We start from the raw sequence: 121,896 nt of genomic DNA, 5'->3' as shown, positions 1-121,896 counted from the left end.
ATTTATGATAGGTCCTCAGTGTTCAGTCATAGATCTGAAGCACTCCATGACAATTATTGATTCCTTAAATTGCAAAACTTCTAATAAGGAATCTCAAAATTACTTTTTCAAATGTTTTGAAACCATGTTTTTTTCCCCCTGAGAGAGAAGACATTTTGCCTCTCATCCAAGAAGCTTCATCAGTTCTCCCTCAAGGAAAAAATATAGTCTAGCGGCCATTTGAAAAAGCACTTTGAGGCAACCATGTCCTGGATGACTGAGAATCTCTATAGACCAGTGATGGTGAACCTTTTCAGCACCAAGTGCCAAAAGGAGAGCGTGAGCGTGTCTGGGCCACAACCTGGAAGAGGAGTTGCCCAGGACGTATGCACGTGCCCAAAAATGAACTTCCAGTTTCAGCTATTGAACATCTGAAGAGTAGACAGCTACTCTTCTGGGTTTCTGGTGCACATGCGCCCGCGATGATCAGCTGGCCGGCGTGCATGCTCACGCAGGAAAACGGAAGACCAGCTCTTCTAGCTTCTGGCACTGCTGCATGCCAAAAGGCCAGCTGATTGTCACGCGCACATATGTGCCAGAAACCCAGAAGAGCAACGGGTGACACCACGCATGCCAGGCAACATGGCTCCGTGTGCCACTTTGGGTACGTATGCCATAGGTTTGCCATCACAGCTATAGACATTCTGATAAGGCGCTTCATAGCATACATCCAATGCTGTTTCTTTCTCTATCGCTGAAATTTTGATACCTCATCAAATTCTCATTCTATCTATGAAATGGCGTATAATTGAATTGTTACTGAAAAAAAATCAAGAAATAAATTCTTCTGAAATGTAAAAGAGATAAAGATAGCTGCAGTCGAACTCCTATGCATTATGACTTCTACCACCAGTACTTCTCTGACCAAGTTTTGTAAATACATTCTATGCCACTTGGTTTACATTACCCAAGTGAGCATTCAATTAGTTGGTTTTACCTTTAAAGTCTATAAGTCCTGAGAAATGGCAGCTTCCAGATTGCCTCCTATCAAGTCTCAGGTCCCATTTATTAACATCATCATCAGTGGCTTTTCTTTTTCCAGGTTTCGAAGCTCAATGAGTGGCAGTTGGTGAGCAGATACGGTCAGATACAGTGTGAATTTCTTGAATTATTTTCCGCTGTTTTTGAGCTTCTCCCCAAACCTATTTTTCTTTTGTCATTTTAAAACCCTGGTAAAGATTTTCCTCCTTCCTGAAGTTTGAATTTGGTTTTCATCTGTTCCGAGTTGTAGCTTTTGTAACTGGAATTTAATTTTAATTATTTTATTCGAACAATGTATAATTCATGCTTAAGACAGGGATATACAAGGTATAAATCATGATAGATATTGGTTGCTTGCTTTGGTGGAATCGTCTCGTAAAAAGATACCCATTCAAAGCAACACTCTGCCTGTCTCTCATTCTCTTTTCATATGATTGCCTCTGAAATAGCTATTTAAGGGTAATTTTATTTAATTGCAACTTTTTATGGCTCTTCTATATTTAACTGCAGTTGTTGAAATAATAACTTTGGCAATTTATTTTAAGACAGTAACCTCAACTTGCTTTTTATGATAACATCAGCACCCATGATTGTCAATTTAGAGCAAACAAAGGCTTCACGACATAGCTAACATTTATCTATCCATGCCTTTACTAAAGTTGTATTTTTCTCCTTTTAGTCAATTGTGGGTTGCAGGCCTTGGGGGAGAAAATATCCCTGCTCTCCCCCCACCCCCCACACCACTTACCAGAACTCATTGCAAAAAAAGAGAAGGTAAGCTTCTCTCGTGTATTTCCTTTGAAGCCAGTCAATCTAAGTAGTTTTCCATAATGCTGATGTCTATCAAACAGGAGATTACAGTCAAAACTTGTCAGGCAAGATCAGGATGCTAATGATAAAATTTTAAAGTTCTAGCCATATCTTCTGAGGTTGTGAGCAAAGAAGTTTGACTTGGTACCAGAAGAAAGCCTATTTCTTCCCTTTGGCAGAAATTCAACTACTGGAAAAATGACAAGCAGGTGTTTTGACAAACATCCATCATTCAAAGATTTTACTCTTTGAAATATAAGGGGGAATTGGAAACATTACAGATTATAGATCTCCATGAATTTTGTCCCTTGGTAACTTCTATAAAAGATATAATATGCAGGTTCTATGCTTAAGGACCTGTCCGGTTTCCCTGCTGTGCCAGGAAATGTCCAGGAAGATGAAAGACATACTATACAGGAAATATACCTTTTCACCCAGTGAAAATATACTTAAAGACATGAACAGAGTATGGACAGAACATGACAAGTCATTGATGCAATGTGTATATATCTGCTGCATATCTGGCACCTGAATATTTATTGCTCTTGATTTCAAAAGGAGAGAGAAAAATAATAGCTGTCCTAATACTGTCAATACCTTACCCATGCTATCAACAATTTATAGGGTATTATGTCCCCCAGAATAACAAAATGTGGGTGATGTGTATGTTACTAGGGCTCTCTCCACCTTTAATTGTTAAATTAAACAATTCTTTGGCCCAATACAGTTTACTATTCTTTTAAAGTGTTTATGGAGATTCTCAGCCAAAGAATGATGAATTTAAGTAGGGAGGCTCTAGATTTAATCCCATTAGCATTGGGTTACAAAAGTCCATACCTTTACTGCTTATACATTAATGTCCAAAGACATGCTTGAGCTTTTAGCAAAGAAAAGCAAATATCTTTTAATAAGTATAACATAGAAGGGGGACTCCAATGACTGGAGCATAGCAACTGAAGGATATGATTTATGATTTATGATTTATCCAAAAGAAACAGAAGCAAAAGAAAGCAAGAAACAGTTGCACTGTATGTTAAAAACATACATTCCCTATTTAGAAATCCAAATGAATGTGCATGGAACACAGTAGAGAGCATCTGGATTAAAATAAATAGAGAAACAGACCAGTGATGACCATGACAACTGTTGCCTGCTCAGTCAAAAGAGAAGATATGGATGATCCTTTCCAAAAGTAAACTGAGTATCTTTCAATGACAGAAGAAACTGAAGTGATGGGAGGCATTGATTGTCAACATCTATTGGGAAGCAAACTCTAGGAACCATACCCGCTCAGAAAATTCATGACTTGCCTTGCTGACATCTTTTTCCTTCAGAATATGGCTGAAAGTAACAGAATGTAGAGTAGGGTAGGGTAGAATAGGAATAGGAGTAGGAGTAGGAGTAGGAGTAGGAGTAGGAGTAGGAGTAGGAGTAGGAATAGGAATAGGAATAGGAATAGGAATAGGAATAGGAATAGGAATAGGAATAGGAATATAGGAATAGGAACTTTGTTGCTGTTAGTTGCGAAGTCATGTCCGACCCCATGGACAACGTTCCTTCAGGCCTTCCTGTCCTCTATCATCCTCTGGAGTCCATTTAAGCTCACGCCTACTGCTTCAGTGACGCCATCCAGCCACCTCGTTCTCTGTCGTCCCCTTCTACTTTTGCCCTCAATCTTTCCCAACAATCTTTCTCCAGTGAGTCCTTCCTTCTCATTAGGTGGCCAAAATATTTGATATTAAGTGATAAATATTCATCTTCAGGATCTGGCCTTCTAAAGAGCAGTCAGGGTTGATCTCTGACTTGTTTGTTCGCCTTGCAGTCCAAGGGACTCGCAGGATTCTTCTCCAGCACCATAGTTCAAAGGCCTCAATTCTTTGGCGCTCAGCCTTTTTTATGGTCCAACTTTCACAGCCATACATTGCAACTGAGAAAACCATAGCCTTGACTAGATAACCACATAGTCATCAGAAATCAGACTTGATTCCAAAGAGATTTGACTTTGTGTCTTGCCCAGTCTACCTTACCTTCATCAGATCACATAAAAATGACCATCACTGAAGTGCCTGCCTTCTCTTATCCATGCTCCACCATTACCTTCAGAGGTAACAAAAAGCATACTTCTTAGTCATTGCTTGATTTGGATTTAGCTATAGTGACATGATGCATTTGTGATGAAGATTTGCGTGATCTGTGCTTTTAATATTCTGGGCACAATTTTGCTAGCTAGGGATGCTTATTGGCATGTATTTGTTCCTTGAATATCACCAACCTTTCCCTCTAGTTTTAAAAGTTTACTGACTTAAAAAAAAATCAACTTCACCATTTAAATGCCCAGTCAGCCCAGAAACTATAGAACTAAATAGACCACTAAATAAATGGATTACAAATTTCTGCAATTTTCATGAGAGGAATTTTAAAATACTGCATTTACTCCATCATTTTATATTTGTCCCAATTTTGTAAAAAAACATATGAAGAGAAATTTCATGAGTAATGGTGGTGGAAGTGCCCCACCATGTGGCTAGTAGGAATACATAATCTAGTACTAGATTAATTCCCTAGCTATTTATTCCCAGCTGGACGAATTATAAAACTTCAATCTATGAGTTGCTCTGCCATTTTGCATTATTGTGTTCTTCTGCACCAAAAGGCTATATCAAGGGGGAAAGTAGAAGAAAGAAAATTATATCTATCTGTGTGATATGTTGAAGCTTACTATTTATTATATTTTGGGCAAGTAAATACATATATAGTCAGCTTCATATACATTTTTTGGCATTTGGCCTCTGTAAACCACCACACTGAATCTGAAATAAAATACTCAAGAAGTGAACAAAGTAAAGACTTTCAGCTTAATTCAAGGGGTTTGACAATAGTGTGGCATTAACCATTGAGGAATTACAGCCCACCCTATTTTTGGAGGCTGTAATTCTTCAATGGTAGATGCCACACTTTTGTTAAACCCCTTGAATTAAAGCTGGAAGACTTAGTTTTGATTACATCTTGAATGTTTCATTTTAAATTCAACATGGTGGGATAGAGAGGCCAAATGCCAAAAAATTTATCATTATCCCAATATATATAAATCTGGCTAGTGGTGTAAACACTGTTTTAAAAATCATATTGATTTTATTGTAACATATTGTAACATAACCGTAAAGGGGGTCATAGCTGTGCAGTGGTTTTTGTTTTGTTGTCAGTTATTTTACAAAACAGAATATTTCTATAATGGAAAAGCTTACTCACCACAATTTAAAGAGGCAAATGGCGTGACTGATATCTTAGAGTTCATATTTGTTTGTTTGAATGTAGTTATATGCAGTGCAGATGGTAAGGGTAGAATTGCAGAAAACCCTTTTAAATGTAAATCACTTGCATTTTTAATTACCCAAAGAAAATGTATTACTGCTTTCCTGAAGATATTTTTAATTGTGTGCACTGTACAATAGCATGTTGATAGATTTTATGTATAAATTTTGGAGTTACAATTCAAGAGAAAAACAGTGAGGAATACAAAATAAATAATACTAAATTTAACCCTTTTTTGTTCTTTGGCAAAATTGCTACAAGTTTAACTGAATAAACTTATTTTATAGCACAGAAGGTCAGGTTTAATCTTCCATTCCTAAACATTTATCCTTTCTCCCATTAAGCTACAAGCATTTATTTGAAAGAAAAAAATCAATACATTGCAAACAATATACAATTCTGAAAATATTTAGATTTCATTATTTCCTATTATTCAATTCAGCATTTGGTTATCATCATGGATTTATTTTTTGCGTCGCATGAGAAAAGTACATCTTCCTTTCCCTGTCCTTATCACTTTCTATAGAGGGACACTCGAGAGCATCATATCATACTGCATTACTGTCTGGTTTGGTAGCATTAATGCTTTGGACAGGAAGGTGGTGCAGAGAGTGATGAGAATTCCAGAAAGATTATTGGTAGTTCACTTCCTTCTATCCAAATATAGCATATAAAGCGATGCTTGGGCAGGGTCCACAGTATTGTCTGGAATGCTACCCGTCCTTTTCATGACCTGTTTTCCTTGTTATCTTCTGGGAGGGGGGTTTGTGGTATCTGAAACAGAACATCTAGATCAGGGTGTCAAATTCTATTTCATTAAGGGCTGCATCAGGGTTGTGTTTAACCTCGGAGGGGCTGGGGAGGCGTGGCCAGGGTGGGTGTGGCCAGCTCAACATCACTCATGTCAGGGGCACCTGTGGTGGCCCAAGTGCTCTGCCAGCAAAAATGGAGCTCCCTTTTCACTGGCAGTGAGTTGCAGGAGGCAGCCCTCCTGAGCTCCATTTTCGCTGGCAGAGGCACCGCAATCTGGTCCTTTGCTGTTTTCAGGGTGGCCCCAGGGGCCAAATCTAAGCACTCTGTGGGCTGGATTCAGCCCACAGGCCTTGAGTTTGACACCATGACCTAGATGCAGTCACATATAGTAACTATATAGTATCAGTCTTGTGAACACTCAAATGTATATGTATGTATGTATATAGCAGAGGTGGGTTTCAGCAGATTCTGACCAGTTCTGGAGAACTGGTAGCGGAAATTTTGAGTAGTTCGGAGAACCGGTAGGAAAAATTCTGACTGGACCTGCCCCCATCTATTCTCTGCCTCCCAAGTCCCAGCTGATCGGGAGGAAATGGGGATTTTACAGTATCCTTACCCTGGAGTGGGGAGGGAATGGACATTTTATAGTATCCTTGCCCTGCCACACCCACCAAGCCACGCCCACCAAGCCATGCCATGCCCACCAAGCCACACCCACAGAACCAGTAGTAAAAAAATTTGAAACCCACCACCGGTATATAGCATGTGTATATGTATGTTATGCATGTGTATGGGTAGATATTCATTTGTCTTAAATGGTATAGAGTTTTCTGCCTAAGCAGTGGGCTGGACTGGAAGACCTCCAAGTCCCTTCCAACTCTATTATATAGCATTTGTAAATGATGGTTTATGACATAGTGCACTGGGCAAATGCCCTCACTTGTCATTCAGTCAATAAGTAAGCCATGGCTCTGTAGGGCCTTATCCCCTTCCATTGATATTTAACATCATTGTTCTTCCTCTAGTCCAAAATGGTTTAGCTTTTGAGGAGGGAACCCGAAACTCCCATCAAGTAGGCCTAAGGAGGCAAGCAAAAGATAAGATGATGGCTCCATATTTTCCAGTAGGAAAGCCTGATGTACAAATGAAGAAAGAATGTGAACCTTGGAGTAGAAAGTAGTAGTTACTCCCCTGTGGATTGCCACTCCCTGTAAAATTGCAGTTCCTCCGTAAAACTGCAGTTCCTCCTCCAACAGATACAATGGATTCATGAAAAATAATTAAATAATAGTGCTAATTTCTCATCCTTCGTCCAGTTAAGAGCAGATACAAATCTTGATGCAGTTGTTAAAGAAGAAAAATCAGTTCTGCTTCTAGCTTCTTACACAGCTCATTAAAATATCTGAAATTTATTTTAAAATGAAGCGAACCCTAAATCCTTATTATAGTTATCTTATCTCTGAAAAATTTGCAACATTTGTTTTCAAGAATACTGATAAAAGAGGACAGCTCCACCACAGGTGGATCAGAAGATATATTTCTTTATCACGTTATTAACAAAGGGAGCCAAGATGAGAGCACATCTTAAGTCTCCAGGGTTTTGAATGCCAGCAGACTTAATCCTAATTTATAGACATTCTGAACTAAATTGATCCACATGAACTTTTTCAAATATCCCAACCAGGATTCAATAATATGTTCTTGTAGATTCTACCTAAGTCTTGATTTTACAGAGTTTGGAGGGGGGAATACATTTGATTAGAAGAGTTTAAGGAGGCCACTGGGTACTCATCTTTTACTTCAGGGCTTCCCATCAGTGTATGGCCGACTATCAGAGAGGATAGGGGAAGAATACTAGGCTACTCAGGTCTTTGGTTAGATCAGTAGGGATGTTCTGAGATGTTTCCATTCATTTTATTTTGTGGATAATATGTAGTTCAACAGCTCTCCAAAAATTGCTACGTAACTGTAATATTTTCTCCTTTTACCCCATTGAATGCATGAAAAAATAATAATGTTAATTGTTTTTAATTACTTACATTCTCTCATATTTCATTACCATTAAATTGAACTCAGGGTTTTGTTTGGCTTTTTTATGACCACACATACTACTTTGTGCTGGTCAAGCATCTCTTGACAGGATGTGTAAAGGCCTGGGGTGACCTGAGACAATTTCTGCTTTTGAATATTACCAGTTAACATTTGATATATTGTCCTAACTAAATAAACTGTATGAAACTCAAAAAGTACTTTGCTCTCTCTATCCTTCATCATATGACTGAAATGAGCAGTTGACTAATTGCATTATGTCCATACACACAACATGAGGAGATGTAGAATACAATCTTCTCTACCAGCTGACTCAAAGGATCTCTAAGGAGGGCAGCATATAACATCAATAAGCATATAATATCAATATGCAAAGGCCAGCATTCTCAACTAGGAAGGTTTTTGGTGCTTCCACATTCATATCTACTGGATAGATGTCGGTCTTGCCAGCATTCTGCATGTCAAATTTCCTTGATTTGGTGCCTTCTGGAAGTGTTAGCCTTCCACTCTCAAGCCGACTGAAATTCTAGGAGTTCCAGTCTCAACACAGTGGAGGATGGCCAGTCAAGAAAGCTAGCCTGGGGAGACAATTGACCCTATGAAGTTTCTCTTCCTCTTATGTTAAGTGTGTCAGTAATTAAAATTGCCTCCCCCGCCATGCCTTCCCTTTCAGTCAGCCTCTACAGATAACTGCATTTACATGTGCCCTTGTTAATCTCCTCTCTGCACCTGGTGTTCTGGGGAAACTCTCCTTGTGTTCCTTATCTGCACAGGTTCAGGGAGCAGTGACTTTAAAACATTCTCCTCTGCAAAATGCACTGCGAGGCCATAGATCATTTGCTATGAGTGAAATCAGGAAGTTGTCATTGTTTCCAGCACAAGCTGTGGGGCATGGAAGTCCTGACACATAAGGCCACAGGGTGTTTGGGGGGGGGGTTGTTTTTATTTTTATTTTTTTGTTATTATTATTCAAAATAAAATAGAGACCAGATTGAGTTTAGAAGAGCCTATCTAAGAGTTTTAACCTTATCTTTCTCAGATCAATAGTTTCCCATTGGCATTGGTTTGAGTGGCTTTCCCACCACCATGGATGCTTGCTTATTTTCTCCTAATATTAAAGGTGTTTATAAGCAGCTGACATTTAAGCAAGACTTTTGCCCTTCCCTAGGGACTCGGTTCCAAGCAGAGAATATTTCTGCTTTTGGGAAGAGAAATGTCAGAAAGCTCCCTAGATTTTAAAAGACATGGGCTTGTGATGGGTTTTGCTTTATTTTTTTGGCCCTTGGACTAATGTTTCTAAAGGGCGCATTGATTTCTTTTGTTAGATTGTTATAGCATATGCTATATCAGGCCTAAACTCTTATCAGCAGACATCAAACTGAAGAAAATAAAATAATTGGACAGTACTCCTTAACATTATCCTTCCCTAAGTAAATTGTTCAGAGAGTCTTGAGGTAGAAATGAATTTATCTAGAAGTAAATGCCAGTTTCCAGTTTTTTAAAAAAAAGTTATATATTATGGTCACGTGACCATGGGATGCTGCAAAGTGCCATAAATCCAGGATGGTTGCCAAGCACCCAAAATGAAATCATGTGACCTCAAAGGGGCCCTGCCATTGGAACCTCAAACCTGGGTCACTAAATGACTGGTTGTAAGTTGAGGATTGCCTCGATTTGTTATTTGCTACTCCAAAAAGATTCTGAGCAGCTTATAATATATCCATATATTAAATTTAAAAGTACAACAAAAACAACATGGTTGCCCAGACTACAACAGCAATCCCCAATATTTAGAGAAATGACATGGGTTCCACCAATGCCTTAACCCCAGGTCCAGGAACAATGTCAAGTCTTAAGATACTTCTGGAATCCTTGGAGAGTGGAAGCCATGTGTAGGGCAGGGACTATGACAAAGGAGTCATGATTCCTTAGTCCCACAAGATAGCAACATTTGAGAAACCTGGAGTACAGGCCTGAACACATCTGATGGTCAGAAAGAACTGGAGATAGGCAGTTCCTCAAATAACCAGCCCCAAAGGAAGAGCTTTGTAAGTAATAGCCAATATCTTGACTTGCTATTGCATTTTGAACTAGGTCTAACTTCTGGATGATCTTCAACTACAGTACATTGCAATAATCCAATCATGATATGATTAGGATGTGAGTGGCCATCTGAAGGGTCTCCTTATCAAATAGTAGTCATTTTTAAAAATTGTTCTGACTAATGGAACAGACTCATAAAAAGTACCTGATTCTCTAAATATGTAAATGATCAATAATACATTAAAGAAAACCTTCAGATTTTTTTTTTTAAAGTTTGAATAAAACATTTATGGCCTCCTAATTTTCAGTCTAATGAGCCACAGTGGCGCAGTGGTTAGAACACAGTACTGCAGACTACTTCTGCTGGCTGTTGGCTGCCTGCAATTTGGCAGTTCAAATCTCACCAGGCTCAAGGTTGACTCAACCTTCCATCCTTCCAAGGTGGGTAAAATGAGGACCCAAATTGTTGGGGGCAATATGCTGACCCTGTAAACCGCTTAGAGAGGGCTATAAAGTAGTATATAAGTCTAAGTGCTATTGCTATTGCTATTGCTAATGCCTTAACCACTAGACCAAATTGCCTGAGTTGAGGCAATGAGCTGTATGACACATGTTGCAGGTACCAGATTATAGGAATGAATGAATAATTTAAAGAGTATCTGAAGGGGTTTTTAAGGGGGGTTTTAATGGTTTTTAACATTCAATATTGATTTTATCTGTTTTTATTGCTGTGAGCCGCCCTGAGTCCTTTCCGGAGAGAGGGCGGCATATAAGATAGATAGATAGATAGATAGATAGATAGATAGATAGATAGATAGATAGATAGATAGATAGATAGATAAATAAATAAATAAATAAATAAATAAATAAATAAATAAATCTATTTTTTTGAGGGGAGGCTAATGGACTGATCATCAAGGAAGATGCTATCTTGGCTGTTTGCCTACGCTTGATCCTCTCAAACAGTTAACCATATTCAATAAGTCCAACAGACCTTGTAGGCCTCCTATGTGAGTTCCTCTAAGGGAGAATAATGTAGAAGAAAACAGGCAGAGAGATATGCATGCTAAATAGGTGTTTCTCTCCAGGGGTATCCTATCTTATTTTATTGCTAGAATAGACCTTGCATGTTGAAGACCACGAATTAAGTTCTCACAGTTCTGATGAGACAAGGTTAAAGGAACCAATGAAACTTGCTTTCTTTTCTTTTTTTCTTTTTTTGGAGGAAGAATAACCCTGAGAAAAGACATATAATATCTCTTGAGTTTTCAGTTGTAGAAGCCAAACAATTAGTCAAACTTCTGCCTGGCAGACACTCCTTGAATTAAATCCTGAGCAAAGCTTACTTTGGACAATTTCATTCATGCCTGCCCCCCCCCATCAACTGTGAAAAGCCCCTAAAGGTTTTATGTGCGAAGACCTAGAATCACTATACCTCTCCTTAGACTCAGCCGATGTTTCTGTTTCGTTTCTTCAAATGAGAAGGACACTTTTGAGAAGCAAGGATCACCTTTCCCCTGGTTGGATGCAAGACAATTGTGTGAAACAACACTTTTTCTCCATTGAACTTATTCTCCCTGCGCCTGCACACACACACACACACATTCTCTCCCTCAAAAAAAAAATCCCCTTTCTTTCTTTATATGATTTGGCTGTTTCTGGATCAGTTGATGGTTTCTCCCTTTCTGTCAGTTTATTACCAGACCTCAACTGAGTTAAAAAGTGAACTTCTGCAAGTTTCGTTTACTTCCACGAGTCAAGATAATAGTCTAGCAACATTCAATCTGTTTCCATATCACTAACAGAGCAAAATTTGGATAGGCACAACAGAGACCCAAGCTCCTGAAATGAACACATGTAACTTTCAAACACTTTCCGCCTCTCCCCAGGGCAGGAAGAGGGTGAGTCATAGAATTGCTCCTTCCCTCTCTTCTTTAGAGGGCTGAGGGTGCTGGGGTAGAGTAAGCAGAACTACCCGGGTTCTTGACAGGTAAATTTGCTCTTCCCTTATCACTTATTGAGGCAGTGTTGAAAATGTGCACAAGGGGCAATTGTAGATTGAACAAGGGGCAATCCCCTTTGCCTTAAAATTGCCAGGTTTCTTAATATATTCTTGGTGCAGTGAGAGGGAGGGGGGAAAGAATGTTACTAATAAACAGCGTTCTTGTGAATTTTGCTCTCTAATCTTACAAAGGAGGAAAGGAAGCATGCTTCTCTTGGATGCTTGGCAACTATCTCGGGGTGCAACTACCTGCAAAGGTCTTTGATTTTTAAAAAATCCCATTGACTTGGTTTCCTCTGATTGAGTGAATCTCCCCCCCACTTCCAACCACCTTTGGTACATGCCCACCCACCCACACCACTGCCACCACTTCCTATCATTTAGTGCAAGATCTCACACAGGATTTTCAAGCTGATCCATGCAAGAACATTTACCAATGCCGAGACTTCCTAATGCTGGTTAGGGATGGTGGAAATCATAGTGTGTTGCAGATTGAGTCCCAGGTTGATGGGTCAAACAGAACAGCCAAAGAAAGGAGGAGGATAGCTACTTTTTTTTTTTTAAGATTTATTCTGGTGGGATGCTGAAAATTACCAAATTAGCATTCAAGAAGATTAAGTAGTTCTTAACCATGTAGTCAGAAAGCTTTTCTTTTAGCCTTCTAGCTCTGCAATAAAACACAATTGCAAGCAGTCGTGACAAAGAAAGGGCAAACTTGAGATCCTTCACCCTCCTTTCTATAGGAACCTGAGAAGAAACGGCTCCTTCAAGACTTTGAATTGTCACCATGAGCAACCTTGGAAAGCCAATGGCTCCAGCTTCCACCATCCTGACCGAGCAGCCCAAAAGAAAAAGGGGGAGACCAAGGAAGCAGCCACAGGTAAGCGTTCAAGCTTTAGTAAGCTTAGAAAATTCTGTTAAATACTTTGCCTTTGGGTTAAGTTAAGATTTATTAACAGTATACCCTCTGACTATAATGAAAATGATATTAGGTGACAAAGGTTGTAATTCTCAAACAGTCTCAGCAATTCCAGCCAGCTTTGCTTTGTTCAAGGCTAGAGATCTTTTTCTATTTATCAGTGTATGTGTGTCATAATAATGTATAGGGCAATTTATGTGATCAAGCTGAACCGACTGATCAGTGATGGAATCTAGAAAAGAGCATCTCTAACACGTAATCATCCAGCCACTACATGAATTCATCCAACCAAGGGAAGCTTATTACCTTTGCTGGTAAATGGTTCCAATATCAAACTGTGCTTCCTGTTAAGAAGTTTATTCTAACATCTAGTCAGAACCTGCCTTCCTTTCTCTAATTTAAGGCCATTGTTCTGCCCTGTTAGCAATAAAGAATGAGTTTGGGCTAAACTGTAGTTACTTTGGAGGATGTGAAGTGGTGTGCTCCATTCTTGAATTACAATGTGCATTCCTACTGCTCGGAGTCGCTGAGAGTCGCCTGGTATATAAATTATTATTATTATGGTTGGTCACAGTCAACCAGATATTTAGACTGGATTTGGCATTTTTATCTACCTACCCAGTCTTCCTGGGGACCTGGGATAGATAGATGTTGTTGTCTGATGGTGTTAAGGGTAAGGGATGGTGTTAAGTAAGATGATGTTAAGGGTATCTATCGTCTGCAGGATGTAAGCTGTTCCAAGTACAGCTGCCTTTTGCAATTGACTGATTTGATTTTGTCAATGCTGATGGTGTTGAAGTGATGCTCCAGATGTTTTAGGATTGCACTCGACACTTATCATTATTGGTACTATTTTTGCTTTCTTTTGCCACAGTTGTTCTATTTGAAGATCTTGTATTTTGTGATTTCCTCCAATTATTTCCCTTCTATTCTTTGTAATTTGTAATTATACAAATAATTCCCTCAACATTGTCAAACTAGTTACTAAGTCTGCATTACTATTAATCTTCTCATTGTTCCTATCACCCATCTCCTCCCAATTAGGACTGTATGACTGTAACCTTGTTGCTGGTATCCTTAAGATTTATATTGACTGTTTCCCTATGACTATCATTAAGTGTTGTACCTTATGACTCTTGACGAATGTATCTTTTCTTTTATGTACACTGAGAGCATATACACCAAGACAAATTCCTTGTGTGACTCCAATCACACTTGGCCAATAAAGAATTCTATTCTATTCTATTCTATTCTATTCTATTCTATTCTATTCTATTCTATTCTATTCTATTCTATTCTACTGCCTCCAGGTGCAACATACTGCAACATGCACTAGCCAAAATGATTTGTCTTTCAACAATTGTTTGGGATGTTATGTGGCAGATGCTTATCTTTCTGAATTCTAAAATCCCCAGAGCACTTTAGCATCTTCATTTGTTATTACTTTGTCTACTTTGTGGTCCCATCATCGTTTGTGGGCAAATGGCATTTCTTGCAGATATTCCAATGTTTGTAGTCAGTCTGTGCAATCTTCTGGCAGCAGCAACCAGGTGGTCCACTGTTTCTTTAGCTTCTTTGTAGAGGCAGCACTTGCTATCTGTTGCTGTCCTCTTCAATTCTGGCTGTGTATGCATTTGTTCTTAAGGCCTGATCTTGCACAGCCAGAATTAATCCTTCTTCTCTTTCTTCAATTTTCCTGCTCTTAGCCATTATTACTATTATTACTATTAGTAATAGTAGTGGTGGTGGTAATAATAATTAGGAAAAGAATGAGATTCCATTCACATGCAATGTATAAGGAGGAAGGTGAGCACAGTGGCACTTCTATGGTATATTAATTTATTGGTTCGATTGGTTCGATTAGTCTATTAATTCTGTAAAACCATGTACAAATATTAAGATTATCATGCACAACATTCTTCAGAATGGTTTAAATATTTATTCAAACATAAATATTTTCTGTACTGATATTCTCTTTTGATAAGTTTTGTTTCCATTGTTGTCTATGTTGTTTTGATCAAATATACTTTTGGTGATACCTACTATATCTACATTCACAGGACTTTCATGTCTGTGGTTAATTTAAGTACAGATTACTGAATTAATCAACCCTTCTGAGTTTGCCTCAGAATATTGAACAATAAACTAAATGCAGGACCAGGGTTGGTCCAATATGTTAGGTTAAAATGAGGTAATTGGAAGGTATGTTGGAAGGTACTTTTTAAACAGACTTTTTATACCAATAAAATACTGCAGTACTATTTTTTTTCTACTAAAGATTATTGTTATGTTTTTGCAAACCTTAAATCTCCCTGTACCTCGATGTTATGTGTTCAGGGTGTCATTTTGGTTGAATTAAGGATTCACAACATGCTTTCTTTACAAGGACTATTTATTCCAGAAGGTCTAATTTAGGTATATTTCCAGAAAGACATAAAGATTCCAGTAAACCAGATGACTAACCAACAAACAAATGTCCATTTACCGATAAACCAATAAACTCATTCATTTTCCTGGACAATCTAGCTGCTCTATAGCATTAGATGATGCTCCTTACATCTGTCAAAAAAGTCCCAGCAGTTCTTGGCCTGCTACACAGTTGGTGTAGGCTGTCTTTTGGTTTTCTAGTATGCTAAGCATAGCCAAAGCATGTATATTCTGAGGAAAAAAAGAATGATTGCTCTGCAGTAAAACTGCAGATGATTATTTTTCTGGGTTGTTCTCCAAACAACCTCGGACACCCACAGACAAGCAACACAGTTGATGTCTGGATAGAATATCTCAGCTGTATCCAATGGATGTCAATGACAAGTGTTCCTTTTGGCTAATATTGACATGTATCCATTGGAAAAGTAATTAAGAAGAGCCAACAAAAAGCCTCAATAATTTTTGTACTGCTTTCGATTCCACATTTATCGATTATTTTCTTCTCTTCTGCTAATATTGGTGTCATAGAAGATTCCTGTTTAATCAAATAATCTTCTCATCACATACTGTTTTGATTCCAATTGATTTGCAATTTGGCCTTACCTGAAAGCTGATATGCATGGTAGATGTCATTTTTTTCATCATGAGAATTATTAAGACCACTGCTCAACAATAAGCTACTGCTGTCTAATAGTTTATTGCAGAGTTTTTAAACTTGATGCCTTCAGGAAACCTGTTCAGTGTCTGCCACCAGAAAATTCTGGGTGTATGTTCTGGAAGTTATGTTCATTTCATCTGGTGTAACATTAGGTTTCATTGTGCATTCTCTGCAGTTACATAGAGAGAAAAATAAGACATAGAGATAGCTGTCCTTTTCGTTCATTAATAACTCTCCCCACCTTTCCATCCAAAAAGGATCCAACTGGACCTCTGCCCCCAAAGAAACCGCGTGGGCGGCCAAAGGGAAGCAAGAAGAGGAGTGCTGATTGTGGACAGGTGGTAAGAACAATCAGATTGGCCTACTCTACTCCAATCTTCTGTACTTTCTGATAGAGAAAAGGGACTGATAGGTCTTTGGACCCGGAAACAAAAGAACTGAAATCGAATATACAAGTACTTGTATATAAATCATATAATCTAAAGGTTTCCCTTTATTACATGCCAGATTTGCTGTTTGTTTTTTTTCTGGTGCCTTTGAATCAGTTTTTGATTCCTGGCAATTACCTGGACTAGCCTCTGTGGTTCCTTGACTAGGTTTTTCAGAAGTGGTTTGTGCTTGCCTCCTGTTTAGCACTGAGAGAGAGAAAGAGAGAGTGACTTTGCACCTATGGAAGGACTAGATCTCATGATCTTTCACTTTCTAGCCTAATGCCTTAACCACTACACCAAACTGGCTTCATATGACAGCACTACTGCTTTAAATATAACTCACTGACCATCTATCTATCATTCTCCACAGTTATACTTTGCCCATTTCTTCTAATTATTCCTTTTCTGGACAGTAGACCTTTTCGGTCTAATGTCACATATTCTCCTTTGCTATTGAGAACATCACTTTTCAGTTGAACAGTGATTGTTTTGTACTCTGATTCCAACAGTGATGATGACTGCTACTATCAATTTTGACATCTTCTACTTGTTTCTTCTACTTTATCTCCTATATCTCTTTCATCACATGGCATTGCCACTGCTACAGCTCCTTTACGTTAGGATTCTTTTCAGACATTGTGAGACTTTCAAAGAGTTACTCGACTAACGCATCCAATAATCATTATTAATATTAATAATTGATTAAAGTATGCCATCTGATTTCCAACAATTCTGGGTGGCTCACAACAATCAAGACAAATTAGACAAATGGCAAGACCAGGAGACCAGATGGAGTCTGTCTCACCAAAGGCCTGGGTGAAGAAGCCAGGTCTTCACAGATGTTTTCAACAAACAGCCAAATGGGGACCATCCAGATCCCAGTAGTACCTAGACCATCACCATCAAGCCAGATAAATTAGGAATCTCTCTGGACATTAAAATATGTTGAAGAATTCTTTCTGAAAACACTCTTGCTTTCAGAAGACAACTCATCAGATAACTTTTCCCATTACTGTTCCCAACCAATGGAATGTATATACTGTGTTATGATTGTGGTTGTTGTTATTGGCTGCTACCATCTCTATCTTTGATATTATTTTATTTTTATACTCAAAAGAGATATAAACATCCACTGGGACCCACTGACAGAGAAGGACAACTAAGTCATTGTGCTTTTCAAACCTGGACTAGCCCAGCTTTCTTTCATATTCATTCATTTCTCAGCTTCAAATTGCCAATACATTTTTGGTAGTGATCTTTCATTTTTTTTCTTTTAGCCCTAATGGGTTGATTTTGGTCACTAGATGCAAATTTTTCTTCTACTGTCTTTTCAAAATTCCTTTTCCTTTCCTGAATCATTAGAGAATACCTATCAAGAAGATAATAATTAGAGTATAATGTATTGATTGTGAAGAGTACATATTGCCTAAGGGACATGCGGTTTTTTGTTTTTGTTGTTTTGTTGTTGTTGTTCTATATTACAGGGGCACATCTCTACTGCAAAAAAGCCCAGGGGAAGGCCACGAAAGTGGGTGAGTGAACAGAATCAAAACTGTGGCATGCTTTCTTTTTCTTCTTAAGTAGCTGCTCATCTTTCAATATGTGTAATTTCTTTCCAGGATTGAGGGCTGTTCTCTGTCTCTCAGTAATAGAGTAAAGGTTGAACTTTATAAAGTCAAGAGCGTAGCCCATGGGTGTCAAACTCAATTTCATTGAGGGCCGCATCAGGGTTGTGTTTGACCTCAGAGGGCTGGGGGTGGCTGGGGTGGCATGGTTTTTGGGGGCACCTGTGGTGGCCAAGGGATAAGGCAGGACTTCCCTGAGACCCTCCCTCATTATCATTACAATCTCCTTCCTTCCTCCCTCCCTCCCTCCCTTCCTTTTCTTCTTTTTCCTTCCTCTTCATTCTCATTTCTTCTTCCTTCCCCTCTTTCCTTATTTTTCCTTCCTTGCTCTCTTCCCATCTTTTTCTTTGTCTTTCCCTTTCTCCTTATCTGTCCCTTTTTGCATGCTCAAATGCAAAAGAGGAAACATTTCTCCTTTTGTTTTGTTTTTAGTTTATTTTGATAGCCTTCTGCCAGCTAAAATTGAGCCCGGGGGGAGGTGCATGCAGGCCCCCCCGCACCCCATTTTTGGCCACAATGAATGGCCTCCTGCAGCCCTCTGCCAGCAAAAATGCAGCTCAGGGGAGGCGCGCGCAGCCCTACTGAGCTCCGTTTTTGCTGGCAGAGGCACCGAAGGCTGGTCCTTTGCTGTTTTCAGTCCAGTCCTGCGGGCAGATCCAGCCCACAGGTCTTGAGTTTGACACCCCTTGTATAGCCTCAATAAAAACAAAATAGAATTGTGGCTTCGATTAAAACTAATTAATATTAGTATTATTCTATTATTCTTCAGTTATTTGTTATTTTTTTTTTCCTCTCACAATAAAAATTACATTTTGGTAATAACTTTTGGCAGTCCCTGAGGTTTGCACCAAGGCTTGGAGGGCTAAGTTACATTCTAGGGCTTCAGAATCTAAAGAAACTTTAAACATGATTGTACTACCCTGCTTCCCCCAAAATAAGAGATCCCCTGATAACAAGCCCAATTGGGCTTTTGAGCGCGTGGCAATAAGGCCAAGCGCTTATTTCAGGGTTCAAAAAAATATAAGACAGGGTCTTGTTTTCAGGGAAACACGGTAGTCTCTCTCATATTTCTGCAGTAAAGTTTGGGGGAAAAAATCTATCTGGGGAGCAGGCAAGTTGTAAGGCAAATGAACAAACACACTATTATTTTGGCTTTTCAGAACATTTCCAATATATTTGTGTTATTAATGTATTCACTAGATTTATAGCCTGATTTTCCTCTAGGACAGGTTTTTTTTTTTTTCAAATTTAGCACCTTCCAGATATGTGGACTTCATTTCCCAGCATTCATAGCAATCATAATGCTTGCTGGAGAATTCTGGGAGGGGCAGTCCTCACATCCAGAGGGTCTCCAAAGTGGGTAAATCTGCTCTAGGCATTTAAGACAGAATAAGTACCATTTTCTCTTTCGCCCGACAACAGTAATTTTGTGGTGAAAAATTGGGCTGACAAGACTTGCTTATCATAAAGAGGATTTCCAGATTTTCAAGTCATTGCTCATAAAAAGGATGAAGAATATTTTCATTACCAACTAGAAAAATGCTCTGATTCCTTAAGACAAGCCACTTTCCTGCTGATGCACAAATTACCAGCTGTGAAAAATTATGTTTTCATCTGTCTAGAGAAAGCATAGGTAACCTGTGACTTATGGGATGATGCCTCCAGTTTTACTGCTCCATATTTTGTATCTCAGAACCTTCCAACTATATATCAGGGATTTTCAGTGATTCAATTGTTCCTTCCTTCCTTCCTCCAATTTTCCTTTCCTTTCCTTTCTTTGATTTTAATGACTTATAAATTCTAAAGAAGATTATTAAACTTCTGGAAGAGAACCCAAAGGTACTTTTTCAAAAGTCAAGTGGACTTTCTTTGTTTTTCCTTGAAGGTATTTCGCTTCTCATCCAAGAAGCTTCTTCACTTTAGACAGTCTTTTGAAAAAGCACCTTTGGGACAACCATGACCTGAATGACTGAGAATCTCCATAGATATTTTGGGGAAAAAACTAATTATTCCCAAATTAGCTCTTCCTCCAAAAAAAAAAAAAAAACAGTCCTGCTCCCCAGAGAAATTTTCTGTCACTGTCAGGCCTACTATGGAAGTGGGGCAGTGGTGGGTTTCCCCCGGTTTGCACCGGCTCTATAGAAACGGTAGTAAAACCAGTGGGAGGCTCCGCCCACTGACCCCAATGTCATCAGAATGCTTCTGCGCTCGGCCCCACTGCGAACCAGTAGTAAAGGTAAGTAGAACCCACCCCTGAAGTGGCGTAGTGATTTTCCAGCCCACAACCACAAAAACATTGGCCATTCATCTCAGCTTTTATAACTGACGGTTAAATGTAGGTCTTCAGTGTGTGACAGTAGAGTCAAAGTAACAATGGGTTTGATCATGGCAGAAGTTAGAAATATCTACCATAAACACAGAAAAAGAAAAAACATTTTCTTAAATCCTCTCCAATTTTTGTTTTAAAAAGCTCCACTTTTAACTTATAAAATCAAAGGCAGCAAAGGAATAACTCTAGAGATAAAGCAGGATATAGTCACATTGCAATTCACAGCAAGAAATAAGCTCCACTAAACACAACACAACTTATTCCCATGTAAACATGTCAAGAATTATATGTCAAGCAGGTCTTTTATCAATTAATATCAGTCTTTCATCTCTAATAACTTTTAATCTTTTCTCTTTGGGGCTTTTTGAAAGTCAGTCTATATTTGCATACAAAGACAAGCGATGGTTCCAGAGTGAAGGTTCTGTTATCTTTTTATAGTCATGCCTTTTTATATTTCTTTCAAGGGAACTGTTTATAGATTGGTTGATTGCAATAGCTTGCAGAAGGAGATCGCTTATCAAAGCAGAAACACAATGTCAAAAGACTAAATGTTTCTCTATTTAAAATATTTCTTTCTAAAGTATTTCTATCCCGGATTTTCAGAGTGGTCTCAGTAAAATGTTGTTTAAATGTTGTTTAACCTCCTCCTTTCTCAAAAAAACAAAGCTGCATAATAAAAACAGGAGGCTGCGTGCTTTTTTTTTACTAAGGATCTCAAGTAGTATGTTCAAAACTGTTTCAGTGGCCAACTTTATGACACCTGCTGCCACGGGCTGGCCTGTGGTTAAACTGCCAACAGCACAGAGGGGAGCAGAAGTCTCAGTCATGATTCACACCACAAAGCTCTGCTTAGTACATCTGGTGCAGGGCAGGAGAGCATGTGGGATCTGAAGCAGAAGGAATGGTCTGCGATAGTTAAAGAGACCAGCTTTTTTTCCAGTGACCCAGCATCAATTAAGCAGTGGCCCAAGCTGGAGTCTTTTCAGAAAGGAGGAAAGGACAAGGCATAAAGAGAACTGGATTTGCAGATGTGTCTGCTCCATGCTCAAAGCACACCCTTTAGTTCTAAAATGCCAAGTGCAAGTTGCAGCTCTTAAGCTGTCAAAGGGGCATCAATAATCAGTGTCACCTTCAAAGTCGCTATGTGCGGCTCTCCTGCCATGTCCCCAATTAGCTTTGTTGGCTCACTGCCATGGAGGACAAAAGAGACATCTGAATGCATTAGTACACAAAAGCCTTTCAAGTGTCCTCCCACACCATTGCCATTAGATAAAAGAATGTGTTGGTTTTCAAAGAGTGCATGGGGGTTCAGGGGAGAGATGCAAGAAGGTAAATTGAAGAAAGGATTCTTAGGCTTCTACCTACAGCGTATATGTAAATCTTTATGAAACTCAATAAGGTTTATTTTCATATGATTGCTCAAGAAGACATTTTGGAGCCTCTAGAACTCAGAAGGCATCGTACATCAAAGAACCTGTTCTATAACGTTATAGAAGTTATAGAACTTATCACGGATATAGCACAGTTATATCTGTGCTATAAAGTTCTACTTCACAAAAAGTTCTAGAACTCTAGATTTCCCTTTCCAGCAAAGCCTTGTCCAGCTCTTCCAGGGTAAGAATGAAGATTGCTTAACTATCATGCCAAAGTGCTTCTGTAAACTGCTGAAACCTCTATAGAAAGGGGATTTTCTCGGTGAGTGACAAAGACAGAGCAAGCATTTTTTAAAATAAATACCAATATGCAAGAGGGTTCTTTTGTGTTACATTTTTCATATAAAATGATATAGCTTCTGCGCATGTGATAGACAATCAGTTTGTTTTTGGTATGATGTTGGCTCAAACTCTCATATTCTTGCTCTAATGTGTCCAATCTGTGGCCCATGGGCCGCATGCAGCACTGGACAGCCAGTAATGCAGCCCCACAAGAGCATAAACTTTTAACATTTTAATGTGATTTATGTACATTAACCATATTATCTATTTTATATGCGGCCCAAGACAATTCCTCTTCACTCAATGTGGCCCAGGCAAACCAAAAGGTTGGGCACCCATGCTCTAATCCATGCTGGCTGAAAGTGAGAAAATTTGAAATCAAAGATATCTGGTCTTTGAAATCAAAGATGTCTGCCTTTCACCAAGAATCAGAGCTTGTTTCTAGCCCTGAAGGTGCTTTTTCAAGAGGCAACTGGACTTTCTTGTTTTGTTTTGTTGTTGTTGTTTATTTCTAGCCTTCTTGAAATTCCTTGTTATTAGCCCATGGAGGGGAGAATACACTTTTTCATTGAGCTCTAAAATCAGATCTGCACAAAGGTGAAATCCAATGAAACCTTTGCTTTTGTTTGTATGTATATAACAAGAAGGATCAGTTTCTTTCTGTTTTTAAATAGTTTTTATTAAGCAGTTTTCTTCATTTTATATCACAATTTCGATCTTTACAGTGCTCCGGTATCAGTATATCTCCTAAGTACATGCAAATTATTTTCGTTATTCTTCCTTTCCTTTTGTGTACATATCTATTCTATATAATGCATCAATATTGCAAGTACATACCTATATATGTTACTCTTTATTGTCACACCTTAACTTACTTTTACATTCTTATTCTTCGCTTCTATTCTCTAACCAGTTATACCATGTGTCCCAAATCAAATAGTATTCCGTTTCATCTCTTTCTTTTATTTCCATTGTTAGCCTGTCCATCTCCGACATTCTAACACTTTTTTATCGCCATTTCATCAGAGGGAGTACTATCGTTTTTCCAGTATTGTGTGTAGATGATTCTAGCTGCTGTTATTATGTGTAATATGATATATTGAGTTTTTTTATTATAATTTCTCCTTAATATACCTAATAAGAATAGTTCTGGTATTAGATCTATTTGTTGTTTAGTAATTTCCTCTAGCCAGTTTCTTATCTTTGATCAATATTTCCTTGCATCTGGGCATAGCCACCACATGTGGTAATATGTTCCATGCCTCCTTTTACATTTTCAGCATTCCGCTGGTCAACTTGGGTACATTTTTGCCAATCTGGCTGGGGGCAAATGCCAACGGTAAAACATTTTTTATATATTTTCTTTGTATGCTGCCGACATTGTCACTACAAGAAAGATCAGTTTCTTATTATATCATGAAAATTTTGTAAAGGTTTAGGAAATACTAAGTAATAATATGTTTAGCAAGTGAACAAAAGGGCAAAAAATGCATAAATATATTTTCAAATATATAGCATTTTCCCCAAGTGAGAATAAGGGAAAGAAACATATGAAACTTTGGCTATGTATAGAATATCACTTCTATAGGTTATCTGGTTTGAGGATCATTTAAGAAACATTTCATAAAGCCTGTTCAATAGTATCACCTTGAAGGAGGATGTTCATGTTGTTTTATACTAGCAAAAACTTATACTGTAATTCCCTTACAGCTTTTTGTCCCTGAGGAAGAATACAACAAAACTGAAGTCGAAGGGGAAAGCAATCCAGGTTTTAACACATGCCCTGCCACAGAAGGTGTGTAATTCATTCGTTTAGTCAATCTTTTGTCTGTTTAGTACAGATATTTTGTGTTGCTTCACTCACCATTCTAAGCAGTTCACAGTAGCAATATAATCCATGAAACCATGACCACACAATCATAATATTTAATTATCACAATACTGTACTTATAAAACCATTGTTACATACACACACACAAATATATTATATATTTGTGCCAATCATGCTTTCCTCGCACAAGCATGAAGCTGAAGACACCGGAATGTTATGTTGTATTCTGTCTGGGGGTTGTTTTTTTCCCAGAATCTGTGCTTTTTGCTATATCCGTTCTTTCTCAGCTCAGGTTATGTCACCGGATGTACAGAAAAATTATGAGCAGATTTTTTAAGAATGCTCATCAACCCCCAAACATTTTTATATGAAAATAATTTAATAAATACTGCTTTAACTAATAGTACTGCAAATAATAATAAGCAATTTAGGTGCAATCCCAAAACAGCTAGAGCCCTACTTGAACATGATTGGCATTAAGTCAATCAATCAGTCAATTGCAAAAGGCAGCATTAATTAAAACAGCTTGCATCCTGTGACGATACCTTTAACACCATCAAACATCTGCCTAACCCAAATCCTTGGGAAGAACTTGACAGTGGATAAAAATGCCAAATCCAGTCCAAATATTTAGCTGATTGAGTGACCAATCAAACATAATCAACCCCTTGACTTGTCCCATCAACCCTTGTGAATCGATATTATTGACCCCATTGGGTGACCCGGATATACACCATCTTAACTTCCCAAAGAAAATATCTACATGTGATAAATAAAATTAAAAATATAAATGGAGACATTGCAGGAAGAAGAAACAGCTCTTGCTTTGAATAGATTTGATTCTGAAATCCGGTTATAGAGCAGCTGATGAAAGTACTCGTTATCTTTACCCTCTTTGTTACCTTAGTCATGTTATAGATGGAATATGCTGATGACTGTCTAGCAGCCAAACATGGCCTTGTGTGTGTGTTTTTCAATAAGTCAGTGCAGATGGTACTTGATAAATTTGGAGGCGTTTAACCTCCACTTCCTCTCTGACTCCTTTTGTCATTACTTCTAAGGAGTATGGTGACATCAGCACAGCCACAGACTTCACTGTTGTGCCTCACATCCTGCCCAGATCTCTGCCAAATCAGTATCTCATGTACACCCTATATGCCACTCAAAACATTAGTAACATGTTGTGCTTTGCTCTTCTTTTCAGAAAATCATGCTCAAGTGTTCATGCGCATGTATGAGGACCCAGATTGTTGGGAGCAATATGCTGACTCTGTAAACCACTTAGAGAAGGCTGTAAAGCACTGTGAAGCCATATATAAGTCTAAGTGCTATTGCTATAGATTAGTGATGGCAAACACACACGCGCACACACACACACAGACGCACACACACGACACCAAGTGCCGAAAAGGGAGCACCAAGTGCTGAAAAGGGAGCACTTGTACGCGTGGCATTAGGTGCCAAAAAGAGAGTATGTGCGCTGGCCAGCAAGTCTTCCGGTTACTGCCGCACATGTACATGTGCTGATCAGCTGGCCAGTGCACATGCTTACGCCAGAAAATGGAAGACCAGCTCTTCCGGTTTCCGGCACTGCCGCAAGCACAAAGGCCCTGATTAGCATGTGTGCATGCGCTCCAGAAACCCGGAAGAGGAACGGGCGAAGCTGCGTGTGCCAGGCGACATGGCTCCGGGTGCCACTTCAGGCACACGTGCCATAGATTCACCATCATGGCTATAGATCAACTGCTACCTAATGCCACCCATTAAATTGAAACTGTGAAATAACTGATATTTCTTAGAAAATGTCTGTATGATGTATTACCCTTTAACCCCATTAACATTAATAAAATAAAATAAATTGAAAAATAAATAAATTGAAAAATAAATTGTAGGAAGGAAAAGAGAAAGGAAGCATTGATATACAGACATGGAATTCTACAAAATATGGAGCCAAGCCCCAAGAAGGATAAGGCTCAAATAGCTTTTTGACCAAGAATTTAAAGACAAGATTGGTGTGGTTTTTCTCCCACAAAAAGTGTTTGAGGAAAATATTTCAACTAAAGGGACTTGTTATTTTGAAAACAATCCATAATCCTGGATTTATGTTGGGAAATTTACAGTAGCTTTGGGAATATGCCACCCTTCTCATCTAGTCATCGCTGGTGAGAGGGATGCATATAAAGTTAATAAGTAAATAAATGTCTCTCCTTGTTTCAGTTATCTGAATAAGACCAGTCATGTGGATCTCTGTCTGGTACTCTGACATTTTGTCTTTCACAATGATGTTTTGGCAATCCCTGTACTTCTCTAAATGTTTATAGAATTCCCTATGTTCAGAAAGAGAGCACCAACTTCCTACCCCAATAGAGTAGTTATAATGCTATGGTCCCATGACAGCAGATTGGGGAACTCTAGAGTATATATAAGAATCTCTTTCATGTACAAGTGTTCTTTATAGACAACAGTAAAAAAAAGAAAGTGAGCTCCAATTCACTCTTCATCTCATATTCTCTTTAGGGGCATCTACAAAAGGCTGTCACATGAAGAAGGGAGCCACAGAATTCAGGAGAACATTGAGTGAACAACAGTCTCCTTGTTGATGTGTCACTAGAGCAAAATGAATTAAACTCCTGGTCTGCCATGTTCAAAGGAAAGCCAAGGAAAGCCCCCTTCCCCATTTTTCTTTTGTACCTTTACCAATGAACTGCCTCTTGCAAAGCTCAGTCATTCACATTTGTAACAGCGGTCCTAACTGCCAAAAAAAGGGTTTAGATCTAATTAGCATTTGGAGGAAAATCGACCTGTTACGTGTTTTGAAAATCTTCATCGATTTGAGTCTTCTACCATTGGGGACATTAATTATTCTAGGATGCCAAGATCCTGATTTTAAGAAATGGGAAATATCTCATTCCTAACTAAACATGCTTACCAGTGGTGGGTTTCAAATTTTTTTACTACCGGTTCTGTGGGCGTGGCTTGGTGGGCGTGGCATGGATTGGTGGGCGTGGCTTGGTGGGCGTGGCAGGGGAAGGTTACTGCAAAATCCCCATTTCCTCCCAATCAGCTGGGACTTGGGAGGCAGAGAATAGATGGGGGCGGGGCCAGTCAGAATTTTTACTACTGGTTCTCTGAACTACTCAAAATTTCTGCTACCGGTTCTCCAGAACTGGTCAGAACCTGCTGAAACCCACCTCTGATGCTTACTCAAAAAAATCCCACTTAGGGCAATACTTTTTAAAAGTAAGAGTGCTGAGTTTTGCGGCCTTGAATTACATTTATGCCAAGTTCACTTGAGAAACAGGACAGGTGCAGGGCAACACACTCAATTTGGTTACTAGATTAATGTATGCATTCAGTATATTTAACTTATGGTTGAGCAAGTCATATAAAAATACTGCATTTGAACAATATGCCGAATATATTTGATTAATAAATATATCAACCATTCCCACTCAATCTCCTCACTAAGGTTAATATTAGATAACCTTAGCATGCTGTATACACTCAATAACTAGGTCTCTAACTGCCGTAATGAAGCAATTTTATGTTGCAACCAGGGTATCATAAACTAAGTTATCTTATTTTGGCCTAGGATGTTGTACATATCCATTGTGTATACTTAGTTTCTAGTCCAGCATGTTGCATAAACTGGAAAAATGGGTTTGTTGGTTAATTTTGTTTTGTGTATATATATCCCAAGGGATCTTTCAAACAATGGTGCCTCGGTGGTGCAGCGGACTAAAGTGCTGTTAAGTGCTAGCACTTAGCTGCCAGCTGCCTGCAATTAGCGCAAGTTCGAATCTCACTAGACTCAAGGTTGACTCAGCCTTCCATCCTTTCGAGGTAGGTAAATTGAGGACCCGGATTGTGGGGGAAATAAGCCAGCTTTGTATAGAACAACACCGCTTTTGGGGGTGTGGGCGAAAGCCCTAATAAGCAGGTATATACAAAAAAATATGCAGCCTATTGCTATAATGCATTGTAAGCCGCTCTGAGTCTACGGAGAAGGGCGGCATATAAATTGGACTAATAAATAATAAATAAATCAATAATGGTGAAGTAATACTTGGGGGACAAAAGGAATTGTCTGCCAATCACATTATGTTATCACTATGTGCGGGCAATGGTGCACAACACCCTGTTCCAGTGGTGTTGCATCTGTTGTTGGGTTCTTTAAAAAAAAAAAAAAGCTTTTATGACCTTCAATTCATGCCAATGGATTGTTGCCTTGCAACAGTCTATACAGCAACAGTCTATACAACAACAGTTTTTGGCCAGGTTCTTGGCTTTCTTGACCTTCCAATTCCTGGAAATCCATTGCAACAGCCTATTGCTATGATTATGAAATGAGCCCAAAGGCATACAGTAGCTGCCAGCAGAAAAGCACTGAGGAGTTAAGACAGTGACGAACAGTTGCCACCGTGGTGGTCACAGAAGCATGGGAAAAGATTAATAACATGGGATCTTCTCTGCAAAGAGAAGAAAAGCAAAGACCTGGGCAACAGGACAGAGGAGACACTAAGTTCCTGTTCAGATAGTGAGCAATGACTGGCCAATCATTCTCTGAATCGGACAAATAGGGCAAGCCCTAGTGGGGTAAGGACCAAGTAGGTCTAGTGCTCCTTCGTAACGTCTAGACAAGCTGGGGAATTCTTTGTAGTTGGGGAATTTGGAGAGTTGAAGTCCACACATCCTAAAGTTGCCAAGTTTGAAAAAACCCTGCTTTCAACTAATAAAAACAGTATTTGTATTGTGTCCTGATGGGTAAATGGATTGTTAACAGACCAAAAAAAAAAAAAGCAAGCTCTGATTATCTTGGATACTTTTTTCAAGTGGATTCAGAAGAGAAGGAGAATGGAAAGGCTGCTTATTTAATAGAATCCTTATACTTACAAGATCTGAGGCTGTAATGGGAATGTCACTGCTATACAAACACACGTGTGTATATGTCTGAAAGAGAATGAGACAGTGACTGTGTGCCCACAAAGCATCTTTCCTGCTATGGTCTCTGGTCAAAGCGGCTGAGGATTTTCACATTATTTTAAGAGGAACTCTGGGAAGGTTCACAGTAGGTAGTAGCACGTAACTAAACTTGGATTGAGCTCAGACACCAAAACAGAGTAAATCTCATTTATACTAAGATAAGAGACCATCAGGAAACCCCAAGCTCTAGATTAGATTAGACAGGATGTTTCTTTTTTTTTAATCATCCAGGAAGACAATACAAATCATTCTGTATTGCCACCAACAAAACTGCACAGACATGTTCATGTAGTGATTAGGAGTTGAGTTCAATTTGATTTCAAGTCTCAGAACCTAAATGACCCTGTAGAGTATACCATTCACTTCTTGCAGAAACTGAAGCTGAAACCCAGGGTCAACATACTCCAGCCACTTGGGGCATCATTTACAGATGGGTTGAGGCTCTGGCAGAAACCGTTCATGTGGTTTAAAGGCTGTCAGAGATCTCTAGTTCCAGAAGCAACTTCTGAGAGCAATCAAGCTTCAAATGTGCAAGTCTGGCTTGTATACACTGTACATAACTAGATCACTGCCAAACTATGCTTGTATTCTGCCTATTCTGTCTGGACAAACTGGAAGCTCTGAGGCAGGGGTGAAATCTACTTACCTTCCTTACCGGTTCGGAAGCGCACGCGCCGCCCGCCCATGCACACCTTCTGTGCATGCGCAGAAGGTAAAAAAACATTACTTCCTGGTTAAAACCAGGAAGTAATGACACCCGGGCGGCGATCGCTACCAAATCGCCGAACCACGGGGAAAAATTGCTACCGGATCGGGCAATCCGGTCCGATTCGGGAGCATTTCACCCCTGCTCTCAGGCCTCGGACTGCATGCAGCTCAGAGGCATTACCTGTTCCAACCAGTTTCCATGTACAGGTAGTCCTCGACTTACAACAGTTCGCTTAGTGACTGTTCAAAGTTACAACGGCACTGAAAAAAGTGGCTTATGACCATTTTTCATACTTATGACCATTGCAGTCTCCCCATGGTCACATGATTTATATTCCAATGCTTGACAACTGCTTCACATTTATGACAGTTGCAGTGTCCCGGAGTCATGTGATCCCCTTTGGCAGCCTTCTGACAAGCGAAATCAGTGGGAAAGCCAGATTCACTTAACAACCGGGTTACTAATTTAAGAACTGCAGTGATCCGCTTAACAAATGTGGCGAGAAAAGTCGTAAAATGGGTCAAAAATTCACTTAACAGATTTTTCACTTAGCAACATAAATCTTGGGCTCAATTGTGGCCATAAGTTCACACCTACCTGTAATTAACCCAACCTCTTAACTAAAGTGTCTTTTTTTGTTAAACATTTACTTTCAGATGTAAAGTGGTGTCAAATTTTATTCTAGATGACAAACAACTGAGATCAGTTATTTAGGAAATGCAGCTTCAATTCATTCCGTTTACACATATTGGACTGCTTATTTACATTTGTATGCTCTGATGACATTTTACTGGTGCAACAGTGGGCCACTTGGCTGTTAGGTACAAGATGCAGCAAGTAAGGGAATGAGACTAGAGGTGCTGTCTACATTTCGAAAAAGCAGCTGCAGCAGGGCAGGAACACTTCCCACCCCCAACTTCCTCAAAGATAGGCTCAGATCATCCATTCTCCCAAAGGGCTGTAAACATTTACAAGCCTAGAAATTTGAGAGAAGGTGGGCTTATTCATCCATTCCCCCTCCTCACAGTTTACTCACAAGCATCCACACCGGCATTCCAGGTATCTGGTGAGCTACACCCTGGTGTTTTTAGGAACAGGCAGATGTCTATAGGCAGCTTCACCCCACTTAGGTCCTTAGCCTACAAAAGTATGAGTGTGTATGAGAGAAAGGGAAGAATACCACAAACAGACAAGGAAGTAGGAAGTGATTACAGGCAAGCAAGACAGCTATCAGTCAACTGCCAGGACTACAAACTACAGCAAAGAGCCCACTTCCTGGCTGGAGTTTGGCTTAGAGATTGACCTAGAGCAGGGCTGTCAAACTCCCAGCCCACGGGCCGGATGCATCATGTGCTGGCCACGCCCACATCCGGTTTAGCGAAGGGGAGGAAAGTCCCGATACGTCACGTGAAAACATGAGTTTGATACCCCGTCACCTAGAACTTGATGGAAACCAAAAGAGGAACAATGACATTGACGTAGCACCTAATCCCAATCAGTCCAATAACTTTTGGAGGGAGGCAAAGGTATATGTCACTTTAACGATTAAGGACTGAGTAATAAAGATCTATTGTTGTGATTACATCAATTTGCAAGGCTTAGGAGGATGGAGTTAGCCCAGAGCAACATCCTGTTGCTGGGGAAGGTGTGTGCCACAATAAAGAGTTTCTGTACAGTTATCTGCTACACTGTGGTGCATCAGTTCTTGAAAAAGAAAGAACCTTCACTGTAAGATTGGATCTTCAAGTCTTCCAAGGCAGCTTCTTCCCTAGCTACTTTTCTTGAATCTTTAGTAAGATTGGAGTGCCAGTGCTCCTTCAAATATTTATTTATTTTTAAAAAAATTTGATTTATATGCCGCCCTTCTCCGGTGACTCAGGGCGGCTTACAATGTGCTAAGCAATTGAACTAATATTTCCAATTTTTGTAAAAACTGTCAGCCTGGCTGAGGGTAATAGTCTTCAGGATTTGTTGCTCCCCAGAAGTCAGTGGCTTCTAAACTTGAGTTCCATCTTGAAGACAGCAGCCATAGACTATATATACAGGAAAAGTTAAGTGGTAATGATTAAATCATGAATCAATGGTTCTTATCCAATGTGTCCTATGCAAAGGAATGGTGCTGGAGAACTTTAGATCATCCAATGCCTGTATTATTATTATTATTATTATTATTATTATTATTATTATTATTGACACTGAATACCAATAGCAAAACAGCAGAAGCATCGTAAGTTCAAGATCTCGCCAGGCTTCATTCTTCTAGAGATGTGAAATTATAGACTATATAGCACTGAGATACTTATTTTCCAGATATTTGTCTTTTCTCCTTTAAAGGTATTGCTTTAGTGGCCATTTTCTGGCAGAGGATATCGAAAAAATTATGTATGTGAAGCACTGCAGTTTGGGATTAGGTATTAAGAGTTTTGGATTTGGGGGATCAATATTCAACAGTTCCTGTGAGGAAAAAAATTAGGAATAATGCAATATGCAACAATGTGGGCTCTTACAAGAGAGGCCTGTAAGTCTACTACCAAAAAATTGCACTGGATGACCGTTCACCCCAAGTTTTTGTATAATAAAAAGAAGATAAATCACCTTGGTTCAGTTTCTATTTCCCTTCTTTGCATCTCTTGGTATGTTATCCAGCCCCAAAATAGAACTTGCCTCTGTAACTAGTTTATAAATTGCACAAAACAAAAGAAAACCAAAAATATGAATTTGTTTCTTTAAACATCTGCACCTGTGAATGATTTACATGCACCATTTTATGCATCTTGCAGCTGAAGTTAAATAGATTGATGCTTTTATTTTTAAAATGGGAATGCTTTATCAGCATTCACATCCCAAGTTTTTCAGCTCAGCCAGAACTGAAGCCCTAACATCTGAAGAACTCTGGATGGTCTTCTGAAGTTGAACACTTTGAAATACAGGTGGCAGAAAGGAGGTAAGATAAGTGGCTTCATATATTCAAAAGATAACTGACTACAATAATGCAAGAGACACTGAGACCTGTTTCATCTGAGGATTGAAGACGGTTTTTGATAACTGATTCTCATATATTAAAAAAAAGATTATGCCTTGGGAAGTATTCTTTGATTTTATTGTTAATAAAACTGTATCTCCAATAGCATCTTTTGGTTCCCAGTTCGCTTTAACTTTGTACTTTCCCACAAATGGTGATAAACAAGTTAGGATGCAGACTATTTGCATATAACAGCCAAGTTTTGACTGGTTTAACTATTAAAGGCATCATGCCATAGCATATTCCATCTTTCTTTGGCTTAAACAATCAGACTCCCCAAATGTTTGATGGAAGTTCAACAACTGTATACTGGATGAGGAAGGTTTATAAAATGTAAACGAGGAACAAAATGAGGAAAAGGCTTTCTGAAACTGACAGGAAAGTTTGCAATTAGTTCTTACCATTTAAAATTGTAAAATGTAATTGTGTCACCAAGATAAGGCAGCTTGCAAGTAGAATTGCATGTTCTTTGTATATCTGTAGCAACCTTCCCCAATGCAATGCCCTCTGGAACTTTTCCACCTGGCAGGGCTAATATTTTTGTACTAAAGTGGGCTCATCAATTTGTTCTCATTTTTCTGTCCCAGGAAGCAATGGAACTAGGAAAAGATCCCAACTCATTTTTGCTTGTTGTGGCCTACTGGGATCAGAATGTCTTTAGGGTGAAAATAAAGCAGCGTATGGATTTCCAGATGCTGTTGCACAACAATCCCTATTGACCATGCTGTTTAGGATTGAGGGGATTAGAACTTCTAGAGAGGTACTTGTTGCCCCTCTGGTAGTACCACTAAGGCATAGGGCAGGGGTGTCAAACTCGCGGGCCAGATGCGTCATGCACTGGCCATGCCCACCCCCAGTTTAGGGAAGGTGGGGAAAAGTCATGATATGTCACGTGACAACAACGTGACACCGCAAGTTTGACACCCCTGGCATGGGGAAAAGGAAGGAAGTGCTTTTCTGCTTAGCTTGTGACATTCTGCTGCATGTTAAGGTTTTCAATGTTATGAAAAGACAATTATGCCCCAGACAAAACAATCGTGTCCTCTTCCTGAGTTAACGTTGGTAGGATCGAGCAAAATGAAGGGGCGGATGTCCAATAAAATTCTTGATTTCACATAAATACTTTAATAACATCTCAAATACAAGAACATATTGTCACAGTTATCCGAGTACATGTTAGAAAGGCTTCTATTGCATTAGAATACTGTGGTAGAAGAACCCTGACAAAATCTCTGCATTCCTCTCTTAGTCATCAGCGATACAACACAATCCGAGAGGCTGCACCACAGAATGAAGTCTGCTGAGCAAAGGGAACAGCCCTTTCTCTACTCATATTCATTCATACGGACTTACTGAATCATACAGAAATAATCCTTGGACCAAAAGTGCAAGTTTGTACCAAATACTCAGTAAATTCATCATTCAGCCTCTATGATTTAAAGTGTCTGAGAACTGAAGGATTTCCATTAATGGCACTTCATTGAACATCTTGCTGCATTTACAAAAAGGTATTTTCCAGTCTTGGTTTTTTTTTTTTTTTTTTTTTTTTTTTTGCATATTTTGCATTGCTAATGATAACAATTGAAAGAGAGAGACAATGCTGCCACTGAGAAACAGAAACCAGAAGGAAATAAACCTGATATTATTTAGCAGGGGCAGCATTGCAAAACACAGTGCAACTTTTGGCAACCTGGAGCACATCAAATATTTTGGGGCAGAAACTCCCACAATTTCCAGGGAGTTGTATATTCCACCATATCTGACAGCTGTAAGTTTAGAGATGGCTGGCAAGAGAGCTTCTAAAGAATTGGCATAGCTATTGCCTGTAAAGAAACTGGCCAAAAGTTTCATGTGCAATATCAGCAATCAACTAACTGGAATGCAAACTAAAAGGTCTCAAAACGGCAGGATCTAGTGTAGGTATGCGTGATGGACCAGCAACTGCACTGTGGTCAGTGGAGCAAAATTACGGCTGCCCAAAATAAGGATTGCTCTTTTGATATACTTTTTTTTACCAGAAGCTTCTCTAGAACAGTGTTGAGGAACCACAATCTCCTCAGATATTTAGACTGACATACTCATCAGCCCAAGCCAATGGCCAGGGACAAAGGGAACTAGAATCCACTAATGCCTAGAAGTTCACAATTTCCCCAGGCATTTTCTGCAGAATTGCACAAAGACTGAGTTCTGGCTTATTGATTTGCGTTGTGGAAACTGAATTCATGTCAATTGAGGATCGTAGATTCATCTGGGCTCTTTGTAGTCATTTGAATTTTTTTTTAAAGAATGAACAGTAGTGGGACAAAAGAAATTGTTACTCATATCTGTGCAATTGCTCTTAAAGAACTCATTTTGACTAAGGAAGGTTTTATCACAACCTCCTCCTTATGGGTGATCACTATCTTTCAAGGGGAGGAGACCTGGGAGAGGAGAAGGAGTTAACTTGGTTATGAGCAGGGTGGAAATGCTTCCGGTTTGGACCGGATCACCTAATCCGGTAGCGATGGCGGTGGGTGGTTTGGAGAACCGGTAGCAAAAATCCCTGCACGCCCCCCCCCCCCATGCCCAGCTGAGCAGCGCAATCATCAGAAGCTTTTTTTTTTACTTTTAAAAGCATTTTTTCTATAACCTCTTCAGCCCCGAAAAAATGGTTTTAAAAGTTAAAAAAAAAAGCCTCTGATGATCGTGTGGCTCAGCTGGGATCGTTAGAGGCTTTTAAAAGCATTTTTTCTACAACCTCCTGGGCCAAAGAGGTTGTAAAAAAGATGCTTTTAAAAGCCTCTGACGATCCCAGCTGAGTTGCCAGATCGTCAGAGGCTTTTAAAAGCATTTTTATCTACAACCTCTTTGGCTGAGGAGGTTGTAGAAAAAATGCTTTTAAAAGAAAAAAAAAGTTGGCCACGCCCACCCAGTCACATTACCCACCACCACCAAGCCACACCCACAGAACCCGTAGTAACAAATTTTACATTTCACCACTGGTTAAGAGGTATATTTTGTGGAGTTAATCACTGTATTAACATAGACATCCACATGTACGGTATAATAAACATCTACAGAATTGCTCTGTGGTTGCAGAGAAAATAAGTTCTGTCAAAATGCATGCACAGAAAAAAAAATTAGGTGACAGGACAGTGATAGCATTGATATATAGAGATACCCGCACCACATATATCATGCCATTAACACATTGATGTGACAGCCAAAATTATGCATGCATCATACAGATCTGGTCTTGTGTGATTTACAGTTTCCCACACAATTCAAGGAAGAGCTGGATTGAGAAACATTTTTAAAATGTTCCTTTTGAAAAGAGATGGCAGATAGTTTACTATCTTGAGAACACTAAAAAGAACAGCCAGCAAAACACACAAGAGACACACAGACATATTGTATCACCGCATGAAATCCCATTTGTACTTAATCTGCACTTTCTTCTGCCTTGATTAACAGCGGACAAATGTAAGCATTCTGCCAGGGGGTTGTGGTTGGGTTCCAAAATCTGTTGGAAAGGGTGTGAGTGCCCACAAACACTCTTCTGCGTACTGTTTTTCATTTACCTCTTGTAGCTGGAACCCATTATTGTGGCCTGTTATCCTTACTGATTTTTCACCAGGTGGTTTCTTTTAGCAACTGCCAAAGCAAATGGCTTTATATCACGCATATAACCCCTACCCGGGCTCTGAAAGACAAGACACTCCAAAGCATCCGTGATCCAATTCTTTGCAAGAGGGGAAGGGGGAATGAGCTCCCCAGCTTCTCCTTTTCACTGAAACTACAATAGATAAACATGCATAGATATTTAACATTAGTTTTCACAGCAGGAATGGTTAACAGGAGGGGAAGTTGACTTGCTAGATCTGAAATTTTGTATTTTTCTTTGTACACTGAACACATAATTAGGCTGTAACTGTTCACCCAGCTTTCCAATTTTTCATCAGGAATTATTTTCTCTACAGTGATTTCTTGTGTGCCCTAGCTTTCTTTTTATTGATTTGTTGTAGCCCTTTATTGTAATGGCTCTTTTGTTTGCTTTTCCGGACAAAGCAATAGAAAGATAGGATAGAAATCCAATGTAAACATAAATATAAGAGGCAGCTTCAGAAACAGGCAGAGTCGCCATCATGCCACAAAGCAAAATATAACACAGAGGCTGGCTGCTCTTGCAGATTCCTGAGGATCTATGCCATCACTGGGGTTTAGATAAATGTAAATAAAACTTGTTCCCAACTGTTTTCGCTAATCCATAAAAAAATACAAAGCTTTTTTTTTTAACAAGGGCCTTTGCTTAGCACAGGCCTCTTGGCATCTGTGCAATTATCATTTGCTAGCCTTTCTTCCTTGCACCCAATTCCCAACTCTCCCTTCCTCCCATTTCCAAACTGGAACAAAACAAAATCCAAATTCTGTGCCCGAATCTCTTGTAAATGGTACGCTGCCCAGAGTCTCTTGTTGAGCTGGGCAGCTACTGAACTCAAATAAATAAATTAAATAAATAAATATTCATTTTTAGTGACGGAAAGAAAATAAATTAGCTTAATAAATAAGTAACTCAGCACTCTACCCAGCTGCAAATGGGATAAGCAAAATGGTCTTAACCATAGGGATAGTATCCCAGTTTATCTAATAAACAAATAAGCTAGGTAGGCAGATGCATTTTTCCTTTAAATTGTAAAATAAGTGTGTTATCTCCATTTAGAACTGCTCTTCTTGTCAAGATTAAAAAGTGTTGAGACTTTCCCATAGATTTCAAATGAGTTATTAGCCCATTCAATATGGAGATGTGGGGATTTCTGATTATTCAATATATGCAAGAACGTGCATATATAACACTATTTTTCCAAATACAACTTCATTTCTTTTTTTTCATTTCATTTCAGCCAATGCTGACTGGAGTGAATCATCTCAGGATTGACAAGTTAGTTTCATTGTTCTTATTTCTAAAATTCTTCCCCTATAATAAGAATTAGTGTTAGAAGAGGTGATCCTTATACCCTGTGAAGCTTACCTGCCTCCGTAAGACACAGAGGTTACTATTAGCAGTGCCTTTATTCCAGGTTATCCCTCCTCAAAGAACCAGCTAGTAGAACACCTTACATTGTAGAAATCTAATGGAAAGACAACAGCTAACTCTTATGATTATACTGAAGGGCAGCTTTTACTGCACCAGAGAACATGAGATGGGATGATACGATATATGTTGACAACTTCATACATTCCAGGTTCCTAGGAGTTAAACCAACAGGATCATATTTTGGGTCTACTGCATAGTATGGCCTAGCTGAATCTGCAGTCTCAAACTCTAGATACCTTTGTCAATATCTCAGGGAAGGAAGGCCTTAGGAATTGATGCTATTATTTCCAAAGCCTGTTACTATATTCATTCCAATCATTGTATCTATAAATAACCTCTTATCTTCTATCATACATTACTTGGTACCTGCAACATTGCCAATCAAACTCTGCAGCATGGGGCAGTTTCTTGGCAACAGGAGCACTGCCAGTCTTGGTTCTTGGCCTCTTTCCCCCAGCGAGAATTGATAATCACTACCCACAGTAGCTTGCTAACTGGCTAGTGTCATCTTCCTGTATTCTTCATGCACTGATGGCATTCGCAACATCTGTGAACACAAGACGACTGGGTCTCTGGAGAACGCCTTGGTTTGCCTACAACAAGAGCAACAAAAAAAGAAAAAACGGGGAGAGAGAGAAAAACAGATTTGCAAAAAATGCATTAATATTTCATTTTCATACGATTCTCCCAAGATTGCAAAGTATTGCACATTAATAAACATACCACTACTGGATTGAAAGAAATAAAACATGGGAATAAAAGTCCTGTTGACGAAAGTATATGCTATATTTTTTATAAAGATGCATTTCAGCATTATGTAAGTACAGATATTTTTCAAATTATGAGCACTTGTTCAATTACAGCGACTGTTCAATTACAGCAATGCTAAATGAGAAGGACTTACACAGGTCTGCTCTGTAGTACCTGCCCACAGCATTCACCCATCCACCCACCTGCATTCCGTAGCACCTTCCCACGGCAACCACCCACCCAGCTACCCACACTCTAACTTCTCCCTGCAACATCCACCTGTCCTACTACTCATCCCCCCATTTGTTAATTCTCACCTGCTGGCCTGCTCGTCTGGGGTTGCTGCTTCTTCCCACATTGTGGTCATGTGAGGTCCTTGCTTAATGATCCTCATAGTCCTAGGATTATGATGGCAACTGGGATTGCCAGGCTTGTCATCGCCAAACAATGTGGTCATGTGATGTCACACTTTACAACCACATCACTTAGATAGTATCCCAATTGCCATTGTAACCCGAGGACCCCCTGTAGTAATAAAAAAACAACTTGCAACTCATCTTTCATACCTTTAGCAAGAAGGAATCATACTAACAAATGTTAAGGAGCTATTGATAACTGTTAAATTTCATATATTTATACGAATCAGTAACTGAGGGTTTTCTGTAAATAAAGCTCTAAATGTTTTGGAGCTTTAGAACAAAGGATAAGGAAGGGAAATAAAGAGAGAAAGCAAGAATGTTACATAGAGATTTCCAGAAGAAGACCTATTTACATTATAGTATGACTCTCCATAGAGGTCCCAGAATCTGGTAACACTGACATCTGTATTATTTATTATATATTTATATATTATAATAAACTATTGTCTATTTCCTAATGAGGTGCAGCTCTGATTTCTTATCTCTATTCTTCTTTTAGAAGTGGCCTAGAGGTGGAGCTCTTGCCTCACAATCAGGAGGTTGTGAGTTCCATCCTAGGTAGAGGCAGATGTAGGATCTCCTGCTTGGGCAGGGAGTTGGACTAGATGACCTGCAAGGTTCCTTCCAACTTTGTTAATCTGTTACCAATAGGAACAGGACTCAATCCCTTTATATCACAACAGCATTTCACAAGAAATAACAGGGAGCAGTTGTTTTTGACTCCAAGGCTATTCAAGGCAAAGTTTTGTTCCAAAGTGTAGTCCTTCAATATTTGCTCTTTGGAACCACTGAGGAATCTATGGCAGTCCAGATGTTGCAAACCTTCAACTCTTAGCATCTCATAGCTTGATCACACCAGAGAGGTCTCCTGGAAGTTGGAGTTCAGCAACATCTGGATGTTCATCAAACATGTTCTAATGGAAATTAATTGAGCTTCTGTCTTTCTGTTACTGCCTTCCCATTTCTGCCAGAAATCTTCCCAGGATATCCACTCTTGAAAGTATAATTGTTGTGTGTAATGAGTAGGACATTTCCAATTTCTTCTGCTCTCAGAAAAATATATCTACTGAATGAAAGAAGTTCCTTGAAACATAAACATTTCAAGGTTTGTAGGTGTGAGATCAATTATTCAGATTATATTACTATATTTCATATTTTAATTGAGAAAAAAAACCTAATTCTAAAACTGGCAATATGAGAATAGCTATAGCTTCAAGTCCAGGAGAGAGAATCTCACATCATCTAGCCTACAAGTATCCTCTCAAACTAGTCTTCCAGGTGTATAGGTTTTCAATTCTCATAATTTCAGCCTACTGGGAATGGCTCAATGCTCATACCGGCAGAGATTTATGAAAGCTGAAATTCAACATATCTGATAATACAATATTGCAACATTTTTTTCAGGCCGAGGGCCACACTTGTTCTGTAAATAGTTCTTCAGGGGCTGATTTGAAAAGTGAATGGAAGGAAGGGTCAGGAAAAAAAAACCTAGAATTTAATTTGATTTGTATTTAAACAATTACAATCAAATATCTGGCTACTCTCCAGTCACGTGTTTACTAATTGTCTCTTTCTATCATATTACAAATTACAATTTCATCATAAATAATATCTTATTAAGACTGTACCTGGAATGCAGCATCCAGTTTTGGTCATCACATTAAAAAAAGATGGAAAAAGAGCAACTAAGATGATTAAAATCCTGGAGACTAAAACATATGAAGAACAGATGCAGCATGCAGAATATCTAGTCTAGAGAAAGAAAGGACTAGGGGGTTACTTGATAGCAGTATTCCAGTATTTCAGGGGCTGCCACGAACAGGGGTCAACTTATTTTTCAAAGCACCAGAAGGCACAAGAAACAATGGATGGAAACTAATCAAGGAGAGAAGCAACCTGGAATTAAGGAGAAACTTCCTAACAGTGAAAACAATTAACTAGTGGAACAGCTTGTCTTTAGAAGTTGTGGGTGCTTCATCACCAGAGGTTTTTAAGAAGAAACTGGGCGGTCACTTGTCTCAAATTGTATAGGGTCTCCTGCTTGAGCAGGGGGTAGACTAGAAGACCTCCAAGGTCCCTTCGAGCTCTATTCCAATTGATTTTGGCAGTATTTGGGGTCACACATAAATCTCCGGATTTGAGAGTAGGAGAAATTGCCTTAGAGGTTTCATTGATGGGGAGAAAAATGTATTACCTTGTTTTGGGCAGCCTGAACAGAAGCAGCGTCTCTGCCATGCTCCAGCAGTTCTTGCTCTAGCTCATCTTGTTCTTCTGCAGGATCAAAATTGTACATGGGCATGAGCTGGTGTCGTAACTTTTCCAGTCTACTCAGGAAATAGAGAGAGAGAGAGACAGAGAGTTCCACTACATGAAGCATCAAACCAAGAGAAAATTTAAACTTTCCAGGTTTCACTCAGTTTTTATTTTATTTTTTTATTAATTTGATTTATATGCCGCCCTTCTCCGGAGACTCAGGGCGGCTTACAATGCGTTAAGCAATAGCCTTCATACTTTTGTATATTTATACGAAGTCAGCTTATTGCCCCCACAAACTGGGTCCTCAATTTACCTACCTTAGAAAGGATGGAAGGCTGAGTCAACCTTGAGCCTGGTGAGATTCGAACTTATAGTAATTGCAGACAGCTGGTGTTAATCACAATGCTATCAGTCTGCTGAGCCACCAGGCCCATGTAACTATTTAGGAACCAAATCTCCTGAGCAAAGATCCTATATCATATGCATATATCAATGCATTGTTACTTTTAAAGTTTGGAAGAGAAAAACAGTTTCCGCTGTTTCAAATGTGAAGATTTTGGAGGGAGCTTTCTGCAAAACAAACACTAGCAAGAGACAAAGAAACTGCTTAACTCATATGTACAGAACACTTACCGTTTCCTCTTCCGAATATACAAAACCTAGGGGGGAAAAAATTAGAAAAACATTAGTGTCGTAAGCAATTTTTCAGGGGGACCTTCGCACTGAATAATTGTAATGTGTACTTGAAAAGGGAAAAGTTGGGCAGTTGTTAAGGGGTTAGACCAGCTTTGGATCTCACATGCCCTTCAGGGGTGAAATTCAGCCGGTTCTATCCGGCTCAGGCGAACCGGTTGCAGTGGCTGCGGGAGGCTCTGCCCACCCATGCGGACATCATGACGTCTCTTTTTTGCGATGATTTTAAGCCTCTGTGCACATGCAGAAGGCTTTGCAGGCACATTTGCGAACCGGTAGGGAAGGTAAGTGAATTTTACCCCTGACGCCCTTAGCCATGGCAGCTCACGCGGTGACTTTGAGTCTATCATTGTCTCTCAGCACAATGCACCTCAGAAGGTTGTTGTGGGAGGAAAGTAAGAGGAAGAAGGACTATGTATGTTGCTTTTTGCTCTTGAACAGAAAGAAAGAATATAAAAGTAACAAATACATGTGCACAAATTTATGAAACAAGCAATAAGAGCTGGGAAAACACATGAATTGATTTATTAGGTTTATATTAGCCTTCCTGTACTACAGCAACTTTGTAAAGTAGGATGGGCTGAGAAAGAATGATTGGCCGAAGTCGCCCAGTGGGTTTCTGGGACTAGAACTTGGGTCTTACCCATATTTAATACATCTGGCTCGCTTTAATGCAATTAGTTTGGGGTGTAATCACGTATGGTGGACTTGCATACTGGGAAGAACATTGCTGTCACCCAGTTCTTATTCTTAATGAGAGTGAAGGAATTATTTGGAATCTTAGCATAAGTATATTCTACCCAACAGCTAAAATCATTTAACATAATTTTACTGCCTTTCCGATTAGGCTTTCTCACAACAGTTACAAGATAAAATTATAACCATCTAAAACAACTGATGAAAACAGCTGTACTGAATCACTGGCACCTACAAATTAAGACTGTAAAATAAATCAAACCAGAGGGACACAATCCAGCATAACCTTTCTTAAAATGGAGCCACTGCAAGAAAGTCTGTCTCTTTTCACAGATTTTACTGACAAAGATGTGAGCAGGGACCACCTAGTCAAACCCGAGTAGGAGAATACAGATGAAAGCAAGTCTTTAAATGATCTGTACATCTGTTTACAGATATATCTGTTTATCTAAATCAGGGGTCCCCAACCCATGAGCCCCCAACCCACTATTGGACCATGAACCGTTCGGAATCGGGCCACAGAAGCGGCAGATGAACATGCACAGGCGCCACCCCCATTTGCATAAGCGGTGGACAAGTGTGTGTACACATGCTCCATTTGTGTGAGCGGCATGCATGCCCGCTGCTTCCCCCGTGCGCTCGTTTGCCAGCTGCTTATGTGGAACCACCCCAGGGGTGAAATGCTCCCGGTTTGGACTGGATTGCCTGATCCGGTAGCGAGGGCGGTGGGTGGTTCGGAGAACCGGTAGCAAAAATCCCTGCCCCCCCCCATGCCCAGTTGAGCCGCGCGATCATCAGAGGCTATTTTTTTTATTTCTAAAAGCATTGTTTCTACAATCTCTTCAGCCAAAAAAATGCTTTTAATAGTAAAAAAAAAAAGCCTCTGATGATCGCGCAGCTCAGCTGGGATCGTCAGAGGCTTTTAAATGCATTTTTTCTATAACCTCTCTGGCCGAAGAGGTTGTAGAAAAAAAATGCCTTTAAAAGCCTCTGACGATCCCAGCTGAGTTGCCTGATCATCAGAGGCTTTTAAAAGAAAAAAAAGCCTCTGACAATCAGGCAACTCAGCTGGGATCGTCAGAGACTTTTAAAAGCATTTTTTTGACAACCTCTTGGGCCGAAGAGGTTGTAGAAAAAATGGTTTTAAAAGTTAAAAAAAAAAGATGACCACGCCCACTCAGTCACATTACCCACCACCACCAAGTCACGCCCACAGAACCGGTAGTAACAAATTTTACATTTCACCACTGAACCACCCCCTCTCCTCCCCCTGTCAGTCTACAAAACTAGAAAGCTTAGGGAACTGATCTAAATCATGTATTAGTTTAACAATTGTTGCAAAGGGACTACAATTCTTTTTTAAAGAAAGGACCGGATTCCTTCTACAGGAATGTTTTTGCAGCCTTAAACTCAAGAGGTTAAGCTCAATTGGCACAAAATTTGGTAGTTACATTCCCAAACATAGTCCCAAGTCTTACCACTGCTACCGCCAACCCGATAACAGTAATGATGCCAAAGGACAACAGCATGGTCTCCATGATTGGGCCATTGCTGACCACATCTGGAATTTTGGTGCTGATAAAGCTGCTGGGTTCAGGTGTCATTGCAACAGTTTCTGATCCGGTCTCATCAACAGTTGTCCCATGGTCTGTCTCAGGCCTGGTAGTGCCACTGAGGTACAGATTGCTTACAGTGGGTGTTCTGTAATTCATCTTGAACCAGAGTGCTTTATTCCTTTTTCGTGTTTGTTTGAATGATGGTTTCACCCACAATGTTCTTCTTTTTCAGTTATGAACTCATCATTTCTCTTCTTCTGTCAAGATGGGAAAGTTTTTTTTTCGCTTATTACCTTTAATGGCTCTTCTGAAATGAAGTTCTTGTTGACTAATGCCTAAGCATAGAAAGAGAGATAGAAAAGGGATAATTTGCCTCCGAAATTATCTCGCACTGAACAGTAAACATTTATTTATCTACACCACAGATGCAAACCTCAAGAGAATACACTTTGCCTAAAGTCAAACGTATTTACGCATGACCAAGATGAAAAGTCAGCTGAGGACTTCCTAGTTCATAACCTCAACACTGACAATATAATTCCATTCGTCTGTTCAAAAGTCCTGCTGCATTGATCTTTTCCATCCTCTTTTACTGGACTAATGGAAGCTCTCCTCTCTCTAAATAAATTGTATTTGAGGGTCCAATTTAATGCCAGTATTTGCACTAAGATTACAAAGTCATGATCTTGTGCTTAACCAATACAGAATAGAATACAGAATAACAGAGTTGGAAGTGACCTTAGAGGTCTTCTAGTCCAACCCCCTGCTTAGGCAGGAAACCCTATACCATTTCAGGCAGATGTTTGTCTAATCTCTTCTTTAAAACTTCCAGTGTTGAAGCATTCACAACTTCAGGAGGCAAGTTGTTCCGCTGATTAATTGTTCTAACTGTTGGGAAATTTCTTCTTAGTTCTAGGTTGCTTGTCTCCTTGATTAGTTTCCATCCATTGCTTCTTGTCCTGCCTTCAAGCGCTTTGGAGAATAGGTTGACTCCCTCTTCTTTCTGGAAACCCCTAGATATTAAAACACTGCTATGACATTTCCAATGTCCTACTTTATTATTAATTATATTTATATCTCGTTCTTCCTCCAAGATGTTTAGGGGAACATAGCATCCGCATTCCTGAATTTTAATTTGACCACTCAGTGAAGCAAAAAGAAAGAAAACTGCTCTAAGGTCTGTTGGGATTGTTGACGGGTGGGGATTCCAAGTTTCAAATTATCAAAGGGAATCAGAGAAGAGACGGTAAAGAAATAAAGAGATCTATTATTGATATATGTCTTTTCTTCTGTAACCGAGAACAGATCAATTTTTAGGAATACTATACAGACTGTGAAAATAACTTGGAGAGACAGGAGGCAGAATGGGAACTAGACAATAGATAGGCAACACCTAAGAGGCAGATGAGCCCACAGAATGAACGGGAAACTCAGAAGGGATTCTTCCTAGTTTCTTGGATGGTAAAAGCAAGGGAAGAGAAGAGATGTATTTTCAAAATTGCAAGATTCTACTACTGTACCTTATAATAAAGGTAGTGTTAGTACTCATGATTGGTGCTTCTTGTCTGGTATAAGGGCTGACATATGCTGTGTCTTTCTTTGGGTTGGAGTTAAATGAACCTCTGAAGACTTTTAATATTTCCATTATGTCCTATCAGTGCATTTACAATTACTCAAACCAAGCCAATCACCCACCAAGGAAGATATTTAACCTGTTAGGATTATCTGTATTTATAAGGTTGCTAAAGTTTACAGGATATGACCGGGTTATCACGAAAGTATCATCTGTGTAGGTTGGAGTGTAATTAGAATCAGGGAAAACAAAACGAAGGACGTGTAACTGGATTTATTTATTTATTACATTATTCTATTGCTCTATTGCAGATTCTGTTTCCTATTGGATTTTTAATAGATTTTAATTTTATTTTTATCTATTAATGCTATCAATATAGACAACGATAATAATCCAGAGAGTCCAAATGACCACTTAAGATACCATCCGCTGCAAGTTTTTTTCCTTGGCAAATTTAAATGCCATTTTATTGTCAGGGTGATTAACTGGGGGTATCTATATGGTTTAAAATGCTCAATGTATTTTTCATGTAAATATATTTTTTAAAATAAGAAAAAGGTACTCATGCAAAGGAGGGGTTTTAAGGATAAAGACAGCGAAATCAAGTTGAACAACGTAACATGCTGAGTGTGTTTCTTATCTACACAATGCAAAACTACTTTCTTTGACTTGCTCTATGAGGATCACCTGAAAAGCAGTTATAAAATACAGGATGATGAGAAAAATGCAGTAAGGAGAAAGTAAGTGTTAGTGATGCACTTTGTAACTTGATACATGGCTATCTTAAAGGGCAGTCCTTACAAATTTTACAGTTTGACTGATTATTTATTTATTCAATTTCTATAGCCACCTATTCCAGTCAATGACTCTGGACAGTTTACAATTTCTTACCTTTCACTTTTTCCAGCTTTATAGATTTCTCAAGAAAACTAGGTTTTCACATATTGTGTCCAAAATAGGATAATATATATGACTTTGGTCATTTGAGCCTTAAGCAAGAATTCCAGGTTGATTTATCCAATGATCCATTTGTTGTTGTTGTTTTCTTGATTGTCTATGGTATTCTCAAGAGTCCTCTCCAAATACCAAAGTTCAAAAACATTAATCCTATCCTTATTATTCAAAGTTTAACATCCATAGACTCACAGGGAAAACCACTGCCTGTATAATTCTAATCTTTGTGGGGATAAACACATCACAGCATCTGAATATCTTTTCCAAGGCTACTACCCTTCTCAGTGCTGGCTATGATAATTTCTTAACTGCTTGATTAATTCAATGTTATCTGTTGTCACTAGTTTGATCTTCTTTATTCATATTTCACATTTTCACATTTCACATTTTCTTTCTGTACTATGGTTTCCTATCCTGTGTATTAATTTCTCATGAGGACAATGAAATGTTCTGGATTTCCCATTTTCCAAAATCAGTTTGACATGATTGACACAACTGAGGGACTTTCTAGGAAGCTCATGCTACCTTCTCTTTTGTATTTTTTGTGCATTAAGAATAAGTTTCTTGCTCTTCAGCCTTTTCTAAAACCAGCTTGAGAATCTAGAATTTCCCTTTCCATATAAGATTCTAATGCTTACTGAACGATCTAAGCATAATTTTGCCAGCATGTGATGATATTATGGATGATGTCGTAGCCTTGGTTACATTCTATATTTATTTCTTCATATTTATTATCTAAACATTTTCATTCCCATGTTGTCACTGCAGCTGTTAACCACGCTGACATATTCATATTCACAGAACTTTCAACCGTGACCGCAACATCTCTTCTCACAAAAGTCAGTGCTAGTTCAAACCCTTCATCCACTGTACAGATATGGTTAGAGTGTCTTAGCCTTATAAGCACTGCCTTTGGTCTGCCTAAAGATTCACAAAACTAACTCAGCTTAGGCACTTTAATCTTAAAAAAGCGGTAAACTGTAAAACAAAAGGCAATTTGGGCAATTTGTCTGAACTAGTTTTTCCCAACATGCAATCCCTCTGTGGCTCAAACAAACACGCCAAAAACTGATCATGACCAAGTTTATACCTTACTTTCTCTTGCTAGTCAGATCAGTTTTGCTGCAGGCAGGCTGGGTAAGAGTAATTAAAAAGAACAGTCCAGTCTAATTCCTAAAGCGTTGCTGAACATCAGGACCCTTTTGGCTGCTTAGTCAGGCCCCGTTCAGACTTTCCACCCAAGGAAAAAGAATGTTCCTTATTGTAATTGCCTGCAGAGGGAAGTAGTCTGACCTGAAGTAAATCTAGCATCTCTCTTCTTTCCCAGGGCTGTGATTTGACAGGGCAGGAGGAAAAGAAAGAAACTTGGAGTAGACAGCTGGAGGGGGGGGGAACAGCCCCAGAGCAGAATGCAGGGGATTGCCCTCCCTTTATTGTTTACAATGACAGATGCTCCCTATGGCCTGTTCTGTTCCCATCCATGCCCTCAATTCCTTGCTGGGTGTACCTTGCCTATCACCAGCTCAGCCAGGGACATCAGTACCTACTGAGATCATGCCTAGGCGAAGAGGAATTATGCCCTGCTCTTATCCCAGGGGTACATCTCAGATCGAGAAAATACCCCCAGGCCAAGATCGCTGCCCCACGGGGAAGAGAGTAACCAACCCTTCTACCCACGGGATTCATCCCTTCGTTGTTTTTGGAGGCTTCGGAAAGAGAGAGCCTGCCTGAGACTCGCTTCCCGCCTATAACTTAAGGCGTGACACCGACTCCTAGGTCAAGCGAGGAGGCTGGGTTGTGCGGTGTCCCGGGGAGTGGAAGACTCTGGCCCGGCCCTCTTTCCCTAAAGCAGGCTTTCAATGGCCGTCCGAAGGGACAGCAGTATAATCGGATTGTTTTGCTGGAGGCTGGGCTGCCTGGGGGTGTCTACCGCTTTGCTGCAATTCGGATTACCTGCATCGGAGAGGAATGAATAGCTGCCGGGGTGCTGGCACGGCCTGAGGTGCCATTGTGCTTTCCAAGATGCTACAAGCAGCCTCCACCCCGTTTCTGCCGCTGCCCCTCTTAATCCCCTGCTTTGATCTCTCCTTTCCCCGGGATTGGCTAACACAGGACGGCGCTTTGGTTAAGGATTGGGCCGGTTGGCATGTCACTCAAAAAAAAGAGGCGGATGGCTGCTTGCAAGAGCCCAAGTCCGGGAATGCAAAGTGAGATTTTACGTGGTCCAGGCTGGCTCTCAGCCGAAGGAGCCAGAGCGCGTTCGGCCAGAGGGAAAGTGGTACCTTGGGAGGTGCACGGCCTTATTAGGGAATGATTGCGGGTCACTTCCCGAGGATTCCCTTCCCGTGCCTCCTTTGTTGGAATGAACCCACCATCCTGCACGGAAAGACGATGATTTTTACTACCTTTTGGAAATCGGGCATCTACATTTATGTTCAAAGTGTGGGATATAGATGTACTTAATAAAATCGCTCGTGTAATGGACGTGGGGAAAGCATTTCTGCTCCCTTAACACACCTCCCACCCCCTCACTCCTCCAATTTGAAACCGGCAAATACTTCATAAAGAAATCACGATGAAGTTTCCGTTCGGCGCTATAATAAAAGTCATTTAAAATGGTTTAAATTAAGACAAGGTAATCCTAGTCCACGGATAAGCCTAAACAGGGCTTAAAACACGATATCTGATCAAGCCATGGATTGAGTCTACTATGCATATTTCCAAGCCATGATTTGCTTATTTATTTACTAAGTTTGCGCTACTATTAATGTTCTCATCGTTCCCACCACCCATCTCCTTCCACTTATGACTGTATGACTGTAATTTTGTTGCTTGTATCCTTACGATTTATATTGATATTGTTTCCTGATTGCTTATTTGTACCCCTATGACTATCATTAAGGGTTGTACCTTATGATTCTTGATGAACGTATCTTTTCTTTTATGTACACTGAGAGCATATGCACCAAGACAAATTCCTTGTGTGTCTGTCCAATCACACTTGACCAATAAAAAATTCTATTCTATTCTATGTTTTGCTACCTAAAACGCTGGATCACATGTAGCTATAGCGTGCTTATTAACAACTATTTACGGGGGGGGGGGTTGTGGTTGGTTTTAGTTTGCTCTGAACCCAGCCAAACAAATTACAGAATAATTTAGGGTGGGATAAATGAATATTTGACTTAGAATAACTTTATTGTACACTTTAAATGTACACTAATCGGTATGCATTAAAATGATATTTCGTTGCATACATAGGACCACTTGCGTACTGTATTTCTGCCAAGAAAATCACCGATGAAGCCTACAAACAAGACTCAAACTCGATTCAAAGGTGGCATCAGTTTTCCTGAACTCCTTTAGAAGAATTACCTCCAGTTTCCACGCGGCGTCTCCCTTGTCTCGTTCAACGCGCTCCGAAAAAAAAAGGAGAAGGGCATTTTGGAAGGTGGAGCTTTGGCTCCCTAGGAACCTCGCTTCAATGGCGCTGTTGGCAAGCCGAGCTGAAGCGTTTGTCGCTCGCACCGGAAGAGTTGTTCCCTCTCGAGCATCTGATCTCCACCATCCGACGAAGGCTGGCAGTTTTCCCTTTTTACAGGTAACAGCTGAAAGTCTCTGTCGTGCCCATCCTCGTATCTCAAAGAAAACGCATATGGAGTTTCTCACCCACCCCCTTTTCGTTCCTTATATGAAGTCATTTTTTTTTAATCGCATTAGAAAGGCGTCTGTGTTTGATTTCGTATACGTACACTTTGTACAGTTGTATTGTGTACATGCAAGTACTGTGCGAAAGCCAGCAAGTTTTCAAAATGTGGATGTGGTTCTTAGAAAAGATTCAAGATTCAAGGTTCTTAGAAAAGATTCAAAACGTTTGAATTAAGTGGATTCAGATTAAGGTTGTATAATTGTAGGTCCCGTTGTAATGTCTATGCAGATTCTCAATCCTCTAGGTCAGGGGTCTCCAACCTTGGTAACTTTAAGCCTGGAGGACTTCAACTCCCAGAATGCCTGCTGGCTGGGGAATTCTGGGAGTTGAAGTCCTCCAGGCTTAAAGTTACCAAGGTTGGAGACCCCTGATCTAGCTCATGGTTGTCCCAAAGATGCTTTTTCAAGAGGCAGCTGGACTTTCTGGTTTTTCGCTGAAGCGAAACATCTTCAAAGAAAAATCAGGAAGTCCAGTTGCCTCTTGAAACGACCTGTGGGATGTCCGGTTGTAATAAGCAACTTATTTAACAGATTTTATAAGTTCCATGCAAATCAATGAGGATAAACAATAAGTAATTTTTTTTAATGGAATAAATGAGCTGCTCTTTAAGAATGAGGAAAATACAAGCTTCCTTTTTCATCTGGTGAATCTGGTCAAACCCTGTTCAGCTAGGAGACTCAATTTTGTTAAAGTATAATGTGGCTTCTTGGATATTATGTGAATCTAGCTGTTATGATTCAGAAATAATGCTTAGTGTGTGGCGCAAAAGCTCTGATTTTTGCTTATGCAGCCCTCTATGATTAAACAAATAATAGCCTTATGTGATGATCGTGAAGATTCCTCAGTGCTCAGTTCAGCAGTGTACTACAATATATGCAGCATAAAGTATTTGGAGGTTTTTATGCACAGAGGACAGACAGGGTAGCAAATCTTTTTATCTCATTGGATTCAAAAAAGATACTCTGCCAAGGTTCAAAAGCATTAGCTAGAGCTGATCATGCTTGATTTTATTTCACCATAATTATCTGATAGAATTAAAATATTATGATGTTAAAATGGGATGGGGGGTTGAATCATTTAGAAGTTATATAATGTACAGGTTACAAATAATACAAATACAAATTATAACATAACAACAGAAAAGTTTGCCTAAGGGTATTGAGAAGGAACAATTGACAGTCACTTCATATAATATATAATGTGTCTATGTGCGAGAATTCAGCTTATTACAACCGGACGTCCCACAGGTGCTTTTTCAAGAGGCAACTGGACTTTCTGGTTCTTCTTTGAAGACATTTCGCTTCAGCGAAAAACCAGAAAGTCCAGCTGCCTCTTGAAAAAGCACCTTTGGGACAACCATGACCTAGATCAGGAGTCTCCAACCTTGGTAACTTTAAGCCTGGAGGACCTCAACTCCTAGAGTTGAAGTCACATATAATGTTTCTATGTATGAAATTATTTGAAACGTGAAGGGGACTTTAATGTGAAAGCAACTTTGCCACCTGAGTGGTGCACATTGAGAAGAACATGGCTAGAGATACAGTTGTAAAAAAAAAAAATCCCATGTTAATATAATATATGATACTGTAATGGTCTATTTTTTTTTCTGTGAAAAGTAAACCTGTTTTGAATTTGAGAAGATTTATTTGTTTATCTCTCCATCTCTTAGTGTTCTACTAGGACAAGATGGCATTTGAATCTGACACTGATGTTCTTCTCTACAAAAACGATGTGTTCAGAATATTAGGACAAGATGGCATTTGAATCTGACACTGATGTTCTTCTCTACAAAAACGATGTGTTCAGAATATTGTGCCATGGTGATGTATACTGTTACACCAGACTACTGACAGAAGCCCTGCAATAGTCCTGCAAAGGAGAATCAGTGCTTATACCTAAAAACTGATATTTTTCTGAAGCAATGACACCTTTCAGCAATGTTTTTTACAGGAAGATTTTGTGTCTGTTCTCTTACCATGGATATTTTAGAATGCATCGAATGGAAGATACTCTTCTAAATGCCTGGCACAGACATCTGAGAAATTACTCCTATTATAAAGCCAATGTGATCTCAGCTGTTGATGCGGTCAAGTATTGGCAAAGCGTGTTTGAGGCAAACAATATCCCAGAAGCACAGACATCTTCTGAATATATTGTTTCTCATGTCCTGGGAGCAAAAACAGTTAAGTGCTATAGGTGAAATTAGAGCTATAGTACAAGATCTGTAAAACTACAGATCAACATTAAATGCAGTAACCGAAATATATTTTTTTATATTTTTCTGTATCTCTGCTACACTGGGGTGATTGTCCAAATATTTTCAACCCAGAACTGGATGATCTAATATAATATGTGTATGTATGTACCGAGCATCAAAATGTATCTCTCAGGATCAATCTTACATGTGCTTTGGCACATAACAAAACTCCCTAAGAGATAAGTAGCACTTCTTGCAGGCAAATTGTAACTTGGGCATGCTTCCAAAGAATTGTGCTGGTCAAAGTACATGAAATTGTTTGCTGTTTGCAATGGCATTAGCTTTTAATATATCTTTTTCTTGATTATTAAGTACAGCAGATGTATATGTGTCTTCATTTGCCATAGAATATAATGACTAAGCTCCTACTCCTGCTTCATAACTAGAAATTAGGTTTAATCAGCAGTTAGAAGAACATGCTCATACATCATCACTCATCTCATTATTCCCTTTGGGAGTAAGGAATATGCAGAATGCCAAGAAGGAATAAATAGTTGGATAATGAAATTACAGTGAAGGCATGTGGTAAGAAAAGAAAACAGCTGAAGCTAGTTTACACCAACATCATTCACTTCAACCTTCCCTACCTTTCTGTCTATTCAAATCATCGTCTCCATCATGTCTATGTATCATGTTCCACATTTTTCCCCCTACATTTATAGCTTTCTCAGTTATATATTCTTTACCTGCAGCTTTATCATCCTTGGCATTATTAAAGTGTTTATTAGTTCCTTTTCTTCTAATTTAGATACATTTTTTCTTGAGTACTAACATTTTTAGTATTGTCACCAGCTATGGTAAATAGAGATTTTCATAAAAAGGATTTTTTAGTAATTAGAAAAAGTGTAAACAACCTTATTTATTTTATTTATTAATCAAATTTCTATACCGCCCTACTCCCGAAGGAGATTAAGGAGCCTTAATCCTACCTGTGTCACAAGTAGCATAGCATATATAAACTGCAATTCTTCTTAAAAGGTGTTCAGATTAAAAACTGCCTAACAAACAGTCAAAAATAGTCACTTTATAGGAAAACAGAATAACAGAGTTGGAAGGCACCTTGGAGGTCTTCTAGTCCAACCCCCTGCTTAGGCAGGAAACCCTACACCGGGAGAAGATAGACAATATAAATCTTTAACAAATAAAAATAAATAACCTACATGCAGTTTTATATAGCTAATAAATTTCATTTCACTGATGCTTGTATCACTGAATGTGTTCAAGCAGAGGCTGAACAGCCATCTTTTAGAGCTTTTAAATTGGATTCCTGCACTGAGCACAAATTTGGATATAATGGCTTAAATAATGCTTTCCAACTCTGTGATTTTATCATTTCCCACTGTATATGTTTGTTAATATGGATATTTAGCATTAATTATATTGCTTTGTCTCAGAATATGGTATACTAAATAATGAATTTTAGTTGCAGGAAGGTAAATACTGATTTAGGTTTTTTGGGGGGGAAATGTTGGCATTTGTAAAATATGACCAAAAATATTTCATTTGGAAGAGGATTGATGAAAGACAGAAATTAAGAGTGTTGAATTAGGAAATACAGAAGAGTAAAGTAATTAAAGTACTCACCTATTTTTCTTAACTGTAGATGGTCCGATACCATCAGTGTTTATAATTAATTCAATGAAAGTTAGCCTTTATGAGCTATTCTGGTTAAAGGAAATGATAAAGCAATTTGTTAGTGGAGCCATTTATGCAGACATTGAATTTCCTTTAATTGGATGCTGGAGAGGCATCTGTCAAATACACTTTTAATTTAGATTCCTGTATTAAACAGTCAGTCAGTTGGACTTGAGCATTGCCAGGCTAGTACAGTAGCCTGAGAAATGTATCCTCTTTTACATTTCAGTAAATCAGCCTTCTCATTGCCAGCTTTGAACCTCTTTTTTTGCCAGTGGTTACCTAAAAGGGAAATTACACTTGTATACTACTTATCTACCATACAAATTATTATGAGCCTCTTGCAGGGGTGAAATGCTCCCGGTTCGGACCAGATTGCCTGATCCGGTCGCGATGGTGGCGGGTGGTTCGGAGAACCGGTAGCAAAAATCCCTGCCCCTCCCCCATGCCCGGCTGAGCTGCACAATCATCAGAGGCTTTTTTTTTTTTACTTTTAAAAGCATTTTTTCTACAACCTCTTCTGCCGAAAAAAATGCTTTTAAAAGTAAAAAAAAAAAAAGCCTCTGATGAACACGCGGCTCAGCTGGGATCGTCAGAGGCTTTTCAAAGCATTTTTTTTTTTGCAACCTCTTCGGCTGATGAGGTGGTAAAAAAAATGCTTTGAAAAGCCTCTCTGATGATCCCAGCTGAGTTGCCTGATCGGCAGAGCAGGTCTCAGCTGAGATCGTCAGAGGCTTTTCAAAGCATTTTTTTCTGCAACCTCTTCGGCCAAACAGGTGGTTAAAAAATGCTTTGAAAAGCCTCTGACGATCTCAGCTGAGTTGCCTGATCGGCAGAGGCTTTTCAAAGCATTTTTTTGCAACCTCTTCAGCTGAAGAGGTTGCAGAAAAAATGCTTTGAAAAGTTTTTTTTTAAAAAAAAGTTGGCCATGCCCACCCAGTCACATTACCCCACCACCACCAAGCCATGTCCACAGAACCGGTAGTAACAAATTTTACATTTTACCCCAGCCTCTTGCATTTAGAAGCAGTATGGCCTTGAAAGCAATTTACAATGGTGGAACTGTTGCTATTCTCCTTTGTTGATGTTAGTTCAGCCTTCACCACCATCTCCATAAAGGAAAGAAATTGAGCTATCTGGGCTAAGCTAATGTTTATGTAATGATGGTTGAATTCCTCCTTCAAGGCCATCTCCGTAATTTCTCTATGCGGGGGAGACATATCAACATCTGTAAAAAGTCCAGTGTTTCCGGATGACATCAAATTGTGGTGACATATCAGAATGGCTTCTAACATACTGGATTTAGTTTTTCCATAGGTTTTTTTTTTTAAAATAATGGCCATATATCTATGCTGGGTAGGTGATTGTTTTACAAAGAATGTGTAGGCTTCGTTTAAAATAAAATATTTATTATTCAGTTCCAGAGTCTGAATGCCAGCAGCATATCTGCTCCCCTTTCAGCAAAGCAACAAAAACAGATCCAACAGCTCTGTGCGAAACGACTACAACGGTAGGCACTCTGGTCTTTCTTTTTTCATCTAGGTGTTCTTTGTAAACATGGAGCAAGTAGAAACTAAAGCAGCCAAACTGCAACATCACCTAATTTGAAGCCTTCCCTGAACCCTGTGTCCTGAAATAATGGGAGAAAAGAGAGATGAGACATGTATATAATTCTTTTTAAGAGAGACAGTTTCAAGATAACCCAGAAAGGAGATGCCCCCCCACACACACACACACTTGAGTTAGGAATAAGCAATAAAAGAGAGTTCAATAATTCAAGTATTAACTATCCCCACTGCCTTTATGGCAAAATTGTAGATTTTCATTTACGTTTGCATTTAATTAAATTGTGAGTAATAATAAATAAAATAATAATAAAAATAATAAAAAAAAAATTAATAAAATTGTGAGTGCACCAGCAAAGAGATGTTAGAGATCTAGTAATATTTACTAGCTTAAAGTATCATAGGTAAAGATAAAGGTTTCCCTTGTCCAATTGTGTCCAACTGTAGGGGGTGGTGCTCATCTCTGTTTCTTAGCCAAGGGAGCCAATGTTGTCCGCAGACATCTCTGTGATCATCTGGTAAGCATGACTATACCCTGGGGCGCACAGAATGCTGTTACTTTCCCACCAACGTGATACCTATTTATCTACTCCCATTTGCATTATTTTGAATGGCTAGATGGGCAGAAACAGGGGCAAGTAACAGGAGTCACTCCATTGCACGGTGCTTGGATCTTGAACCCAGACTGTCAGCTTTCCAACTAACAAGCTCAGTGTCTTTAACCGCTCAGCCACCACACCCAGGGGTGGGTTTCACTTACCTTTGCTACCGGTTCGCTCGTGCGTTACTAGAGCCCTATTTCTACAGTAAAAGAATGTACAGCATCTGGTTATTAGCGTAGTCATACTTTGAAACAAGTTACAATATTATGTTTAGGAAGCTTTTAGGTTCTATTGTACTTTCTGTTTGATGAGAAGCAGAAATCTTGTGAAGAGTTGTCTTACGTCTTGGGAAGCTTGAATGCTAAACTAGTTTCTAAAAGTGGAGTAAAACCATGTTGTAGGAGGATATAATTGAACAATTGGCAGAGTTATGGATAGGCTCTTGTGGGAAACTGGTGATAAAGAGCTTCTTAATGACATCAAAGTACATTTAGAAATTATTTATGATAAAATGCTCTCTGGTAGTACTGGATGTTCTTGCCTTCCATTTCATTCATGGAGGAAAGGAAAGAGGCCAGTGCAGTTTGTGTTTTAGCAACTGATATGAAAATAAATGAGATAATAACATCTTGTACAACTTTGGCCAAACGTATCACACAACTCACCTTCTATTCCAGGATGCCAGTACAGTATGTTCTTGGTGAATGGGATTTCCAAGATCTGACACTCAAGATGAAGCCTCCAGTTTTCATTCCTCGACCAGAGACAGAGGCAAGTTATTAGAAAGGAAAAAAACTGCAGCTGTTTTCTACATGCATATAAGTGCCTGCAACCTTTTGCTTTGAAGGAAACACAAGGTTGATCAGCCAGTTTCAGGGAACCTAAATAGGAATAGGAGGTTCCTCTTGACTCTGCCTTCTCGTAAGCATAAGGATTTTACATTTATATGTCGGTCCCATTGTCTGATGACTTGAAAGAAATTTCAGAATAAGTTAAATTGCCATTTTCTTACCTCCCGTGATGCAATTTTTCTCTTGAATGTCTCACTTTTTTCACAAACCTGATGTCTTAAGTGTGGATATTTACCAAAAAGCAACCACTAAAAGTTTCCAGTCCCTGTGGGTTTTTCTAGGTTGGAAATTGCAGTTTATCCATTGGGCAACAACAGTTTCTGCCTTGCTATGGAACATGATGATGAATTATTTTGTGATCCCTTATAGATCCCAGATTCTAACAAAGTACATCATGAACCTCAGTACATCCCTTAATTATCTGGATGCCAAATCTACCTTTGCAAAAGGAGCTCAAAAGGAATAGACCATCCCAAAACTGACAATCATAATGTTACTTTCTATGCCAGGCTCTCATTGTCAGAGTTACAGTCTGCCCACCCAGTTTTTAAGCAAGTACCGGTATGTGATGCAAGCGGTCATAGGGAAAACAAAAGAGTAGTCTCACTATTTTGAAATCTATCTAGGCCAGGGGTCAGCAACCTTAAACACTCAAAGAGCCATTTGGACTCATTTCCCAAAGAAAAGAAAATACCAGGAGCCACAAAGCCCTTCCCACACCTGACTACTTCCTGAGTGGCCACAAAACTAGCATATGTAGTTGAATTAAACATTTTGTTTTCTTCTGAAACTTTTCTTTTCTTGGATTTATCCATGGTTGGCCTACCGGGAGTCGAAAAGCTCAATAAATTGCGTGCCAAGGGTTTCGTACATTGGCGGTTGTGACTCATATTTTGAGCGACAGGGAGCCGCAGCAGAGGGATGAAAGAGCCACATGCAGCTCCAGAGCCATGGGTTGCTGACTCCTGACCTAGGCTAGCCTGGTTTGTAATTAAGTACACCGTCATGTTCTATCTTTGTTTTTGCCAACAAAACAAATATTATGTGGGGCTAATTTCAAAGCAAATCACAGCAATGGGCTTTTTTTTCACACCTTAATTTTAGCTGATCCTCTACTTCTCCCTCTTTGCTCAAATTCCTGAATGGACCCGAACTGGATGAGTGGGATTTGTCAGTTTGTTATCAGTTACACTGTACTAGTTTTTGAATGATCTTCTTACCAATAAAACGTACATTTAATGTAATGGGTAACAGAGACCGGCAGTCTGAAGAGCATAGCGCCAGATATTTCTTCATTTATCTTCCTGGAATACTACAGCTTGAAATTCTCTGAATAAGTCCTATTTTAACAATAATATGCTTCCATATTACTGACTCAGTTTATTGTGTAGAGAAAAACAATTATCTGTGGAGACTTTGGTTTTCTCTGAGCTTGGTTGTTTGCTTGCAGACATTTCATTACATAATGATTAAATAAAGTCATCGGTCCTGGTGAGTGTGGGTTTGCTCCCTGTTTATATACTTGCCCTGCCAGTGTTGGCAGAAGTGGGGTTTTCTCCCTGAGAGTACCTTGATTAGGGTATTGTTTTCTCTTGATTGTTTCTCTGATGTTAATCCCTTCCTATCTGGGTGTAGGCTCTGGAGAGATGGTTCTGAACTTTTTGTTTCATTCTTTTTAACTGCCTTTAAAAGTAGTTTTATCTCTATCTATCTATTGAAAGCTGTTTTGTTTGAATGCCGCACTTCCAGAAATTCCCTAGCATTTTTAGATTTAGTTTGGTCTAGAATGCTCTCAGTCTCCCAGTTCAAATTATGGGTGAGTCTGTCTGTGCATTGTGAAAGTAAGAAGTTTTCATTGTGATTTCTAACTGCTAGGTGATATTCATGGATGCACTCTGTAGTCTTCCGCCCAGTTGTCCTACATCATGGCTGTTACAGTCACACTGTATGTTGTATGTCTTTTTTTTTTTTTAGGCTACTGGGGCACCTGGTTTAAGATGTTTTGGAGGGCTTTAGTTAGTTTATTTACCATAGTGATGCTGTGAAGTTTTTAATAGTCTGTTGTTTATAAAATGTTTTTAATGTATGGTACTGTTCTATTTTTCACAGCTTGTGTTGCTTATGCTAGAGTGGGTTGAGGGCTCAGGTACTTTTTGGTAAAATTGTACAGATATCCATTTTGTTGGGAGATATTGTATAGCAGGGGTCCCCAACTCCCAGGCTGTGGCCCACTATCAGGCCACATATTCACAGTCGGGCCACAGGCCTATGTGAGCAGCGGGACAGTGCACATGCTCGTGCAGTTCGACTCATACAAGCAGCGGGTTGGTGCACAAGTGCGCATAGCTCAACTTGCAGGCATGTGCATAAGCGTGCGTGCCGGACCACCACCCGTATGAGTCAAGCTGCGCCCCCATGTGCGCTTACATGCACACCAGCCCCCACTCACACATCCTGGTTTCCCTCTTCCCTGCCCCCCAGCTGGGCCACCAAGCTGAAAGGTTGGGGACTGCTATTATATCAGCAGTCTGTTTACTTTTTCTGGTGCTCTGTGTTGCTGCAGCACATTTGTCTGAATAATGTTCTTGCACGGCTCCTCTTGTGGAAGTTTGGGTTATTATTTTTCAATAGACCTGCATTTCTAAGTTGCTATCTTTTCTTTTTCTGATGAGAATATTCAGGAAGAGCAGTGTGTTATATTTTCTTCTCCCATTGTGAACTTTATTCCTTTGAAGAAGATGTTGATTGTTTCATGTGTCTTCACTAGTTCTCCCTTTTTTATTATGACACATCTACCTACCAGATCCATAATTTTAGTAGAGGCTCTCTAGAGGCTGTATAATGGCTTTTGCTGTGGGGCCTCTGATTTGTTGGTAATATTTGGCCATCAAACTGAAAGTAAGTAGTGAGGCAGAGGTTAATGAGGTCCATGATTCTAGGTATTTCTATCTTGGGTTTAGTGTATTTAACTAGGTTTGGGTATCTTGGTAATCATCATCATGATCATGATCATGATCAAAAAGAGTAGAGAGAAACCGAGTGCCCAAGCAGCACCTAACAAGATAGAGCTACATGACTGTGTGTCTTCCAAGAATCACCAGCACAGTATTTATATAAATCTTGTTGCACAAGCTGAGTGACTGACCAGTCTTTTAATCACTCAAAGTTCATAGGCTGTGCAAGGTCACTTTGCTTATTTCAAAACAACTGGGTTTTTCTTGTGGGTCTTTTTCCAGGAATATCGCTTAAATGGTAGATGATGAAAGAAACTGCAGCTACAAAATGCTTCTCTTTTTCTGTTTATCAGAAGAACATAGCAGCCTTTTTCTGCTCTCTAATCGACTGACTGTAACTTTTTTTTACACTTGAGAATATTTATAAAACTTGATGAAATTTATAATAAATCTACCAATTTGCTTGATGAAATTTGCAGTGAGTCTTCCAAGTAAAAATGGTTAATAATGTGCTGTTTATGTGCATGGAGGATTTTCCTCATTTCCTTAGCTAATGTGTATCCCAATGCAGATTGAGAAGAAAAGGAGGGTTTTTTCCTCAAATAGGGAAAGAATAGTAACCCAATAGAGTTTCCTTTGGGCTTTCTAAAGGAATAAACATGGTATTGTACGCCACTGCTGTGAGTATTTATTGTAAGATTAGCCATTTCTTAGGGATTCATATCTTCACAAAGAAGAGAGTGTCAACCTATTCTCCAAAATACCTCAAGGCAGGACAAGAAGTAATGGATGGAAACTAATCAAGGGGAATAGCAACCTAGAACTAAGAAGAAATTTCCTGACAGTGAGAACAATTAATCAGTGGAGCAACTTGCCTCCAGAAGTTGTTGATGCTCCAACACTGGATGTTTTTAAGAAAAGATTGGGCAACCATTTGTCTGAAATGGTATAGGGCATGGGTGTCAAACTTGCAGCGTCACAATGCCGTCACTTGACATATCGCAATGTTTTTCCCCTTTGTGGAGCTGGGGTGGGTGTGGCCTGTGCATGACACATCCAGCCCACGGGCTGCCAGTTTGACATCCCTGGTATACGGTTGGAGATTGGACTAGAAGACCTCCAAGGTCCATTCCAACTCCGTTCTTCTTAAAGTTTTCCAAAATGTCCGCCCTTCTCCTTTGCTAGACGTGGAATGCCTTGCTAGTAACATATTTACAATATTGAATTTCTGTTTATAGATGAGAACAAAAGGAGACGCATTCCTTTGCTGCTAGAAAGCAAGTGTTACCCACACCACTGCTTCCCTAATGCTTCCTGAAGTCAGATGGTATTTTTACGAGCCCGTGTAGTGAAGGTATAGAGTGGTGCAGTGGCCTAGAGATGGAGTTCTCGCCTCACAATCAGGAAGCTTTGAGTTCAATCCTAAGTAGCGGCAGATATTTTTCTCTCTGGGCACAATGAGTAAATATCTGCGACACACTCTGCATTGGCAACAGGAAGGGCATCCAGCCAGTAAACACTCAGCTCCATTCAGTTGCTCCGACTCCACCCCCAATGCAAGAGATTACCGGATCATTAAAAGACAAAAAAAAATGTAGTGAAGGTATAGCTCCTTTAATGAATTCTTCACAGCTATAGCAAGGGCACCCACAACAGATCCAAGAAGTATTTGCCTGCTTTGCTTCCAAATAGTGAATCATATTAGTATAAACTATATTTCCTTTTTTTTTTTTGTAGATGTAATGCCCTTAATTTATAAAACTTACTGTTTTTTACTACTTATAATCTTGCTTTTCCTGAAAAAGAATAAAGTGATAAGCTACATAGAAAAAGGGAAATTTTGTATGCTTTTTCCTGTTAGTGCTTATTTCTGTTTTTTAAAAATAGGCCTGGCCACCAGGGGGCAGATTGGTTTTAAATTCAGAGAACAGCTATTTTATTGGGTTGACTTCTAGGAATTATTGCTCTGCTGTTTTAATAGACTTCCTAGTGTATGTTTCTTCTTCCCTATTGATGTTTCTCTTTTTAGAGAAAAAGAAAGTAAGTGTGGTCAAAGTTCGTATTTATTTTACAACCTACTTTTTCTTCTAGGAAACATCTGTTCCTGTTCTTTGTTCCTTTGGTTCAGAGAAATACAGCAATATGCCTCAAAAACCTTTCTGAACGATTCTGAGTACTTTTGTCTTTTTACAAAAAGGACTATAGCTTTTGCACAACAACTGACTGAAATAAGTGGTTTGCTGAATATCATGGGTGAATTTTGTGTGAATTACAGTAGTAATTTTTTTGACAGGATTTAGGCTCTGGCTGATACAAAGCAGGTTTCCCTGAAACAGCTTGGAGCAAGTCAGGAGTTATTCAGATCTTTGGGGTTTCAGAAGACACAAAACAGTGCTAGTCTTAGACTCTTTCTTAAAAATGGTTACAATTCCAGTCTAGATTCTGCATGAAAGAAACAGTACAGGCAGAAAAATGGAGAGGACAGGACGGGTGGACATGCCTAGAATTAAAACCTGTGGCCTTCTTCAGGTAGAACAACCCCCAAGCAGTGATCTGTATCAGGGGTGTGTCTCAAAACCCGTCACTACCAGTTCACTTGTGGGTGTGCGCTCGTGCGCATTTGCAGAAGCGTCTGGGCAGGTGGGCGGAGCCTCCTGCCGCCGCCGCTACCTGTTCGCCCAATCCGGGGCGAACCGGTAGCAACCCACCACTGATCTGTATGATATGTCTTACTTGGCTGATTCCTGTGACATTGTAATGTAATGTAGAGATTACATTACATTGTAATGTAATCTCTCTGCATATTTGGGCTTTGTGGATCCCTCATAATTTGATGGTGAAAATTATTAAAATACTTGAATTCTTTCTTCTTCTTCTTCCAGATATCTGCTCTATCTGTGTACTTGGGTACTACAGTATAAAATGTCATGGAACTGTTTGGTTCCTCGGTTCATGGCCAAACCATTTTACTTGATAAGGAGAGGAGGGAAACAAACAGCCACATTTTCAAGTACATTGGCTCCTTCGGGCTGTGTCCTATCTGCATTGCAGTTTCTGTTTACTGCAATGCACTTCTGATGTTACAGGTTTTCTGAGAAACACTGGATAGCTATTGGACTGTTTTCGTAAAAACATGCCATTGAACCTTACCAAAACTTCTAACAGAACTGGATACCTTTTTAAAAATGGCTTTTTTCCCAGAAAAAAACATAATCTTTTTCTCCAAAATATCCAGCTTTTAATTTTTTTTAAATTCTAAAATCTCCACATAAAGAAAAAAATAACATATTTTGCTATTCCTAAGAAGAGACATTGAATATCTTGGGCATTTTTCGATGGGAAAAGTATTATGATCCTTTAATAACTTAACTAAAATCAATGAAACTAATAGCAGATCAAAGTTTGCTTTATATTGTCCCTCAAAGCAATAGAAAAGGGGAGGTGATGATATATTATTAATTATACAAGAAACTGGTCGCAGGCTTAAGATGCTGCCTCCAAGCTGAGGGGCGACCCAATGGTGCAGTAGGTGCGCTGCCACCGCCGCCACCCAGATGGGAGAGGGGAAAGAGATGGAGAGAAAGAGATGAAGGAGAGAAAAGGGGGGGGGGAGAAAGAGAGATGGAGAGAAAGAGATGAAGGAGAGAAAGGGGGGGAGAAAGAGAGATGGAGAGAAAGAGATGAAGGAGAGAAAGGGGGGAGAAAGATGAAGGAGAGAAAGGGGGAGAAAGAGAGATGGAGAGAAAGATGAAGGAGAGAAAGAGAAGGGGGAGAAAGAGGAATGGAGAGAAAGAGAGATGAAGGAGAGAAAGAGATGGGAGAGATGAAAGAGACACATAGAGATACCTGTTTAAAAGAAAATACTGGGAGCCACAAAACCTGGGTGGGAGTAAGTGATTTGAAGTTGGCAATGCCCACTCAGGTTTAAGGTTGTGTTTAAGTGTTTACATGTGTTTAAGGTTGAGTGTTTAAAGTTGCAGACCCCTGATCTACCCATCCAATCGCTTCACCATGCAGCCAGCCCTGTAGGCCTGCGCCCACCTCCCACCTGGGCAGCAGCGGCCTACCTACCCCAGTTGTATTACCTTGCCCTGCAGCCGGCCTGAACGCCCACCTCGGACTGCCTCGGACTGCTCCAGCATGTCATTTTTACTTAATTAATTTAATTAAGAATGATACAATGGGCATAAATGATGACCGGTCAAAAGTGTGAGGACCTGTCAGAAATCACTTTTTTCAGCCCTCTGGGTAGTCCCTATTTGCATATGGACTACTCAGAGGGCTGAAAAAGTTATTTTTGACAGGTCCTCACACTTTTGACCAATCCTTGCACTTTTGACTGTCCTCACATTTTATGTTTTGCGCCCTATCTTCTCACCGTGGTGAAGAGAACTAGTGAAATGACTGACACGGTTGTTAAGAATGCTGCAACGGGCTGAAATGTGAGGATGGTCATAAGTGTGAGGACCAGTCAAAAGTGCAAGGACCAGTCAGAAATGACTTTTTTCAGCCCTCTGAGTAGTCCCTATGCACATAGCCACGCCCACCCAGTCACATGACCAGCTAGCCAAGCCCACTCAGTCACATGACTACCAATCCACACACACACCCCCCCCAACTAAGCCACCCCCACAGAACCAGTTGTTCAAAAAATTGAATCCCACCACTGCCTCCGTTGTCCCTGCACTCCACCACCATCACTCTGGCCACCTTGTGCTCCACTGCCTAACCCGCCACAACTGACCTTCGTTGACTTCTTCCTCCCATTGCTGATGAGGCACATTCCACCTGACTCTGTGAGGCAGCCGCTGGCTGCCCAAGACCTTGAAGCCATGTACAGCCTTTCTGAGGCCTGGCATAGCCTCACCTTTAGCCAAGCCAGATCACTTCGGCAGTGGGAGAAAGAAGATGACGAAGGTTGACAGACAACAGAGCAAGGGCAACGGGGGGGGGGGGGGAGGCCAAAAGGGCAGAGATGGGGGGGTGATAGGCACTCCCTTAAATAAGCATAATAGGGTGTAATTGCACTCTGAAGAACTCATTGGTGCTAGCTGCTTTATTTTATTACCTTTTACAAAGTCTGAAATATTTCCACAGTGGTGACTTATTGGGTCACACAATTGCATTTACTCCCTTTGAGTTATCGGGAGAGATGGGAAAGTTTTCCTTCTAGGTTTCTGTGGCCTCTGCTGCACTATCACCTACTTTGTATTGTTGCTAGCTGGAAGAGGAGGAGGAGAAGGAGGAGGGGTTTGTGAATGCCAGGTATATGAGTACGCAGTTTGCTTTTCGAGTCATTCAGCACCGAATGCAAAAATAAGGGGGGGGGAGAAATCTGTCATTATAAATATTCATGCCAGTTCATTGTTTACAAGCTATAGGTGGTTGTCAAAGTTAAAGAAAAGCCTTTTCAATTTTATGTTTTCATACCTACAAACATTTGTGCTCTTTGTGGAGTTTGCTCGTGAACAAAGGTTAGATTCAGCTGATTCTGTGTTACCTCCAGAATCAGGAGCAACAGGGCCCAAACATCAGCTGAAACTTCTGAATGCTTTTAAGGGGGCCCATTTGCAATACATTGCAATAGTCCAAACAGGAAATCACAAGGGCACAAGTGACAGTGAGCAGAGCCTATTGGTCCAAGAATGGCCCAACATGCATACAACTCAAAGGTGCACAAAGGTCCTCTTACCATGGCTATTGCCTATTCTTCCAGCATCAGCCGTGAGTTCAAATTCTGTTGGAGGGAGGAAGAAATTTGTATGAAGTAAATGTGATTTTTATTAACAAAGGCAGCAATCCTACAAGTGTTTATCAGAGAAGGGTAGAGCTCGCTTCTGAATAAACCTAAATGCTGCACCACAGTATTACATAGAATCTTTTAAAATGAAATTTTAATTGTAGTGATCTTACATTTTTCTACCAGTGCCCTTACCTTTTACCTTACCTTTTAACACACAGTTTATTTTTAAAAAAAATTTAGTTTCTCCATCACTTCCCAACAACTTTCAACTGCTGTCTTCTTTCTGTCTTGTGTAGCCATTTGGCACTGAAATGCAAAAAGACTATCCATCTTTCTCAGCTTTGGAACTTATGTGGAATTGGTGTAATAGTTAAGGTTTTGGTCTTGGTTATAGACTGTGGATTTTATATAATTGTGAGTCACCAAAATCTATGATTGTGGCAGCATACAAATTTTAGTAAATAAATAAATAAATAGTTGTATCTTTTAGGAACTGGTTTCTCTCATTCTGGATGAAGAACGCAGGAAGAGATTGACTTCTGCATGCAGCCAGTTCCTTCAGAACTTCCCAGAGACCCGTGGTCCTGTTATTTTGGAAGTTGGCTGTGGTTCAGGGGCAATTGGTTTAAGTCTTCTGAAAAAGCTTCCTCACGTAAGTGACATTTCATTAAATAGATTTTTCCCCCTTCAATTCAATTGTGTCCAATTCTCAGAGGCTACCCAGACAAGTCCCTGCAGTTTTCTTGACAAGGTTTTTCAGTAGTGTTTTGCCATTGTTTCCTTCCTATGATTGAAAGAAAGTGACTAACCCAAGGTCACCCAACTGATTTTGTGCCCAAGGCAGGACTAGAATTCACAAGTCTCCCAGATTCTAATGGTGCCTTAACCCATACACCAAACTATAAATAATGCTAACCTTGTCCTTTTTTTTCTTGGAGCAAAAATGAACAAGAAGAAAGATGAGCCACTTTGACTTCAAAGTCCCATTTCAAGTCCTCTTTTTTTTTTACTGATTAAGCTGGCTTTGTGTTACCACCAAAATCAGGAGCAATTTGGCCTAAACACCAGTTGCTGTAGAATAGGCCTTTTGGTTTATATAATACGTGTGGGCTTGATTGCTGATTGTGTAAAGAGAATCCTGGATCAGTTTTATCTTAATCTGATCCAGTATGGCTCTTCTTATCTTCTTAGAACAGATTTATGATCATACCAGAAAGTGGTTTGTTATAGCCTGATAATCCTTACAGTGATTTGCTTATTTAATAGGTTAGCACGGTGCATGAACCTAGGGTAATTTGGAAATTATGGATTATGGCCTAGCATGCTGCACATTCCCAACAATCAAAGTTTATTCTTTTAAGCATGGTTTATATCATTGTACAAAGCACATGGAAAGCTATAACCAGGTAAAATTTGCTAGTTTGCATTTTAAAAGTATATCCTTCCCTGATATAGATTAACAAAAGCTCATTTCCAAAACATTGCATTTAACATTGCTCACTTCAAACTGCTTTTCCCCAAGGATATTCTACTGTGTCTAAGGAATGTTTTCATCTTTGCTTTCATTATGTTTTGTTTCTTTCGTTCCTAGAGTCAGCTCATCGCCATCGATAAATTAGAAGCTGCTGTTAATCTGACCAAGGAAAATGCAGAACGGTAAAAAAAAAACTTTTATCTTGTATATTACAGTAAACACATTATTTGAACTGGATCCTTAAGCAGCGAAAACAGCATTCTCCTGGGATGAGAAGATTGTTGCCAAAATGTTTGAGAAAACCCAGGTTTTGCAAAAATAAATGGAGCTTCAGACAAACACTCCATGCTGTTGTGCTCTGTTTTGTGCAGTTTGTGTGTTGATCAAGTATCCAATAACACACTGTGGAACTCATGAAACAATGCAGAGAAAAAGCATAAGTTTTGCTATTTTTATAAATTTCATTTTATTATTACAATTAGACGTATTTTCAAACATTTGATGTATGACCTGGCAGCAGTAATCTTTCATAATGGAAGAAGTTCTTCCTTGAAAGAGTTAACTGAACATTCTAATGAACGTTGCAATGAAGCTATCAAACCATTTGGTTCCAGTTAAAAGTTTCAAGAGTATAAACTTACACTTTAAAAAAGAGGATTTTGAATAAACATTGAAAGCAAAAGGCTAGAAATTTTCGCAATCGTTTGGACACATTTCAAAGAAATACATGGGAAATATTGCATCTGTGGTATCATAGCTATTTCTCAACAGTTTTGAATTTACAGACCACAACAGATGGATTGCCTTCCAAATTTCAGACAGCAGAGATGCTGAGGCTTGATTTTAAAAGTACGTCAGTGACCAAAGCATCTAAAATGAGCAATCATAAAACCAGCCCATAATTATTGTCTGGTTTTTTTTTAAAAAAAAAATTAATTAAGAGGATTGTGCTAAATTTAATTTATCAAGATTTTTGAACAAGCCTTCCACCTAAGTCATTTTGGCCAAATTAAATTAAATTAATCCTCACTTGCTGACTATTCATTCAGTGACCATTCAAATGCTGCTGAAAAAGGAGATTTATCACCGGTCCTTCAACTTGCAGCTGTTGCAGTGACCATGACATGATTGCAACTGGCACACATTTTCAACGGTCATAGCATCTCACAGTTTCATGATCACCATCTGCGACCATAGCCAGCTTCCAATAAACAAAGTCAATGGGGAAATCAGCACGAAGGCACATGACACCACACTTAACAATTGCAGCTGGAACTGACTGGTAAATTGGGTGCAGTCACATGATGTTTCACTTTATGACTGCTTAACAATGCAATTGCCAATTCTTATTGCAGTCAATAAGTTAGAACTACCTACACTGATTACAGATGACACATGTACTGTATATGATAGAATGAGGGAAAGGAACAATATTTATCTGACTTGTTTTAATCTCGTTTTAAAATTAATTGGCATTAATTTTTGAAATAAGTAGTTGTTTCTCAGTATCATAAACTATAAATGTTCAAAAAGACCATGGAGTTCTGATATCTTCCATAATCTATTGTTTTTTGGGCTAACTAAGCCAATTGAACACCTCCTCATACATGTTTCCTTCCATGCTGTTTATTTGGGTTGCTCTTCTGGAAATAGGTTTTAGATTTGTGCCTAAAATTTATCCTAAAATGCAGTATGCAATATTCTAGATATAGTATGACCAACACAGAAAAAGACGAATGATAACTATACTTCTGTCAGTGCATTCATACATATTTGAAGTGATGCCACAGTAATTGAAAGGCTGTTTTGTAATACCAGTGCATAACTACGGGAATAGCACAGTGGTGGGTTTCAACCAGTGTTACCACCGGTTTGCTTCGTGCATACGCTTTGCACGCATGCGCTCGCTTTCCTCGCATCACGCCAAACTTGCACTCCGTGCAATCACATTGCATTTCTGAACAGCTGAGGCATGGCAATCCATTCTGCCGCGCCTTTCAGCTGGGCTAAAAATGACCGAATATAGGTAAGTGTAACGCAGGGGTGGGCGAGAGGACCCAACTGACAGTCAGAGCGAACTGGTTTGCTCTTAGCTCACTGTCGCCGCTACTGGCTTGCCCGAACCGGGGTGAACCGGTAGAAACCTACCACTGGAATAGCAGAATTGTAGGAACACATCTCTCTGTGGGAGAACATCAGTTCTGATTTACAGATATAATTAACTTTTCTGTTGTAGGCAAGCAAAATAATTTAAGACTGCCACAGAAAGAAAAGTCTGTTATTTAAAAGTCATAATAATTTAGCAAAGGAATGTTACACAGAAGATTAGAATTTGCAAAAAGTCTATGGAGATTCTCAGTCATCCAGGTCATGGTTGTCCCAAAGGTGCTTTTTCAGGAGGCAACTGGATCTTCTTGTTTTTTTCTTTGAAGACGTTTTGCTTCTCATCCAAGAAGCTTCTTCAGCTCTGACTGGATGGTGGGGAATGGAAGCCTTTATATTCCTTGCAGACAGCTTGTCATTTGCATTCTTTTTAGAGGGTCTTTGAGGCACTTGGCAGTTTATCTCTGTCCTCAGGGATGCAAATAGTAACAGTAACAGAGTTGGAAGGGACCTTGGAGGTCATCTATTCCAACCCTTGCTCACTCAGGAGACCTGTACTAGGGATTCGAACCACCGAACTGCCAACCTTTCTGATCAACAAGCTTAGTGTCTTAGCCACTGAGCCACCTAGTCAGGCTGTCTGAAGGAATATAAAACCTTCCATTCCATCCAGTCAGAGATGAAAAACCTTCTTGGATGAGAAGCAAAACGTTTGCAAAGAAAAAACAAGAAAGTCCAGTTGCCTCCTGAAAAAGCACCTTTGGGACATTAGAATTTGCAGTAGAACACATGTGTCTCCTATAACCTGAGTTTAATCACCAGGCCCCTTAACAGCTCTGTCTGCTGTCACTTAGAATAAGTGAATATCTCCTGCCTTTGCAAATGCCTTGCCTTCCTTGTCATAAAAAAAGGTAACTGATCATGAAAGCTGGGCTAAAGGAACAAGCACAAACAAGGATTTTTCCACATATATTTTTGCCCCCTTCATTGTAATTCTAATTCCAGAAGCACCCCAATTTCAGTGGGGTTCTTTCCACCAATAACCTGAAGCCCTTTCTAGTAAAAATTGAGCTAGAAATTATTTTCATGCTATGTACTTTATAGGTAAAGGTTCCCCTCGCACATATGTGCTAGTCATTCCCGACTCTAGGGGGCGGTGCTCATCTCCGTTTCAAAGCCAAGGAGCCAGTGCTATGGTCTCCGTAGTCATGTGGTCAGCATGACTAAACGCCAAAGGTGCACGGAACGCTGTTACCTTTCTACCAAAGGTGGTCCCTATTTTTCTACTTGCATTTTTTACATTCTTTCAAACTGCTAAGTTGGCAGAAGTTCGGACAAGTAACGGGAGCTCACCCCGTTACGCGGCACTAGGGATTCAAACCGCTGAACTGCCGACCTTTTGATTGACAAGCTCAGCGTTTTAGCATCCCTATGAATTGTATGGGAAGCGCTATAATTGCTTCTCTTGTACCATTCATAACTCTTAATATCGGTAGCCAGAAACCAATGCATTAGCATTTGTTCATAGGTGGTGTTTTAATTGTTAATGGATGTAAATTCTGTAATGTTTATGAGTGTTTTTCTCATCTCCTCATATCTGTAGAGTTTTCCATTCAGGAAAATCCCAGTGTGGAGGAAGGACACTGCTTGCTGCTGCACTTGTTATTAAAAGGGGCTTTCTCATATCAGTGGAAAATAACCCACCTGTAAACAAAGCCACATACACACAGTCCTTTAATAAAAGCACAACAGAACTCTTCCAGGATAATACAATCAGTCTGCACTAAGTTTAATATTTATATACTGAATTGAATGATTAAATCAGACACTAAAGAACTTGAAAGAATGTCCCCACCCTTGCTCTCAATCTAGGTGCATTTTACTTTGAAGTGTAGGCTGGAAGTGAGCATGCCAAATGACATATTTCTTATTTTGTATACTTAGCAGTTTTTATCTCAGCATAATTAGTCTGAATTTCCCTGGTGAATTATGCACTGTGCTTGTTTTGTTACTGTTTTAAAGTTATTTTATATCATGTTTTTACCCTGACTAGAAAAAGTTGATTACTAAGTGATTAATGATCTCAATAGATAAAAAACTGGACTATGTTAATACACCAGGTAGTTTTAGAAGAGGAGATGCCATATTTTTCTTACTTACACTTCTAATTGGTGCTCAAGGTAAAAATCTAAATTTTGGAAGTTACAGTTTGGCAAATTGTCTTCAGAGCTGCTAACAGCAGAATCTGATAAAGAATTGCTGGTGAAAAATCAACATGGAACGTAACACATTCACCTTTTTTTAATTTCTAGCTATAACTTTGCCAAACTCTTTTCCCTGCAGCTGTTTCCCGGAGACCAGCATGTTAAGCCATGTTATCTTCCAATCTAAGACAATTATAGGTTTGTCCTGCCTCTTAAACTGCATGTGAAAATGTCAGTGTCTGCCTGTGGGCAAAGCAAATAAGAGTCAGTCTCTGCTAATGGGATGCCCCACCTGAATGTCTCAAAGGCTTGTGGTTACAGAATATATTTTCTGTTTTGGTCCTATTTTCCTAAGCTATGATCTGCTTTAGGCTTAAGAATCTTCAGTAGTCATATCTGGGCACAGCTGTGGAATTTGACATCTCTTTCTCTAAAAAGTTCAAGAACTCTGCTTCCAAATCAGTTATAAATCTATTAAACAGTGCGGAGTCCAGAATGGTGCCCTGTGATGTCCCACGTAACAATTTGCTTCAACTTGACATGGAGCCATTGGGTAAATTCATTAGCTACAATTGTTCAAACCATTTCTGTATCCATCTGATGGAAGCACAGTGCAACCTACATTGTATTATATTCTTTACTGGAAATCTCACAGAAGATATTTTTTGCTGATGGCTTTGTTGATGGCAAACCACATTATGTCCATCACATTCCCTTGGCCATCTAAACTAGTCATTATCAAAAAAAAGATCAGGTTGTTTACGAATGATTTATCCTTAATAAACCCACTCTATTTATTGCTAGCAATGCATTTCTCTTACTAAATGCTTATAAAACAGTTACATTATAATCTGCTCTAGAATTTTGCATGATATCAACATCAATCTGTAGTTAATCAGTTTTGTTTTGTTTTGTTCTGCTTTGTTATTTCGGGAAAAAAAGACCAGTATTTGCCCTACTCTAAATCCTTTGACACTATGGCCATTCTTCATGTTTTTTTTAAAGTTCACAGAAAGGACTTTGAAATGATACCTGCCAATTCTTTAAAGATTCTCAGGTATAATTGGTGGTGCCCTGGAGATTTCCACTCATTTGTGGAAGCCACATGCTCCTTAACTATTTTTTGCTAACCTTGGATTTCCATTTCCTGCTTTCATCGTTCATTCTGTTTATGTACATTTGAGGACATACAGTAGATAGTCTTTGACTTATGACCAGTCGCTTAACAACTGATCAAAATTACAACAGACCTCCCCAGAGCTACTTACAATCCCCCTTTGGAATCCCAAAGGCTATTACTTCTACACCTGCAGTCAGGTGATTGCATTTTGGGCACTTGGCAACTGGCCTGCATTTATGGCCTTTTATAGCATTCCACAATAATGTAAACAAGATTTTTGGCAATTTTTTTGGCAGAAACTGGCATTTTACTTCCCATTTCCAGCCAAAAATGTCCATTGAGTATAATGGATTTGCTTAACAACTGTGGGGTTCACTTAACAACAACCACAAAAAGGTCATAAAATCTGGTGCGGTCAGCTGTGATCCGCTTAACAGCATCAATGGCTTATAACTATAATTCCAGGTTCAATTATGGCTATAGATCAAAGACTACTTGTAGTTCCCCTTTGGAGAAGACCAGAGCAAAGCAGGCATTGAAGAGTGCATCCTTCTCCGCATTGCTTGTTATCTTCTTCCAGCTTTGAGTCCACCTCTTCTGTTTTTTCTTTTGATTTACATAGCAAAAAAATGAGCTTTTTGTTGTCCTTTGCCAGGTTAAATTCCTTTTGTAGGATAAATTTTCTTTCCGCAGATATTGCCTACTTGCTAGTAAGATATATTTGGTAGTTTGGCTATTACATCTATATTCAAATGCCATGATGCATCTATATCTACAAAGATCAGAATTGTGCAAGCTGTGGTGTTTCCTGTGACATTCAATAGAAGTGAAAGTTGAACTTGAAGGAACAAGATAGGAAGAGTATTAACTCTTGAACTTTGATGTTGGAGAAGACCTCTGAGGCAGGGGTGAAATCCAGCAGGTTCTGACAGGTTGTGGAGAACTGGTAGCGGAAATTTTGAGTAGTTTGGAGAACTGGTAAATGCCACCTCTGGCTGGCCCCAGAGTGGGGTGGGAATGGAGATTTTGCAGTATCCTTCCCCTGGAGTGGGGTGGGAATGGAGATTTTTCAATATCCTTCCCCTGCCACGCCTACCAAACCACGCCCACCAAGCCATGCCCACAGAACCGGTAGTAAAAAAATTTGGATTTCACCACTGAGGATACCATGGTCAGCCAGGAAAACAAACAAACAGATCATTAAACAAATCAGAGTTCTCACTCAAGGCACAAATGACCTAATATGTAAATGCTGTACAAAGACCTAACTCTCTGGAGAAGGCTCTAATGCTGAGAAAGATGAAAGGGAAAAATAGCAGTAGTTTATTCATTGATTCGTCTTATGACCATATAAAATAAAATAAAAACAAAATATAGAATCTAATTCCAGAGTAAAATAGATAAAATAAAATCCAGTAATAAAATACGTATGTGATAAATACAAAGAATTCACACCACCTTTACATGATACCCTGATCTGTTTGGGTTCTGAACTGAAGTGCCTTAACTGTAAATTTAGCAGGAGGAAATAGGATAATCTGCAGTTCAGATCCCAGTGGGCTTTTCTTTTAAGTAGTGAGGTTAAATAAAGGTAAAAGGTAAAAGTGTCCAATGATTTCTGACTCTAGTGGGCGATGCTCATCTCCTTTTCCTAGCTGAGGGAGCCAGCATTGTCCGAAGACGCTTCTGTGATCATGTGGCCAGCATGAGGTACAAGGAACGTTGTTACCTTCCCACCAAAGTGGTACCTATTTATCTACTTGCATTTGCATGCTTTCAAATTGCTACATGGGCAGGAGCTGGGGCAAGTATGCCATGTGGCACTCGGGTCTCACACCCAGTCAGCTTTCCAGCTGACAAGCTCAGCATCTTTAACTGCTGAGCCATCTTTGATGAGGTTAAATATCTAAGCCTAAAAGGGGCATACAGTTAGTTGACACTTAAACAAAACATGATACATCCTCTCGTGATATGGCAGGTGATGGCAGCACCCATATCTGGCCACAGAATCCAACGACTCAAATCTTGCTCTAGGACAGGCCCTTGTTAGTAATTGTGTCAAACTCGTTGCCAGGTATCTTGGAAAATAATTTTGATATTAGCCAATCATTGAAAAAAATCTACTTTTTTTTTTTTTTTTGCTAATAAAATACCAGTTTGACATTGATATCTAGGACTCTGTTTAACATTTTCTCTTGCCTGGGAGGCAGTTGAGAGTAAATACTAGGTGGAAAACCAATGCTGTGAATAAACTTTGGTAAACCAGCTTATCCAGGAATTGAGCTGGACCATCCTTAACTATTCCATGAAACATACAGTATTTAGTCTGCCAAGATCCATTGAATGGGTTTTCTGCCAGTGTGTGAAAACTTTAATTATTGAATATGTATGGAATGGATACCTGTTTCTACTCTGACTGCAGGGGTTGACGTGTTCTTATCAGTTCCCAGTTTGCTTCTTAAAAACATGAACTTGATCAATTTAGATAGCTTTTGCAAGGCCCCACAAGTCTGCACCATAAGTCGACATCGGAACTATTTTTGGCCTGAATACTTTCAGGGACTTAAGATAGCTAATTAATTATAATTAAATAGTTTATATAATATAGTGCTTGCCTTGGCCCTTGCCAAATTTCTTTTTAAATGATTTACTCACAACATGGGTTGGTTAAAAAAAAAACACTCTTAAATGAGTAAACAAATTAGCTTGTTCAATAGGCTCCCCATTTAACTGCCATTTATATTCCATGCTTTTTTAAAGTAAATGTTAGATTTTGTTTTATTGATGTTTAAAGGATTGAGAACACAGTAGGTATTTAGTTTTTACAACAGTCTCCTCAGCCTATTTGAGAATATGCCATTAGAACAATAATGACAGCATGTAAAAGGATATTAATAAATTTATCATGGATATTTGGCATATGAGTGTCTGAAGGAATCCTGGACATAGAAGTTAGAAGCATTGGGACTGGAACACAACTTTTCTAACATCATTATGAGTAGGTAACTTCTTAGACAACCATTTACACTGTGAATCTAGAAAATTTAAATCATGCTAAAGCTACTATAACCTGAGTTTTATTTTGAGGGTTGTCAGGTTTCAATGTCGTCTTAATTTACTCTAGTGCTGACAAGGGTTTTATCATATAAATGACTCAGCCTGACTCTCTAGAGATCTCAAAAAAATGAGGGAGGCTCACAACTGGTCTCCCTAATCTATAAATGTAACCTCCATATTTTCAGAGGTTAAGAAACTGGTTTTATATATCCTTTTACATACCATTCAGCAGTTTAATTTTTTAAGATAATATGTGTGTTACACAAAACAAGAGTAACCTGTTTACAGATATCGAAGCCCATGTGAGGGAGGCTAGATCATCAACTAACCACAGTTTAATTCCAAGGCATATCTGATACTAGATTACCCATGGCTCGTGGAGAGGCTACTAATTAATCTTGAAGTGAGGTAAAATAGAAGGTTATATTGGGTCACGTTTGGAAGGAAAGAGAAGAAAATGACCAGAAACAATGTGAGTGGACTGATTTACAGTGGCAATGAGTGCACTGTTGAAAGACCAGGTTAGAGACAGATCTTCATGTAAGATTTTATAACAGCCATCACCAACTTGATAGCACTTAATCAACCATCCTATGTACCCCACTTAGTGTCTGGACTCTATTTTCTGGCCCCTATTGGATCCAATTTAAATCAGATTTGCCAGGTGCCTTTCGAACACGTTCTTCCCAGTTCTTTTCGAGTGTAACCCACGTTTGTTAGAAGATCCTCATTTTAGAAAAGTGTCTTTACAAGAGAATTGAAACATTGGCACCATCTGTATATCCATGTGTTCATTTCCAGTATTCTCTCTTTTCCTGGGCCATGTTCCTCAATCAAAAAAAGTGAAGAAAATATCATTTGTGTTCCATTTCCTTCAGTGCATTATACTCCCTTACAGTATCTTCAAGAGTGTGTCTGGTTATGTCATGCATTCTCATGTGGATTTCTAGAAAGGAATATTTGTCTGGGGCCTTAAAACATCTTGGGAGCCTTTCTGTAACCTTCTGAAAGTATGCCACAGAAACAGATTGTTGCTTCAATCTTTCTCAGAAGAGAAGTTGAGAAAACAGGTAGGAATCTTCCCTTTGCAGAATCATCATCCTTAGTTTGCAGCTGCTCTTCATTAACAACAGTAAGGCCAGAGGTGGGCTTCACATAATTTAACAACCAGTTTGCCTAGTGCAGAAACAAAAATGTGAGTATGTGTGCCTTCTGCGCTTGCGCGGGGCCTCAAACACACTGATTTCATGCAGGTGGCCGCGGTGAGTAGAGCGGGTGAAGCACAGAAATCAGCTAGGCTGAATGGGCAGGGCAAGCGAGCCAGAGAGTGAGAGATATAGGACAGGATAGGGGCGGGGGGGCAGGCCCAGCTGGTGGTAGAACTACCGGTTTACCCAAACCGGCAGCAGCCCACCTCTGAGTAAGTCCCTGCAATTTATTTTTGAGCTCCTGAGTATAAGAACTCTTCTTGTCAGGCTTGAGTCATTGTGTCATGTTCCTCTATCTCTCATCCATGACCTCGGCTCCAAGACCTTCAGTCTTTTGGAAGGTTTCTTGATGCTTTTCTGTCGATGTTCCCTATGTCCTATTCAAGAATCCACTGATAAGATGGAAAATGGATAGTTTTGCCACTAGACCTTTTCCCTTTTTTCTCGTAGTGCAATTTGCTGTACATTTAGCCATATAAAGACCTTGTTGACTTCATAGAAGAAAATAAACATAGCATGTGCTTTGCAGGTCCCAAGAGCAGTTTTCTCCCTGTTTTTCTGAAGAAGAGCAAAATCAATAAAAATCATCTGCCAAACTGGTTGCTCCCCTGTTTGCTTCCTCAGTGAGCTGAATAGGGTCATAATAACCCTGGGAGGGTGATGAAATGATCTGAGCAAAGGCCTCACATGATTTTTTTTTCCCAACAATCCAAATCAAACATATTCTGCAAGTCTGGCATAGCCCTGCACCAGCATCGGTAATACCAATCTTAAACTGGAGTAATGTCGTACATCAGTTTAGAAGGCAGAAAGATGGCTTGAGACACACTGAGATGTGCACATAGCTCCTGTGTGCAATTTCTTAAAGCGGATGTTTCTTTTATCAGGATTAGATGGTTGAGCTATTCGTGGGGGGAAAAAATAATAGGCAGATTACAAATAGAAAAAAAATCTCAGGAAAAGTTGAGTTTGATGCTGTGGAATTATAGAAAATACTTTGTGTTCCTGCACAGTGCAGCTATGCAAACTTTCAGGGCAGGTGAACTGAGGTCTGCATGATTCTAACGCTACAATAGAATGTTTAGATTGTTTCGAGGTGATTAAGAATAAATCTAATTCCCTTGATATATGTAGATACACACACACACACACACACACACACACACACACACACACACACGATCCACAACATAAAGATGCCTGTCTAGATTTTTGATTTCTAGTCTTTCTTAATTGTTGTTTGACACCATAATATAGTAAGGAAAGAAATGAGTAACTGATATTAAAACTAACATCAGAGGTATTGCATTTAAGAAAGGAATTGAGCAAAAGTGACTCATGTTTCAAAACAGGTATTGCAGTAATGTGTGCAACATTTGTTGCATAATAAATGTACATAATTGATGGGTTGCAGCAACCTCAGGCTGTTGTGTTTTGATTCGGTACTGTGGAGATCAGTATGAGTTATTATGCAATCAAAAATGTTAATTTACTATGATTGAGATCACTGTTAAAACTAATCATAAGGTGATAAGTGAGATGCGTGTAAATCAAAGGTATTATGTTAAATCTTCTCTCTATAGGTTACAACTTCAGGAAAGAATCCATATCTTTCACCGTGATATATCTTCATGTAAGTTCTCTTCATATTTTTAATTGTCTATTGTAAATGGTTTGAGGGAAGAACATTCTCTTGCAAGAATGTACAAGAAAGATGGAAAGGCCTTTAATCTACTTAATCACACAATGCCTGCAAAATGAAGTGATGGCTTCTGAATCTCCCAACATGTGTTATTCCCCAGTATATGCTCATAACTTGGTTTTAAATGATAACTTCTACTATAAGATCAGGCTGCACATTTTTTTGTGTGCATTGTACATTGTTAAAGAAAGGAAATAGAGTGTGAGAAGTACTTACGTATAATTTAATACAGTGGTCTGCAACCTTAAACACTCAAAGAGCCATCTGGACTCGTTTCCCACAGAAAACACCGGGAGCCAATAATTTAATAACAGGTGTGACTGGGTGGGCATGGCCAACTCAATGTCACTCACTCCCACCCAGTCACCTGACACTACCCAGCCACACCTACCCAGCCAGTCATTATGGCAGAGAACCGGTTGTTAAATTATTTGCCCTGCCCGGCCCCTCCTCACCCCTCCCTCTCAGCCACCTCTTGCCACACCCAGCCTCAGGTGTGTTGTTCACTCCCCCTCTCTCTCCTTTTCTCCTTCTCTCTCTTCTCTCTCTCTCTCCTTCTCTGTGTCTCTCTCTCCTTTTCTCTCTCCTCTCTCTCTCCTTTTTCCCTTCTCCTCTCTCTCTCCTCTCTTCTCTTTTTCCCTTCTCTCTCTCTCATCCTTCTCTGCCTCTCTCCTCTCTTTCTCTCCTTTCTCCTTCTCTGTCTCCTCTCCTTCTCTGTCTCTCTCTCGCCTCTCTTTCTCTCCTCTCTCGCTCCACTCTTTTCTCTTCTCTCTCTCCTCTCTCCTTCTCTCTCTCCTTCTCTCTCTCTCTCTCTCCTTTTTCCCTTCTCTCTCTCTCCTCTCTCTCCTTTCTCTCTCTCTCTCCTCTCTTTCCATTCTCTCCTCTCTCTCCCCTCTCTCTCTCTCCTCTCTCCTTTTTCCCTTCTCTCTCCTCTCTCTCTCTCCTCTCTCCTTCTCTGTGTCTCTCTCTCCTCTCTCCTTTTTCCTTCTCTCTCCTCTCTCTCTCCTCTCTCTCCTTTTTCCCTTTTCTCTCTCTGGGTCTCGCTGCCAGATAGACTAGCAGGAAAGACTAGCAGATAGCAGGAAACAGCAGGCAGCTACTTCCGGCCTTTATTGGTGCAACTGTCTCTCCTCCCCGAGACACTGGCCTCACCCAAGCCACTGTCAAACCCCACATGGCTTTGCCATACCTGGGGGCAGGGGAAGCATCCCCTGAACTGGTGCTGGGTGATGGGAATCTGACATCCGCAGGCCGACCAGCCTACAAGCAGAACGCCAAAAATCACCTGGTTGGCGGGGAGCCAAAGACCAAAGCTGGCTAGCGGGGAGGCGGGGCATCACAACACAGGTAGCCTGCAGGCTCTGCAGGAAAAGCGACTGACATCCGGGAGGCAAGAGCGAGCCGACGACCCCACTGCTGTTGCCAGGGACAAGTGGGGCAGGATCTCATTGTGGCTCCATGTGGTAATGGGCTCCAGGAGGAGGAGGGGACCCCATTTACCCCATTGTGAAGCACATTAAATTTCACTGTGCTGAGCAAGGCACTGCGAGAGCAATGGGCAGGCCATGGAGGCAGCAACAGCAGTGGCATTAGGAGCTGCAGCAGAGGGCTGAAAGAGCCACATACGGCTCCAGGTTGCTGACACCCGATTTAGTAAATGTAAAATGGAATTGTGCTGGGCTCAGAACAGAAATATTAAGCTGGTAAATGAGATTAAGCACTGGGAATATATCTTGTCAGTGATATATAAATAGCTTCTCTGGCTGCTGGTTCATTTCTAAATGCATACCCAAGTGTAAATGCTTGCTACTAGAGATGCACAGTCCTTCAATTTCAATTCAAAAGGGACAGCATTGGCATATGAACAAATACCATTTGTCAACAACTGTTTGTTTATTTGTTTATTTATTTAATTTATATGCCACCCATATCACCTAGAGACAAATCTAGGTGGCTAATAAGCAATAAAAACAAGATAACATTAAAACAATATTAACATTAAAATTGATGTTAAAATTGACAAAGATGGGAGGAGACAGAACAAGATGCACACCAGGAAGAGGTGAGAGTCTTTAATGCAACTTCAAATCAGAGATCCAGTTGAATAACAATTAGATTGAATCAAACCTTCAAACTGAACCGTAGTCAAATAAATATATTCAATGGAGTGTCTTCAAATCAATGCATCGATATAATCGACTTTTGGATAATGTACATACTCAACCACTCAATAAATCAGTGACTCAACTATTTGAATTGGTTGTTGAATGATTTGCACAAAACTACCACTTAAATTTAAAGCCCTCCATAATTTTGGAATGATATACTTGAGGATATACTTGCATCAATTTACATGTGCATTAAGAAATTCCTGAAATTCATTCATTCATTCTTTCTTTCTTTCTTTCTTTCTTTCTTTCTTTCTTTCTTTCTTTCTTTCTTTCTTTCTTTCTTTCTTTCTTTCTCTTTCTTTCTCTTTCTTTTTCTTTCTTTCTTTTTCTTTCTTTCTTTCCTATCTATCTATCATCTATGTATCTATTTGTATTTCATACTTCTTAGCCACCCAACTCCTAAGTCACCAGTCCCAACCTTTGTGGCTTGGGGGGTGGAGAGGGGGAACTGGGCTGTGTGAGCAGCATGCTGGTATGCATGGGTGCGTGTTTGTGCAGCCCAATTGCCAATAGGCCATGGGGATTGGGGACCCCTGTTCTTAGTGGATAACAGAGGACCTTTTCAATCCACCCCTAATTTCTGGAAATTCCCTCTCTCATTTTACCTGGTGTTATCCTTTGGATAACATAAAGCCTAAAGCAGATCCGCCCCTCAGAAGCTCCTGGCAACATGCCAGGTGAAGCCTCTGGATGCCCGAACAGAGCATCAGAAGGGCGGATCCACCCCTTAGAAGCTCCATTTCAGCCAGCAACATGCAGGACGAATGTTGCAGAGCCTCTGCAGTTGTTCGTAAGGGCAAACAACTGCCATGGTGCTCCAAGATTTGTAATATGGGGACTTGTTCGTAAAGGTTAGGGGGTGTTTATCGTATAATTTCAAACGTTCATTAAGGGAACGCTTGTAACCTGGGGATTACCTGTATTTGTAAAATTAATATACTTTCCATATAATCTCTTTTCATTTCAACCAACTAGAGCTGTTCCAATTTATTTTGCAATTTTGAAATAGGTATTTGAATAGGTATTTTTTGAATAGGTATTTCTTTTCAATATGATCTATTATATGATACATGAAGTTTTTTTTCTTATTGGATTCCAGTTCTTCAAATAGACTCTCACTGGGATTATGTTTAGAATCGGAATGCTTGAAATTCAAAAGAATATTCAGAGTTCTTTTTCATGGCCATCTGTGAAGTTTTTAAATTAAAGGAATAAATGCTTGCCTGTTACTTTGAATGTCTAAAAAGCGTTTTAATGCTTTCGTCATTGTAGGTCCTTGGGAATGTCTTCAGCCTTGGGGTTTGGTAGATACTATCATCAGTAATCCACCTTACATTTTTCATGAAGATATGAGTGAGTTGGCAGCAGAAATTCTCTGGTATACCAATCTTTTCTTCATTTTCCACATTGTGTATTATTTTTTCTTTGCTGCAGTGCAGTTTTAAAGCCAAAGATTGTGATGTTGAAAGCCCTGGCATTATTACAATCTCTTACAATTATTAAGGAAATAATAGCAACAGCAATCTCTCCCAAATCTGAATTCAGATATATTTTCCTTTCCTCTGACAACATTATTTTCTGCATGGGAGGAAGAATAGGTTACATATAGACATTGTAGAAGGAAAGTTGTATTAGTCAATTTTAGCCAAAAATCAGAAAGAATCTGAAGCATTTTTTCAGGCTAGCTGTCGGAAAGTCTCAGTAAAAGCTTATGCTTTTTAATAAAATTAGTTAATCTGAAAAAGTGCCAGACTCCTCCTGATTTTAGGTTCCATATAGATAATTGGATTTTTTATACCATGGCAAAGAGAATCTGTAAGGAGAAAATTGCCTAGAACAATTTTCTTTTTCAAAAAAAAAAAAAACCCTTCCTTTGATATCACAATCATAATCCACGCAGTTTATGTCTGCTGTTAGCTGTTGAAAAACGAAGCAAGATTTCCTTTATGAGTGTCCTTTGTTGTCCTTTGGACTCTTTCTAAAATCTATTAACATGGAGACTTAGGACTGAAAAAAAGTATTTCAAACTCTAGGAGACTAGGAATATTTCAGTTAACCATTCAGTTAACTATTAGGTTAAACAAAGCATTCCAGGATTTTGGGTGGCTAATGGATCTACTATTATTGCCACTGTAAATAATCAAAGGACTGTATAACACTTTCTTTGTAATATTATACAAATAATAGATTTCAGCTTATCTCTCTTTAGTCAGTCCCCATAAGTCCTGTTCTTATTTACTCTCACACCTAGAGCAAAGTACTAAATTTGGAGAAAAGCATTTATGACTTGCTCATCTCTTTTACTGGAAAAATCAGACCAACATTATCTTTGATGTGTTTCAAAGATAAGTACCAGGTATTTAAATTAATGGACCTTTTTCATCATGCCTACTTTACCTAATAGAAAGTCACCTGCAGCAGCGTTCCCCAACCTTTCCGGCTTTGTGGACTGGCATGGGGGACAGAGAGGATGGTTCTGCATGGGTGGCAGGTGCGCAGCTCCATTTGCATGAGTGACGGGCATGCATGCCCGCCACCCGGACAAAATGGAGCTTCACGCACACGCTTACCCACCATGTCCACAGCCCAGTTCCGAACGTGCTGCAGCCCAGTAGTGGGCCACAGCCCAGGGGTTGGGTACCCCTGCCCTGTAGCACTTCTATATAAAAGAGTACAGATAAATTAGACACAACCCCCGGGCTGTGGACCACTACTCGGCTGTGGCCCATTCAGAACCGGGCCATGGAAGTTGTGCGGGTGAGCGCGCACATGAAGCTCTGCTTGTGCAAGCCACCATCCAGGGGTTGGGGACCCCTGCCCTATAGCACTTCTGTATAAAAGAGTAGGGATAAACTAGACACATTAGTATTGTTAAAATTGAAATATGGTATTGCTGTAATTTTTTTCCTATGAATGCTTTTGTTGACGGTGGTCTCAGTAACACAGTAAATGATTATCATCTCCAGAATGATCTGCTGGAAAGCCCCTAGGTTTTCCAGTAAGAATTCAGTACCAGGAATTTCCATTCTCATTCTTAGTGACCAAATCTAATGACATGTTTGCCTTTGCAATGTCTTTTGAATTTTCTGTTGTCTGTAAAGCCAGGATATGACTTGGTTTTTAGACATGTCTTTGTTTATAGTTTTGAGGACCTTGGTGCCCTGGATGGAGGAATTGATGGGATGAGCATCATCAAAGAAATTCTGAAAATGGCCTCTTACATTCTCAAGGATTGTGGGTAAGTTCTGATATTGACTGCTTCTTTTGAAATAAGTTCTGTTTTAAGGGTCTAAGGAACTGGCAAAGAAAAGCAGTCAAAACAGCAGGCAAACAGGAGGAAGCAAGGAGATTGAAAGCACATTTTCAAAGAGCAACAAAGAAAGACAATGAAGTTTACTGGGACCAGCATTGCAAGCATATAAAAGAGTACTGCATGAAGGGCCATCCCAGGAACGCATTTGTGTAACTCAAAAAAGATACAAATACCATTTACTGCTCATAAAAGCATCATCAAAAACAAGTGAGGGACAGAACTATCTGATCAACAAAGGTGTCAAGAACATATGGCAAGAATATACAGAAGAAGAACAAAGAGGCCCAGCTCCTCAAGATTATGAGGAAAGGGAAACAGAAATAGAACCAGCCATCCTTCCGGAAGACATGGGCAATGAGTCAATTGCCAAACAAAAGAGTCTCGGCTATTGATACCCCTGCAGAATTGCCAAGGCCTCTACCACCTACAATCATCACAGACTTGGGCCAGAAATAGCCACAGGTTTCAAAATATCATAGTTCATTCCTTGGTGAAAAAGGGTGACTCTAAGAATTGCTTCAATTACTGCACAATTGCCCTCATCCTTCACACTATCAAGATTCTTCTTAAGATCATACAATAACATTTGGTGCACATCATTAAAAGGAAATTACCAAATGTTCAAGCTGTCCTCAGAAGGGATCATGGTGATCCATCTGTGCTGGATCATAGAAAAATATCAAATATCAAAAGAACATCTACATCTGCTTTTACAAGAAAACTTTTAAATGTGTATCATAAAGAGCCATGGAGAGCTCTAGAAGACCTGGGAATATCAACACATCTGGTTAAGTTGGTGCAGTTGCTGCATACAAATCAGGAAGCCACTGTGCATATGAAGCTACTGATTGGTTCAAGGTAAAGAAAGGAGTGCAGTTACATTGATTCTTCCACCCTTTTTATTCATCTTATATGCCGAAGTGATCATGAGGAAGCTGGAACTTGAAGAATCAAAAATCAGCATAAAGATTGGGGAAAGGACCATCAACAATCTTCAGCAGGATGATGACACAACTCTCCTCTTGGAAACCAAAAAAGTTCTAAAACATCAGATCAAAAGGATTAAAGAAAAAAGTGAGAAATTTGGCCTCTTCCTGAACATAAAAAAACCCCAAGCTTATAATCACTGTGAGGAATGAAACTGTCAAAATAACAATCGGTGATGAAGAGATTGAATGCCTGTAGGAAATCTCTTTTTCTAGGAATGCAGATTGATTAAAAACAGTGAATCCAAAAATAAACCATCCAATTGCAATGAAACACACAGCAATGGTGAGCATAAATAGAGTACAGAAAAACAAGGACATTAGCCTGTCAACTAAATGCTGATTAGTCTGCATGATTGTGTTTCCCCTATCTTCGTAGACCCGTGATGGCGAACTATGGCACGTGTTCCAGAGGTGGCACGCAGAGCCCTCTCTGCTGGCATGCACACCATCGCCCCAGGTCAGATCTCTGTGGCATTTCTTTCGTGAGCTTCTGTTTCCCTGCAAATGATGAAACAGAAGCTCATGAAAGAAAAAGATCTTACCTCTTGCCGCGCTGTCGGTGTTGAGATGCCCCGCCTCCCACCGGACAGCTGGTCTTCAGGTTTCTTCTTGTGGTTCGCCATCACTGACCTAGACTTTCTTGGGGGTTTTTTTTCTTTGAAGACTGACTGGATAGTGGGGAATGGAAAGATTTATATTCCTTGCAGACAGCTGGTCATTTACATCCCTTTAGAGGGTCATTGAAGCACTTGGAGGTTTATCTGTGTCCTCAGGGTCACCTGAGTAGTGCTTCTGGTTCCTGTTCCTGTGACCCTGAGGACACAGATAAACCTCCAAGTGCTTCAATGACCCTCTAAAGGGATGCAAATGACCAGCTGTCTGCAAGGAATATAAATATAAATCCTTCCATTTCCCACTATCCTGACAGAGCTGACGAAGGTTCTTGGATGAGAAGCAAAACGTCTTGAAAGGAAAACAAGAAAAACAAGAAAGTCCAGTTAAAAAAGCACCTTTCGGACAACTATGACCTGGATGACTGAGAATATCTACAGACGTTTTTATCTACTTAGAGTTATGAATTTTGGACCATGAAGTGGTCCACAGGACAGAAGAAAATCAACGTTCAAGCAGTTACGTTAGAGAGGGTTTCTAGAAATTCATTGGACAACATAGGTGACAAATAAGCAAGTACTGAAGCATATAAAATCAGACATATCACTGGAAGGCAAAAAACACAAAATCCCAACTTCCTTATTTTGGCCATATACTTTACAGCCAAAATCATCTATGCAAAGTTGCATAGAAGCATGCACATCAGAGAGCAACTTCTGCTTTTTTCTGCCAGTCATTTCCCAATTTTAGAGAGAGAAGAAATAGAGAAAATGTACATAACTGATGGAATAGATCCTATTCTTGCTAGTGCACTCAAATCCCAAAAAGCAAAGTGCTTATGGATACCAGCATGTTTAGTGGCATTTAGCAACTTGAGTTTCCTGCCTCACCTTTTTTTTTTTTAAAGATGATTTGTAGTTTTAAATATTTAAGGACTGGCTATGGATACAAGTTAAAGACTGGAACTACCATCAACCACATCCTCTATATGAATGACATCAAATTGTGTGCTAAGAGTGAACAAGACATCGGTTCACTGATTTACCCAATATGGATATACAGTGGGAACATCATGATATCATTTGGACTGGAGAAGTGTGACCAGATGCTAGTCAAGAAACAAAAAGTAGTTAAGACTGATGGGGTGAATCTACCAGCAGGCCACATGGCAGACATAGAGATCAACTACAGGTGTCTTGGTATCCCAGAGTCATATGGGAAACTCGAGGAGGAGGCAAATAAAACAAAAACATCCAAGAACCACCAAAGGATAAGACAGGTCCTGAAGAGCCAGCTCAATGATAAGAACAAAGTCCACACTGTCAGCATATATGCCCTGCCAGTCATCAGATTCACTGCCAGTATAGTGAGCTGGCCAAAGAACAACATGGAAGTTATGATATGAAGACCTGGAAGCTCTTCACAATGTACAGAGATTTCACCTCATGTCCAAACTTAGAGACTGTACACCAACTGGAAAGAGAGTAGACGGGGTCTGTTAGTGTTAAATCCATTGTTCTGGATGAAACATTGAGCAATCAGGTATTAATCAATAAAATGACACCCAGAGATGAACTGCTAAGTGAATGACTGGGCTAGCAGCAGACAGGGAAGGAAGATCAAACAAAGGAAGTGTCGTTGCAAGATAAGATCCTGAATGAGATATACCATTGACAGATGGCTGAGTGGCAGGCATTGGGAAATCCTACCAGTGGCTGGAAAGGGCTGGACTAAAGGACAGCACTTAGGTACTGATCATAGCAGTAGAAGAACAGGCACTAAGTGTAAAAATGACCAGGCTGAGCTTGAGGGTGGGGTCAAACACATCATCATTTTGGAGTCACAACATCCCCACAAAAGACCTAGATCCAGCCCCCTCTTGAAGCCTGTTGATTCCTATCTGGCACCAATTTCATTTGATCAGATTCTTGTGAATGTAGCAGGAAATAAACTTGTAGTGCTTTTGAACTCTAATCTGGACCTTTTGGTAAACATCAGAGCCATAGACATGGGGAGTCTACTATACCAGACAGGACCAAGGGCCAAACTATGCAGAAAGGCCTCAGAAACACTCCAACACATTAGTGGCAGGGTGTAAAATGAGAAGGGACTAGCCAATCAACCAAATATCATGATAATAGACAAAGGCCAGAAGACAAGGGTGGTGGTAGATATAGCAGTGCCAAGAAACAGCAACATCTGGAAAGAGTATGAGAAGCTGGAAGCTAGAGAGGATGTAAAAAGTAAAGGCCAAAGTGGCTCCAGTGGTGGTAGGAGCAGTTGGGGCTGTAACAGTGATGGGATTCAAAATTTTTTTACTGCCAGTATAAGACGCACTTTTTCCCCCCCAAAAAGAAATGTTGGTGCGTCTTATACACAAAATACAACTATTTTTGGCCTCCCGAAGCCCTGCTCATCCCATTTTTCTGAAAAACAGGCCCGTTTTTGCAAAAAACAGGGTGCGCAGAGGGTTTGGGAGGCCTGCAGAGTGCTCCTGGGGGCCGGGGAGGGCAAAAACTTTTTTTTTTTTACTTACCTCTTCGAAATCTTGGTACATCTTATACACCGGTGCATCTTATAGTCCGAAAAATGCGGTATACATAAATGTTTTTTCATAAATGATTATTCTGTGATTGATCTCAATTACCATGATAATCATTTTTTTATCATGTTTTTTTTTATTTTTAGACAAACACACATACAAACATACAATGTATTTTCTTTGAGCAGAGTATTTCGCCAATTCACAAATTTAGACAGTATTTAGTCGTTTCAGTTTCAATTTAAAATTTCTATATTTCCTTTTTGCCATATTCATTTCTCCTCTATTTTTTAAGAACCAATATTACCCTTCATTCTCATCTCTAAACTTAATTAAATTCAGTTTTTCCCTTCTATTCTATATTATACCCCTTCCCATTGTCATCTATTTGTATAGCTTTCCTCACCTTGGTTAGTTATGTAATGTTACAGTAGTTTAATTCTTATGATAATAATAAATCTGCTTATTTTATAACATACATTTCCTTTGATAATACAAATCCAACATTTTAGTATAGATCAGTTAGTTATATAACTATCTTTTTTATATTAATCAATATAAACATGAATATTCCAGTTATTTCCATGCAATCCAATTCCTTACAAATTAATTAATTATAGCCAATTCTGCTTTCAACATAATATACAATTGGAAGTATTTCAATTATTACAATTAATCATTTCTACTTTCTTCACATTATAAAATTAAAGAATTAAAAATATTCCAACGATTACAGTTTCCCTATTTAACTTTAAAATATTCTAGCTGTTATCCAAGCCACAACTTAATCCTTTCTACTTTCACCACCATATACCATTAAAGGTATTTCAATTGTTACAATTTAAACTTATTCATATTTCTTAAAGAAAAATAAAAAAACAAAGCTTATCATTATCTAAGTTTCAAAGATACAATACAAATATTCCAATTATTATTCATTTCATTTTTGCAATCATATGGTTTCCCATTTTTTTACTACAATTCAGATTTCAATTCTAAATACATATATCATCTTTCTCTTTCATTTCTTTTTCACCCTTCTCATTTTTATTTTTACCTTTTTCTTTCCCCTTTTTTCTTTTATACTTTGAAATCTTGAGCTCTCTTTTGCCCTAAATTTCCCATTGTTTCCCATCTCTTTTCTTCTTTTCTTACTTCCCCATTATTTATCCCACTGTTTATCCCTGTGTAGCTTCTTTTTTCTTCTTTTTAACTTTAAAAATACCAAATCAGTTTTATAGTCCAGTCCAAATTAAACAATACTTTCCCCATCTTTTCTTTTTTTTAGGTATAAAGCACTTCTGTTGCTGGGCTTAATATCCAATTGTCTTTTATTTTTCTTAGTCTTCAACAAGAAAGGATCTATTTATTTTCTTTCCAATCCTTTAGCCAATTTTGGGGTTGTTTCTTCTAATTCTTAAAATTTTCCAGTTAATTTTATTCAAAAATCAATTTTCTTTTCAGGTTTTTGTCTCTTTAAATTCCACTTACATCCTCTTTTCTTCCCCCATGCCCATTAGCCACTGTTCTTACGCTGGGGGTTTCAGGTTTAAAAAAACAATTTTTTTGTTGTTACTTCGCCTGTGGGTTGGCTGTCATTCACCCAGCTTCAAAAACTCCATTGCATTCACCGCTCCTGCTCAATACTTAGTCCGGTTGCCCCAGCTTCTTGACAGCCGCAATGGCTGCTGCCTCCACCGCCAAATCGAAGAGAGATTCCTCTGACCTTCGAGGAACTTGCCTGTTCCTCTTGGTCTTCCGAGGTGCCTCTCCTTCCCTGTCCCTACAGGACGGTTCTGGTCCGAAGATCCTTCGGCAGCAGTTCGTCAGTCCAGGTTTTCGCGGAGCTCATCAGAGCCCACTAATTCCCCGATGTCTCGCCGCGACACTTCCGGTCCTCCATGATAATCATTTTTTGAATGGGTGAGATATGACATCCACTTATAAGGATGCCTCCGACATGCTTCTGTGGAGTGAATGGGAAGGTTTTCTATCCCACTTCCAGAATTGAAAAGGTTCCTACATGTCCAAGAAGTCTGACTTGTCTTGGTTTTGTTTTCCTATTTAGTAATCTGCAAATCAGAAAGAAGAGAGATGGAGAATGAAACTATTTTTTTAAAATTCTGAGTAGAATTCTGTCTCCTCTCCGTCACCTTTTGAGTAGGAAAGGAGAGGAAAAAACATATTTACTGACAGGTCATATAGTCATATATGAGAGTCACTTTCATCTAGTGGTTAAGGCAACAGACTAGAAAGCAAGAAACTGTTCAAGTCATGGGAGAAGGAAGGTGTATTATAAATACAAACATACAGGTGGTCATTCCTTTGCCTTATATTACCATATATCTTGGACGAACGAACTATTAAATTATATTAATTGCCTTTGTTCTCAGAAGTATAAGTTATATAGTGTGAAAATTATTGCCAACACAATGTGCAACCTACACTGGTTACTGATAGACATGTGAGTGTAATTTAAAGTCTAGTTATCACCTACAAACCTCTGTATGGCATCAGGTTAGTTATTTGAGGGACCATCCCTCTCTCACTGTTTTTGTTTCTGCCAGGGGTGAGTTTCATTTATCTTTGCTACCAGTTCGCTTTACTGCCATGTCCACACATGCGCAGAAGCTTCTGCGCATGCGCAGACCATATTTGATTATGTCCGGATGGGTGGGCGGAGCCTCCCACCACCGCCTCTACCAGTTCGCCCAAACTGGGGTGAACCGATAGCAACCAACCACTGGTTTCTGCCCATCCTACAAGTTTAAATGGAGTCAGCATGCTCTGGGTCCTGTTCATTAAACAATGTCATCTGATGAGACCCAGGAAACAGGCTTTTCTCCCAGACTTTAGTCTAGGGCAAGTTTTAGGTTCTTTTTGTGAGGGGTTCTTATGTCTGTTTCAGCAGGGTGACCATCTTGTTTTTCTGTTGACTACTGTTACTCTGTTTCTATGGTTTTCAATTTGTACCTTGCCCAGAGTCATTGAGAATTTGGGCAATTTTAAAAATGTGAAGTTATAAGAATAAAGAATTTTTTTCTCACATAGCCCTTAACTACCGGTAATATTGACTGAAACTGCTGTTTCCAAGAATGCTTGTGGATCTTTGAGACTTAAGAATTATATAATTGAAGAAAATTATAGTGGAAAAGCTAGAATTATAAATGAAACATTGAAAGAGGATAAACCATTGGATGGAAGTGTTCTATGTTCTTGGACTACGTTCATAAACAATTATAGCAATTTGCAAGAGCTCCTTTGGGGAAGATAAAAGCTGCTTCTCCCAATATCATCCTGTGCTTTGGCTTTGGTGTATCTTTCTGTCATTATGGACACACCTGTTTACCAGAAAACCTTGCTCTGCTGCTAGTGATCTGCATGAAAACAGGTTGGGAGTTAAAAAATTCTAAGTGGTTTCATTGTTTACAAGTAAAACTCTGTTCAAACCAGCAGGCAAAATGCTTGCTATATTTCAGTCCAATATCTTTATTATAGTTATTCTAATATATGCTATATAAAGAAGAACAGAAGGTAATTTGCAAAAAAAGCAAACAACATAGAACACAACACAGAAAATTCTTGTCAAGCTTTGAATAAGACAAAAATTTCAAATAATTTCCACCAAAGAGAAAATACAGTTCCTCTTCTAAAGCAGCGGCCCCCCAATCTTTTGGGCACCAGGGACCGGTTCCGTGGAGAAAGGTTTTTCCATGGACCGGAGGAGGCATGGTTTTGTGTGCTTCCTGCATCCTGCGGATGAGGCTTTGCTTGTTTGTGCGGCCCAGTTGCTGGCATACCGCGGACTGGGGGTTGGGGAGCCCTGTTCTAAAGCATAGAGTAAAAACTGGTTAGAAGATCTTTCCTGCTCTCTTAGAAGACCAACTTAAAGGAAAAAACTTTGAGAGAACTTTCATTTGTCATCTGAATCATTAACTATCATTTTCCAAGGTCTCAATTTTTTCAAAAAACAATTTTTTTCTCATAGTTCTCGTCCAAGATAGAGAAGTCAAGAGCAGAAGAAAAATTTCCTTCTCTCACTAATGTGAACTTCTTCCATATGTAACTTTAACTGAGCCTGATTGATTCAATGTTTGGGGTGAGAAACAGGAAAAATTTGACTTCATTTTCATTGTTTTGTTGTCAATTTATTTTGTGGACTGCAAAATGCTATGAGTAAGCTTAGGCATGAGTTTGGTTACAAAATGATTAAGTCATCATCACTGTGCATTTTGTGGTGCCTTTGTCCTTGCTAAAGTATTTTCAAAAAAATCACATAAAATACTTTACATGTATAAAATGTAAACTTCAAAATTATTTAACAAATGAGAACTTACATATTTTTATCCAAATGAAAACAATAATTATACTATATTATTTGTACAATACACACACATCAAAACAATGTTAAAAAGTGACTGAAATAGATAATAATTTCTGGTTACAAGCAAGTTAAAGTTCCATTGTACAGGAAATTTAAAAAAAATTGCACCCTAAAATCAATCACTTACATTGTGACCTATATCATCAATTATACAAAGTTCATATTTCTTTTTTTATTACTAAATCTGTGTGCCATATTACAGGCTTCGATGCGAAAGCTAAGCCAGGTTGCAGTTTAATACCTAAATCTTTTTCATTATATTTATTTTTGCTACTTACTGTAAGTCTTTCTTATAGCAGAAATTTTTTTATGAAATTTGTTTTATGAGAATGTTTGAGTACCTACAAACCAGATACTGGATTTCTTCATTGCCAAAAATACTATCTTGTTGCAAAATTAATATTTCAAATGCAATCCACTTTACCATCTGGGAATCTGCCCGCCAGATGGCTCAATACTGTAGCATGTTATCATTATTTATTTTGGTTATCATACTAGCAAAAAAAAAAAAAAAAGCAAGCAAAGTATCTCAAATATTGTGCTTTCAGCTTCCTTATCTTGGCCTTAGCAAGCTCAAAAATCTCAAGTGGCACATGTAGCGCCATTAAAAAACAGACCATTATGGATTCTGAAATATTGAGGAGAATATTTCAGAAGGGCGGTATAGAAATATAATAAAATAAATAATAAATAAATAAATAAATTGTCAAACAGTACTTGGCTGCAGATCATTCCCATCCTCAACTTCCTTTGAGAAAAATTGAACACTAGTTCAGTTTTTCTCAAAGGAAGTTGAGGATGGGAATGTTTTGTAATTTCTAATTCATACTTTTATTGCAATATGACTCAACGTCCATCTAACTTTGTTGAATGGTCTATATGGAACGACGTCATCGGCTGCAGTTCAGACTTTCCTATTAGTTTTGATTCTGTTCTTAAGTGATTTATCCCACTGCCTTCTGGAATTCTTCATAATTTGCTTGGGGTGCAAAAAGATGGGCTTTTTGATTGAGTGTCTATTCAGGTACTCAGTCTGCCATGAATTTCACAGCTTTCCATCAGCAAAATCATAACAAATTTTGATTTCTACACTTGAAGGCATACTACATCTTCAGTTTTAGTGTAAGAAAATATTTAGTGAATCTGCTCAGGCAGGCATTTAGAATTTTCCTTAGTTTAAACTAATTCATTTATGCCACGAAGCCCTAATAACTTAAAACTTCTTGTCTCTTTTCAATTTTCTTAATATATTGTAATAGTCTCTGGCACCAATCTTTGAACTACTTGCTTTGACATCTTTGTGGGATCAAATTTACATTATTGACCTATTGCATCATTGGCTTCAGCCTTAGACCTGAGCAAGAACTTAACCCTCTTCCTGCTACAGCTGAGTCCCTTCTTTGCCTGGAGGTCAACAGAAGGTCTGCATACTTCCACCTAGTTCCCAAGAGCCAGACAAAAAGCTTTCCTGTCCACTTCCTCCCTCTTTCTCTGGGTTTCTCTCTATCTATCTCTCCTTCCTTTGCTGGTGCATCATCTCAGCGTATCAAGTATTATTACTTCAATAATACAGATTTCTTGTGCAATGGTTGCTTGCAGCCACATGGGTGCACAGAGAGACCATTGGTTCTAAGACTTGATCTCTGAATTAGAGCAGACATTCTGAAAAGTAAAATTAAATTATTCCTAGGAAAATAATTGCTAACAGCAATGTTGTGAGAATTGGTGAAATGCCAGCTGAATTTAGAGTAGATGCAGTTAATTTTTGTAAGCCGTTTCTAGGCAATTATAGATAACTCATTACAAGGATGAATTTATATCCCAATACTAGAAAAATCAGTGCTGAAGGATGCTTTAAGTACAGAGCACTTTCATTTATCTCCTATGCTAGTATAATAATAATCATGATTTTGCAACCCATACTTCATGGAACAAGTACTTTGCCGGATGTTCAAACTATTTTCAAAAGAGGCACCTGAGAATATATTGGTACCATCTAATAATGAAAAAAATCAAGAGGATTCTCCCCCCCCCCACTCCCCAGCTTATGTTTCAAGGCATTTCATTTTGTAGACTACTAAATTTTGGATAGCCCTTACAAATAAGAATGTACAAATAAGAATGAACATATGACCACAATTGAGCCCAAAATTTCTGTTGCTAAGTGAGACATTTGTTAAGTAAATTTAGCCTTGTTTTACGACCTTTTTTGCAACCTTTGTTAAGTGACTCATGGCAGTTAAGTTAGGAACACGGTTGTTAAGTGAACCTGGATTTCCCATTGATTTTGCTTGTCAGAAGATCACAAAAGATGATCACATGACCCCAGGACACAGCAACCGTCATAAATATGAACCAGTTGCAAAGCATCCGAATTTTGTTCATGTGATCATAGGGATGCTGCAATGGTCTTAAGTGTGAAAGACAGTCATAAGTCACTTTTTTCAGTGCCGTTGTAACTTTGAACAGTCACGAAACGAACTGTTGTAAGTCAAGGATTACATGTACCTTTTAAATAAAGATAAGATCCTTTTAGTGGAAATTTATGCTCCAAACTAAAATAAAGCTACATTTTTAAATGGAGTTAAGTGAAAATTAATGGAGCTGTCATATGTAAACTGGTGCCTAGTGGGAGACTGGACTTGAGTAGTCTGCCCACAACAAAATAGATCAGTGATGGCTAACTTTTTTATCGTTGCACGCCAAAAGTGCATAATGCAATGCGTGCGCAACCCTCGCACATACCTCACCCATGTGCATGTGCACATGACCCCCCGTGTTCTCCCTGCATATTCACGCGTGACCCCCACACACATGTATGTGTGACCCCCCGCTCTCCCCCACGCATGCGTGTGTGACCCCCTCTTGCAGGGACCCCGCACATGCCCCCCACCCCCTGTGCATGCAGAGACCCAAAAATCAGCTGGCCGGCAGGAGGCGCGCACACATGTTCAGTGGAGCTGAGTTGGGGTGACACCTCGTGTGCCCGCAGAGAGGCTCTATGTGCCATCTGTGGCACACATGCCATAGGTTCACCATCATGGAAATAGAGCATCAGTAAAGGGAATTTAAATGATGCAACATAAACTACCAAAAATATATTTCAAAATGATGAATAATCTTGAATTAATTAACATATGGAGACATAAAAGTGGTGATTTTAAAGAATATACGTATTTTTCAGAAAGGCATAGATCTTTCTCATAGATCAAAATAGAATCAAAATTTGGCCACTTGTGATAACATAATCGAAATATTGCCAAAAGTGTTCTCTATGTATAATTTAGTGGCTTTAATATACAAGAAGATTTATAGATGGAGATGGGACTTACAGATGGAGATCAAATGAAAGATTAGTACAATGTAAATTGATAGTGGAAAAATGTAAAAAGAGTCTTAATTTTTTTGAGAATAATTTCAATAAATGTACTGACAATAAAATCATATGGGATGTCAGTAAAGCATTTGTGCAAGGGCAATTTATTCAACAGACCAAAACGCTGAACAAAAAGACAAGAAAAGATGCAAACAATTCTAAATGATATAAAGATAAAAGAGGATGAGCTAATGAAATCTCCAGGGAAATCTCTGGTGGCTTACAACCCAAAAATAAATCAATATATGCAACAAGAAAAAATAAAAGAAACAGTAAAGCTGGTAAAACCAAAAATTGAAAAACGTACAGTGATGTGACTGCATAATCATGTTCACAAAAGACATTTCTATAAATGAGGAAATGAATTACATTAAAAACGCTTGAACTGCTTTGATGGAAGGGAGGATCTGGCACAAAAAATGAGGAAGTCACTTGGGCAAAGCTACCCCTTTGAGGGTCAAACCTCACCAAACTTTAAACCAGTACTATTCATATAAATAGTCATTAATTTATATAATAAAGGAAATAGAGTTTATTTTCCCCAGATAAAAGAAAGAGATGAATAACAATGGATTTCACACGCAGCATTAAATGGATCTTTCTCTCCAAGAATATAGGATCTACTGCATGATGGGAGATTTCTTTCTCATAATTTGAGAAAGATCTTCTTTCTCATGATCTGTGAGACCTAACCCTAAGGGACATATGATTGCATCAGCATTTATCCAATTTTTCATTTAACTCGTGCTCGTAATAAAACCAAAAAGCTGCCAAAAGCAAACCATAAATATGGTTAAATTGGAAGTTTAGTGTCTTTGAATTGTTGCAAAAACCACCCCAATATGTTTTTACATTTGCAAATGTATTTTAAAATGTTAAGTTTTAAACAAGATGGTTGTTTTTTCCTCTTTCAGGAGTGTGTATTTGGAGGTTGACCCCAGGCACCCCAAAATGGTAACAAATTGGCTGTCCAGTCATCCGGATTTGTTCCTCTTTGTATCTGCTACACACAAGGACTTCTATGGAAAGTAAGATGTGGAGGATTCCTAGATTTTCATTTTTCTTGTTTCTTTATACAGCAAGCTTCTTATAGAACCCTTGTACCAAGTTCTATAGGCAACCCACAATACAGGTAGTCCTCAACTTACAACCGTTCGTTTAGTGGCTGTTCAAAGTTACAATGACACTGAAAAAAGTGATTTGTGACTGTTTTTCACACTGCAGTATCTCCATGGTCATGTGATCAAAATTCATTTGCTTGGCAACTGACTCATATTTGTGTCCCAAAATCCTGTGATCACCTTTTGTGACCTTCTGAAAAGCAAAGTCAATGGGGAAGCCAGATCCACCTATCAACCATGTCACTAATTTAACAACTGCAGTGATTCACTTAGTAACTGTGGCCAGAAAGATCGTAAAAATGGAGCAAAACTCACTTAACGAATGTCCTACTTAGCGACAGAAATTTTGGACTCAATTGTGATCGTAAGTCGAGGACTATCTGTATGTTATGAAGCCAAAGTTGAGTCAAGTATATAAATGCGGTGCATCAAACAGTTCCATGGAAGACTAGGAAACATTGAAAAGAGATGTTGCTTTCTGCATAGAATACGGTGAAATGTTGTTGAACGTGTTTCAGTTTATTTATTTATTATGCAGAAGTTGGGCCAAATATTGTACTTTATTTTTTTCATTGAACACCTGGAGTAGTAAAATGACTCTTGTGAAACTTAAAAATAGCTTGGAAATTTATTTACATCATGAAAAAATTAATTAACATCTTTGTCTCCAGATATAAACTATCTCATACTAGGGCAGGGGTGTCAAACTCAAGGCCCACGGACCAGATGTGGCCCATAGGGTGCTTAGATCTGGCCTGCAGGGCCACCCTGGAAACAGCAAAAGATCGCCCATGGTGCCTCTGCCAGCAAAAATGGAGCTTGGGAGGGCTCCATGCTCCATTTTCACTGGCAGAAGGTTTCAGGAGGCCATCCGAACTGAAAATGGAGTTTGGGAGGGCCATGTGTGGCCCCCGCAGCTCTGTTTTCACTTGCAGAGGGTTGCAGGAGGCCATCCCAGCCGAAAACAGAGCTCAGGAGCCCATTTTCACTGGCAGAGCATTTGGGCCCCACAGGTGCCCCCAACATGAGTGACTTCAAGCTGGCCATACCCATCTTGGCTCCCCAATGTGGCCCTCAATGAAATCAAGTTTGACACCCCCTGTATTAGGGGATTTAAAATGAATTCTTTGTAACCTACAGCTCTTAGTTAAAACCATTCTTATATATTATTAAGGGATTATAAAACTTTCAACATCTAATAAATTCAAGAAAGCTCATACTGTAAAATGTACTTGTCTTTAAAGTGCTACAAAGCTCCCTTTTTAACTTCTATACTCTTTTTAGTAAGATTTAATGTTGTGGTTTGTCTTATTTCTATCCAGGCCAAGGTTTCTGCATATTCAAAAACATAGGAAAGAAGATCACCAAGGATCATGACTAGTTCTGTCTCCCAACTCTGGAAGTGTTTACAGTGCTTTCTAAGGGTATGTTCTCAGAAAGCCAGATGTCTCTTGATAACATCTGCTAGCTTGCATTTTGCTGAGGATGATTTACTTCAAATTTTCAAGTTATTTTGTTATTCCAGTTGTTACGTAAGAGACATAGCATTTCTATCCAATGTATAATTGCTATTGTTCTGGATCTTATAATCGCTTTACATTTCTAAATTTAAGAGTATAGAATGGAGTTAAGAATAAAATACTATGAATACAGAATAAAATACTTTTACAGAAACATGAGATACTGAAACATTTTTTTAAATCATAAGGAGAAATTTAGAGATTATTTTTCCTTTCCTTTCCATTTTCCTCTAATTGCTATTTAAGTATTTGCCTATTTAGAGTTTTTGATCTGTAAACCAGGTACTGAGAAGCAGGAATTGTATTTGCTGAACAAAAGAACAAAGTACGTATGTATCAGTAATTAGTACACATCAGAGGGAAGCTTCAAAGTAATGTACTGATACATTAATCTTGATAATGTTTCAGTATTGAATTTTGTATACTGATAATGTATCAGTATTGAATTTTGCTGCTTAATATTCCTTTTGATAAATACTATTATAAAATGGCATGTTGCTTTTTTCCAGCGCATTATTTTAGGGATGAAAAAAGCACTCTTTTGTATTCAGCTGTTTGCATTTTTAAAAAAATCTGCCCAATATGTTCATTGCTTATTTGGAGCTGGATCCAAATATAACTTTCCACTGGTACATGCTGCCTGTATCGCTGTACTGCATTCTTCTGTTTTCTTCCTTCTGGTAATATTCATTTCCTCAACCTTGTGCCAATGATCTGTAAAATGATACCACAAATGCTGACCCTACTTTAAGGACACAATTGGAATTGCCATTTCTTCTTGCACGAGATGGGGTTTGTTGCCAAAGTGCATTGTTAAAGAACAACCTGTCTTTTCATTACAGTGTGTACCATAACATCTAATGCACTTTTGGCAAAAGATAGCAGATGCCTTTCATAAGATATATTAACATGGCAACCAATAAGTGCTGTGACATTCCCAAACCCATCAGATGTCCCTTGAGAGGAGGTTCTAACAAGGAAAGCCTTTATAGTTCAACTACAAGCTCTCTAAGACTTAGTAATTGTGTCATAAATTTGCAGGCAGGTAATAATAATGTTTTATCATTTTACATGACATGTTATGCTGTTGGTACAAGTTGGCACAGATTTCAGTTCCTTGTAGAATTAAGGATAAGAAAGTACGGTAAATAGTGGTTTTCGACAATAAATGTGCAGAGGTTGGGTTTTGTTTGCCCTGCAGCTGCTAGTAGATGGGTTTCTTTAGGGTGAGTATACTACTATAGCTGTTCAACAGTGTCAGTTTTCTTAGAAATAACTTGGGCTTGGTGCCAGATGGTGGCACAGTGCTTCCAGTGCATGGAAGCAGGTACATGGCTGTAATTATCAAGAGGAGCTTAAGTAGAGCTGGAAAATTGCTGTGGTTTCTGACTTGAAGAGACACTTTGCTCCAAGGGTGCAAATGAAATTCCAGCCTAATCAGAGGCCTAATCTCTAAGAGACCATGTAAAGATTATGCTTGCTTATCCCCAGAGTTAGGATTGGAATACCGCAACAAAATATTGCCCTGTTAACCGCTTCTGTTCAGTTTCAGCCTGACTGATTTCCTTGTTTGAAAGTCAAAGATTGGTTGACCTAGCAGCAAAGAGGTCAAAGTGAGGGACTGGATATCCTCAGTTCATTTCATCTAACCAGTGTTTCCCAACCTTGGCAACTTTAAGACAGGTGGACTTCAACTCCTAGAATTCCCCAGTCAGGAAAGCAAAGCTGACTGGGGAATTCTGAGAATTAAAGGCCACTTGTCTTAAAGTTGCCAGGGTTGAGAAACATCGATCTAAACCATCTAATTGAAAGGGCAGTTGCATTTTTAGACTAAATCCAAGACTGCAATCTAAGCAGCAATCCAAAAAATGCAATCCAAGTTGCATTTTTAGACTAAATCCAAGACAGAGTTATTATATGGTTACTGAATTAACGTTTTTGAGATTCTAGCTACTCTTGAAATGGTCTTATATAAAATAATTTTGTATTTTCTGCTAAATCTGCTGCCTGAAGTGCTTGATTCAAAGCCAGAGAACATTCACTTATGATAATTCAATCCTACTTTGTTACAGACCCACAAGCCCTAATTGACTGGATTAAAAAAAAATTAACTAAAGGATAAAAAATATCAGATAGTCCTCGATTTACGAGCACAATTTCCATTGCTAAGTGAAGCAGTCATTAAGTGAATCTGGGCCCATTTTACAAACTTTCTGGCCATAGTTGTTAAGTTGAATCATTGAAGTGCTTAAATTAGTAATATTACTAACTTTAAATTAGTAAATTAAGTGAATCTGGCTTCCCCATTGACTTTACTTGTCAGAAGTTCCCAAAAGGTGATCACCGGATCTTGGGACACTGCAACTGACATAAATATGAACCAGTTGCCAAGCATCCAAAATTTGATCACATGACCATGAGGATGCTGTAGTGGTCATAAATATGAAAAATGGCCATAAGTCACTTTTTTCAATTATGTTGTAACTTCAAACAGTCATTAAATGAACTGTTGTAAATCAAGGACTACCTGTAATTGGTTTTGGCTGTTTTCAAGGAAGTACAGGCTGACCTCACCATTTCTTTGTAGCATTTTTTTTCCACAATTATCTTAATTCAACATTGTATTGAAATTCTCTGCCCCACGACATGTAGTTTGAAGAGCTGCTGATTCATTATGTCAGTTATTGCAAATGTTTAAACACCTGGAGGCAAAATATTGGTTGCATAAGTAGGATTCTCCCAGTGAAGATAAAATCAAAGAAGGGAGAATGTGGACAGGCCTTTTGTCACAACTTTTTTGGACAGTGACAGAGTTCAGCTAAATTGTAAAATGACTGAATTTAGCTAAGTGGTATTGTTTTGGTGTATTATTCAATGAATAAACCTTGAGAGTTTTTTAGGGAAGTCACATACAATCTGAAAGCAAGACGTTGTTGGCTTTCTGGTTGCAACTGTGACTTAACAAATGGCAAAACATGACTGGTTTGTAGTTTACTGCTTATTTCTGGTCTGCTTTGTGTGTTCCACCCACCCAAAATCTTATTATAATCGTGATGGTTGTTTGTAAGGTATGGAAATATTCATTTTGTATTGGTTTTCCCAGAGTCATCCAAATTAAAGCTGTATGTATGTATGTATGTATGTATGTAAATAAATAAATAAAGCTACAAACAGAAAACAGATCTAAATTGGCCAACCCATACTTGCTTTGCTTTTGGCTTTTTCAGAAATAAACAGCTAGAAGTTTCAGTGATATGTACAACGGAACACAACTGACAAAAGAAATCACTTTACTCACAGTAATAATATTATAACTACTTCCTTTTTAGAGAATGGTTTAGTAGTATATTTATCACTTTCTAGAATATAAAAGCCAGGTGCACCACTTGTCTAATTCTGTCATGTCATAAGGCATTTTTCAGAGTTAGACACCAAGCAGAATGTGTATATCAGAGGTGGGTTTCAGCAGGTTCTGACCAGTTCTGGAGAACCAGGAGTGGAAATTTTGAGTAGTTCGGAGAACCGGTAGTAAAAATTCTGACTGGCCCCGCCCCCATCTATCCCCTGCCTCCCAAGTCCTAGCTGATTGGGAGGAAATGGGGATTTTGCAGTAACCTTCTCCTGGAGTGGGATGGGAATGGAGATTTTACAGTATCCTTCCCCTGCCACACCCACCAAGCCACACCCACAGAACCGGTAGTAGAAATTTTTGAAACCGACCACTGGTGTATATGGTGTACCAACTGATTAAGAAGAGAAAAGCTACTTGATACCAGGCTTTGATTTATCCTTTAGAATTAGCTGGATTGTTGTTGTTGTTGTTGTTTCATTTATTTTCAAATGAACTTTCTGTTTTTTTCCAGTAAGCTGAAGCTTCGTGCTCCCCAGGTTTAATTTGCAGGCAGTCTTTACATTCCAACAATGAGATCCTCACTCTTCTATGAAAAGAGGATATGTGTCCATGGAACAGTCCTGAAGCGCTGATGGGAGAGAGATTGTGGCCTGTGTTTGATAGAAATGTAGTCAGGGAGTATGTATTGACCTTGAAGGGATTCACATCTCCAAGAGCTTCAGTCTTGCTGATCCAATCCATCTAAGAAAAACTCATGAATTGATGACATGCCAGATAACTAGAGGATGACAAATGCAAGGTAAGAAGGATCTAGGGAATTACAGAAAAGATTAGAAAGTGGTTGGTTTGTAAACAGCTTGAAAATAATCCAATAATAGCTAGTATCTGTGATGGTTTTGTCAAGAACAGGTCTTGTCAGGCTAATCTTATTACATTTTTCATCAGATAATTTCCTTAGTAGGATCTGGGACTAGTGTAGACATAGCCTGTTGCAATTCAGCAAAACATTATACCAAATAGCAACATTTTGATTTAACACAATAGTTAAATATTACCTGGATAGCATATAATTGGATGGATCCACAAGTTGCTTAAAAAAACATACTTAAATTGTTGAAAAGTGGTTTTCCCCTAAATCTGGCATGAGATGACATAGATCTTGGTTCTGAGCCAAGTACCTTTCAACACTTTCTGTAAGGATTCAGAGAAAGAGGTGGATTAAAAGCTTATCAGATGATGCAAAACTGGATGGAACAGCTAATATTCTAAAAACACAAGATTCAAAATTATAATTGGCTAAATATAACAGAATTAAATTTAACAGAATCAAATGTAATGGGGAAAAATCAAATGCACATTTACAGGAAGAGCAGTACTTGGCCTGGTAATAAAATGTGTGAAAAATTGCTTAGAGTAGTAGTTGGTCACAATCTAAATATGGATCAGCAGCAATATGGCTAAAATAGCCAAATGCAATTTTAAGTTGCACTATTGAGGTGTAGCTTCCAAAGAATAGGAAGAAGTATTTCTACTATATTTTGTATTGATCAGACCCTACCCCAGGTACTATGTCCATTTCCAGGTATTACATTTTAAGTAAGGATCAGATAAACTGCAACGGATCTGTTTTCTGTTATCCAGGATGCAGGATACAAGGATTTAAGCTATCTATGCAACAACACCTTTATCACCTGTCCTACTGGAACTGGCTTAGACCACAGAATAACATAGTTGGAAGGTATCTTGGAGGTCATTTAATCCAACCCACTGATTAAGCAGGAGACCATGTACCATTCTGGACAAATGACTGTCCAATCTCTTCTTAAAAACCTCCAATGTTGGAGCACACATAGCTTCTAAATGTAACTATTCCACCTATTAATTGTTCTTGCTGTCAGGACATTTCTCCTTAGTTCTAGGTTGGATCTCTCTTTGATAAGTTTCCATCTGTTACTTCTTGTCTTGCCATCAAGATGCTTTTTAGAAACCAGAGACATTGAGCAATGTCCATTGTTTTACTTTTAAAAATAAAATAATAATAATAATAATAATAATAATAATAATAATAATAATAATAATAAAGATGCTTTAAATTAAATTTAATTAATTAAATTAAATTAAATTAATTAAATTTATATGCCGCCCCTCTCCGAAGACTCAGGGCGGCTCATAATACATTTAAAAAATCATTATAAAAAGACATTGAAAAATTAAAAAACATTAAAAACATTAAAAACTCATTCACACCATTCATGGCCGGATCTCGCCAGATCACAAGAGTGAGATCAACGGCCCCAGGCCTGCCGGAAAAGCCAGGTCTTCACCCGCTTTTCGGAAGGCCAATAGGGTGGGGATGGTCCGGACCTCAGGAGGTAACTGGTTCCAGAGAGCTGGGGCAGCCACAGAGAAGGCCTTCCCCCGCGGGCCCGCCAGCCAACATTATTTAGCTGACAGGACCCGGAGGAGACCAACTCCGTGGGATCTTACCGGTCACTGGGAGCTATGCGGCAGAAAGCGGTCTCGAAGATAACCTGGCCCTGAGCCATGTAGGTAGCTTTAAAGGTAATAACCAACACCTTGAATTGTGATCGGAGACCAATTGGGAGCCAGTGCAGCTCGCAGAGAATTGGTATAATGTGGGTGTACCTAGGTACACCCACGACAGCTCGCGCGGCTGCATTCTGGACCAACTGTAGTCTTCGAACACTTTTCAAGGGTAGCTCTATGTAGAGCACGTTGCAATAATCTAACTGTGAGGTGACAAGGGCATGAGTGACTGTGAGGAGAGCCTCCCGATTCAAGTAGGGTCGCAATTGGTGCACCAGGTGAACCTGTGCAAAGGTCCCCCTAGCACAGCAGTCAGATGTTGCTCTAATCTTAGCTGTGAGTCTCGGAGGACATCCAAATTATGAGCCCGTTCTGAGGGTGACAATTTCTCCCCTCCCAGAACCAAGGATGGACAATCGACATAGTCTTTAGGAGGCAATACCCACAGCCACTTGGTCTTGTCTGGGTTAAGTCTGAGCCTGTTGACTCCCATCCAGACCCTCAGAGCCTTCAGGCACCGGCACATCACATCCACCGTATCACTGAATTGATGCGGGGTAAAGATATACAGCTGGGTATCATCCGTGTATTGCTGATATCTCAACCCATGTCGTCGGATGATCTCACCCAGACTGGACAAAAGTTCTTTAATTCTGCTGGATTCAGGGAAGGCTTCTTGAGGAGGGGCCTTACAACCGCTTCCTTTAATGGTTGCGGGAAGGCCCCTTCCCTCAAGGACGTGTTAACTAAAGCCTGGAGCCAGCTTCGTGTCACCTCCCTGCTGGCCAAAACCAGCCAGGAGGGGCACGGGTCCAACAAACAAGTGGAGGAACTCATCGTTCCTACAGCCTTGTCCACTTCCTCAGGAGTCACAGGCTCAAACTCATCCCACACAATGGGACTAAGACCTGCCCCCATCATCTCGGTCGGAAAGAATAGATTGCCCCCCTCATCTTTGTGACAGACTATCAAATATTGGAAAACTGCTATCATGTCATTCCAGTCCTTCTTTTCATTAGAAATACCCAGTTCCTGCAACCATTCTTCATATGTTTTAGCCTCCAGCCTCATAATCATCTTTGTTGCTTTTCTCAGAACTCTTTCTAGAGTTCAATATCATTTTTGTGTCATGGTGACCAGAACTGGATGCTGTATTCCAAGTGTGGTCTCACCACGGCGGTATATAGCGGTACTAATACTTCACATGATCTTGATACTATTCCCCTGTTGATGCAGCCTAGGACTGCATTGGCTTTTTGGCAGCTGCAGCACATGGTTGTATATTCTTTGGCTGAAAATTAATAGTTGTGAAGCCGTTCAGCATATATGATCATTTAACTTTGATTATTTGCATGTTAATGTTTAAAATTAAACAAGGCTTTCACATTTGATTATTTTTAAATAAAGTTTGGTTTTATTTATCACTTGTGAGTTTGATCTATCTTCCAAAGTGTTGGAGAGGAAGAAGATTAATATCTTAATCACACAGCTCCACACTGTATAGCTAGGAGTGGTACTACTACAATTATCTGATCTTATTTTTACTTTGTAATTACCAGGAGAGCAGTACAGTTCATGGGAGCCCAGTCTTTCTCACGTGCCACTGATACAGGGAAAACAGCAGGAGAGATGTCTCCTTGGAAGAGGTGGTACCAAGAGTAATCACTAAGCCACTAAACCACAACAAGAGTCAGAGCAACATTGAGTGTAGAGCCAGGAGGGGGACATTTGAGATCTCCTACCTTTCATGTTATGAATATATCCATGCTACAATAGTCCTCTGTGCTGCTAGAGTTACTGTCCCATCCTTTAGGCTTAGAGATCATAAGTAATTCTGTTCTTTTCTTACAGACATGAGTCAAAAGTTCCAGAGGCCATCATGCTTTATGGTAGAGATAATGCAATGTTAATTATATCTTCTCTTCTTTTTCTTAGTAGATTAATATCCTTCCACATCAAAGTAAATTAAGAGGAAACTGGTCCAGTATCATATAACAGGCAACAACATGAATTCAAGTTATGTTATGTAATCTCCAAATTAGTACAAACCTAAAAAAGGTTTACAAACCTAAAAAAAAGAAAACATTTGAAATTGTCTCCTTGGCTTTAGATAATTACTGTCCTCAGGTAATATACAGGTAGTCGTCAACTTTATGACCATTTGTTCAGTGACCTTTTAAAGTCACTGAAAAGTTACTTATGATTGGTCCTCACACTTACAACAGTGCAGTGTTATTGCAGTCAAGTGTTTAGCAACCAACATGCATCTCAGGATCATGTGATTGCCATTCCACGACAAATAAAGTCAAAGGGGGAAGCCAGATTTGCTTAATGTTCATGGAGGAAAAAAGCTAATAAAATCAGACACATTTAACAACTGCGTCACTTAGCGATTAAAGTTCTGAACCCAATTGTGGTCATAGGTTGAGGATGTGTCTAATGAGTTGTAATATATGATCCTATTTTGTTGCCCAAACATCTATGAAGGACAAGCAAAGAATTATTAAAACAGAAGACATTTAATAACTCGAAGAAATCCACCAGCATTCCTGATTCTCGAAGCTGTTCTGTAAGAAAGAATGGGCTGAAATTCCTCTAAACTAAACCAATATTTGCACAGGACTGATCAACAGTTATTGGAAACATTTAGTTCCAATTATTGCTGTCCGGGGGAAGGGAGCACACTTGTTATTGAAAGCAAAGGTTCACCTGTTTTTTGTTTTTTTTTACTACGTACAAATATGCAGCTTTGGATAGTTTTCCTCTATTTATGAACAATATATTTTTGATTCATTTAATTGGATTTTCTTTACCCAGTTTTAAGATTTCTATGGAGAACAGATCATATATTAGTTAGGTCATATTTATGGAAAAATATTGAACATTAAAAAAAAAAACCCAGTCTCATCTATGTTCAAACATCCACTAAGTCCTAATATACTTGTTGTGGCCCGCCAGCAGCCTGCACAGATTGTGGCTGATCCCGACGATGAGGAGGCTGGTAGGGAGTTGCGCCAGCAGCCTGTCAGCCAGCGCTCGAGTCGGACAGCAAGGAGGCTGAAGAAGATGTGGTGCCAGAGGCAGAGACTCAGCCGGGGCCTTCAGAACCTCCAGAGGCTCCTTCAAGTGAAGAGGATGAAGTAGAGGAGCCTCTTCTCAATGCTCGAGCACGCAGGGCTGCCAAAAGGCAGGAGTAGCTACTCAGTAGGAGGTCTCCTCGAGAGTAAGGCTTGGGGCTAATTGGCCATTCCCTTAGCCTATTTAAGTTCGCTCACAGATAGCACACACTGCTGTAAACAATGTTTAATTACTACGCAGAGCATTCTGAGAGTGAGTTTCTTGTTATATCGTGGTTTCTGGGCTGGTTGCCAACTCTTGTCGGACTTTGTTTATTCTCTGTAATTCATAGCAGGCTGATAAGGACATTTGCACTGAAAGCCTGCATTTTGAAAGGGGTCTGTTTGTATTAAATGGAGTTTTTGGAGCTTTGTGTCACACTCCTTGGGATCCGGAGCTGGGGCAGAATAATACTAAAGGAATTTTTAAAAAGCAGTACTGCATACAAAAATGAATAGACAACTAGTATAGCTGGCATTATCCTGTAGTGAGATGCTCTCCATGCCTAGATAGTGAAATGGAAAAGACGCCATATCTTATACTCTCCACAAGCATCAATGGAGCTGATACACTCCACTCCAAAGGGAGTGCAACGGCAGCACTCTAATCAGAATATAATTTAAGTATGACTTTTAAGATCCAAAGTTTTGCTGTTGGTGGATCAGAGTAGGTCAATAAAAACATTAATCACAATCACTCCTTTCATAGCGCTGAAATAAAAACTTGAAGTGTTCTTTAAACATCCGTTCCTTCACTTCAAATCACATTTATACAAACATACAGTGTAAATACCACATATAGTTTACTCCAGTAATCTCATCAGCATCGTTTAAAACATGTTTAAAGTAACAAAAAGACAGTACTATTAGTAAACATAACATACACATTTTTGTAAGCTGCCCAGTATCACTGAGAGTGAGTGGGTTTTTAAAAAAAAAAATTAAAATAAATATTTTATTTTTTCCTTTATAGACATTTTTCTTTTATAACTACCATTAAGTGAGCTATCAGGTTCCAATTTACCATCTGAATATTTTTAATGGTATCTACCAACTTTAAGCCACGTTTTTTTAAGCCAGTTCTCAACCAGAACTTTAAGCCATGTTTTCAGTGACAACTAATTGAATTTTTAATCAACCTTTGCACACCTCAGCTTTAATAACATTGTGCATTTTCAGTAATGCTGGCAAGAAATTCTGGGAATTGCAATCCTCATATGTCTAAATAATATTTGGTTGGGAAAGACTGTGTTAACCCATTTGTTTAACTGTTGCATCAGTCTGTATGATGAGGAAGGCTTTATGGTGTTTGAAATATGAAACATGGGTGTGTGAAACAAGTAGGAGTTTACAGAACTCTGACTAAAAGTGATAACCTACATACTGATAATATGTCCAAATAAAACTGCTACTACTACAACTACTACTATTACTCTCTAATTATCTTAGGATAGGTAAAAGCTGCTATATAAAATGTCCTCATATAAATCCTTCAATTTATAGTTTTGTAGATATAAAATGGATATTCGTCAGGGAAGTTTGTGTCAGAGAGTGACCTACCTCCTCTCTCCTTCAGTCAAATACTGTATAGACAAGTACAACAACAAACTAGGTTTCAGAGAGTCAATGTGTCTCCTCTTCCTTTTATCAGTTAGAACTGCCTACACTGGAAAACTTTGTCTTTGGTTTTACTACTGTAAGATCTTCCATTATCCACTATATAATAGAAACTTTCATAAAGTAAGTTTGAATTCATATTAAGATAATTACTGGCATGTTGTAAACTTTCAGTTTATTAAAGAATGATCCTCCCAATGTGACGAAACCAGTCCTTATAATTTTTTTATTGCATGATCTAAACTTGCTTCCTTTTAATTAGGCAGTATGTTGTATTTTTTTGAACAGGAACTCAACCAGAAACCTAGAAACTGAACTATATTCTCCACCTCTGCCTACAGTATGAGAGATTCTAAAGCAAAGGACCGTGATAACGAGTGTGTGCGTGTCACAATTTTTATATAGCTCTTCACACATTGTGACTAGAAAATCACTGAGTCATCAGAATTTAAGGCATTTGGAATCTATTCAGATCACGCTGTAATCTAGTTTTATAGGTTCGTAAACAATTAAGAATTGCAGCATACACAAACAGAGAAGATTACTCTCAATATTTTAACTTCTAACTACTGAGTCAATTCTCATTTAATTAAAATCAGAGAAAGTTATTTCTTCCTAAAATTATAAAATATATAAGAAAAGGGTCCACATAAGGTATTGGTACAGTGGGAAAGAAACTAAGTATATTATTGTAAATAAAATGAATTAAAAGTAACAAATCCAAAAAGTAATTAAAATAATTTAAGATATTCTTCACAATAATCTGTCTTCCCAAAATTACACGTGTATCGATTTGAAAGAAAAACAAAGCTATCGACAAGGAAGGCTCAACAAATGCATGCAAAGCCAAAACAGACAGCAAATGCCACCTCTACAAAGAAGCTGAAAAAACAATAGACCACCTAGTTAGCTCCTGCAAGATGATTACACAGATTGATTCATTTTCTTCTCTTAGAATTATTTCTTTCCCAGTGGATAATGGCTTAGTTTAATGTGTATGTTAAAGATAAGTGAAATAACATGGCTTCACATTAATAGAATGCCACAGAGCTGTTCTGGGTCCTGTAGTGTTCAATATTTGGATTAATTACATGAGGGTTGAGAAGATGGGTATCAAATTTTCAGACAACACAAAATTAGGAGTAGCTAACAGTTTAGAAGAGAAAGAAAAGATTCAAACTATTTAAATATGCTTGAGGAGTTGGTCAAAAAACAGGCTGAAATTTAACAACGATAAATGCAATCTCCTGTTTTTAGGGAGGAAAAATAAAATCAACACTATATAATCGGGGCAAGCTGACTTGGTGGTAGTTGATTCTATGTGAAAGAAATCTGGGTATACTTGTGGAAAATTGGGTAAAGAGAGCCAGTTACTAAAAAGGAAAATACTAGTTTGGAATGCATTGATACAGTTGGAATCCCTGGGAATAAATTATTCCATTCTACCTTGGCCAAGCCCCACTCAGAATACTATGTCCATTTCTCGGAACTTCAGTCTGAAAAAGGCATTGACAAACTGGAGCAAATTCAGGGTAATCCAGGTAGTGTAGGATATGGAAGCAAGTTGTAAGAAAAACAAAATATGTTTAGCCAACAGAAGAAAGGACTGAGCAAATATAAGAGTCTTCAGTTTTCTAAAAGTTGTCATATATATTAGGGACTGAAAATGTTTGTGTGTTGCCCAAGAGGACAGAACCAGAACCAAAGTATAATATAATTATAAAGAAATAATTTCAGATTAACTATTATAACTACTTTTCTGATGACACGAACTGTCCCTTAATGGTTCTCCTTCATCGGAGGACTTCAAACCAAAGCAAGATAGTCATCTTTCTGAAATGCATTAACAGAGCCTGCTTAAGCAGGAGGTTGAATTCAATCTCTGAGATTGTTTCCAACTCCATGATTCGGTGTATTCAATAACTGGCTTAATGATATGTTGAAAGTTCACGTAACCCAGCAGACAACTTTCCAGGAAACCTAAGAAACTATAAAAATTCCACTGTCTGGTGTAGTTCTTTGTGACAATTCATAAAACTGGTAACTTTTGCACTTTCCATGAAATCTATTATGGGAGCTATGAAACCAACTCTTTGAATGCCCAAAATGACGCAAAACTCTCAATACACATTACTGTGTCTATATAAGCATTAATTCATCCTAACCACAGATCTTTTTGGCCGCAATTAAATTGTGTATGGCTTGAAGAAATCATGCTTAAGGGACTGTAGCTAAAGTGTATTACTATCAACTTTCCACCTTCTTTTCTTTCCTGATTTTGTCTTTGATTCCAACAAAGCAATCAATATCTTTCTTTACGTTAAATGCTTGCTAGATTATCTATTTTGATTGCTTCACAGAGCATACAGTAAAATAAATATAGAGATTAATTAATAGTTGTCAGCAAATCTATACAGAAGTGAAATGAAAATTTAAATATTCTTGCACCATCTGAGCCCATTTGTCTCTTTGGTTTCCTAGAAATCAGGGTGTTCTTAGGATCTTGAGCAATCTCCTGTCTTAACTTAAAAGTTGCAGATATATTATTCTCCCTCCACACACACAAAACCCCATATATTTCATCATCCAGGAAGCTTTGGGGTATTTCTGTCATTTTTATTCTTACACTATCCATCACTTTCCGAATACTCCTTTATCCTCTCCTTGCACCTACATATATGTAGAGAAAAAGTATTCCTTATTACTGAAGCTGTCTCTCTTAACTTATTTTAAAAGTTCAACTTCCTTTCACTTTGGAATGTTCACCTCGGCGAACTTGCCATAGCCAACTCACTGCCGCCAATTCACCATGACCAACTCACCATGGCCAGCTCACCATAGCTAACTTGCCATGGGACAATTCAACAATTTTAATTGTTTAAAATAATTAATCAATTATTTTAATTTTTGTCATTCACATTTCATTTTGTCTCTCCTTTTGCATCCTTTCTTTTAATGATTTGATTTCACCATTTCTTCAATGTTATATAATTTTTGAAGTAGACTAGCATAGTGGGTTTTGGTCCATAACCTTCAGTTACAGAGGATTGTATTGTATCATCATTTATATAATCTAGAAAAGAATTTTATAAAGAAAACAAAAATGTAACATTTTCCTTTACCTCGTCTAGAATTATTTCAAAATATTGTATGTTGAGAGCCATAGTTTACTAGCAGCCACTTCTGCACAACCCAAAACAAGGGCTCTATAAGACCATCATTTTTATCACTCTATTTATGCCCACATGATTGATTTAATTAGTTCAATTTTATCGGGTCACATAAGCCATAAACTAATTCCATAGTTTGAGTCCAAATAATGTTAAGTTAAAATTCATAACATTTTGTGAGTAGCAGCTAAACTGGTATGTGCTGATCTGGGAATAACAGAAAACAGCCCATTTTTAAGAAATAGTTATTGAGGGATCTAAATGTTCTGGTTAAAATAACAAGCTATTTCCAGCTTCAAGAGTAGGAGGGGAAAGAAAAATAATATTGGGAAAAAATGGAAATTGTTTACTTTTTAAAAAATAATAAGGTGGTCTGCAGAGAATCCCAATGTTTATTTGGGTATTAAGCCCCAGACCCAACATTATAATTCTGAATATCCTGGAGGTTTTGTGACAAAATTATGAAATACAATTAATGAATAATTTAAAAATTGAGATAAAAATATTGATTTTTAAGTAGAAAAACTAAATAGTAAGCCTTCAAAAACAGTTTATATTCAAGAAATATTTAGCTCCAGTCAATAACATAAATCTTATCTTAAGTAGGGTAATCTACTTGTAATTGTTATAGAACTAATGCAGTGGAGATAAACTCCCACTCAAGATGACGACAGAGTGACAGCTCTTTAAAGAGCTCCTGATTTTCTATTCATTTTAGTTCTTTTATGTAGTTTTAATAAAGTACTTTTAGTATTTTTCCTGGCGGGAGGGTTTCAGTTCCTTATTACCCTTTCATTTTTATTTTTAATTCTTTGTAATTAGAAATAAGATTTCCTGATATCCTAGATTGTTCTACATAATTTCAAATACTAACTGAGGATGCAAAATTATATACCAGGAACAAACAAGAACCTGAAAAGAAAGATCAAAGGGAAGACGAAGCATAAAATTCAGCATAGGAAATCCCAAACAAGACGAGACTCTGATGACTTCTAGCAACCAAAAATAGAGGACTTATTCCTGCTTAAGAACACTGCATGAAAGTCTTCCCTCCTCTCTTCATGAATCATTCTTATTCCTCATTCTTATTCCTCATTCGCCTAGGAAGTGGATTATTGGCAATTGCCCTTCCTCTGAAGAAGGGCTCTGATAGCAGATACAGAGGAGGAAGATGCTTAGACTAGGAGTAATTTGAAAGGAGATTTGGATTTGATAGCTAAAAATTGCCTTTTAACAGCTCAAACAGTTGTTTCTATATTCAATCAACTTCTGGATTCCAATAAAAATAGATGAGTTAAAGACTTTAATAGAAAACTATTGAAGCTATTTGATAGAATCAAACCGCAGCTTCTATATTTCAAAACTGACCTCAATGGACTGTACAAAAGTTTCCAGTTAAAGGAGCCACTGAGGAGGAACTAACTTTGCAGAGATACAGGATGTTGCTTTAAGTTGCTGATACTCCTTTGCATGAAGGTAGATGACACAACAGACAGGCAATATATGCTCCCTTTCACAACTTTTTCATTGTAAAATATACTCTAATGAGTATATTTACAGAATATACTTACAGAAAACTTCTGGCTTCTTACCAGGCATAGATCTAAAAAGGATAATGCTTACTTTTAGCCAGTTTCTTTTTCCATGGATGTTTTTCAGACTTAATAACTTTTTAAGGAGCTTCTGCATTCTGCCAATATGTGTCTTGTTATAGCAGCTGTATGAAGCCCTTGCTAAATTCTGGGAAGAGAGCCAAGTCAGAGAGGGAGGGCGACACAAGTTCTAGAGCTTCTAATCACAACCATCCACTATCTGTAAAATGGAGAATTGCTTTAACGTCAGGATTAGAAGATAAAGAGAAAGAAATGCCCTAGATTTAATTAAAGGAAAGATAGCTGTTTCAAATGACTTTTTGGAAGATGAGGGAGATTTAACTCAACAATTTGCCATCTTTTCCCGTAGGAATGACAGTTGATCTTAAGCAAGCTTGAAAAGGTTTGACTTATGTTGCAATCAGCCAATGCTGCAACTTGAGTCTCTTTCTACCTTATCTCTTTCTAGCTGCTTTGCTGTGGAAATGCTGCTAAGTCCAGTCTCTAAAAGTAGAAAATCCCTAATAGATAAAGGCATTCCATTCCAAAATAAAACTATATAAAAGAAAAGAACATCCAGTGAGTCAATGAGTCATCTAATTATTTGGAAGTTAAGTCTCTGGTTGATGACTTATTACTATTGGCTTCCAAGCTTCAGTCTAAACCAGGTATCGGCAACCCATGGCTCCCAAGCCGCATGTGGCTCTTTGACCCCTCTCCTGCAGCTCCCTACCAACCCGGTCATGTGACCTGCTCTCTGCCCCAAGACGCTGGCCCAACTCAGTCATGGCGAATGCCAACCTCGCTAACACGAGGGCTAGCAGGGTGGGAATGGGATCCGGAAGGAGAGTATGACAGAAAGGGGGACAGGCCCGCAGCTGAGGAGCGAGCACAAGTCACTGCCATGGCTTCCTCCTTCTCCTCATGTGACCCCCTTGACAGCTGTTGTAGGGCTGGGAAGGTGCGCATGAGTGGTGATACCCACTTCAAGTGAGTGGCCAGACTTGGCCAAAGTGCAGCAAAGGCACACAGAGTTGCGGGTTGACCAGCTGATGGGCAAGCACTTTGGCGAGGGCACTACAGCTTTCTCTGAGCCTGATCCCTGACGTGGGCGTGCAAGTTTCAGTGGGGCTAGCCCCCTTTTCCTGCTGCCCTGCTCGACCAGAGGGTGGCATGGAGAGAAGGAGGTGGAAGCCGCCGCAGTGGCTCATGTTCGCTCAGATTTCCAAAAAGTTTCCAAAGTTGCCAAGAAGAAAGAAAAGGAGTAGCAAAGAGCCCCAGGGAGAGCTCACCAGATCGGCCCAGCCTCAGCTTTCCGAGAGAGAGAGGAGAGACAGAGAGAGAAAGAGAGGAGAAAGAGAGAGAAAAGAGAGAGAGGAGAGGGAGAGGGGGGAGAAGAGAGAGAGAAAGAAACGAGAAAATGATGGAGGGAGAGAATGAGAGAAAGGAAAAAGAAAAACAAATGAGAGAGAGAGAAGGGGAGAGGGAGAGAGAAATGAGAGAGAGCTGGAGGGAGAGAATGAGAGGGAAAAGGGAGGGAAATAAATGAGAGAGAGAAGGGGGAGAGAAAGAAAGAGAAAGAGATTGAAATGAGAAAATGATGAGGGAGAGAGAGAGAGAGACGAAAAAGAAACAAATGAGAGAGAAGGGGAAGAGAGAGGGAGAGAGAAATGAGAGAGCTGGAAGGAGAGAATGAGAGAGAGGGAACAGAGGGAAATAGAGAGAAGGGGAGAGAAAGAAAGAGAGAGAAAGAAAGAGAAAGAAAGAGAAAATGCAGGAGAGGAAAAAGCAAAAAACAAATGAGAGGGGAAAGAGAAATGAGAGAGAAAAGGGAGAAAGAGAAATGAGAAAAGGAGGGAGAGAATGAGAGAGAGGAAAAAGTGAGAAACAAATGAGAGAGAGAAGGGGGAGCGGGAAACAGAAATGAGAGAGCTGGAGAGAGAGAATTAGAGAGGGGAAAGAGAGGGAAACAAATGAGAGAAGGGGAGAGTAAGAAAGGAAAGAAAAAGAAAGAGAGAGAGAGAAAGAAAGAAAGAAAAGAAAGAAAAAAGGAGAGAGGGATGGAAAAAAAGAGAAAAAGAAATGAGAGGGAGGGAGATGGAGGAGAGAGAGAGAGAGAGAGAGACCCATTTCCCACACAAAACACCAGGAGCCACAAAACCTGGGCAGGCGTGACTGGGTGGGAGTGATGCTGAGTTGGCCACGCCAATCCAGGTTTTGTGGCTCCCAGTGTTTTCTGTGGGAAACAGGTCCAAATGGCTCTTTGAGTGTTTAAGGTTGAAGACCCCTAGTCTAAACAATGAAACATAAATGTTTCCATTAGTTGGCCCTAGAACAGGCCCTAACCCTGATCCTATTCCCCAAGTTGATGCTCCATCCACACTTAGCCATTCATAATTGTAAGCCAACTCTAGCCACAGAAATCCTGTTTTGGGGCAGTTTTCTCCTGTAAGCCCTCAGTCTGATCCTATTTTCCTCAAGCCCGGTGGCTCAGCAGACTGAAAGCATTGTGATTAACACCAGCTGTCTGCAATTACTGTAAGTTCGAATCTCACCAGGCTCAAGGTTGACTCAGCCTTCCATCCTTTCTAAGGTAGGTAAATTGAGGACCCAGTTTGTGGGGGCAATAAGCTGACTTTGTATAAATATACAAAAAGTATGAAGGCTATTGCTTAATGCATTGTAAGCCACCCTGAGTCTCCGGAGAAGGGCGGCATATAAATCAAATAAAAAAAAAAGCTAAGCAATTAGAAAATGAGAGGAAAGCTAGATTTTATAATAATTGTGTATATTCAGGAAGCATTGCCAATATTGTTTCAGCCTCAGAAAGAAATCAATTGTCTGAATATTCATCTTCTACTCACCATCCCAATCCAGAATATTTTGTTTTGGAGAGACCCATATAAATTGTAGCTTAGAATGTAAGGTGGCTGGGAAGAATTTGCTGATAGTGATTTGGTGAGATTCCTTTCTGAATTTGAGATAATTGCTTTACAAGAAACTTGGCTAATAGGAGAGAATGAGCCATGTATACTCCTGTGCAAAAATTAAAGAAAAAAGGGTGAGCCTCATTTCTCAAATTTTATTATAGAAGAATTGCAATGGCAGGTGAGAAATAATGTAACAAGGATAACCTGCATAATACTGGCAGTAAAATTAGGATATAAAAATTTTGAGTTTATAGTAGTAAATATTTATATTCTCATAAATGCATCTGCTTATTACAGTTCTGACTATTGGATACATTTAGAAATAATACTGGAAGAAATAGTTATTTGACATATCCAAGCAATAATTATTGGTAATTTTGAATGATACACCTTTCATGTTTTCACTCAATATAGTAGCCTCCAGAATGAATGTTTTAATAATCACCCATATTGGTTTTCAAGCGATAACAAAAAATAATACTCCTGGTGTATACTTGGTGTCACTGATTTTTAAATGTAAGCTTTATATTGTGGAAGGCAAGGATAATAAGCATGTGAACCCAGAAAAGTGTCCACTGAGGCTGTGTGAGTAGTGTGTTAGATCTTATTTGTATATTGAAAAGTAAAACCACTCTCTTCTTAGAAGTCATTGTCTAGCCAACAGGAGAAAGTGATGATTAGCCAGTGAGTGTGAAATTCCTAGGCTGTTCACACTAAAGATCATATAACTTGGCTGATAGGTGGGTCAGAATAAAATTCTGAATAAATTCAGAGGTGGATCAGAATAAAGGGTTGTTGTTGTTGTTGTTGTTGTTGTTGTTGTTGTTGTTGTTATTATTATTATATTTCTATACCGCCTTTCTCCCGTAGGACTCAAGGTGGTGTACAGTCAAGAAAAATATAGATACACAAACATCATAAAATTGCTAATTAAAATTATTATTATGACATAGTTTGGCCCAATTAAATAGAACCTAAAATTAGATAAAATTTTAAAAACATTCACATGTTCATATGTTTAGCCCCGCCTGTTGGAACATCAGGGTTTTGAGGGCATGGCGGAAAGCACTGAGATCAGGGATATTTCATATCTCAGGGGGCAGTTCATTCCAAAGGGTTGGAGCCCTCACAGAGAAGGCCCTCCCCTGGGAGTCGCCAGTTGGCATAATTTGACTGACGGTACCCTGAGTAATCCCTCCCTGTGAGAACGAACTGGTCGGTGGGAGGCTATTGGTGGCAAAAGACGGTCTCGTAGGTACCCAGGTCCTAAGCCATGGAGCGCTTTAAAGGTGATAACTAACATCTTGAATCGCACCCGGAAGACCACCGGGAGCCAGTGCAGCTCGCGTAGGAGAGGTGTTACATAGGCGCAATGAGTTGCGCCCATAATCACCCGCATGGCTACATTCTGGACCAGTTGGAGCCTCCGGGTGCTTTTCAAGGGGAGCCCCATATAGAGAGCATTACAGTAGTCCATACGGGAGGTGACTAGGGCATGAGTGACCGTGCACAAGGCGTCCCAATCCAGAAAGGGACGCAATTGGCGAATCAGGCGAACCTGATAAAAGGCACCCCTGGCCACAGCCGTCAAATTATACTCCAAAGTAGATCATGAGGGAATACAGAATAGCCCCAAATCAAAGTTTATCCGTAACAATCCACCCACAGCTGACTGGCAGTCATTCTCCAATGCATTCACAAAATTTTACCTAATAACTAAACTAATAACTTCAAAAGTTTGCCTACAGGTAGACCTCCATGGTTTGACAATGAATGTTTGATGAAAAAGAAATTAAAGGCAGCTATGAGACTTGCTCAGAGGCATTCCTCCATATATATTCAAGTTAAGATGCTATCTCTAAGAAAAGAATATAGGAAACTCATTAAATCAAAGAAAATGCTGTACTGCTTCAATTTGGTCAGCTGTCAGCAATTTGAACTGTCAGCAAAAGGTGATAAAAAGGTGATATTTCTGGCACTGATTCCTGAAAGAAAAGTGATTTGCATTCAGCACACCAATCTCTGCTGAGGATTTGGGTGACTATTATCATATCTTATTTGCTTTCTCAGAACCAGCTTGGGAACAGTTCTTAAGTAGTGATTCACTACTTACCAAAGACTCACTCCTCTAGCCATCAGTATTAGAAATCAAGATCAAATCTTTTTCATAAAGGATTTGAAGAACAATAAAGCCTCTGGTGTTTTCTACCAGCCAAGCTACTCAAAAAATACCCTTTCTTCAGTGGATTTATTCAAACATATAACTAATACTTGATATATCCCAGTTGAGTGCAAAATAGCAAAACTGGTTTCTATATACAAAAGGGTGGGAGGATAAAAAGGACTCTAGCAATTACAGCTCCATTAGTCTAATAATGTCTAAAATGTAGACCAGATTCGTTTTGAATAGAATTATGAGTTGGATAGCTGGAAAGTACATTCTTGCCAAATAACAAGCTGGCTTTGGATAGAGTTGATCAACAATTGCTTTGTCTTGAAACATCTTATTATAAAATTTATCATTAAATTTTAATGATAAAATTTATCATCTTTTTGATATCTTTATAAAGCTTAAGGCAACATTTGGCATAGTAAATAAAGAAACATTATGGAGGACATTGATTGCCCTCATTATGGAACCCAGACTGTTAGCAGTGATCAAAACCCTTTACACACATACTTGCTTGAGAGGATAGTTTAGGATTAATGGAGTTATGACAAGAAGGAGTGATACAAAGGGACAAGAGTACATACTTGCACAACTGCTATTCAGTCTACACATTAACAACCTACAAGTACTAATGAAGGATCCTGAATTACACATGCCTAAGGCATTTAGCAGACATTGCAACATATTGCTGTATGCTAACATTATGACATTACTATTGTATTTGCAAGTTGGGTTGGGTTGTGTAGCATCTGAGAAGTAACTTGGGTATGTATAAAAAGTCCTCAGCTGCTGCAGTTAAAACCAAATTAGGAATTTATACAATTTGTTATTTGTGTAAAATCAGGGCATTCAATAATTGGTGAAAAATCAATATAATGAAAACCAGCAGATTCCCAAAAGTGTGGCTGTTGGAACAGAACAAATCTCAACTATAGACTTCTTGGATTGTACAGGAGCTGTGGTCTCTCTGTTTCTTATCTCCAGAACACAAAAATGCTGCATAGATAATTTTGGATATTGAATGTCACAAAGATAGTGTTTAGCCACCCTTGGTAGGGCTGGCACATTGAAATGGATGAGTTGCTATAAATATACCTTCAAATTGCTAAGTATTTAAACACAAAAATGCCCTAACAAGGAGGTAAGTACTTGAGCAAGATTTGAACATCTGGAAACAATGATTAAAAAAGGAAGTTTTAACCAAATCCTTTATAATGAATGTACTTATATTTGTGGAGCCCCAGAGACTTTGAACTATGATGCTGGAGAAGACTCCTGAGAGTCCCTTGGACTGCAAGGCTATCAAACCAGTCAGTCCTAGAGAAGATCAATCCTGACTGCTCTTTAGAAGGCCAGATCCTGAAGATGAAACTCAAATATTTTGGCCACCTAATGAGAAGGAAGGACTCACTGGAAAAGAGCCTAATGCTGGGAACAATTGAGGGCAAAAGAAGAAGGGGACAACAGAGAACGAGGTGGCTGGATGGAGTCACTGAAGCAGTAGGCGTGAGCTTAAATGGACTCCAGAAGATGATGGAGGACAGGAAAGCCTGGAGGAACATTGTCCATAGGGTCGCAATGGGTCGGAGATGACTTCGCAACTAACAACAACAACAACAAGAGACAGAAGACACAACACATATATATTTGAATGTCAATTGTATAAGAGAGAGATTACTACCTTGCACTGTATATTAGATGAACGGCATATGAAGATCCTTATATTAAAACACATATTTGTGCAATCAGAATAAAAAATTACATATAAGCAGCATTTTTCTGAACAAAACGGTACAGTTGGAAACTGTGTGTGTAGATATGATTGGGGTAAATTGTAGGAGTGACACAGAAAAATGATCTGCATTTTCTTTTAATTATTTTTAGTCTGTTTTTAACATGGCTCTACTGCTCTTCTCCAATATACATTTTGTATTTTGATATAGCCAAATATGGCTAATCAATAAAGTATTACTATTATAGAACCAATGCAGTTCAAAGACCTAGCAATATTTAATATTTAGAGCATATTTATTGGAGGAAAATGATATTCTGCTACATGACTATAAAAAACTAGTAGCCTCATTATTAGTATTTCAGACATAAGAAAAAATTGGTGTCATCTTAAAAGGTAAGAGATGTAATCATATTCTTCCAGATTACTGGTTTGGCCTCTCAATGTTCTGAAATTGTGAGATTTATAAATGTATAGAAGATGCTTTTCCATTTATTTATTTAATCTATTTATATGGCTGCCTATCTTGTGAATGTGACTCTATGTGGCTCAATAGAACAATAGAATAACTGCTATTAGCAAACAATAAAAAACCTACAATGGTCATCATGGAAAAATCTAAAATGGAACAATTGACAAAGACCCTGGTTTTCTATGAAGGGCAGCAAGGTTGTGGCCAGGGGGGGTACCATGTTTCACAGGGCAAGGTGCTATGAAAGAAAAGCACTTCTGGCAATTCTGAACTCCTCCCCCCCCCCTTTTATTATTAGCATTTACCAACAGAGAAGCACTGGAACATTTTAAAGAAAGAATGATTTACAACCTCTTGCAGACTGCAAAAAAAGAAAA

The 121,896-nt window shown here is 39.0% G+C and overlaps 3 protein-coding genes across 4 annotated transcripts; 2 read left to right on the top strand and 1 right to left on the bottom strand.

Moving 5' to 3' along the window:
• The first annotated feature begins 11,951 nt into the window (after window positions 1–11,951).
• Window positions 11,952–26,578, top strand: LOC139309599 (high mobility group protein HMGI-C-like). The gene is made up of 6 exons (XM_070933718.1): window positions 11,952–11,977; window positions 12,733–12,869; window positions 16,251–16,334; window positions 17,909–17,956; window positions 23,804–23,888; window positions 26,442–26,578. The coding sequence occupies exons 2-6, from the start codon at window positions 12,777–12,779 to the stop codon at window positions 26,522–26,524; spliced, it is 393 nt and encodes a 130-aa protein (XP_070789819.1). The 5' UTR covers window positions 11,952–11,977; window positions 12,733–12,776; the 3' UTR covers window positions 26,525–26,578.
• An 11,648-nt stretch (window positions 26,579–38,226) lies between these two features.
• Window positions 38,227–44,238, bottom strand: CUNH3orf18 (chromosome unknown C3orf18 homolog). Its single transcript, XM_070933717.1, has 4 exons — window positions 44,005–44,238; window positions 41,771–41,796; window positions 41,076–41,205; window positions 38,227–38,305 (listed from the first exon to the last, which is right to left on the bottom strand). Exons 1-4 carry the CDS (start codon window positions 44,236–44,238, stop codon window positions 38,234–38,236), a joined length of 462 nt encoding a protein of 153 aa, XP_070789818.1. The 3' UTR covers window positions 38,227–38,233.
• Window positions 44,239–50,084: 5,846 nt separating this feature from the next.
• HEMK1 (HemK methyltransferase 1, mitochondrial release factors N(5)-glutamine) lies at window positions 50,085–102,709 on the top strand. 2 transcript variants are annotated; one of them, XM_070933716.1, is made up of 12 exons: window positions 50,085–50,210; window positions 51,988–52,500; window positions 55,635–55,720; window positions 57,055–57,148; window positions 66,416–66,577; window positions 67,517–67,581; window positions 78,675–78,724; window positions 82,237–82,342; window positions 84,107–84,202; window positions 97,095–97,208; window positions 98,624–98,725; window positions 102,685–102,709. In XM_070933716.1, the coding sequence occupies exons 2-11, from the start codon at window positions 52,240–52,242 to the stop codon at window positions 98,676–98,678; spliced, it is 1,089 nt and encodes a 362-aa protein (XP_070789817.1). In that variant the 5' UTR covers window positions 50,085–50,210; window positions 51,988–52,239; the 3' UTR covers window positions 98,679–98,725; window positions 102,685–102,709. The 2 variants fall into 2 exon arrangements, with proteins under 2 accessions (XP_070789817.1, XP_070789816.1); XM_070933715.1 differs by having other exon boundaries at window positions 55,629–55,720.
• The last annotated feature ends 19,187 nt before the right edge of the window (window positions 102,710–121,896 follow it).

This window comes from Pituophis catenifer, unplaced genomic scaffold (genome assembly GCF_029215685.1).
Source record: "Pituophis catenifer annectens isolate HBS135680 unplaced genomic scaffold, rPitCat1.0.hap2 SCAF_2, whole genome shotgun sequence".
NCBI classification, from domain to species: domain Eukaryota; kingdom Metazoa; phylum Chordata; class Lepidosauria; order Squamata; family Colubridae; genus Pituophis; species Pituophis catenifer.
The sequence above is the reverse complement of the archived record's forward strand: the minus strand, read 5'-3'. Positions and strand labels throughout refer to the sequence as shown.

Bases quoted from the DNA above. Each gene is read 5' to 3' on its own strand.
- LOC139309599 (XM_070933718.1), top strand. From the start codon at position 12,777: ATGAGCAACCTTGGAAAGCCAATGGCTCCAGCTTCCACCATCCTGACC. The intron at 12,870-16,250 runs GTAAGCGTTCAA...CCATCCAAAAAG, and splicing joins GACCAAGGAAGCAGCCACAG to GATCCAACTGGACCTCTGCC. The intron at 16,335-17,908 runs GTAAGAACAATC...TCTATATTACAG, and splicing joins GTGCTGATTGTGGACAGGTG to GGGCACATCTCTACTGCAAA.
- CUNH3orf18 (XM_070933717.1), bottom strand. From the start codon at position 44,238: ATGAATTACAGAACACCCACTGTAAGCAATCTGTACCTCAGTGGCACT. The intron at 41,797-44,004 runs GTAAGACTTGGG...TTTCCCCCCTAG, and splicing joins TCGGGTTGGCGGTAGCAGTG to GTTTTGTATATTCGGAAGAG. The intron at 41,206-41,770 runs GTAAGTGTTCTG...TTTCCTGAGTAG, and splicing joins TATATTCGGAAGAGGAAACG to ACTGGAAAAGTTACGACACC.
- HEMK1 (XM_070933715.1), top strand. From the start codon at position 52,240: ATGACACCTTTCAGCAATGTTTTTTACAGGAAGATTTTGTGTCTGTTC. The intron at 57,149-66,415 runs GCAAGTTATTAG...TGTATCTTTTAG, and splicing joins TTCCTCGACCAGAGACAGAG to GAACTGGTTTCTCTCATTCT. The intron at 67,582-78,674 runs GTAAAAAAAAAA...TTCTCTCTATAG, and splicing joins ACCAAGGAAAATGCAGAACG to GTTACAACTTCAGGAAAGAA.